This window comes from Cinclus cinclus, chromosome 25 (assembly GCF_963662255.1).
Source record: "Cinclus cinclus chromosome 25, bCinCin1.1, whole genome shotgun sequence".
Classification (NCBI taxonomy): domain Eukaryota; kingdom Metazoa; phylum Chordata; class Aves; order Passeriformes; family Cinclidae; genus Cinclus; species Cinclus cinclus.
Genome location: NC_085070.1, coordinates 4243475 through 4384874, shown reverse-complemented (window position 1 = coordinate 4384874; position 141400 = coordinate 4243475). Strand labels below are relative to the sequence as shown.

General features: G+C 46.6%; 4 protein-coding genes across 4 annotated transcripts; 3 read left to right on the top strand and 1 right to left on the bottom strand.

Annotated features, from left to right (window-relative positions):
• Positions 1 to 25397: 25397 nt before the first annotated feature.
• On the top strand, positions 25398 to 88404 carry UBASH3B (ubiquitin associated and SH3 domain containing B). The gene is made up of 14 exons (XM_062508717.1): positions 25398 to 25790; positions 67754 to 67807; positions 68375 to 68561; positions 68987 to 69185; positions 71397 to 71566; positions 71663 to 71871; positions 74607 to 74742; positions 75490 to 75610; positions 76899 to 77021; positions 79051 to 79143; positions 79462 to 79606; positions 82507 to 82613; positions 83520 to 83629; positions 84420 to 88404. Exons 1-14 carry the CDS (start codon positions 25639 to 25641, stop codon positions 84555 to 84557), a joined length of 1944 nt encoding a protein of 647 aa, XP_062364701.1. The 5' UTR covers positions 25398 to 25638; the 3' UTR covers positions 84558 to 88404.
• A 2158-nt stretch (positions 88405 to 90562) lies between these two features.
• CRTAM (cytotoxic and regulatory T cell molecule) lies at positions 90563 to 104145 on the top strand. Its single transcript, XM_062508707.1, has 11 exons — positions 90563 to 90611; positions 93472 to 93624; positions 97076 to 97228; positions 97685 to 97816; positions 100597 to 100767; positions 101182 to 101247; positions 101317 to 101664; positions 102930 to 103034; positions 103483 to 103629; positions 103797 to 103880; positions 103994 to 104145. The coding sequence occupies exons 1-11, from the start codon at positions 90563 to 90565 to the stop codon at positions 104143 to 104145; spliced, it is 1560 nt and encodes a 519-aa protein (XP_062364691.1).
• Positions 104146 to 106861: 2716 nt separating this feature from the next.
• On the top strand, positions 106862 to 121531 carry JHY (junctional cadherin complex regulator). The gene is made up of 8 exons (XM_062508548.1): positions 106862 to 107244; positions 109278 to 109755; positions 114318 to 114428; positions 116433 to 117010; positions 117752 to 118010; positions 119806 to 119886; positions 120482 to 120604; positions 121334 to 121531. Exons 1-8 carry the CDS (start codon positions 106868 to 106870, stop codon positions 121529 to 121531), a joined length of 2205 nt encoding a protein of 734 aa, XP_062364532.1. The 5' UTR covers positions 106862 to 106867.
• Positions 121532 to 128271: 6740 nt separating this feature from the next.
• BSX (brain specific homeobox) lies at positions 128272 to 130997 on the bottom strand. The gene is made up of 3 exons (XM_062508783.1): positions 130730 to 130997; positions 129715 to 129911; positions 128272 to 129317 (listed from the first exon to the last, which is right to left on the bottom strand). The coding sequence occupies exons 1-3, from the start codon at positions 130995 to 130997 to the stop codon at positions 129078 to 129080; spliced, it is 705 nt and encodes a 234-aa protein (XP_062364767.1). The 3' UTR covers positions 128272 to 129077.
• Positions 130998 to 141400: the final 10403 nt, after the last annotated feature.

Below are 141400 nucleotides of genomic sequence, written 5' to 3'. Positions count from 1 at the left end.
CCGAGCTGACCACGCTGGCTTTGCCTGGAGCCTCAGAGGAGTGTTGGGAATGACATCACATGAAATTATCCTTTTATCAGCGTGCTGGGATCCCTTCTGTGCACAGCAGCCTCTCCCAGCCCCATAAAAAAACATCTTCTTTGTGCTTTATCCTTCAGAATCTTTTTTTTTTTTTTTTTTTTTTTTTTTTTTTTTTTTTTTTTCTGGAAGGTGTTGCTGTTTCTCCCTCTCCGTCCCATATGGGTTTAGTGTTTTCTAAGGTTTGGGAGAAGGGAAAATTACCTGGGGAACAGCCCCAAATTTTTTTGTTAGCAGCAGGGTGCTGTGTTCATGGGGCTGGGGAGGGGAGGGTGGGTGTTAAACTACCTCCAAAATCTGGGGGAGGCTGCTGAGGGTCTGGGTGGGCACAGAATCACAGAAGAGCTGAGGCTGAAGGGACCTCTGGAGATGACAAGGTGACACAAAGCTGGACAAGACTGTGCCACCCCACACCGCCCTTTTAAACAACACAAAGTCTTTAAAACCCTGGTCCTAAAATATCCTTTTATTAATAAATAGAAAATATCTGGACACTCAGAACACCCAGGTGAAGCCTCTGGCAGCTGCTGATAATGGTGGCATTCCCACCCGAGGCCTATCTAGAGGGGTTTTCCTGGTTATTGTTCTGTCAGAGACATGAACCAACAATTAAAATTCATTTCAAGGTTTTGCAGTCAGGGTCCTCTGAGAGCCCCCGTGACTCTGTGCAAGACCAAGGTTTCAGTCCCATACCTAATTAACTGGGCTGAATTAGGTTCCCTCTCTCCTGCTGATGGTTCTCCATTCCCAATAAATTACCCTGTGTGCTTTTTTTTTTTTCCTTCAGTCGTGCTAAGTTTCCAGCAGCCCCACTCTTCTCCCCCATTTGTCATTTTTATTGCAGCACTATCAGAGACGTAGAGTTGCATTTAATCAATCCTGCCAAGCTCTTGTGTCTCTTTGCAACTTGCTGCAGCTCTGGAGAAGATTCCTCCAGGATTCAGGATCTCCACTAGGAAACCTTGACATTCTTGCGTGTCTATTTGTTTCCTAATGCTGGAAGTTTAAGCTATTCACCTCCTCAGAGCTCACTACTAAACAAAAATCACTCCTGGTGTCAGCTCCTGAAATATGGGGGTAAAACAAACTCAAAGGTCCCTTATTGACACAGAAGTCGCTCCAAATCCAGAGGTTTTTTTCCCCCCATCCTGACATTTCTCCAGCTGTGCCTCTCTCTCCAAAGGGTTAAAGCCATGGCGTGTTTGTAGATGAAGAAGCTGCAGGTGTGAGAGCACTAATTGGGTAACTGAGCAATAATGAAGGCGAGGATGGTGGAAAGGGGGGCTTGCAGCACTCTGAACAACCCTAAACGCAGGATTCTGTGAAAGAAGGTAAAACCACCATGAAGTCTGCTAGCTTGACACCAAAGGTGTGGGATTCCCACTCCAGTGGGGCTGGTTCCACACAGCCCTGGGACAGCAAATCCCCAGATCCCAACAGCTCCTGCTGACCAACTCCACTTTGGGCTGCAAGCCCAACCCAAGCTCAACATGAGAAGCGACCTGAATATCTGGGCTATGATGAACAGTTTCATTTTAAGTAAAAATTCAAGTTTTCAGCCAGAACCCAGGAGAAGAAGAAGTTTGGCTCACAAAGTAAACAAAAATAAATATTATTAATAATTATTAGAGGTAAAAATTCCAGTTATGGAGGGTAGAAATATCCTCAGCTATGGTTCAGTCCAAATCCTGGCTGTAGTAAGGTTGAGAACCACAACAAGAGCAATGCATCTCAGAAAGAATAATGACCCCAGCAGCTCTTGGAGCACCCAAAAAGCCATGGAAGAGGCAGGGAACACTTCCAGGAATGGGGCAGCCCCAGCTTCTCTGGGCAATCAGTGCCAGGGCCTCACCACCCTCAAAATAAAGATTATTTTTTCCCAGTATCCCACCTAAACCTACTGACTTTCATTTTGGAGCCATTCCCCCTTTTCTTGTCAGTCCTCGTGTGAGACATCAAACCCTGAGAGGGGTTCTCACTATGAAATTACTGGGTTTTTTTATCCCTCAGATGGGCATTAACAGAGCACCACAGACCTCACACGGGATTTGTTCACCACAGCTAACAAGGGATGCATTGCAAAGACTCTTAAAGCAGGCACAGCAAAGAACTCCACGCAAAATTTAAAATGAAAATGTATTTATTTCAGATATCGGGTTCAGATTTCATCCCCCCACCCCACTTCCTGAAAATCAGTGTGGATAAGCCTCTGCCACCAGATTTCCAAGATAGCTTCCTGTAACAGGACTGGAGGCATATGCCATCAGCACCTGAATATTACTTTGTTGTTAGGGACCAGCCATATGTTTCCTATTTGAAAAAAAAATCACTTTCTATCACAGGAAGCCACTTTTTCTAGCAACAATAGCAGAGGTTCTTGTAACCGTTTCACCCGTGCAGGGGGAAAATAATGACAAGCCACCCCACTGGAGCAGCTTTCTCCAAGTCACAAATGGAACCTGGGTTTTGAGGCTTCATGTTCAACAAATCTTCAGTTGCGATTGATTTATTCAGTGAAATGGTGCTGTTGCAACAGCAGCCAGGGGAAATTAAAAGACTTCAGGATATGAACAACATGTTGGAATAGCATCAGCTTCCTCCGTCACCGAGCCTGGAACCGAAGCTCAGCTTTATATAGGGACAGAAAACATGGAATCTAACAGAGTGTTTGGCGCTCTGACAAGGAGACACCTCTCCACCATGAAAACTGAGACCCAGCCACTCAACACAGAATTTCCAAAATCACATTAAAGACAGTTCCTGATGCTACACACAACCACAACATGGAGTGTCTGCAACGGGAGGCAGATGGGAGCCTGCCAAAACCACATTACGTTTTTTTCATCTGAAAAGGAAACTTTCTTTCAAACAATATTATTTGCTCTGACAGCGATTTTCCTCCTGGAAAACATCCCGAGCACATTTCCATGTGAAGGACCACTGCATCACCCCTGAGCCTGGGACAGGGACCAATGAGAAATCAAACAGCATTGCAGTCACAAGGCACCAGGATGTCTTATTGCTGGAACCTAAACCATTTGGGTTTTTAACTACAATATTTAGTATTTGATTTCTAGCTGGAATAAGAAAAGAAAAATTATCTTCATCAGAAGCCCTTCTGGAAAAGCTCCACATCCAATTCCTGCTTTGCCAGCTGGCCAAGCATCCAGAAACATGGCACTAAGCTTGTGGATATTTATTTCCCTTGGATATTGAGGTAGACATTTGATGCGTCTCTTGACAGAAACTGAAGCTGTACGAAGTTTTGAGAAAAAGCAACAAGCAGGAAGTTTTTCCAGGGATGGCAAGGGTCAGTATTTCAGTACTGTCGAGGTGCTCTGGCAGGGGCAGGGACATCTCCTTTGCAAGAAGGAAAGAAGGAAAGAAGGAAAGAAGGAAAGAAGGAAAGAAGGAAAGAAGGAAAGAAGGAAAGAAGGAAAGAAGGAAAGAAGGAAAGAAGGAAAGAAGGAAAGAAGGAAAGAAGGAAAGAAGGAAAGAAGGAAAGAAGGAAAGAAGGAAAGAAGGAAAGAAGGAAAGAAGGAAAGAAGGAAATCCCTTCTTGGAAAGGAGATGTCCACGACTCCAGCTCCGCTCTGGGAGCGGCAGCTTCATTCCACTGCTGTCTCAGTTACAGCTGGGAGCTTTCAGTCGCCAAGGTCACAAAATCCCCAGTCAGACACAGCAGAGCTCTAAATCTGGTTCCTCATCAAGTTTGGGTTGTCACAACACGTGCTTGAATTCCAGCTGTGATTCTCCTGATTTTTTTGGGGTAAATGGAAATGCATTATAATCCCTGTCTTGTTCCAAATCTAATCATTTTAGGTTTTATACATCGATCTAAATTTCCTCCTGGGGAGTAAAGTACTGCTCATGTAAAACTCCACAGCATAGGCTAGTTCTGCCTTACTTCAATTCATAATGTCCCACTGAAATTGCCACAGATTCAGAGTCAGGCTCAAGAAAAGCTCAGGCAAAACTCTGAGGGAAAGGTTTCCTCAAGATAATTTGACGCTTCCAGCCCTAACGGAACTGTGCAAGTCGCAAACGTGTGAAAATCAGCAAACACCTAAGGTTAAAAAAAATAATAATAATTATTTTTTTTTTTTTTTACCAAGTAGATATTTTGGACAAAGGCTCTGGTTGGCTGTGGGGTGGTTCAAAGTGCCATCTGCCTGGGAGACAGTAATGGGATGTGATGGGAGCGCAGACACAACACGGCCGCGGCGGCTCTGCCTCACCCCCACCATTGTCTCGGAGCCTCTGGGAGCTCTGCCTGCATCTGGCAGAAAAGTTGATCAACTTGGGGTAGCTAATCAGGCTGCTGCAATTTCCGGCCCTTTCTTTCCCAGATTCCTCAGATCAAAGTTCAAGTCCCAGAATTATTATTCCCCGAATGCTTAATGAGCTCCAACCGAGGGACACCAAAGGCAGAGCTCAAACATTGACCGTGCACTTCATTGAGTTTGGCCAATGCGCCTAAAAACAAGAGGGTGGGATCCATGGCATGCAAAATCACAATATACAGATTTGTATTTTAATCCAATTAAGATTCCTGCGAGGGAAGGGGGATGGCAAAGGGCTCTGGTGGCTTTGTAAAGGGACCTTTGCTTTTCCTCCTCGCTTTCCCCCCCCATACGGAAATTTTGCAAAGGTGGAATCGGCCTCGTCGTCAATCATTTCTAAAGAGCTCACTTTTGGGAGAAAAGCAGAGCCCCACAAGCACAAAAGCTTCCTTGGAGATTAAAGTTCAGGATGTTGTAATGCAAAAGTCAGATTTTGCCAGGAGGCATGATTTCTGAAGCCAGATGATTCCACCTCAGATTAACTTATTGAAGATCTTTGCATGCAGAAACATTTCTTTGTTCTGGCAAACCCTCCCCTAGTTTTCTATTCACAAATCCTGACCCTTAGGAAAGCCAGCCAAGATTCTTTTGCGTTATCAGGTCAGAATGTTCAGGGCCCAATTATTTTAATAGTTACAGAAAAAAAAAAAAAAAAAGGAAGAAGGGGAAGAAAAAACCTGACAATGGTTCAGAACACCAGTGAGAATAGAATTCAGGGACTTAACAAGTCACTCACTCTAACATCTGGCATGTTCTTTGGAGAAGACGAAACACATGGAGAGTCTTGCTGCAAAAAGTCAATGGAAAGGAATGATAATTGCTCATTAGAATGCCTCCTCCACAGGTTATTTTTAACTTCCCCTACTCTTTCTAATCACAGTGCACGCATCAGATGCTCCTGAAAAGGGTCAGTGCTCAGGTTTCTCCTCTGCAGAAACACACTTGGAACAAAGCCCTTTAACCAAGCTGAGGATTCGCAGGCTGCACCCAAGGCACCTGTTCTGGGTTTAGTCTCTGAGCAGGGGCCCAAACAAAATAGTCCCAAACCCCCTCAGTCAGTCAAAGGCAAAGCCACCGAGTGGGAAAATGGAGAGCTTTGTTCCAGTCTGGGATGCAGACAATGGTTTTCCCTCTCCCTAAGCTTTAGGAGTGGGAGCAATCCCAAGTGCCCAAATGCAAAGATGTGAGAGAGCAGGAGAGTCCCGACAGCAGGAGCTTGGGGCCAATAAAGCAGAAGCCACTGTCAGAGGAAGCAAAACAGGTCTTTATCTACTTTTGGAATAAGAAGAATTCTGGCTCGATTTTCCCAGTGTGTTTCACGTGATGTTTCCAAGCCTGCAAAGACAACTCAGCCCAGCCCTGCCCAAATGAGCACAGATCTTTTGGCTGAGCCCATCACCATAGCACTGGGGCCTTTGTGAGGGACACAAAAACCATTTCCATGGGTCACCCCACTTCCTCCCTAATGTAGCCTGGCTACATTAAACTCTTCTATTTTTTTTTTTTTTAATGGGTGTTCAGCAGAGCATTTGGGTAAAGGGGGAGATTCTTGGTGGTACAACATCAAAGGCTGCAGACAAGGAATCCTGTTCTGAAGCTTCTCACCAGGAAAAGCCAAACGAATTAAAAGCTCACATCAGACACTTCGAAGACAGCAAAGACAACAGATCCAGAGGCACAGGGAAAGCTTAAAGCCAACAGTTTATGGCCAAGACTGGGGAGGCTGTGTCCCTATTTAAGGATTTTTAAAACAGCAAAAAAGCTGTTTGAAGAGGAACTGAAGGACATGCTAATAATGGGCTGTAATTTGTTTGTTTATCTGTCTGTTTTTAATAAAGGAACCGCAGAGCCTACTGGAGAATATTCGAGTTTCACTTCTGTCACCGGCCCAGCCATTCTCTAAAAGCTCTGCCACCACATCAAACAGCTGCCAGAGCTCCCTGGGAACGGGCCTTAAAACATATTTCAGAGCCCCGAGGGAAGAGAGTGGCTGGACACAGCCCTTGGAAACTCCTGGAATGCAAATCCCCTTTCAGCAGCCAGCCCCGTGCGAGCATCCCTCACGCCTCCTGCTCCAACCTGCCCCCGGACCACCCTGGAAGGAGGAATCGCAGGAGGAGGGATTGGGATCAGCCATGGAAGGGCTTTTCAAGCCTTGATAAGTGGAAAGAAGCTGCTGGCGAGCCATGCAGCTGCAGGGATGCTGGACGTGGGATGAAGGGTTTAAACTCCTCCATCAAACAACTGCCTGGGGACACCTGGCCAAAAGCGGGGCCAGCATGTGGAGGGGAAAGCCTGAGCTCCCAGATCCACCCAGCTCGGGGGGATGGAGTGCCTGGCCCCAGCTCCCCAAGGCATGGAATCCACGCCGTGCTCCCTTTGCCCTTTTCCATCCCCAAAATCCACACTGCTCTCCCTTTGCCCTTTTCCATCCCCAAAATCCACACTGCTCTCCTTTTGCCCCTTTTCCATCCCCAAAATCCACACCGTGCTCCCTTTGCCCTTTTCCATCCCCAAAATCCACACCGTGCTCCCTTTGCCCTTTTCCATCCCCAAAATCCACACTGCTCTCCCTTTGCCCTTTTCCATCCCCAAAATCCACACTGCTCTCCTTTTACCCTTTTCCATCCCCAAAATCCACACCGTGCTCCCTTTGCCCTTTTCCATCCCCAAAATCCACACTGCTCTCCTTTTACCCTTTTCCATCCCCAAAATCCACACTGCTCTCCCTTTGCCCTTTTCCATCCCCAAAATCCACACCGTGCTCCCTTTGCCTTTTTCCATCCCCAAAATCCACACCATGCTCCCTTTGCCCTTTTCCATCCCCAAAATCCACACTGCTCTCCTTTTACCCTTTTCCATCCCCAAAATCCACACCGTGCTCCCTTTGCCCTTTTCCATCCCCAAAATCCACACTGCTCTCCTTTTACCCTTTTCCATCCCCAAAATCCACACCGTGCTCCCTTTGCCCTTTTCCATCCCCAAAATCCACACTGCTCTCCTTTTGCCCTCTTCCTTCCCCACCTGGGACACATCCCCGCTCCTTCCAGCATCTCATCCTCCACCCGCACTCTGCTGGTGTGTCAAACTCCCCCGAAGTGCCCCAGAGGAATTAACCTCCCTCCTGGGTCAAGTTTTCCTCCAAGGCCACGTTGATTTTTCGCTGCCATTTCCACAGTGCAACACTGACCTCCTGTGGCTGCAGCTCCTCTGCCCTGCCCCAGAGCAGCTCTCCCCTTCTCCCAGCTTCATATTTAGATTATTCTTGTGGGGGAAAAAGTCTGAAAAACTCGCCCTGTGCACATCTACTTGTGTTGTCACCCATGTGTCTACCAACAGAAAGGGGATGAAGGGAAATGTGCCTTTCCTGGCATCAATCCCAAAAGAAAACCAACTTTTAGGACATCAAACTTGATGTTTTGTGTATTCCTACAAAACAAGGCGTGTGCTGTGCAGAGTTCTGGTGGAATTGCTACAAACGGGTGGGTTCCATCCCTGACTCAATGGCAATGGTGAAGTAATTTCTGGGTTTTTTGGGTTTTTTTTTTTCCTCACAGCTGCCTAGATCGAAGCAGAACTGGGATCTTGCCTGTGCTGGAAGTGGATCTTGGAGAAGGGAGGATGTACAGGCATTCCCACAGACACCACCTGAGCAGCAGAGGAGGAAGGCAAGGCAGCTTCATCAGGTTTTTGTGGTTGTCACAGCCACCAGGTGTTGAAACAACTTCCACGGAGTGTTTTCCCTCTCTTCAAGCTGATGCTCTTAAACCAGAGGCAATATGAAAATCCCTTCTGGGAGACAAAGGTAGATTGTCCTGGAGAAATCTTGCTGGCCTGTTCTGCCAGAACACAGAACGCACTGAAATAAGGGATCCCACTGAGACAAGGATCCCACTGCAACGAGGGATCCCAGTGAAACAAGGACCCCACTCAGACATGGATCCCACTAAAACGAGGGATCCCATGGCACCTTCAAGTGGTTCTGAAAGGTCACCATGGTAAAGACTTCCAAAATCTAACTCCTGCTCCAAAAATATATATAAAGCACGTGCCCCAGATCTCCAAAATCCCAGGATGAAGAGGCTTCTAGGATCACCTCACAGGAGGAAACAGGCAGCAGAACCCTCTGGGAATTTCTCCATGCAGGACTACGATAAACCTGATCAGAGCACAAGCAGCCCAGCCACGCTCTCAGGGCTCCTCTGGGATCCTCTGAGCCCCAGCTTGACTCTCCACACCATCTCCAGGTATCACCGGACACCTGTTGGTGCTGCTGCTCCTCCCTAGCTTCAAATATTTCAGGATTACCTTCAAAATAACCCAGAATTAGAAGATTTCTACCCTGAGCAGCAGCAACACCAGAAGCAGGAATTCAGCGGGGACCAGCACATCACACAGAGGGAGATTTTACCTGTTGGGTGGCTCTAGGGGACCCCAAAACCTGTCAGAGTCCCACAGATATGGTTTGGGAGCTGCTCAGAGGGGACAGGGAGACACAGCTGGGACTTGCCATGGGGAATGGACACTTTGCTGTCGTGCCAGCAGGCAGCAAGAGGGAACCAAGCCCTCCTGCCCTTGCCAGAAGCTGTTAATCAGTTGGGTTCTGCCCCTGCACAGAACAGGGGCTCCTGCTGAGCTGAGAATTCTGAACCTGCATTTCCACTCTCAGCCGCCCCCGTGTTGCCCCTCGTTTGGAGCACGGGGTTGTAAATGATGCATAACCCTTCTGGGCCTTCTGCCTGGGCACAGGAACCTTCCCACACCAGGGGAATTAAAATCTAGGTTAAACACACTTGTCACTCCAGTCTGTTCCTTAAAGCAGATGCAAAAGATTTTTTTTTTTTTTTGTCATTTCTCATTAGGTTTTTGTGACAAGATCCCCTGCAAAGGCTGGAGGTGTGAGATCACAGCTGAAGCAAAGCAGAGAATGGTTTGTGGTGGCCCACAAGGAGAGACACCTCTGTGTGTTTCACAGGCTCCTTCTCCCACAGCTTTCAGCCATATATATATTTATTTTCCAGAGTTTATCAGGGAAAAGTCACAGCTGTCACATGAGAGATTAAACTGGCAGGACACCTGAGTGCACACATTCATTACCCTGAATGCCTGATCCTTAACTGAGCAGCTTGGAACTTCAGCACCTCCAAAAAAACCTAGGTGGGATGTTGGGGAATGAAGCATCCCAAAGTACAAAAGGCCAGGTTAGCACACAGGGCATCTCCTCTGACAGCTCCATGGAATCCCAAAATGGTTTGGGTTGGAAGGGACCTTAAAACTCACTTCATTTCATGCCATGCCCCTTGGGCAGGGACAGCTTCCATCACAAAAGGTCCCTCCAGCCTGGCCTTGGGCAATTCCAGGGATCCAGGGGCAGCCACAGCTTCTCTGGGCACCCTGTGCCAGGGCCTGCCCACCCTCACAGGGAGGAATTTCTCCCCAGTATCCACCCCAAATCTCAGTTTGAACCCATTCTCCTTTGTCCTGTTACATTTCCCCATGCAGAGTCCCTCTCCAGCTTCCTTGGGCACTCTCCAGACATTGAAAGGTTCGGTGAGGTCTCCACAAAACCTGCTCCAGGCTGAACAGCCCCAACTCTCTCATCCTTTATCAACCTTGTGGCCTCCTCTGACCTTGCTCCAACACTTCCATGTCCTTCTTTCACTGGGGACACCAGATCTGGGCGCAGCACTCAGGAGCAGAGGGGGAAAAAATTATCCCAATTATCCCTGTTCTTCACAAAAGTGGGAGCATTCAGAACCTTTTCCCCTGCTCTCAGCTCACACGTCAGTGCTCCACAATTGAGTGCACGAGTGCAGTGACTGAGGCACTGGCAGGAGGAATGTACAGCTCGAGGAGAAGAAAAGCAGCGAGACACGCCGTGACATGTTATCATTAGGGAGTCATAATTTCCTTCCTGCAGTCATACAACAGCTGTCAGTAACATCTCCAACACAGACCATGTATTAGAATACCATAGCAAATGCCTTTTCAGGCAAGAGAAAGAGAGGGCACGTTAAGTGGGTGAGCAGCAGGGAGAATATTTTGACAGCCTGCACGCTTTACCCTCCCCATGTAACGCCCACAACCTTTGCCAGAACGTGGCCTGGGAGACACCTTCCCCAGCTGGGCATGAGACAGGGACCAGCAGCACCCCCAGAGCCACCAGCTGTCCAAATCTGGCCAGGCAGGGGACATCCACGGAGCCACTGTCACCTCGGGGCTGCAGAGCTGCAGCTGCACCCTCCCAGGTGTGCGTTTGGGGTTCGGGGGGATGCTGTGGGGACAGGGAGTGATGGCACAGCTTGTCCTTGCACGTGGGGATTTCCTCCTGCCTTGCCTTCAGCAGCAGGGGATTTTTTACCTTCTATCCATGACTTTTCACCGACGCAACGTCCCTCCAGTGATGCCATTTCAAACCAGAAATTACAGAATTGCTTCAAACCAGAAGTGGTTCAGAGCCCTCACAGCTTCTCCTTCAATCCTTAACTCCCGAGGAGGCTCCACATCACCCTGCTCCCAAAAATCCACCTTCCCTTGGCCATAAGGTGCCAGCCAGCACTTTCAGGACAAGTTTTCCTGACACGGATCAAGTCCTCAAGGGTTACAGTAATCCAGGTGCCCCGAGTGTTTGCCATCAGTAGTTTATCTAAAGCAGCCTGATTATTAAAGCTTCCAGCGCAGCTTTTCCACGAGCAATGGCTCTCATTACGAGGCAGGCTGTAACAACTCATCAATCTTGGGCAAAAGATAATTAATCAGCACCCAGAGCCATTTTTGCAAATATAAAGCCTGGTTGCAACAAACCAAAATAAGAGGGGGGAGCCGGGGGGCAACCATGACAGAGCTGTTGGCACTTGCCAACTCCTCTTGATTAAACTTATTTTCACCTCCAGGTGCATGCACAGGATGAGTTTTGTTAATTAAACCTGCCAGTCACCTCATTATGCATTCAATTAAAAAAGCCTGATGCCTTGATTTTATGCAGCTGGCAGGCTGAGCAGTGACAGGCGTGTTGTTAGAGTGCCCAACTTCTGATGGGGAGGGAAGCAGAGACGCCCCAAAATACGGCCAAGTGCAAGATTTGTTAATTGGAAATCCTCTCGGCATTTTATCTTTTTTTATTATTTTTTTTAATTTTATTTTATTTTTTTTATTTTTTTGTGGGTATAACGGATGGGTTGTTTGTCAGGCAGGCTGTTCAGAGTGGAGGTGGAGGCACAGAGTGGAAGAGTGTGTTCATCTCATTTGGAAACCCATAAAAGATGCTGGGAATATTCATGACAGGCTCTGGCAAGGTTAAGGGATGGGGAGAGTGGCACCTAGATGCCATGGTGATGAATGCTGTGTGAATAGATTAGACAGAGGCCCTGAAGCTTCTGTAAAATTGTGGGGTTTTAATTTAGATGAAAGATAGCCTTTATTCTTAAGGCATCACGCTGGGAAGAGCTGGATGCAGGTCCTGGCTGTGCTACAAACTCCTTGCACGACCTTGAATAAATCCCAGGGCGCCATTCTTTAAAAGTACCTGCAGCTCCATCTTTCAAGAGGCAGCCCTGAGCCACCTCTGTGTCCCTCACCCATCCAGCAGCAGCTCAGAGCTGTCCCTGCTGCCTGGCTGGTGCTGCCCAGCTCCCCCAGAACACGCAGGTCCTGCTGCTGGACCCTGTGAGGAGCCCTGATACACAGATCTGGGCTGGCACGATGAAAAACCTGGAACTTCTGGGACAAAAAGCTCTGTGCTTCCACGCTGCAGCTTTCCACTGGCCTCACACGGACATTTCTGAGTCTGCCTCACGCTGGCAGCAGCTCTGAGAAGTGACCTGCAGCAGAGGTGACCCATCTGTCGTGCTCTGAGGCAGGGCATTTTTCTTTTTTTGTCCTCTGTTTCTGTGGTTTTCTGCAAGTTCCCACTGAGCTGCTTGGACAGACAAGAGAGACTCTGTCCCAGCGCTCTGCTAACGTGTTAATCACATCTCTCCCTCTCAGACCCTTGTGAAAATCTGGGAATTAATGCCTACCCCAGCCATGGGAAGACCTTTGAACGCTGGCAACAGCGTTGATTTCCTCTTCTCCTTTCCATTTTTTGGAGCAGTGCTTTGGAGTTGTGACTTTTCCCACCTTTGCTGCAGCTCTCCAGTGGGTAACTGGATATTTTGTGCCTGATGAGGAGTGAAGCAGATATTGTAAATTCCCCCTGTGTCCTAGAGCTGACTGGAAGTGTGAGGAACTGAACTCTGACCAAGCAGATCCCTTGAGTGTTGTATGTTTGATCAGAGCATGAAATGGAGAGGGTGTTGTTATTATTATTGTAACCTCCTGTGCTATCTGGTTTCAGGCTCCCTGCAAGCTCTGGAAGCTCCACGAGGATGTCTAAAGACAAAACACACTCCAAATCCCTGGGAAATCCCAACAGATCTCTTGAATTACCTGAATCCTGTTGTCCCCCAACAGGAGAGAGCTGGTCCCAATCCAGAACATGCCCAAAAGTAGATCAGCAGTCCAGCCTCTCTTCCCTGGTGGATTTATTTATTTTCCTGTCAGCAGCTGTGTCCCTGTCACAGCAAGGCCGCAGCAGCTGGGCTGAATTTTTTATTACAACTTTCATTGAGAAATACTTTGCCAGAACAGCGAAAGGGTTGTGAAGGATGTTGGGTCGGATATTCCCTGTTGAACAAAGCACAGGATGGACCATGGAGCCCATCCAGCCAAATTCCCTTGGGAGGGAGGCTGAGTTTGAAGGGGTTTGGAGCAACCTGGGATAGTGGAGGGTGTCCCTGCCCATGGCAGGGGAGTGGAACAGGAGGAACTTTAAGGTTCCTTCTAACCCAGACCAGTCTGGGCTTCTCTGAAAATGTCAAGTTCAGGCTCAAATTTGTTTTCTGAGCCAGGCTTAGACTGGAGCCTTTCACATCTCAGGTGAGCACTTGGCCCCCCTGAGGCAGCAGCTGCTGTGCTCAAGGAATCTCATTTCCCTGTGAAAGTTTTCTGAAAAAATCACAGCTTGGACTCAACATCTGGATGGAAAGAAGTGATAAAACCAAAGGCTTTTTTTTTTTAAAATCAACCTGTCATTCTTGAATTCCAGCCAGGAATTCACATCACCAGGAAGAGCTCTCACCTTTCCCAGCAGGGGATGGTTTGTAATTCCACCCACACTTTATTAACACATCCCAACATGCACAGACTAGCAGCTACTGCTCAAAAATCTTAGGACAGGACAAAATTTTCCTTCTTATCTTGAACTTCCAGCACAGGAAAATAATTGGGTTTGCATGGAAGGAATGGGATATGTACAGAGATATCCTCCCATGCTTTGTCTTTCCAGCCCTTGACTCCAGGCATTTTCTCAGGCAGAGAAAACCAGGCAAAAGCTGAACTTGCCACCTCAAAGGAAATCCAGAGAATATTAAATTTTAAAAATATATAATAATAATAATAAGAAGAAGAATAAGAATAAGAATAAGAATAAGAATAAGAATAAGAATAAGAATAAATCAGATACCCCAAGAGAAGCTGCAAAGCTTTTTTCCAGCCTACAGCTGTAATTGCTGCTGTCCTCTCTTCACATTCACTTGCAAGGATAAAATAGAAAATTAAAATTAGGGATATACAGCATCCATGAGAAAGGTTTTGAAGGCTGTTCCTTCACACAACAGTTCTCTGTGCTCAGCTCTCAGCTAATCCTGCTCTCAACCCCAGGGACTGCAAAGCTGGAGCTGGACAATTTTTTTTTATTATTATTATTTTGCAGTTTTTAACACCCATCCTTTTAACCCCATGCCCTCATCTAGAAAATCCTGGCCTTTTCCAGGCCGCTCTTTTTGTTATAAATGTGTCCTATTCAATTCTCTCAATAAGTAATTCTTGAGTTATTTCTGGGTGAGTTCCACCTCTCTCTGTGCATTTCCCACACACAGTTATTGCCCAAACATCCAGAAGGCAAAACAGAAATCGGGGACTTTTTGAGCTGCCTTGGAAATGCTCAATGCTGGGATTAAAATACAACAAACTCCAGGCTCAATACATTTTGTACCCACTAGATGGGGCAAAAAAGCCATATTCTGATTTTAAAAGCTCTCCAGGTGCTCCTTTCACTGGGCCCTGAGTAGGGTAAAGGTCTTAGAAGTGTGTAAGAATTACAGAGAAGCTTCCACTGATCTCCCAAAGAGAAACTCGAGGTTCCTGACACCCTGGGATGGTTCTTTCTCAAAACCTTCTCAGAAAACACCTGGAGGGGAAAGTTCAGGTCTCAGGGGGGTTGTGCAGGCTGAAATCCCATTGCTCTATAATTTCAAACCCCACCATCCCAGAGCAGTTCAGTGCCTAAAAAAGGCCCCCTATTTATGAAGATATCCATCCCACGTCTCTCCTCCAAGCAATCCCTGCTAAAGCTGCTCCCACTGGACCTCAACCTGTACATAACAAAATAAGAATTTGCTACAACCACAGACTCCTTTCCACACCCAGCATTCCCAGCTGAAAAATGAAATTTTCCTACCTCCAAATGTTCCTTTTCTTCTTTAATGCTTTATGAGACCACGACTTAAGAAATGGGATAGAACTTGGTGAAGCTCCATGAGAAATAAACCCAAAGCTCAGTTTGAGGGACTGGGAACTTCCACTCCCTGAAGCCAGGGAGATCTGATGCACCAGAAGAGAGTCTGTGCTCCTGCAGCTCTTTATTTAACACAGCTTTGCTGGGTGCCTGATTTCACCCACTCCTTGTTCCACTCAACACTCGTGCAGAACCTGGCACAGAAATCAAGGTTGCAATTCCTGCTTTTGCAGGGGTTCACCCACCAGACCTCTTGAAAATGCACAGGGAGCCTGATTCAGCACAAAAAGACAAGTCTGTAATGCTGTACAACTGAGCTGCAGCTGCTCCTGGCCAGAATCATGTTTTACCAGGGATAATTTCAAGGCAGGGAACAGGAATCTCCACTGAGGAATAACCTGGATGCTGCCTCCCAGCCAGAAGCAGAGCACAGATGAATGAAATCACTTCGTTCACTTTGCCCTGGCTTTCTTATTTCCAGGCTGAAATCTCTCCTGCCTTTCCAAGGATGGAAAAACCATCCCCAGCAAGCCCCAGCCCTTCCTCCAGCACTCCCAGAGCACCTCGGACTCCTCCAAGAGGCAGCTCAGGATCCCAGCCCAGCCAAACCTTAATGCAGCCCCATTAAAGGCCTCATATCATCTCTGCAAACCTCATCTTCAAGCACAATCCTGGCCTGCAGATCCTGAACTTTGATCCTTTTTTTTCTTTTTTCCCCCCTCCTCCTTGTTTTGTAATAAATAATTGCCAAGCTCTCAAGGAGGAGGAGAAATGGAAATGAGTCATTTGAGGGCTGCATTCAAACCAAGTTCTCTCATTCTTCTTTTCCCTGTGCTGCTGGGAAGTTCCTCCTGCTCCAAATCGATAGCTGGGAGCAGTGGGGTGGACACATCAAACCTGCTTTGGGTGGGGAAGGCAGGAAGGAATTCCAGATTTGAACACCCACGGAGAACTTCAGCCAAGCAGCAAATTCATCTCAGCCCAGAGAGGGATAAATTTCAGCAGAGCAGTTCCCAGGTTTGGGCAGACACGAGTGGAAAACGTTCCCATACAATATTCAGGGTGAGAAATCCCTTCCAGCAGAGCTGATCCTGACCCTGCCTTCCTTCTGGTGTCACTTCCAGGGCTGAGGAATCTGTCTGGATGTGCCACAAGGGGTTCTGGCCCTAAACACCCCATCTGCCATAAAACCACACCTTTGTGTTGGTTGGAGGTTTGGGATTTTCCAAAGTACCCAAAAATTGTGCAGAAGGTAGTGAAATTGTGGGTCCCTGCTTTGAAATGCCTCTCTGAGACCATGATCTCCAGGGAAAAAAAGCTTAGGAACAGCAAAATCAGGAAAAAAAAGCCATTTTTAGTCACACTGGGATTAGGTGCCTTCAAGCTCTTTCTTCATCCCAGTGAAAAATAAAGAATTGGAGTCACTGTGCTTCAGTTTTCATGATTTTTCTACTACTCCATGATTTTTCTTTACAAAAAGATTTAGAGACCAGGGCTTGGGCACAACAGCTGATGGATAAAACTCATCACTCCTAAAAAAAGCCAGGGAATACAACCCTACTTTGGGTTTAATAGCTCTGGGACAGATCCTGATTTTGGCATGGATTTAAAGTCCATGGACTGGCAGGGGAAAGGACAGGCAGGGCCTTTCCCTTTTGGGAGAAATCTATTCTTTTTGTGCATCAAAAAGTCAAAATGTCACTGTCCCAGGGCAACTCCTCTTCTTGTGGCCTGCCCCACGAGGTTGCCAAGCTGGGCAGAATTCTCTCAGTGTACAAAAACTGGGGGGAAAATTCAAAAATGGCACAGGGAATTACTCAATTATCCCAGAAAATCATAGGGGAGGGGAGGACCACGGGAGGGCAAAGTAAATCTGCATTCAGCAGGGTTTGGGGGGACACTGGAGGCAGAGGAAATCCAGCATGAGCAGCCAACACAAGAGGGAAGTGCAGCACCAGAATGCTGCTCTTTGCAGGGAAAGAGCAGCAGGATCCAGTCTGGGCTTCGGGGTCTGTGCTCGCACCCAGGGGTGTGAAAGATTTGGGACATTGCTGGTGGAGCCTCCCCTTGTGAAGCTGATCCCATTTATTTCACTCCAAATTCTTAAGCAAAGTTGTTATTTAAAGCCAGGCTTAAGATCTGCACTGCATCGAGGTACATTTATAACTATCTGCGTTTTGTCTTTTTTTCCTCCTCTAAATTCAACTATTCCATCAGCTGCTCTTTGTCACAGTGCCCCTAAAATGACAACACTTCTAAACCTAGAGCAGCAATCTGAACCCAGCCACTTCAGGACTTCTTTCTCCTGTGTTTCAGAGGCTGGTACAGGAAATCCTACCAGATTTCATGGGACTAATGAGCTTTCAGGCTGCACTTTGAGCACAGCCACAACAACCCTCCATCTTAACAACGCCGCGGAATGACCCAAAAACACCTTGCTGAACAAAACCTTTTTTTTTTTTCTTTTTTTTTCTTTTGAGGGTGTAAAGAGGATTTTTGCACGATGCAATTGCATTTCCAAAAAGAGTCCTCAGAGGAGTATATTCTAGGAAGTCTAGGAGGTGTCAGAAGAGCTTTTGTCAGAAGAATGAAAATCTTTGTGCTTCAGTGTCTTGTTGGCACTGAGGCAGCACCTCTGTCCTGATGCCTTAGGATTTCAGCTTTTCTATTTTCCTATATCCATTTGTAACCCTGCAGTTCTTTAGTGTAGAACTCTGAACTCCATACCCAGTGTGAGCTGCTGCTCTCCCATTTTGGGCACACACAACAATTCCTCTCCAGGCCTGGCAGTCAAGGACACCTCACTGTCCCAGCCCTGAGAGATGGAAACAAAAGTGACTGGGGGGAGCAAACTTGGGCTAAATGACTTCATTACCTGGAGCTGTCATTGGAAGATGAACCCCAATCTGCAAATGGACCAAACTTATCAAAGTGTGAAACCCTGTGAGCCATTGTCCATTTTGGGTGTAGCCCCTGGGGGCTTTGTCTGCCCTAAATGTACCTGAGTAATTCAATAAACAGAACTGCTTTTTGTTATCTGAATTTTGCCTGGCCTCTGTTTTTAGGTAGCTCCAAACCCATCAGCCCAGGCAGGGAACTGATGATGTGACATCAGATTCGTTGGTAGCCACCAAGCCCTGCTGCCATCCCAGCTGCATTGCCCCTTTTCCCCATCCCTGAACATCCCTGTCCTGCCCCTCCTGCCCCCAGCAGCCCCTCAGGGCTCTGCTGTCACTGCCCAGGGCTGGTGTCACCTCCCTGCAGGGCTCTGGGGATGCAGCAGGAGGAAGCCCCAGGCTCAGCACAGAGCCCTCTCTGAAATGAGATGCGCCCAGAGTGGAAATGTCCCTGGAGTCAGGCAGGATGGGAAACAGATGGGCAGAGATTTGCAAACAGGAACTCTTTTCTTCCCTTGTTTGCCTCCTTTGTTTTGTTTATCCCTGAAAATCTTAATGTGAAACACGAGCGGGAGAAAACAACTGCGAGTGACTGCAGAGCACTGACAAATTTAAATTTATTTTTGATGGGATGTCTTGAGTAAGGCACCAAGTCTTACCTTGGGCCCCAGCCCAGCAGATCCAGGGAGTAATTTCCTTGCTGGGAATACAAGGATACTCTGAGTAGTAAAACTGAACACATGTGTACACTTTAAGGACTGTCTTAATCAGGAAATTATTTTTTTTTTGAGATGACAAGAGCACGGTTTATGCTAAATACTGTCAATCCAGATCAGAGTTTGGACTGAGTATTTAATTCTCTGCATCACTCACATAAAGAGAGAAGCAGCTGAAATCAAAGCTCAGTGGAAATTTATCCAAAGGATGAATGTAACATTTGAGTAAATGATTGCAAAGAGTTACACATGGAGCCACAGACGGGGGAATTTAATTTACACAGAGCAGCCTCTCTCTTTTAGCCACTCATCTAATGAAGATTTAAATATGAAATAAATTGCAGACACTTCCAGCAGGAGCAGGATGTTGGATGATGCTCATTCATATTGAAATTACAGCTTTAAGTTCCTCTCAAGCTACAGAAATATGTTTATAATGGATGCACACGTACATGTAAAATAATCCTCTTCTCTAATCATTGATAAAGTGATGTTTTCCAGATCAAATTCTTATCAAAAACATTAAAAATTGGTGTCCTGTGTCCCTAAGCCTGTTTGATGTCTACATTAGAACTATTTCCTTTTCAAATTTTGCTTATCTCTGCCATGTGCTGTTTCATTATTTCTGTTTCAATGAACTTTGTGAAACTTGGCTGAGCATTTTCACAGAAGCACTTCCAGGCTCTTCTCCGTTCAAAGGCTGTTGTTACGCACAAAGAGAGGAAAGTTAAAAAGCAAAAATAACTAAAGGAAAATAAGGAAAGGAACCAAAGCATCACTCCATTGATTCGAGCTGGTCATTGCCTGTCTTTGAGATCAAATGAAATCAACCCTCATATTATTTCAATATCCTCATATTATTCCAAACAATTCTACAATTTCAACCAATTGTACCAAGGAATTAAGATGATTTCAAATGACCACAAGCACCCCATCCCCTTCCTTTCCAATGTTCTGTTAGACAAAAGCATTTTTTTTTCTCTAGGGAATCCAAGGAGGGCTCAGGAATGCAGCTAAACAAATCACCACTCTCAAAACAAAACAAACAAAAAAAAAAATTAATTCCAAGCGAAGCAAAAGCCCCAAAAGAAAGAGATTTGCAGACTTTGTACAACCTCCTGCAGCTCAGCACATTTTGCTGTGTGGGGGAGTTGGGGAAATCCCAGCAGCTTTCTATTGTCCCACGTTATTTCTTGGCTCAATCCCCAGCAAATAAATGGTGGTGGAAATAAACTGGATTCACACCAGCGCAGCAGGGCCAGCCAGGGGATCCACCAGATAACACAGCCAAGGATCAGGATGTTTCTTGCACATGGGCTGGAAGTTGGGGCCTTTTAAATATTTAATTTACTCAACTCTTCTCCCACTGGCAGAGACTGCAGGGAGCAGCCCAGCTTCTTCTCCAGCTCAGAATAAGTGGGGTTTACACCAATAAAAGGAGATTTGACACCAATAAAAGTGGATTTAACACCAATAAAAGTGAATTTTATATCAATATTTCAATTTACCAGTGGTTTTAGCTGAACCCCACCTGGAAGGTTTGTCCCAGCTCGCTGTCCAGAGCCCCCTCAGTTGCTGTGCCAAGGCAGGAGAAATTAAAACAAAGATTTGCTGAATGCAACTCTTTTCCAGGTAGGTGAAAGGACCCAGCCGTGCCTGGTTAGGAGAGGGTAAAGCCTCACTTTACAAAGCCTCAGCCACTCTCTGCTGCCACATCCAGGGCTTGCTTGGCTTGTAATGACCCGTGAAAGGCAAATCCATGGCCCCACAGAACCCAGCTCTGGACCCAGCCAGCGTCCAGCAACAAAGTCCTTCCTCTCACAGCAGAGCCACAAAGAGCTGAAAGCCTTTTAAAATCAATGTATTCTTTTATTTCTCTTTTACTTTCAGGCTAAGCCTGTCGTGTCCTGCCCTGAAATATCTGAAAGACACTTTGCCTCTTGACTTATTCCTGCTCAACTCCATAAATCTAAACCCGAATGAAGGGACTATGATGAAATTAAAGTGGATTTTTTTTTTATGATTTTAACGAGGAAAACACTCCAAAAACTGAAGGAAATCCGAGCTAGAAAAGCAAATTCTCAATTCCCTTCTAATGGAGCTCGTGGTGCTTTGCTCACCCCACAATTCCACGTGTGCAGCCCAGTTTGGAGCCCCAGCCCCAAAGGCAATAAAAGCAGGAGATGGATAAAAAATCCTCAGTCCTGAAGCCCTAATAACTCTCCCAGAGCCCAAACCTCGTGGCAGAGGTTTGAGGTGAGGGACAAAGGGGAGGGGAAAGTTCCTCTCCCAGCCTTGTGGACAGAGCACAGGATCCTGCTCCATAAAGCAGCTGCTCCTTCTATTTTTAAACCCTCTGGGGGTCTCAGATATTGCAGTGATGAGAGAAGGGGAGGCTCCTTGGCAGACGGATGGGGAGGAAGGGAATTATCCCTGTGGGATGGGCCCAGGAATAAAAAGAATATAAAAAATGAAGAATAAGTGCTGATTCCAGCTCCTCCATCCAGCCCCAACAGGTACCAAAGCTGGACAAAGGTGATTTATTCCTCAAGGCTGCTCTCAGGAATGTTGTTCTTCCACTTCCACCAAGGCTCAGCGCAGAAAATGAGCTGGAGTTTGCTGTTTCTTTGCTCTCAGCTTCACAAAAACCCCCTCCTAAATAATAATTGAATAATAATTTCCCCCCTGCATGCTGTTTTGAATCAAGTGCAAGGCAGCTGTTGATTTTCCTCAGCCATAAATCACCGTTCATTGACACTTGAGAACTCAGGAGACTGGGGGAAAAAAAAAAATATATAAAAGGAGGTGTGAGGGGAGAGGAAACTGCAGAGGGTGGGCTGAGTTTTATTTTTAATTTTGATTTCTTTTAAATTATTTAGCACAAGCTGGCTGGTGTGTTGCCACCTCTTGAGCAGGCAGGGAAATAAAAGAAGAGGATGGACTTGCCAAGGATGGATATGGGATGAGGGGAAAGCAAAGCCCCTGCCCCATTCCCTGCTGCTGTGCTGTTTATTGCAGGATATTCCCATTTCCAGGGAGAAAAGCATTCCCGTGGCAGCACCAGGTTGGGAAAAGGACTAAATTTGGCTCGAATTCCTCAGGAACCTGAGCTCTTCCTACTGAAACCCCCCCCTCCCTATCCAGGGTGGCTTTTGAAAGCATTCCCCCCAATTCTGTGTTGCACTGAAGTGATAAAAATAACCCCCTAAAAATGCATTTTCCTGTAGGTAAAGGGATAAGGTTTGGAGTTCACCCAGGAAAACGGTAGGATTCAACAGAGGACATAGACAAGGATCTTGCTGCAGGACCTTGAATTTTTTTTCTGTCTCTGGGTACCCAAAAGTTGTTGCATTAAACAGGAAAATGATGAGCAGCAGCACGTGAACACGCATAGAAATATCTGGGATCAGGCCAGCAACATAAGGCCATGTGAAAAAAAAAAAAAAATTAAAAAACAAACCAGAAAGGTTTTCTGTGAAAATCTGACAGCATTTTAAATAAACTGAATGTCACCAATATCATACAAAGCCAAATTATTTTGTATATTTTTATTTTTTTCCCTAATTTTTTTATTAATTTTGGAGGCTGTAACACATTTTTCTGGGTGTTCTCCTTTTTAAAAAAAATTGTTTTCTACTTTTACTTTCTTCCCTTTCCCTGTTTTATCACTGTGACAGCTTTCATTTTCAGCTTACAATTAAAAAATTAAAAAAAAAAAAGGAAGAAAGAAAAGGTGGGTGGCAGCTTTATTTCCAGGCACACATTTGATAGCTGGGGGTAGAAAAAGAAAACCTTTTTTTTTTTCCCAAAGAAAAGGTTTCCATGTGAAAAAGCACAGCCAGATAAAATGCAGGGATATTTAAGTTCCAAGGACATGATCTTGGCAGGCTTGGAAAATAATTTCCAGCCAGTCTCACCTAAAAAAAAAAAAATCCTATTTTTGCTCCTTCTTGTTTGATGCAGCAACTCATCCAACCAAAGGAACTTCAATATTGCAACTTCTCTAATGTGGCTTTATTTATTTTTTAATTCAGTGTGTGAGTCTGTCACAGCCAGAGGAAAGAGATTCCCATTTGGGCAAAGTCCCTGGAAGCTGCTTCCATAGCAAATTTCATTTTTATTGTTATTTCCTGCTTGAGTAATTCAGCTGGAGCACAGGAGGGAGGCCCAGGGAGAAAAGTCCAAACATTTTCTGCTGGCTGCAAGTCCCTGCATTCCACTGGGAATTGCCTGCCTGGGAGATAGGAAGGTGGGATCAGGGTTAATTTGGGATTTTTATCTCCTCCTTCAGTGTCTTCGTGGTGCTCCCAGAACAGCTGGGATGAGTTCATGGGTGACAAACCCAGCAATCCAAATTTGAGCACAAATATTGTTATTAACACGCTTAATTCTCCTCCTGCATTAAAATGGAATAGAAAATATTGTTATCAATATCTTCAATTCTCCTCCTGAATTAAAGTGGAGTAGACTGGGTGCCTGATCCTGATTTCACAGCTGGAATCCACAACCAAACACTCCTTGGTTTCACCCTCTGGCTTTAATTAAGTCCTTGACACTTAATAGTGGGAGTAAATTAAAGAACCTCAGCAGCAGCAGAGGAGTTAAAAGTGATTTTAAGAGAGGGAGAAGAGCAGGTTTTTTTAGTTTGATTTTGGTTTTTTGTGCCGTGTCGTTCTGGAGCTGGAATTTCTGTGGCATCCTCAGTTCAGGGATGGCTTTTCCCTGTGGATAAAATCAACTGGCACAGGAGGAGAATGAGCAGAGAGCTGCGAGGGGAATTGTTTTTTCCCTTCATTGATACAACAAAATGGAAATGGGCTGTTGGCTTTCCCTAATGTGAATAATAACAACTGCAGTGATAGATTTGTCGTTGCCAGTATTGATTTCCTTCCCCAACATAAACTATTTTTAAAAATGCCTCTTAATGGGTTTTTATTTGCTGGCAGGGTTGGGATTTCAGGCTGTTCTCCATTGGGCCTGCTCTGAGAGGAGCAGGATCTGCCTGTCCTTAAAAGTGAAAGGAAAAGTGGAAAAAAAGGGAAAGTCAGGGGGAAAAAATGGGCAAAGGAGAAGGGCGAGAAGGATGAATTGAAATAAAATGAGGAGAAAAGCAGGAATATCTGCTCCACCCAGCCCACAGGAACCTGCAGGGAGGGGAGCAGAGCTGGAAACGCGAGGATGAGGTGAAAATGTTGGAGCACAGCTCTTCTGCCTTGAACCACGTCCAGGTGAAGCACGAACAGCATCGAGTGGAGCTGCAGGAGAGAGCCCAGAGGAACCCAGGGAGCTGCTCCAGGGCTGGAGCCCCTCTGGAGCCAGGCTGGGAGAGCTGGGGGTGCTCACCTGGATTGGAGAAGGATCCAGGGAGAGCTCAGAGCCCCTCCAGGGCATAAAGGGGCTCCAGGAGAGCTGGAGAGGGACTGGGGACAAGGGATGGAGGGACAGGACCCAGGGAATGGCTCCCACTGCCAGAGGGCAGGGCTGGATGGGATTTTGGGAATTAGGAATTGTTCCCTGGGAGGGTGGGCAGGGCTGGCACAGGTGCCCAGAGCAGCTGGGGCTGCCCCTGGATCCCTGGCAGTGCCCAAGGCCAGGCTGGACACTGGGGCTGGGAGCACCTGGGACAGGGGAAGGTGTCCCTGTCCATGGCTGGGGTGGTTGAGATGAGATTTGAGTTTGGGTTTTTCCAACTCAACCCATTCCATGGCAGTGGAAGTGGCAAACGGAGAGACCTGGAGAGACCTGACCTCCCCTCTTTGTTCTCTGTGGGGTTTGCTTGGGATCACAAAGAGGATTTCCTAAAAAAAAATGAAAGAAAGAGAGTAACAGGGAAGGGAGGGAGGGAGGGAGGGAGGAAGGAAGGAAGGAAGGAAGGAAGGAAGGAAGGAAGGAAGGAAGGAAGGAAGGAAGGAAGGAAGGAAGGAAGGAAGGAAGGAAGGAAGGAAGGAAGGAAGGAAGGAAGGAAGGAAGGAAGGAAGGAAGGAAGGAAGGAAGGAAGGAAGGAAGGAAAATTTATATCTATGTATAAATAAATGGACAAATAAATACAAAGTTACAATAAAGGCAAAGCAAACAAAAATAACCAAACAAAAAAACAAAATTACCAAAAAAACCCAAAATAACCTTCCTCTCTTTTTTCTTTTTTTTCTTTTTTATCTTTTTTCTTTTTTCTTTTTCTCTTTTTTCTTTCTTTTTTCTTTTTTTCCTCTTTTTTTTCTTTTTCCTTTTTTTCCTTTCTCCTCTTTTTTCTTTTTTTTTCTTTTTTCTTTATTCTTTTTTATTTTTCTTTTTTCTTTCTTCTTTGTTTCTTTTTTCTTTTTTCTTTCTCTCTTTTTTCTTTTTTCTCCGTTTTTTCCTTTTTTCTTTTTTCTTTTTTCTTTTTTCTTTTGTCTTTTTCTTTTTTTCCTTTTTCTTTTTTCTTTTTTCTTTTTTCTTTTTTTCCTTTTTCTTTTTTTTCTTTTTTCTTTTTTCTTTTTTCTTTTTTCTTTTTTCTTTTTTCTTTTTTCTTTTTTTCCCCTTTTTATCTTTTTTCTTTTTTTATCTTTTTTCTTTTTCTCTTTTTTCTTTCTTTTTTCTTTTTTCTTTTTTTTCCTCTTTTTTCTTTTTCCTTTCTTTCCTTTCTCCTATTTTTTTCTTTTTCCTTTTTTCTTTTTTTTCTTTTTTCTTTTTTCCTCTTTTCTCTTTTTTTTTCTTTTTTCTTTTTTCTTTTTCCTTTTATCTCTTTTTTCCTTTCTCCTTTTTCTTTTCTTTTTTTCTTTTCTTTTTCCTTTTATTTCTTTTCTTTTTTTTTTTTTTTTAAAGAAAAAAAAAACCCAAAACAAAAAAAGGAAACCTCCCTTTCTCCTACCCGCTCCCTCGCATCCCCCACCCTCTGCGGGGCGGGAGCATCCCGGCTGCTCTCCCGCATCCCCCGTGCCGGGGGCGGGCGCGGGGCGCGCACGTCTGGGCGGTGTCGCCGCGGCTCCCCGGCCGTGTGTGGCTGTCCCCAGGCGCTGTCCCCGAGCCCGTGGCGTGCATGGCCCTGCGCGGGCGGCGATGGCTGAGCGCTGATGGCCCAGCCCGCCGCGCTCGCCATGGCTGCCAGAGAGGAGCTGTACAGCAAAGTCATCCCCCGGCGGAACCGCCAGCACCGCGCCGGGACCGTCAAACATGGCTCGTCACTGGAGATCCTGCTCTCCATGGGCTTCCCCAAAGCACGGGCGTAAGTCGCTGCCCCGCGGGGTTTGTCCCCTCCTTTCTTTCGCTTTGCGGAGGGGAAAGAGAGAGAGAGAGAGAGAGAGAGACGGAGACCGAGAGAGAAGCGGCGGGCGCCGCTCGGCTCCGCTGCTCCGGAGCGGCGCGGGGCCGGACGCGGGGAGGGAGCGCCGGGGAGCCGGGGATCCAACCCGGGAAGAGTCGGGGATGCTCTGCCGGAGCAAGGGGATGCTCTCCCGGAGAGGGAAATGCGCTCCCGGAGCGGGGGGATGCTCTGCCGGAGCAAGGGGATGCTCTCCCGGAGAGGGAAATGCGCTCCCGGAGAGGGAAATGCGCTCCCGGAGCGGGGGGATGCTCTGCCGGAGCAAGGGGATGCTCTCCCGGAGAGGGAAATGCGCTCCCGGAGAGGGAAATGCGCTCCCGGAGCGGGGGGGATGCGCTGCCGGAGCGGCCCAGACAGCGGGAGATGCTCTCCCGGCAGCCGGCAGTGCTCTCCCGGCTGTGAGGGGATGTTTCCCCGGCTGCGAGGGGATACGCTCCCGGAGCGGCCCGGAGATGTCTTCTCGGAGCAGAGCGGGAAGCGGAGAACGCTCTCCCGGCAGTGGGGGGATGCGCTCCCAGAGCCGGGGGGATGCGCTGCCGGGGCGGCCGGGGCAGCGGCGTGATGCTGTCCCGGGCTGAGGGGGCTACGGCCTGGGGATGTCCTCTCAGAACGGCCCGGACAGCGGGGAATGCTCTCCCGGAGCAGGGGGATGCTCTCCCGGAGCAGGGGGATGCTCTCCCGGAGCAGGGGGATGCTCTCCCGGAGCAGGGGGATGCTGTCCCGGAGCAAGGGGATGCTCTCCCCGAGCAGGGGGATGCTCTCCCCGAGCAGGGGGATGCTGTCCCGGAGCAGGGGGATGCTCTCCCGGAGCAGGGGGATGCTCTCCCCGAGCAGGGGGATGCTCTCCCTGAGCAGGGGGATGCTGTCCCGGAGCAGGGGGATGCTCTCCCGGAGCAGGGGGATGCTGTCCCGGAGCAGGGGGATGCTCTCCCGGAGCAGGGGGATGCTCTCCCGGAGCAGGGGGATGCTCTCCCGGAGCAGGGGGATGCTGTCCCGGAGCAGGGGGATGCTCTCCCCGAGCAGGGGGATGCTGTCCCGGAGCAGGGGGATGCTGTCCCGGAGCAGGGGGATGCTGTCCCGGAGATCCTAAAGGACCCGCGGGATGCTCTGCTCGCATCTCCCGGCGAGCCAGGCTGGAGCCCCCGGCACACCGGCTCCTGTCCCTGCAGCCCTCCTGTATCCTCCTGAAGCTGGGGATCGCCAGGGAGGCAGCTTTTGCCACCCAAACTGAAATTGCTTTAGTTCGGACACCGGGGGGATTTTCTTTAAGCCGTGTACAAGTCACCCTAAAAGCAACAGAGCAACCGAAGTTGATTTCAATGCGTAGCCTGGAGTGGTTCGGTTTTTCTTGTCTAATTCATGCCCAGTGATAATCTCCGTGGGTGTGTTTATCCTTTAAATTAATCAGGCAGCAAATTAATGATAACTTTAACAGTGACTCCTGATGTGGGACTGCTCGTTTTGGGGTGCAAATGAAACTGGTGGGGATCGGGATGGTTCCTTGATCTCCTTAAGTTTTCTGTTTGTTCTTGATACCAATCAGAGCTCCAGGGTTTTGGAGCCTGTCTTGTCACAGTTGTGGGTTTTTTAATAAATGTAGACAGGCACATGCATTTTAAGGGCATATGTTGCTCGTGGATTCATGGGATTGCATGGATCCACCAGCACATGCAGGAAATCTTATTTTTGTGCTCCACGGTGCTGCTTTGCACTCCTTATGGCTGTCAGTTATCTACTGAGATCAGCACTCAGCTTTTAGACACAGTGAATGCAAATGAAGAGCAGGGCAGAGCTCTGGTGACTTCATGCTTAGCTCGATTGGAAGAAAAAATGTGAATCTTTCAGTGGAGCTGGAATAAAAAAAAAAACCAAAAAAACAAACAGCTTGATCCTATGAATGAAAGTGGTTCTTACCTGCACAACAGTGCCATCAAGGCTGCGAGGCAGCCCTGCTCTTACCTGACTCAGGAACTGTGTCTATGGGTCACATTCCTGCCCAAAAAGCACTGACATTTGTTAAAATGCACTCAGAGCTTCATCACGCAAAGCAGAGAAGGTTAAACACAGGGAGCGAGCCAGAAAAAGGAGCAAAATATCCCCAAATGCTAAAAGTACTTATTGGAAATCCAGCCAGGCAGATGGGTAAAGCTGTCTTGATATTGAGTTCAGGATAACCCTGTGTGACAGCTCAGCTCTCTGCTGGGACAGGCACCCCCCATCCCACCTGAAGGAGCAATGAGTGCCCTGTTCCACCCTGCTGGAAATGCTACAAATTATTCATCATTAAAATTCAGACAAGAAGCAAAAATGGAAATAAACCAAATAAAATCCAAGCGGTGCCACCAAGGGAAGGGTGTGGATGGAACACCGGTTTGGGAGCTTGAGAGAAAGGAGTGCATGGCAAAAGGACATTCCCTAAAGGTCCAGAGGATGCTTTGTAACTCTCAGCATTTCTCTGTAAGTGGGAATGCGAATTACCAAGATGCCAGCGAGGTAAAAACATCTCCATCCAGAGATAGAATGGAGAAGCAGCCTTAAATCCCTTGAGAGTTTTCCCCCAGCACTCTCCCACCTCTGTTTCCTTCCCCAAAGCCACACTTCAGCAGAAGCCAGGGAATTCAGAGAGATGGGAATTCAGTTCTGTGAGCACAAACACGAGCCAGGCTGGTACTTAAAAGTGGTGACCATCTGTTTGGGTGGCTTATGCAAAACAAACCTCCAAGTTGTCAGACAAGTCTGTCAGACATGTCACAAAATACCATCGCTGCTGGCAGCAGCAGCCTCCTGCTTCTTTGGTAGAGCTGGGGGGATTGATTGGGGCAGGGGACAGAGAGGCAGGGTCAGGCAGGGTCACACACACAGGGGTGAGCTGGAATTGGAATTTCCAGGGTGGTACCGAGGAGTGAGATCCTGGACAGAATTCGCATTGCCTGACGTTCAGCTCTAGCCTGCGTGTGCTAAAATAACCAAAGGTGAAAGGCTAAATGTGGTTTCCAAGAGCTGCTGGATGGCTCAGTTAAGGGGAGAAACTGGGCTGAGCCAGGCAGGATCCAAGAGAGGATGTCAGGCAGCAAGTGCAAAACTGCCATGGATCTTGGGTTCACACCCAGGGAGGGGTTCTTAAAAAAGCCTTTATTTGTCCATCCTGCGGGTGCTTTATGGGGGACTGGGGATGAATCAAAGGACGTGTCCCTCCTTTCTGAGATGGGGGGCTACTGGAATTAACAGACCTGCATCGATGTCAGTGTCCCACAGCTCACACTGAGACCTTTGAGATTTCTCCTGTTCCTTTGAACCTTTCCCCTGTTCCCCCCTATGAAGAATTTTTTGGCACAGGTCCTTCTGTTTTCCTTCTTCCCAGCACCAGCTTGGATTCAGGACTCCTCTAAATCACAGGGTGATGTTCCAACCACTTTTGGAAGCTTTTAGCTGAGCATGGCACCTGCTCAGAGCACTGCAGTGTGTCATCCCTTTGAACCATCACCACGAGCTGCTGTTCTGCCCTGCTGCCTCTTGCCAGCACGCAGCCATTATTATTATTTTATTTTGCAATTAGCCCTTTAGGTTACGTACTCTCTGCTCCCACAGGCTGTCCCTATCCCCAGCAGTTCCTGGTTGAAGCAAGCATGAAAGGCAAAGGTGATGTTATAATTCCCATTTTGCAATTTGAGCACCAAGGAAAACATTTTGTTAGTGCAAAGGCTTAATCAAACCCCCAGCGCTTCAATGCCTTGAAGACAACAAGAGGATTCCTCCAGAAAGAGGTTTCATACAAATATTATTTCCCAGCTGCCCCAAAATATTATTTATCATCTTGTTAAGAATCTCCCATCAGTGGTTCCACCTAATTGTCATCCAGATTGCCTGCCAGCACCTCTCTCTATCGTTTATAATCCCTGTGAGCAGAGAGAAGAAAAGCACAGAGTAATTTACAGGCCATCAAAACCACAGGGGATCATTTACAACTCCTATGCACGTAGAAGCAATTTAAAAAAAAAATCCATAATGTGTCTATAAAAGGCTAAAATTGAAAAAAAATTAGTGATAGACTGCAGTGTTGTTCAGGATGGAAGACCTCTGGCCAAACTTGAGTTACTGAAACTTATTTATCCTGCAGGGTGCAGAAATCAATGTGGCTCCAGAGTTTGCAGCTTTAAAAGCTTCATGTCAGCCTTTAAACTCCTCCAAAACATGCTCAAAAACAGAAAGTTAAAATTCTACCATGAGGAAAAAGAATTAATCCTGCTATCTTTGTTTTAATTCTGGGTTCACTTACGTTTGTGGATATATAAATGTATAAAATTTAATATGTTTCAGTTGCTGCATACAAATCTGAACTCAAGCCACAGCTCTGAGATGCTTCTTCAGAAGACATCCAGGCCTAAGAAAATGAAGATAATTCCCTGGTCCCCTGCCATTACCCAGGCTGGGTAAACCACTGCCCATAACCAGAACACTTAAATTAGAGATATTATGCTCTTTCTGTCACTGTGCTGTCTCTGATAAGCAGAAGAGATGACACAGGTGGCAAGGCTTGCCAAAAGTAAACAGATGTTCCTTCCCTTCCTCTGGGCCTGGAAAAGGCTTTAACTCTGTGTCCATGGAGGAATTAATTCCCCTGGACCTGGATAAGACCAGTCCGACTTGGATTTGCCTTCTCAGAGAATTTACAATTATTAAAGTTTTCATTATTGTCAAAGAACTGAAGCTCGGATCCAGTTTGCAAACAGTGAAAGCTTCTCTGGTGTTTTGAAAGGGATTTTAGCCTGCTAAGACATGTTTTGCTTAGTAACAGACTCAGCAACATCGCAGGATTTCAGCCCAGCAAGGCTGGGAGTCGCTCCTTCCTCTGGGGTTGGAGCTGGCTTTGGGAAATTACGGCATGGAAGAGAAGCACTGCTCATAATTTTCAATTTTGAAGTGGTTTCCCTTCCTTCATGGTGTTTGTTTTCTGCAAATACTCCTGGCTGAAACTCATCCTGCTGCAGGGACCCAGCCTATAACCAACCCCAAGTCCCACTTGAGCCCAAGCATTTGAAGGATTTTCTTTATTTCTAGTGACTTGTGCTGGCCCAGGGCATGGAGGGAAATCCCATCGCCAAGGGTAGAAGCTGATGAACAGAAATATTGCTGGAAGCAGCAGCTTGGGAGGCTCCTCTGAGAATGATTCCCAAATTTAGCAACACTGGAGGAAGTCTTGAACTCTTGAATGGAAAATCCAGGTGTTGTAGCCACCTTAGGGCTGAGGGAAAAGCTTCCCCTAATGCTCTGTCTGTGCTGATCACTCCAGATGGGGACTCCAGGGCATGGGCAGAGCCGTGGATTGTGGCAGAGAAACCATCTGAGCAAAATACTTTCATTTCCAGTCCTGCCCATGGAGTTTGTGAGCAGGAGCTTCCTAGGAAGGGTTTGTGACCTGTTTCCAAACGGTGAGAGAGGGACAAGTTCTGGAAGTTCTGGAAGTCACTTGCACAAGCCCCTGGTTCCCTGCACTGAGCTCTGTGCCCACGCTGGGGTTTTGGGGTGACATGGGAGCAGTCTGAGCACTGAAATGCTCTGGTTTGTGCAGTGCAATTCCTGGGCCAGCTCCGAGGCCTCGGAACAGCTCTGTCCATCTGTGCTGGACAGAAGGGGATCCAGCAGCTCCGCAGGACAGGACAGTGAGACAAGGCAGCAGCTGCCAGGGAGGTGCTCAGAAGGCTTCGGGAACATCTATTTGGGATTCAGTCCCGTGGCTGCTCTGCACATGGATTTTAATTTTTTTTTTTTCCATTGGCTTTACTGCAGATTTCTGCTGTGGGACTGAGATGATTCCTGCAGGATTCAGGCTGTTCTGTGCCAGTGGCTCCAGTGTGTTTGGGGTATCTCCATGAGAAAGTTCCTTACTTTAAAGATCTAAAATTATAAATCACAGAGGGCTCTTTATTTCCACAGTATATTCTGAAAACCAAGGCACAGAGAAGCTTAGCTATCAAATCTACAGTTAGGCTGATACTTGCACCTGAATCTGTAGAGTTTCAGTCCATTCATGACAGGACTTAGATCTGGTCTAATTAGAACAACTCTTTCCACGACGTGGTACAACATTTTCAGAGGGAGGGAGATCTCTTATCAGAGGCAAAGGAGTGATAAGATCACACTGTAAAATGATAATGGCAGCAGCAGAGCTTGGTGCTCCCTCAGTGATTCAGGATGCTGGACACAGAACTGCCATTAATCAAGTGGACACAGAACTGCCATTAATCAAATCTGATGGCTGGGAGCCGTGGAACAATCAGATATTCGGGGCTGATGTCCACAGAGAAAACATTTCTGCCTCAAAAGTGTTTAAGGCCAAGGCACCCCTGCACAAAAACTGTTCAGCCAAGGTCAGGCAGTCCCTGCAGGGCTTGCTGGCCCGAAGAATGACCTCGTGTGTGTTCAGGGAGGAAAACAAAAAGCAAACTCCATTCTGGTGCCCTCACACCCCACACTTCACTGGATCTCGTATTTGAGCGTTAGAGCAGCATCACCATGTGCAGTGAGCTCCCGGGTCAGCCAGCAGCCAGCATTCCCTGGATTGCTGAGATGTGGTTTTCAAGGCTCTGTGACTTTGGCAAATGCTCACAGAGATGTCCGAGAGTTTCCTGGTCCCTGAGTACTTGGTTTGTTTTGGTGTTAAAATTACATGGTGACAAGAAAACATTTCCTTGGGCTTCCGTTCCTCTGATGATTTCCTTGTCTCGGAGCCAAGGTCCTGAACTTGATCCTACCCTCTGCTCTAGGAAGGAGAGGAGCTCAGAAAGTGCAACCCAGACCTCACATGTCACTGAGGGAGCCTGAAAAATTGCTCTGGGCCTTCTGTGTCAAAGCCCCAAGCAGTTAAAAACTTGATCCTGCAATTCCCTTTCAAGTTTCCTATCAGCTTCCAGGAACACAAATACCAGTGTTATCTTTTCTGTCTCTTTTTCTTTCTCTTCACCTATCTCCAGACCTGATACCACTGTCAGGAGCCAGTTTAAATGTACTGATCAGATTCTCAAGACAAAGAGCGGCAGGAAGAAGTCAGGATTTCAGATATCCAGCATGTTTGAATGGAGCCTTGTTGGCATTAAATGCTGATTCTCCTTCCCCCTTGGCCAGTGGCAGCATGTTGGGCTGTTTCTTGCAGAATCCTGCCTCTTACAAAGCCCTCATAAAGCCCTCTGGAAGTTCATCCTTGGATTATTGCTGCTGCTTTCCTATGGAACAGCCTGTGCTAAGAGGAGACTGGCAGAAGTCAGGGGGGAATTCCATTCTTTGAAGGATCATGAGAAAAAAAAATAAAATTTAAAAACCCTAAAAATGTGGTGCCTTTAAATATCAAGTGCTAACCCCGCTGTCTCCTGAGGACATTTCCGTGTTTTTAAACCTCTTTTGAAAGTGAATTTGGACTCCCAGATTTTGCTCGGAGTTGAAAACCCTGCCCTGGGTTTTGACTAAGAGCTCATCGTGGATTCACAGCATGTGCTGTGCAATTGCAGAAAGAATAGAGACATCCGTGTGTGTGTCTGTGCTGCACCAGTCTAATTATCCTCAACAAGCAGAGTCATCAAAGGAGCTGTGCTTCAGCAGCTGACAGCGTTTTGGATTCCAGCACCAAGGCTCTCTGCAGCCTTTGTGCTCCACAATGGGCTGCACTGCTCACCCCTCCACAAACACACCCAAAGAGAAGAGTCCTGGGCGTTTTTCTGGTTCTGTGCTGCCTGGTTGTGCACAAAGGCTGAGGCTGGACAGCAGCAAAGTGGAGGGGAAAAAAAATGCCAAAAAAACAAAAACAAAAAAATAAAAACAAAACAAAACAAAATAATTAAAAAAACCAAACAAATATATATATATATATATATATATATATATAAACCCCCAAAAAACAGTGAGAAATGGAGGGAATTTCTGAATTTGCCATAACAAAGCTGTGCAGCCTTCATGAACAGTGTTTGAGACACCTCGTCCATGTTCATAAGGTGCTGTCCCTTCAAACCCATTCTTAAAATTTGTCCTGAAGTTTAGCAAGTCCCAGCAGCCGAAGGTGGGGCCTGAGGTAGTCCTGAACACCCACAACTCATGGTACAGAGCTGAGAACCAGCCTCACACACCTGGGGAGCAGGAGGGCTCCTCCATTCCCTGGGAAGCCTCAGGATTCCCATTTCTCACAAAGATTCCCAAAAGAGCACAGCTGCATGTGCAGGTATGACAGAATCCTTCAGGTATGGTCAGGACCTGAATAAAATGCAAACAGAAAAAACAGTAATTATGAAATGAGCCTGGAATGAGGGAGAGATGTGTTTGATGTCTGTGCTTTCCCCAGACACCAAATCTGTGCCCTTGAGGCTGAATTCTGGCATTGCCAGCACCTTGCAGGCCAGTCCCAGTCAGCAGAACACCTTGGGAATGCTGCTGGAAGGATGTGGCTGAGCAAACCTTGGGATATGTGCTCTCTGTGCTAAACCCAACGACTGGAAGCTCTGTTAGACACACACAGCCTGGCGTGGAGAGAGGTTTTAACTGTGTTTCACTCCCACCCATCACCCCCTGCCATCATCAGACACAAGTCAAGTGCCACTGGTCACCCTTTTGGGAAGTATTAGTGATGCTCTGCTCTCCATGATGTGACATCGTTTACCAGTGTAGAGCTGGGGCTGTTTTAGGGAGATTTCTCATCTCCTGATGTGTAAAAATGACTATTTTCATTCCCCTGTGCTTAATAGAATCCAGCAAGTTCTTCCACAACTCATCCCATTAATGGGCTAATTCAGCCAAGCCCCTCAGCACACGCTGGGATGGCTGAGACCAAGATGTCTCAAACATTTCCACCCCAGCAGGCATTAAATGGGAAGAGCTGAAATAGATGAGGTGGTGCTCTTTATCTTCTGAGCCGTTCCCCACTTTACCAAGAGTGATTTGTAGTTTCAGGATGCAAATTTCAAGCCCTGAGCTTGGTGCTCAGATGAAACCCCTGTGATCATTTTCCCCCTGCGAGCAGAAACCTGATTGTAATGTACCACAGCCCTGCCGTGCAAGGAGCAGAGGTAAACATCCTCCCTGCTCCAGGAGCTGACACTGCATAGGAGCCAGAAAGAGGATGGGGAGAAGAAAGGAAAGAGCCAAGCCCTGATCCCAGCATTGCCTCCCTTTATTCCCGGTGATTACAGCAAGTTAGATGGGTAAATGCAGAGCTGCATGAAGAACAGATAAACACCATTCCCATTTTACAGACAGGAAAATGCAGCTTGAGACAATGCATGGAGGCTCTTGATGGCAGAGAGGGCACCTTAATTAACATTTGCCATCCACTGGAGACAAAGGGCTCTCCAGAGCTGCAGGCTCTAAGTGGTGTCAATGATGTCCTGCTCCCTTGTTCTACAATTGTATTGGATTTTTGCCCCACAATCGATATTTCCTTCTGAGAGGAGCTGCCAAGCCCCGGTAAGTGTCAGATCACAATATATTAGCCAGGGAGAAGCCAGTTCTCCCAGGCTCCATTGAAAGAAATCTCCAGCTAACCCAGATCTGGAGCTGGTTCATATTCACACCAGTCCATGGGCAACAGGAGCAAGCCTGGGAGTGAATAGAATTTACAGCTGCACCTTACAAATCACATTTCTGCTCCTTTTACAGTCTCTTCATAGCTGTATCATAAATGAATTCATGTTCTGAGGGGCAAAGCCTTCCAGCAGTGTAAATCAGCCCAGCACCATTTCCTTTGTTGGAGCAATAATAACACACAGCAGCTGAGCATCTTCACCAGAAATAACCCAACTTTCATTGCTAGCAAAGTTTCCCTTAGAAAAATAGGTATTTCAGACCATTCAGGGAATGCAAAAAAGCCTGGGCATAAATAAGAGTCAGCACCAAAGCCTCTGGAAAGGAAAATAGAAACCTCAGGTGTTTTTCACAGCACATTTGTGTTGGGGCAGCGCAGTGTTTTATAAATAGCGACTCCAGCTCTGTCCCTGGAGCTGGGGCACATAACCCTGCTTTTCCAGGCTCATAACCCTGCTTTTCCAGGCTCATAATCCTGCTTTTCCATGCAGCTGGATCCATGGGAATCCTGATTATTTGTGTGTCACCTCAGCCAAGCGCTGCAGAGGATGAGTCAGGAAGGGCCCACAGAGCCCAGAGCGTGTGATGGCACAGCACAGCACAGCTGCTGCTCCCCTCCAGAACCACAGCAAACACAGGGAATCCACCCTCTGTCCTGTTTAGCCCCCAGTTCATCCCTGTCATGAGGTCTCTGTGGGGTGAGCTGCACAATCAGAGCCCCTCACCCCAAGCTGACACCAGCTGTAGTTTCAAGTCTTGCTTAGATTTGGTAAAAAGTGTGTGATTGGCAGGGGGGAAACGACCTGCTCCCCCCTGGTATTTCCTGTTTTCTCCCCGAGGTAAAATTTTCTACTGGCATGGGAAGGTCAGGCTTTATGGGGATCCCTCATTTCATCACCCAGCTTCCCAAAGAAGCCCATCGGATGCTGTCACAGAGGATTTAACTCCCTACAAACACCCTGACTCTGGGGATCAATGCATCTTTCCCATCTTCCTCCACTTCCTGCCCCGAAGTTGCTCATCCTCACTGAGATCAAAAGACTTTCAGCCCCTGAGAATTCCAGGGGGAAGGATGATGTGCTGGAAGTGCAGAGTGTGCCTGGGATTCAGCTGGACTCGCATAATTCCTACTAAAATTTGCCATAATTTTATTGGCACAGCCTGTCACTCCTCTGGAAGTGCATCCCACGGGGAGGAATTTGTGCATCAGCCTGTGCTCCTCACCCTGGTTGTGTCCTGCCAGGCTTCTGCTGTGACTCAGCCTGACCAAGGGCACAGGACCTGCTGAGATCCTTCCCATCTTCTCCTGGGCAGCTCCAGGGAGCTGCTGCTGATTTCTGTGCTGCTTCTAGGTGTTCAGAGAGGCCCATCTGCTGCAAAGGGAACTTTCAAAGGGCAGGGTCGAGGCTGCCCAGAGAAAATGTGACAACAGGAGGGGGAAAATTAAGAATCTTTCACAGAAATGTGTCATCCCCAAAGAGCCTGAGGTCAGGTTGGCAGGGCTAGGTTTGGAAGTTAAATTCTGGAGTCACAAAGCATGGGAACAGGATTGCCATGTCTTAATATTTCCTCCCTCTGCTCATCCCCCCCAGCAACCTCCGTGAAAAACTGAAATAAAATTCTCCTGTAGCTGCTGCCACTGCTGCTTTCCAAGCAGAGGACCAGCAGCTTGCTGAGGTGTCATGGGATTTCCCTGGATGACAGCTCAGGAATTTTTACATATTTGCTGTCAGCAGCTTGTTTGGGGGAGGAGGATTGCAGAGCTGTCACCTCAACCCCACCTCACAGAGAGGGGGGCTGTGCAGGCATGGGGAGGGATGAGAGCAGTGAGTGCCAGAGCTCCCAACCCAAACCCAAACCCAAACCCAAACCCAAACCCAAACCCAAACCCAAACCCAAACCCAAACCCAAACTGTCTTGTGCCTCTGTGGGAGTGGGGAGAACACTCACAGGGGCTGTTTTATCCTTTCTGACAGCAAAAAAGTCACTTGAAAACCTTCTCAGATTTCACAGAAAGGTGAAATGAATGACACAACTGAGCCACCAGCTCAGAAGAAACATCTTCCTTGGTGCCTGGAGCCACTGCCAGCTCCAAGTGCAGGGTGCTGCCTTTTTGGCTTCAGGACTGCAGTAAATCTCTGTCTCACAGGTGTTCTGGAGGATAAAGCCATCAAAAATGTGAGCTGAGACAGTGATGGGGCACAGGAGTTCTGTCCGGACCACAAAAAGGGCAGGATTCCCCCTTGGATCACCAAAAGCCAGAAAAAAAATCCCCTAAAAATTCAACTTAGCAGCACACGGGAGGAAGTTGTGTTGCTGGGGTTTGGGTTTACTCACTGGAAGGAACTAATTATGAAACCTGAGGCCTGGCAGTGTCTGGAATCCAAGGCTTTCTGGAAGTCCAGAATGGATGAGCTGGAGTCAGCAGCCACTCTGGGAAATCTTGGCTAAGTAATGCTCAGCGTCTCTGCAAATTAAGCACCTCCCTGAGCATGAAAGCCTTTTAAGGTTTTTGCCTGAGGATGCAAAGAGAGGCTCTGGCAGCACTGGGTTTGGAGCTGGGTGATTTGGATTTGCCATCAGGCCATAAATAACCCCAAAATGTGCTCTTAGGTGGAAATTAGCTGTTCCAGACATCCACCTCAACCTTCCACCCACTGGATATTATTTCAATTTTGCTGCAGCACATCCCCAAACCTTCCAAGACCTTTGATGTGAGTTTCATTTCAGTAACAGACATGAAATTTTGTGGTTTTCTTAGGCTGGGTGTAAGTGATGGTGAGGAAGGAATCCTTTTTCCATGCTGCTTTATCTTCCCCTTGCTTGCAGCACATTAGTTCTGAGTGTCACGAACACAAGGCAGTTTATTTGTGGAATATCTCTCTAATCACTGAAGTAATGTGAGGCAGTTGAACAATTTAAATGAGCTTACGAAAACAGGATTGAGTGTTGTGATTAGATAATTGTCCCTTTGCTTCAAGGTATGAGTCAAAGCAGAGACAAGTTTTTGGTTGCAGTGAGAATTCCTGAAAACTGTGGCTTTCGTGGTGCTGCTGGTGGTGGTGGTGGTAAAACAAGCAGAAAATATCAGCTGTATCCCCGCAGGTTTGGGAGCTGCTGAGGGATGTTTAAGGGATAAACATTCCCGTGATTTTTGAAGTTTAGGGCTATGTTGAGCAGGGGGAAAGCTCCCAGCAGCCACACAGGTCCCCACATGTGGATCCCACCTCGGGGGAGGAACCCAGGATGGATTTTGGTGCCAACCTGGCAAAGGATTCAAAGGTGCAGCTCAAGTTCAAACACATGAGCAGCTCCCTTGGTTTGCACCGGGGTTACTCAGCACAGCCTTGGGACAATTTTGGTTTTCAGTCCAGAGCAGGGTGGGGCTTTGCTGGGAGTCCTTTGCTGCTGGAGTTAGCTGAGCTCACTGCCATCCCACACTGGAACTGCTCCGTTTGGTTATCTGGATTATCTAATTTCATTTCCTCCTGGGTGTTGGTCAGGGAGGGTTTTTTCTCTGATGTGTTGGTGCATCCTGTTTGGTCTGAAATGTGCAATTCCATCCTCTGGCTGTGCTCACTGCTGTGCCCGCGGCCCTCACCTCCTTGTGAAGGAGCAGGGTTTCGAGCCCAGGCACTGCCCTGGAGGAGTCGTGGCTGCTCTGCCTCCCACTGCCAGGTGAGGAAGGCAGAGAAATTTCCAGCAGCTTTTCTGCCATCAGCAGGGTGATAAGGGTTATCTCCATCCCCCCTCCGCAGACAGGGGAGTGCCAGGACAGAAGGATGAAGCTTCTGTTTTCCAAACTGGCTATCAATTTTTCGGGTTTCAGCATGTGTGAGTGCTGCCAGGTGTGTCCCACCCTCCTCAAAAACCCTTCCGCAACTGAAAGGAGCATCTAAAATCGCATCCAAAATCTGCACCTGCTCGTGGCAAGCTGAGCCTGTCCTTTGCCTAAAGCCAAATCACCAGTTCAGTTTGAGCACACAGCCTGGGATGGGATGTCTGACATAATCCAGGAATTCAGTAGCTGTTTTCAGTAGTGATTTGGGGTGAGATTTTAAAAAGTATTGAGGCGTTCAGGCAACAATTCCATCCCCTGCTGTTTAGTCTCGGTGATTCTCTCAGCACTGTCCTGGCTGCTCCCACAGCCAAGTCCTGCACTTTCCTGCCTATCAGATTTGGCTGCATATCCGAACTGGCTCCTCTTGTACCTGTGGTGTTACACTGCATCTCAGAATTCAGAGAAAATAAAGAGCTCTACATTCTGCCTCCTTCAGGTTAACCTTTCAATGCTGCTGCTTAAGATCTTCTAACCACGTGAAGGAGGCAGGGGGATCTAACATGGAACACAAGAGCTTTCTTTCAGGACGTAGATTGCATTATAGGAAATGAGAGGCAATAATCAAAGGAAGTTCTTCATTCTCGTTATCAGTTCTCCCCGTCTCGTTTCTCACGCAGAGCACTTCTGTGTCCGCAGCACAGCCCCTCTCAATTCTCCTCATTAGAGGTGGAGTCTCATCCCTGCGCCCTCTGCACAGCCACAAGCGCCTTCCCTGAGCCAGCATGGATTTTTTTTTTTTTCCCCTTCACCTTTAAACAACTCATTTTCAAGCCCAGCCAAAGACGCAGTTCCTCTCCCTCAAAAATCAATCGCTGTCAGAGCTTCCCCTCGTCCAGCCTCATTCCGAGCACGCTGCCTTGAAGAGGAATCATTCCCGTGGATGCAGCAGCCTTTGGAAGCATTGATTTTTCTGCCTGGTTTGTGTGCTGCTGGTATCCCAGTGAGCTCTGGAAATGTGATAAGCCTGGCCAGGAGATTGGCAGGGCTTCAGCTGCTCAGAAGGCCAGGCTGGGAAGGGAACGTGGAAATGTTTGCAGTAATTGGTGACAGTGAATCTCCTGTGCTGGTGGCTGAATGGGATGTGTTGGGGCAGGCAGAGAAGGACTTTTAGGTTCTGATTTTAAAAACCCCTAAACATATATTTACATGCCATCGATCTCAGTGAGTGGCACGGACTGAGGTAAAGGAATATTTTATTTCTGCCTCCCTGAGCAAGCTGAGGACAGCCTGGTTAAGAACAGAGTCATTTCCCCACCCTGCAAGTGTTCAGAATGGTTCCACACAGCAAACAGCCAAACCCAGTCCTCTGGCCCTCAGAGGGTGCTGTGTTTTGCTGGCACTGCTTAAAGTTTGCAGGGAGCACTGAATGAACTTCGGGTTTGACTTTGAGGAGGCTCCTGAATCTCTGTGAGCACCCAGCTCTGGACCACTGCCACCCCAGCAGGCTCCCTGTGCCAGGGGACACCTTTGCAGAGGTTTGGGGAAGCAAGAAGAGCAGATGTGGAGGTGGCCATGGCCACTGTGAGCTCCCACCCAGCTGCAGGGCACAGCCCTCCCCACGGAGGCCGTTCAGCATCACTGGGGACACGGGGCCACCTTTCCTCCCCACCGCTTAACGCTTCCCAGCCGTGCTCCTCGGCTTTGCCAGGGGTTTTCTGCAGGCATTTTCCCTTTTCAGGGTCTCTGCTTTTGCAGAATCTCCTATTCCCATGGTGTGGAGGCTCAGAGCACTGAACACATCCCAGAAACAGCCCCTGGCTCGCTTTCCATCCCTTCCCTCTCCCGGGAGCACAGCAGGAAACTGTTCCTGCTCAGGGCAGGAAACAAAGGTCAGAAACGTGGAGCTGTAAATCTGCCAGCAGTGGTTATTTCTGGGGTCAGCTGTGCTTGCAGCACTGCTCTGGTGACAGCAATGCTCTGGTGACAGGTGATTTGGCTGCTGGCCCACCTGAGGTGAAGAGAAATATTGAAATACAGGATTTTTGTGTCTTCCTCTCCCCCGCTCTTTGTGACGCACTCAAAGGAGAGGAACAATGATTCTCCTTCTCCTGAAGTGTGCAAGTTTTAGAACTGCTGTGACCTTCTGTAAGTCGTGTTCTTCTGGTTTCGTGGATCACTTCTGATTTTTAAATATCTCCATAATCTTTACAAGCCATGAGAGAGTGGTAGAAGATAGTGGAGGCCCCTTCTTCCACCCAGGCACTGGTATTTGGGTCTTCTGCCTGCTCTGCCTCCTCCCAGTCCCAGGGAAGGTGCCAGGACCCAGCACAGGGGCAGTTTGTCTCCTCTGCACTCCTGAACCTGGGGAGGGAAGGAAATGGCTCCTTCCATCCCTGCAGCACTTCTGCAACTCCGCAGCTCCCCCAAAACATCCCGAGGCAGTTCAAAATCTATCCAAACACAACAGGTCTGTAATGCTGAAAATCCCTGAGGTTCCTTAGGGCTGGTAGCTGTACAAATACACAGAAAATACCTATTTTCTATACCTATCCAGGCATATGCAGATACTTATCCACACAGACACAATGTTCCTACAATAGATATTTGAAATTAAGCAGCCATTTGTGGCTGATGTGTGGTTTGCTTTCTTCTTTATTTTCCCCACCCTCTCTACAGTACAAACCATCAGAATAAGAAGTAGAAACCATGAGAGCTTGTTGGTTTGGAAAAGAACATGAGACTGATGACAAACATCACACAATAAAACTGAAAAATGCATCTCAATCAGTGAATTATGAAGGGTCTGTGGGGTGAAAAAGTTCAGCCACCAGGAAATTGTGTGCAAAAGCTGCCACTGGAAACACAAACCTGTCCTACAACGTATTTGTAGGTCTCACTGACCACACTTGTAGGAGCTTGACGAATAAAATGTCACCTTTGCACATTTATTAACATTTCTGTTAGCCAATCCTAATTCTAATTTCCCTTTCTTAATGCATGTGTACTTTAACCACAATGTGTGCCAGTAAGTCCCACCACTTGGTGCATCATCTTCAAAGCACTCCAGAGTGTTTGATTCTGTTTCTAAGCACAAAAACTCTCAAGCTCAGATCTCAGGTTGTCTGAATAAAGATCTGCATCAACTCCAGAGGATGCCCAAGGTTCCTGAGCTTTTATTTTAGGTGGCTTAAGCCACATCTAGAAGCATCCAAACCTGAGTTCTGGTTCAGCAGAGAGGACTGAGTTTTACTGGTAAAAAAAAGTCAAACTTCTGCTTTCCTCAAACACTCATGTGGGTGCTGCTGTTGTATTTTTATTGAGAGACCTTGGAGAAAGCATGGACATGGCCTTAACTCTTTTAAATTCATTTGGAAGAGTTTAGTTATTAATCTTAGTGCAAGTTTGGACAGCTGGGTCAGATAGATTTAAATCCTGGCCTTCAGGAGGGATTAGCAGAGCCATGGTTCATCTGGGCTGGGCATTTCCTTGCTGTGAACCCATCAGGTACCAGGCTGAGGGCAGGAGTGTAATGCAGATTTCAAAAATAATATTGCAAAGACACATGAAATCAATGGGAGCAGAGATCTGGCTTGTAATTAAATCACAGCAAGTACAGTTTAAAATCTGCAGTTCAATCTTACTGATTTTTGAAGGAAAAGGAGAGATCTGAGGACACAAGTTACTGCAAGCTAGTTGGTGGGCTTTATTGAGCTTAATTCCCTCTTGATGGTAAGCCAAAGGGCATTTAACAGAAGTGGGAAATCCCCCTCCTCCCTTTCAGATAAAAAATCATCTTAACATTTCAGTGTGAGAGTCTTATCTTCCCGGTATTCCCCTGTTCTCCTGGCTGCCAGCATGGCCGTGTCACACTTCACTGTTAAATACTCGGAGCTCAGCCTTGCTGGAGCACCCCAGAAATGATTCAGCAAGAGCAGGAGAGAGCCATCATCAGGCAGAGCAGTCGTGAGGCTCTGCTCTGAGCCAGCCCTGGGATGGACAGAGTTATAAACCAGTTTACAGAGTCATGGTGCAGTGCGATACAAGCAAATCCCAGTGCCTAATTCCTTGGATTCTTAGCTGAGCTTGTTGCTGGATGGGTGATAACAGTGAATTGGAAGCAGAGGGGAAGCAGTACAGGAACACTGGGAGGAAATTCTGCCCCGTTCTCCAGGAGAAAGGAGCCCCACGTGAGCTGACATCTCCAGCAGCAAGGAGCTGGAAGGGGCTCACAAGGAACCCTGCAGTAAATGGAGCCAAGCTGTGACCTCGCTGGGGTCCCTGCCACCCCCTTCCCTCCGAGCTGGAAGGGAAGGTCACAGCCTGCAGAGGTGACTGAGAGCAGGGAACAGCTGGGCCATCACTTGGTGCCAGATCAAGGTGCTGCTGTATCTGTTACGAGGGTGGGACAACTTCCATGCAGCTGGTGCCTCCTGTATTTGTTCATTCCTCCTGGCACTTGATCACAGAGCTCGTTCCAAGGGCTCAGCCAGGTGAGCACAGCTCACGGCCAGCTGCCTTCCAGCCCTCCTCCTTCACAACAGATCCACTGCAAGAGGATTTTCCCTGACCACAGCTTGTAGGAAAATCATGAGAGGCCAAAAAGCCCATGGACAAGAGCAGTCCTAGGGAGATGAGGGCTGCACACAGATGGGTTGGGGCAGAAGCACTTTGACGGTGACGATCTGCATGTTTAGGATGAGTGAAGCTTTATTCTGCAACCAAACGCACGCCAGGTGCTGGGACTAAACCCAAAACTTCTCCCTGCAGGCCTGGGAGGGCAGAGTCTCCTCTGAGCATGGGCCACTTGAAGTCTCAGCAGCGTTTGGAGGCTGCTCTGGGGGCTCTGCTCCGAGCAGGTGCAGCACCCGGAGCTCACGCAAGGTTCAGCTGCTGACGGGATGGAAAAAGAGTCACACAGGCAGGTCTCAGTTTTCAGTTGTGGAGCAAAGCTGAGAGTCATGTGAGTGACCAAATATCAGGTCATTTTATAACTGCTGGCTGCCCCCACCCAACCCCCAGTCACATCCTGCACACATCTTGGGGTTGGTGTGTAACCCTCAATATTTGCCACAGAAAGCCCCTCTGTTTATTTGTAACAATTCCACTGGAAAAAGAGTGTTTTATGCAAAAACCTCAGGGTGTTTCACAGGTAAGGGTGTTGGGGGGACGTCCTGGGGTGTCCTGGGTGAAAGCTGCTCTCCAAATCCCCATTCCCCTGTCCCTAAGGGTGCTGAAAGCCCCTGGTTCCAGCTTGGCTTTCAATTCCACACAGCAGCTGGAGCCATTCTGGATTTACCTCCTTGGTGCCTTGTCAGCCAGCTGGGCCCTCCCAGGCACAGCCAAGCTTCTGGCAACGGGGAAAACACAAAATGATGGTGCTGTTACAGAAACCACACTGCTTTGGGAGTGGAAAACTTAATAAAACAGCACCTGAGACCTGCACAGCACATCTGACCCACTTTGTCTAGTGGTTAAGAGGTCCCAAAGATGGTTTATTCCATCCTCTGTCTCATGGACTGTTCATTCCCTCCTCTGTTTAAGCTGTGAACACTTCAGGGCAGGGATTGTGCCTCATCCTGTGAACAAACAGCAGCTCCAGGCCTGATGAAAATCAGGGCATCTCCCACCCTGCCTATTTCAGCATTCCTGGGCTGTGAACAGCACACGGGGTTCAGCTCTTAAACTGACAAAAGACATGAGAAAATATAGTAAACAACCCTGTTTATTTGAGAGTGGGTTGGGGGATGTAGGTGGTGTCATTTTTAACTTTTTTTTTTTTTTTTTTTTTTTTACCCCCAGTCACATTTTAGTCTCTTGACTGTTGGGTTGTAGTGAAGGTGGATGGTTTGTTCCTGTGGAAAAGGATGGAGCATTGGAAGAAACACCACCCCGTTAGCTGTGAGCAGATTTAACACCCCTGCAAAGCTGCCATCTGCCACGGAGGAAGGGGAATGGGAGCAAGATGAGGCTCAGAGGCTGCCAGGGCTTCCCTGCCTCCTTGCTTTGTTCCAGGCAAGCTGAAATGTGAGCTGGCACCCCGTTCAGGTGTTGCGCCTTAAAAAGAGCATTTCTGGGACTTCTCAGAAATGAGAAGCTCTGGGGTTTGTTTGGGGGGGGGGGGGTTGTGGCGTTGGGAATTGTCAGCCTGGAGGCTGTAACTGGGGTTTTTTTGGACTGTGAACAGGGGGAAAGGGTGCTTTAAAGATCGGGAGATTCCCTCCGGTAACACAGTGGTAGTGCCACGTGCTGTTTGCTCTCTGCTGAGGCTCTCAGGGCTCAGAGAAATGCAAAACTCACAGCAACTTTCATCTTGCCCCACCAACAGCACAGGAAGTGGTTCTTTGAGTGTTTCCTACTCAGCTGCAAGGAGGAAACACTCCCAGGGCAGGACTGCCCAAATGTCACATCTTGGGTGCAGAACACGAGGCTGAGGGGGATTTAGCACACGGGGACACCCCCAGTGCATCCCAGACTAATGCCTGCTCCCGAATCACAGAGTCATGGAATGCTTTGGGTTGGGAGGGGCATTAAGGATTGTTTGTTCCAACCCCTGGATGGATGCCACGCACTAAATCGTGGTTTTAAGGCAGAAGAAGGCAGCAGGTGGAATTACAGAAGTCACCGTGGATGTGGCACTTGGGGACATGGTCAGTGGTGGCCTGGCAGCGCTGGGGTCAGGATTGCACTCAGTGATCTCACAGCTCTTTTCCAACCTAAATGGTTCAGCGGGATGAGGAAAATTATGCCAAAAGTCTGAGCTGAAATCCTCTCCTTTTTTTGGGGTGTCCTGTCTCTACCAAGCTGTGAGCACACAAACCACCCAAGAAGTTTGTTGGGTCTTTCAGCTCGTTTTCTCTCTTACAGTTCAGTCGTGATGCTGTGGTGCTAACAGCAAAAACTGGGTTTTTTCAGCTCTCCTGCCCATTTGCAAAGCCAAAATGAGTGGAGCCCATTAAAACAAAAACAAAACACATTCAAGGATATTCCTCTGCTGATAAAACCCAAATTAATGCTGCAAAGGTACTGATATGCTGAAACACAGAAAAATCAGAATTTCCTGGAAGCAGCTGGACCAGACTGTGGCTGTTTTCACAGCAGAAGCCTTTAGAGAAAAGGAGAGACAATTCCAGGGCTTTGAACTCTTCAGCATGTTAGTAACATCCAGAACGTGACTCAGTCAGATGCTTCCATCCCCAGTGAGCCTGGATAATTCCAACATGAATTTTTCCTGTGTGTGCTTCCTCCTACCTCTCCTTCCTAAGCGATGTCCCCAGCATTCTGCCATAAACATTTCTGCTTAACTCTTTGCCCTGAGTGTATTATTATCCACAAAAGGACAACGCCCGAGGCAACAAACAACAGGAGCAGAAGGAAGATGAGACTTATTTTTTTTTCCCATCTAATATTCAGCAAGCAGGATGGGAGAATTATCTCGTTCCTTGTTTCTCACTGAATTACTGTGTGCTAAGTTTAGCTGCTGAACCCATTTGTGCTGTGGTTTCTCTCTCTGTTAATGAGGGTAATGACTACCTGAGACAGCAGCCTGGAGTTCAATCCACTGAGTGCTGCAAAGCAGTCAGAAGAACTCAGGAAATTGGGTGTAGGAGAGAAGCTTCCCCTCAAATGATGAAAAATCCACCTTGATTCTGAAGTGAAATGCCATCCCTTTAAGTCATTAAATACATAATTGCCATACAGACACACTTCAATAAATTATTTCAAGTTATTTCTAGTTGTGTGTGGGAGGCGAGTGGGGGATGAAGCTGATACTTGGTGGTTGGAGCAGCCTTTAGCCTTTGCATCTCCCCCTGCTCTGCACTGACACTTTTGGGGTTCTTTTTAGCACCCCTGTCTGTGCACAGACACTTTTGGGGTCTGTTCAGCTCCTCTCCTGTGCACAGACACTTTTGGGATCTGTTCAGCTCCTCTCCTGTGCACAGACACTTTTGGGGTCTGTTCAGCTCCTCTCCTGTGCACAGACACTTTTGGGGTCTGTTCAGCTCCTCACTGACCCAGACAATGAAGCAGGTCCTTATCGAAGTCCAGCAAATGGCACTTGGTGACAAAACAAGAGCAGCTTGTCCCTGTCCCACTGGGGAGATGATGATGACGATGATGAGAGCCCTCAGGCAGCTCGTCAGACTCTTGGCTTCTCCACTTTCCATTTCTGCATTAAACCAGATCGTTTCTGTGGCATCTTCATGGCTTTTTCCCCTGTGAAACTTCATCTGTTTGCAGCCAAAACTCAAAAATCCTTCCTGAGCCTGAATTACAGCCCCAGTGAATGTTCATTAATGAACCCAAATTTCGGTGCTCGTTTCTCTCCCCATCCATCACACACCTCGGCACTGCAGTGCAAACCTTCCTGCTGCAAATTACAAACCTCAATTCTGATTTTTCCATTTTGACACATTTCTTTACCCTCTATTTCCTCTCCTAAAATTGGTTGGGAGTTAAATTTATTTATTAGGGAAAAATCTTAGCAGACAATTGGACTCTTTTTTTTTTTTTAATATTTAGGTTTGATATATGGAATAAATTGTTTATAGTGAGACCCCGTCACCCAGAGAAGTTTTGTCTGCTCCATCCCTGGAAGTGTCCAAGGCCAGGTTGGACAGGGTTTGGAGCACCCTGGGATAGTGGAAGGTGTCCCTGCCCATAGCAGGGCATGAATGAAATTATTTTTAAGGTTTCTCCCACTTTAAACCAGTTTGGGGATTCTTTGATTCCCAACAAAACCCAAGATCTAAATTTTGCCACTTCAGTATGAGTGGGATGTAATTTCAGGGAAAATCAGGCAAATATCAATGATAGATAAAAAGCAATGAGACTCTGAGAAAAAAAAGTTAATTAAGAAAAAAAAAAAAGCCTCTCAGAAAGGTTCCTGGAGGATTGAAAAATCCATTTGTGGTCGGTTGAGGCCTGGGTTGAGAAGGAGCTGAGGCTCCTGCACCAAGAGGAGCCTCATCACTGTGAAGGCTGAATATGTCATTGTTCTCAGTGGCTCTTGGTGTGTATTTGGGGATGAGCTGCCTCCCTCAATCCTAAAACAAGCCCAGGACACATTTTCTGCCTTTCCCCACAACCTGCTGAGGATGGGGAACCATCCAGCATGGCCAAAATCAGGCTTGGTTGCCTCATCGTGCAAGATTGCTCATTGTTTTGAAAGCAATTTCTCAGGTTAATTAGAAAATCCATTGAAATTTGGAAAATGCCAGTGTTATAAGGAGCTCTAGCTCCTTAACATCCAAACAAAACAGCTCAACCCATCCTCACAGACCTCGATATTCCACGGTACAAAGGAGGAAAATTCTGGTTCCTCACAACGCGTTCTGATATTTGCATTAATAACGCGTTCACTGGCAGAACCAAAAGCCTCCTCCTGCCAGCAAGGTCACAGGCTGCTGAGCTCTGCTCAGATATTTATTGATGCTCTTTGCTGAAATAAACCCCTCCACACAAGGACTGGAGGGGTGGCATGGTGCAGGCACGGAGTGAGGGAAGGTGGGGATGGGAGTGCAGGAGGCTCTGGCTGCTTCCTCATCCTGCACAGAGGTGGGAGTGCAGGGCTGTTCATCCGTAACAGTCCTAAAAAAAAAAACCCAAAAAACTAAAAAAAACCTCCAGGAATATGAGGCCTTGTGACACACCACGCTGGTTCTTTCCCTCTGGGAGTTACTGAGCTCCATTCCAGCATGGATGTTATAAATGAGCTTGGATTTCAGGGATGGGGTTTTCAGGGGAGGCTGAAGAAGTTGAGCAGGCAGACCTTGGCAAAGCAAGGTGGCTGGGATTTGGGAAGCTCCCACCTCAGGGTGCCTGTGCAAATCCCAGCTGAGGTGCTCAGGAAGAAAAGAATGGCCAAGACTTCACTGAGGCACCTCCAGGAGGGAGCTGAGGGCAAAGCAGGGAAATCCAGAGGGAATGGCAGGAATAAAATGGACATTGTGTGAGTGACAGGGCTGTGATCCCAGGCCTGGCTGGGACCTGGGACTGGCACCCAGTGCTGCTCCCCACGAGGGATGATGGTGATGATGGTGATGAGGATGATGACGATAATGATGGTCCCTGCTTGAGCTCCCTGCTCTCAGGACTCTGGCTCCAAACCCTGCTTTCAATCCAAGAGAAAATAAAAAATAAAAAACCCTTCCCTGAGCAGCCAGAAGGGAATGCAATTAAGGTGGCCTCGTGAAGCTCATAAAGGCTTAATGCATGAAAATAAGCAGACAAATTAGGGGCGAGCATTAGGAAGAACATTTCTAATTGTGAGGTCAGCTGGCCCTGTTCCCTCAGCCTCCCAGAGCTGGGCTGGAGAGGGAAATAAAAGGATCCCACTGGGAACAATTCTGGGCTGTGGGGAGCCAGGCAGGATGAGTAAGATGGAAACTCCTTCTATACAATATAATGCACTTTTCCAGCCTTTCTCCAGAAATCCAGCCATGGTTTCTGGCTCTTATTTGTGAACCTGTGTCCTTCAGGAATTAAAATCATCTTTTGTTTCTGTCTCCTCTCTGGATGTTTCCTTAGCACAGGACTGCACACAGGTTTCTGATTCAGGAGGAAGGAATATCTCCCATCCTTAAACTCCCAGGCACTGCTGGAATTGCTCTCCAAATCCCACTGACATATTTGGCTCTTCTTTTGGGTTTGTTTTCAGAGCTTGGCTGCTGCTGGAGCTTGAATTACAGAAATACCACATGCACAGAGGGAAAAAAAAAAACAACGCAGCACCTTGTTCTCAGTGTTTCCTGCCACAGGTCAGGTCTTCTGTCCTGACCTTCTTTCCACGCAGTTCTTGTGTGGTTCTTGGAGTGAAATTTGGGGAACCATCCCTTGGAATCCATGCCAAGTCTTTGGGTTCTTTGGATCACCCAGCAGCTGTCGGTTTTCCAGACTGTAAATTAGGAATATCCCGTTTGTAACCCCAGCAAAAACCCAGCAAGCTTTCCCATGAGAAGAAGTGTGGGAATTTGGGGTGTTTGTCACAAATGTGCCAGTGATTAAAGCTGGTCCAGGCTTCATTCCTGCCTCGGTGACGAATGTGAGATGGAGATGAAAATATGAACATGGATACAAATGTACATTTTTATTCTGGATCTCATCTCTTCCAAAGCAGCTGCAGGGCAGAGGGATGGACAAATAGTAGCATTATTCTGGAGTGTGTGTGTGTGAGTACATCTCACACGCTCAGGCACAGGGAAGGAATCATGAGATGGTGCTTAAATAAGCCTTTGTGCAATTTTTATCTACGATTTTCCACGATGACTCACCATCATTTACATGTTATCTAACACTGAGAGTCGCAGGTTTAGGGCTCCTTTCTGTTCTTCGTGGGGAAAGAAGGAAAAAAAAAAATAAAGAAAAAATAAACAAACCCACCTTTTTGGAAGAGGTTCCTGCGTCTGGAAGGAGTTAAAGCTCTGCTGGAATAACTGTCAGCAGACAATTGTGTTCTAAAGAGCAGCACTTACCAAAATACATTTTAGCCTGCAGCCTGCAAGAACAATGCAGCCATTGTAGAGCAGGCACGGCGCTTGGCACCCAGATAAGGAATCGTGTTTTGTTGATTACGGAAGCGATGGAATCCACTGAAAGGTTATTATTGTTTTGAGTCCCTTTTGAAGCGCATTCCAGCCCTTTTATTTTTTTTTTTTTTTTTTTTTTGTGCTGGGTGTTGGGGCAGTGCTGTTACCTTTCCTCTCGCTGGGGGATAACAAACCCAACCTGCCTCCAGGTGACCTCCCAGCAATTCCGAATTTCCATCACAAAGGTGAGGCGAGGCTTAATAAAAGGAGGCTGGAGCAGAACTTTCTGTTGTCATCAAATCCACCCCGCTCCCTAAAAATAAATCCCAGTTGGGAAATTTCAACTCCTTCTCCACGCTGACAAAAATTGCGTGTTGGGTTTGGAAATGTGGAGCTCTCAGATAGGGAAAAAAAAAAAAAAAAGTTGATTTTTCAAGGCTACATAAAGTGTTTAATCCTCGTGGTTTTGGACAGGGTGTGATGCTGTCACTGGTTTGGCTTTTATCCAGAATTTTTTATTCCTGGTTTTAGCAAAGGTCCTACAGCTGCCGCAGGAGGCCAAAGGCTTAAAAAAAAAAAAAACACAAGGAAGACTTTTCTGTGTGGGAAATGTCTGAAATAATTCAATTCACGTTGATTTGAGAGGATGAAAATGATGGGAACTTTAATGAGGAGGTTTTTACATGGTGGAGAATTTCCCCAAAAACGCTTTTGGAGCTTTTCCTATCAATGGCACAGAGGGGCACAGAAAATCAGCCATATCCTCACAAATTAAAAAAAAAAAAAAAAAAAAAAAACTGATATCGATTTTTCACAATTTTCAGTGGAACTGCCACAAAGTTTTAGGGTTGGAGTTTCTGAGTTGCTTGGGGTTTTTTGGGTTTTTTTTATTTTTTCTTTCCATCCTGTACCTACTCCAACAGAAATCTGCAAAACTCGGGGTTTGGCTCAGGACAGAAACTCCTGGGCCGGGCTTGAAGGCAGTGAGATTTAATTATTAGAACATAAAAACTTGATTTATTATTATTATTATTTTTTTCTATAAGGATTTAAGACGCACTGAAGTTGTTTTCTGAAGCTTTTCTTGCCAGACAGGAAGGATATGGATTGACTTTGCCTTTTCTAAGGGAACTCGTTGATTCTGAAATAATCACTTGATATTAGGAGCTGTGCCATTAAAACAGCAACAACAAAATAAAAAAAGGTAAAATTACAGGAGTGAGTAACTTGAATAATATGAATGTGAAAAGGCTTTTAAAATTCTTCAAAGGTTATTATGTCCTCAACACTTTGCTGATTTTTTAAAGTGCCTAATTTCATTTGAATCACTTCCCTTATAAAGTACACACTTAAAAACCTGCTGATGTTGCCTCCAATACTTAGAAAAAAATCCCATTTTTGACTTTTTTTTCCCCCCATCCCCCTTTATTATCTCAGTTTTCCTTGGCTGGATAATTTCAGGCAATTAATTTCTTCTTTTTAACCTCAGGAGCAGCAGATGAACTCACAATTACTCGGGTACAATGCAGAGACTACAGAAATCTTCAGTTTGTTTTGCAACAGAAAGTTTCTTTTCCCTGATTTTAATCAACTTCAGACGTGGCATTACTGATTTGAAGCCAGGTTCAGTAGGGAGCTGTGGCATTTCATACACTTGTCCAAAATGCTCACACCTTTAATTTAAAATGTTAAGGCCAGAGCCATTTGGAAGCCGCTGGGAATTGTTTTTGAGCAGCTTTTGGAAGGAATTCTCTGGTAACCTAAAGAAAAGCAGCACCAGGCAAAGACCTCCCTACCTCTATTTTGAGCAGAGGATAAAATGCACCCAAAAATAAATAGATTTGTCAACATCCAGGAGCAGAATAGAACCAAATCCAGCATGAGACTGAGGCACTCAAACCCCCTCACTACTTTAATAATCCTCTTTTTCCTTGACATTTGCTGCCTGGCCTCCTGCTCTGCAAGGAAGAACATCCTCAATTAGAAAAAGTAAATTGACTTTCATTCCTTTTCTACTCCATCCATCCATCTTGGGTGCCACAGAAAGCTGTGATTTCATGCTGCAGATGATGGGAGAATTCACGAGATCTCCCTGATCTTGGTGAATCACACAACAATAGAGGTTCTGTATTTGTATAAACATCCCAGAGACAAAAATAGGGGAAAACTCAGAGAAGGATAAATGTGTTCATACCCAGAACAGTCTCCACAAAGAATACTTTGTACACTCTCATTATTGTTGTTGGAGTTTTCTTTTTTTTTTTTTTTTCTTCTTTCCCAGAAGCATCAGCAGTTCCTAAGGCATGTAATTTATGAGAGGCTAAAATCTAAATTATGCATCAAAAAAGGGAGAGATGCAACTTCAGGGTAATAACACATTTCAAAAATAACTTCAAATGCGTAGTTCAGAGCAGCAGCCTATAGCTGGAAACCAGTGCCCAGTAAGCAAAGGCAGCAGAGAAGTAAAAATTACTCTTCCTTATATAAAAAAAAAACTCTTGTAGAGATCTTTATTTTTAAATGTGACAGCAGCAGAGCTGGATCCTGGAACCCTGAATCTATTGGGAGGGGTGACCCTTCAGAAATGCACTGAACAGAATATTAAATAATGCAGGAAATTATGTTTCAAACTGAACAGAAAAAATTTATTTTTTCTGTTTAACAGACAGAAGAACTCCAACACAGCCCAGGGCTCATGTTTATACAAATAAAAGTCCCTCGAGAACTCTGAGATCCCTTTTTGTCCTCCTTGAGCTGCTCTACAGCAACCTACAGCAGGGACAAACCTTCCTCCTGAATTTCACTGCGCTTAAGGACGGCTGATCTTTTCGTAATAATTTTTTTCCAGCTTTTTTTGCAAAAGATATTTTGTTGATGATAAAGAAATGGTGAGCCAGATGTAAAAGCTGCTTTCCTGGCTTGAGGTGAGAGATCGTCCCCCTGGGGAGCGCAGGGACCACACTGGGAATAATTTACATCTCACAGTTATTTCTTTTCTGCCTGTCAGTACTAATTAGAGAGCCTTGCACTGTGATTTTTGTGAAGGAGCCCTGGGATAACATCACTCATCTCAGGAACTGCCAGTGCCAGGGGGAATCCATGGGCTAAACGTGCGGGGAAAAAAAAAGGATGGGGCGCAGCAAGAGGCAGAGGGAAGGAGGAACTTCACAAAACCCGACGTGGCAGCAGGTGATCTCCAGGTTTGCATCCCGCTCCTTTTCCAGGCTGTGAATCACCTGAGCTCTGTGAAAAGCCACCCACAGCACAGCAAACGTGCCCTGGAGCGTGGGACAAGCCTGGAGCAGGTCTCTGTTCGAGGCAATGATGCCACCAGCACAGGGCTCATTCCCTGCCCAAAGCGAGCGGTCCGTGCCACCACTGCTGGCTTTTGCAGAGATTTCCCCTCAGAATTTCCTCCAGGCAAAGGTTCTGTCCTTGCTGTAGCAGGAGGCTTTTGAACTGTGCCACAAAGGAAGGGATTCAGGCTGAAAAGGCACCAGGAAAGGGAAAAGTGGGGAAATCTGGGCACAGCCCAGGGAGGAGGCTCCAGGAAGGGGTGACACAAACCCAGCCTCGCTGTTGTCCCACTGTGAACAGCTGGCACCCAAAATAAAAGCCAGGCTCTGCTCTGGGGGCCCAGATGGAGTCACTGCAGCTTTGCTGTGAATCCAGAGCAGCTCCTGGGGATTGCTGCCAGGAGAAGAGCTGGAGCACAGAGCGCATCCTCCCCAGCTTCCCTCAGCTGCACGGGGACAGTGCAAGTGTGAAACACTTGTCTGGGAGGTGACAAAGCCCTGTGATCACAGGTGGTCTCCTTATGCTCTCTTGGTAGACCAAAAAAATACAAAAAAAAATAAATAAAAAACCAAAACCCCAAAAATAAACCCAGCAATAAGGACAGTGATAACGCTGGGAGATGACCTTGAACATGCAATTTCTTCTCTCAGCTTTTTAGTTTCTCATCAGGGCTGAAAATGAAAGCCTTGACTATCACAGAGAGCAAATTTTTATCCTTCTCCACTATCAGGGCTCCAGTTAAATGTCAGGACCAGGGCTGGGCTGGGTAATATTTTTTCCCCTCTCTCATTCTCCTCCTGTGGGTATGTTTACAGCTCCCAGGGAATGCTGTTGTTGAAATACCAGCAGAATACGTGATCACACTGTCAGGAGATCCAACAATAACCACTGATTAAAAAGGAAGAATGAAGAGAGTAAGAGCTGGTGGCAGCATTGCTAAATGCTGATCAGCTCTGTAAGACAGTCTTTGATTTTTTAAATTAATTATACATTCCCTCATACTTTGTACTGCTGTAGATTTAATTGGACTCCTTATTTTTAGGCAACTCCAGCAAGAGGAAGATAGGATACAGCTTTCAGCAGCTCGGCTCCAGCCTAATTCTGCCTCATTCAATGCCACTGGGAGCAAAATTAGGCTGATGCTGAGCTCTTGTGAAAGCCTCGTGGTCTCTGTGCAGCTCAGCACGCTGCACGTTCACCTGCCTGGCAGGATGGAGTCATTTCCACCCAGGAATCCAGGCAGAGCTGGGCTCAGCATCCAAAAAAATTCCCCAGCCCTCCAAATGGTACCGGGGTCTGTCTGCTACCTACAGAATCTGATCATTCACTTCAGCCTCACTCCACGTGATTTATTTGCACCTTGTTTGCCAACGTGCTTTGCTGAGAGAAAGCATGAAATGTTGAACTGCAGAACAAAGAGGATTGCACTGAAAAAAAGGGTCTGGCTTTAGCTGCAGCCTGAAATCCTGTATTGCCCCAGGGATGTGGGGAGACAAAGGAGAGGCACCTGCACACACGCAGCAATCCTCATGTCACCGGAGCTCCTGCTCGGGGTGCTCTGTGGGAGAGGTGGGAGAGCAGGAGGAGGCAGGGCTGGGCTCTCTCTTTGCCTCCTGTCTGTGCACACCCTGAGCAGCAGCTGCTGGCCCTGGCAGGGCAGGGTCCTGCAGAGCTGCACCTGGGACCCCTTTACCTGCACTCTTCTCAAAGCCTCAGCTGCTGGACCTGACACGTTTCTCTTGTTGGAACGCACGTTCTGCTCTTCTGGCTTTCCCAGGACAGCATTTCCTGCAGAACCTCCCCTCTCCCTGTGCAGCTGTGGCTGTGGCAGAGTGCTCAGAGGTGATGGTGTGCTCAGATCCCAGCCCTGTCTGCAGCACAGCCCTGCCTCCCCCCTGGATCCCAGGCAGGAGAACGTGTGGAGCTGCTGAGCTCCCTCTGGACCTGCTGAGCTCCCTCTGAACCTGCCCTGGCTGGGAACAGCAGCTCTGGGAGTGCCAGGACCACTCCCAAAACCTTCTCCTGGCTGGGGGCTGATGCTTTTCCTGAGGCTGCAGCCTGACTTAGGGCTTGTGTCTGGCAGGATCCTCTGATGCTGATGACCAGGATAACCTCCCAGATGGGACACTTCTGTAGATACCCAAGAACCTCTTTATTTTCTATCACACAGAAGCTGTAAGACATGGAACGCCCTTGGCAGCTCTGCCACACTGGGTTTAAATATCCTGCTGAGCTCAGGAGTTGTTGTAGGAAGTTGGAGAGACCCAGGAATGCACACAGGGGTGCAGCACAGTCCTGAGAGCCTCAGCTCCTTTGAGAACCAGACCTAAGAGAGGCATCAGAAAAGGTTCAAAGGTGTCCAAGGCCAGGCTGGACAGGGCTTGGAGCACCCTGGGGTAGTGGAAGGTGTCCCTGTCCATGGCTGGGGATGAATGAAATTATTATTAAGGTCCCTCACAACCCAAAGCATTCTGTGATTCCATGATTCTGTGACTTACCAGGCACACTTTGCTGTATCAGCCCCTGGAATTTACTGCAAAGAATTCCTCTCCACTGATAGATTCTCCTTTCTTGCCTATTTTTCACAAGGCAGCTCTTAAATATTTACCAAAAGGGAAGCTCACACAAGCCTAGGTCTTTCACCATAACCACAGGATCCTGCAGAGCAAACTAATCTTTATAAAGCAAGAGGACTTTACAACCAACCTTTGTAAGCTCCTGCCATTCATTTTATTTCTTTCTTTTTCTTGTTCCAGCTCCCAGGAGCTCACTCTGACAGTGGAGGGAGGGGTATTGCTGCAAGCACAGATATTACTTTGAAGTAGCAACACTGCAAGGTGTTCTCCTTCCTAAAGATGCTGTTGGTGCCAGTGCCTGGCTGGAATTGTCCCTGGGTCAGTGATTCCATCCCAGGACAGGCTAGAATCCTCAGCAGGATGGAAAGAGAGGCTGCAACAGATGCAAAAAGAACTTCCTTCTGTGTTTAGGAAAGAAAAGCTGCATTTCTCAGGCTGCTTTCTAGATATCAGCCACACACCAAAACCCAGAGAAGATGGGGCTCAGCTCTCAGTTGTAAAGGGCTTTTTTTTTTTTTTCCCCCATGAATAATTTTAGCAGCACACCCCCAGAGCAGCACTCGCCGAGGTGCGGGGGAGAGCCGTGCTCTGGAAATGAGGTGGTGCTCATGGGGGGAAGTCTGTCTGTCTGTCTGTCTGTCTGTCTGCCAATACCTGCCTGCAGAGCTCAGCCTGGATATCGAGGGCTCCAGGGCCTGGCCTCCCACACAGCCCTGCCAATGGCAGGAAAAGGGAGGAAAAGGGAGGAAAAGGGAAGGAAAAGGGAGGAAAAGGGAGGAAAAGTGTCCCCAGTGCTGGTGAGGTGCTAGGATGAGGTGTGAGCTGTGTTTGGTGGCTGGGAAAGGAGGGAAAATCCACGGGAGAAGACACTTCATGCTCCCAGCACAGCTCAGCTGGGAATCCTTGTGGGCTAAGGTCTGAAGTGAAGGGAAGCCCCAGATCTCCCACTATTTAGGTAGCCAAGCAATCACAGAACATCCGTGGCAATTTTGGCCAAGGATCTGGATAAAGGAGGTAGAGGACAGGCTAGGCTGTGTCTCTGATCCTCACACACAAGTTTTTCTCAGGAAAAAGGAATGAGGATTCTGTCCTCATCTATTCCCACCCCATTACTGCTGCCTCTTAAGTGTCAAAAATTAAAATTACAATGGAGGGGGAAAAGGAGATTTCATTGGAGTGCAATAACCACACCACATTGATTCTGGATACAAAAACACAGCGTTGGAGCTGAACACCTTTTTGGTGAGTGCTGTAAAACTGGCAGGGTTTCAGCAGGGCTGGAGCCCTGGGAATTCCCATGCCCTGAGTGAATGAAACCGTGTGCTGGGCACTTTTTAGGGCTTAGCAACTTGTGTTTACCCAGGTGGCTCAGAAGAGACTGAAATGATGGAGGGAGAGCCCTGCTGAGCTGGTGTTTTATGATCTGTCCCATGGATGTGCCCTGTTGAGGTCTCTGACACAGCTGCAGAACCATTTTAGTGTTAAACACGCATTTGGGGTCATGGGAAGGTGAAGTTTTTCCCCCACAACCACGAGAATGAAGCCGTGGGGTAAGCAGTGCTTTGTGATACCTGCTGGACTGGGGAGTTTTCAGTTAAAGGCCATGAAGTGGGTCAAGGAGGAGCCCGAGCTGAGGGATGGAGTGGGACCATGCAGGGGATGTGCTGGGCTGGGAGGTTTTGCCAGACCTTTGCTGCTTGAGGGGATTTTTGTGAGCAAACACTCCAGCAACAACACACCCCAGTGTTCTTGCCAGCATCAAATCCCCAGGTTTTCAGGGAGCTGAACAAAGTTCCTTTTATCACGGCAAACATTTGATTTAAAATCCTTGGAAATTGTGCTGGAAGGAAGGAAGGAAGGACCCAAAGCCCTGATTTGCAGTAACCTTGCAGCACCTGCTTTGCATAAGAGCAGGGCTGGAGTCTGTAAGGACATGCTTGGAGTTAAAGAGATGCATAAGTACTCTTTGGTGAAGGGATAATTACTAAATCCAGGCCTCATTGAAGTCTTCCTATTGCTTTTTTCGTCATTCACTGACATATTCTGCAGGATCAGATACAGGAATAAAAAGGCTCCACACTTCGAGCTGACAGGCCAGAACCAAATCAGGGAAGTATGCAGGGAAATCTTCCCAGTCTGTGGTGAAGTTTTTCTCATTCGATTCTTAGATCCTTCTTTATCTCATTGTTTCTCTGTTTATCACAATTCTTCATTTCCTGTTCCCTTTTAGGCTTAGAAAATATTTATTTTAATGTGGGGTTTTTTAACCCTTCCCTTGTGAGGATTGAAACTTTTTGGAGCCTCTTGGCTTAACCTCATGTAGGAAAAATCCAGGTTACTGAGCCAGACACTGCAGGGTCATCTTTAATGTTTATTCTGGAATTAGAGTTGAAATTCTGGACACGAGTTTATGACTTATTATGGTTAAAACAGCAAAATAACTGTACATTTTTATAGCTTTTGTACCACCTGAGGATTCCAAAGTGACCTGAAGGAGACCAAATCCATCTCCCCAAACCAAAATTCAGAGCAGAGCTTGCTGCCTCACTTGTTTTCTCTTTCCCCTGGTGGAAACTTTGACTTTAGCTGTAGCTCGCTGCTCTAACCACACACTTCAAAATCTCTGAGGCAAGAGGCTGAGCCCTGTGTGTGTTTTCTCAGCCCCAAGTGGAGCTTGTAGCACCAGGGGACTCCCAGCCCCAATTCTATTTTAGGGGCTGTTTTAGTCAGTGGCAAATGTCCCTCATCATCTGCTGCATTAACCCTCTTGTCCCCCTTTTCCTACAGCATTTTGGGCTTCTTGGCCAGATCTCCCACGCAAATATTGATAAAATGAATATTGGTCTTCTCCAGATAACAAAACAAAAAAAAAAAAAGAAAAAGAAAAAAAAAAAAAGAAGAGGAACATTGATTTGGAATATTGTGGATTTTGTGTAGTCTGCTGAAAAGAAGGCTTCAGAGATTTCCTGAACAGAGCTGTCTAGAGCACGAGGCTATTTTGAGTCTCTCTTCTTGCCTTTGACCCAACTATTTCAGCACCCCACCCTTCTTCTTCCTTCCACCTTCCTTAATTTCTTAGACTTCCTTCTTGCTGCCTTGCTGAGTCTATTTTAGGTGTGAGAGCAGGCTTAGCTTCTTGCCAGGCATCCACTTCCCATTTTCCCTCTCTAGGGTTTGCCTTTTCAGCAGGGCTGTGAGCCCCCAAGCACACAGAGAGTCCCCAGCACGGGGAGACACTGCCCCTAAAGAAGGGAAAGCCAGCACTCGAGGGGAAGAGAAGGGGTCAGCATGAACATTGCAGGACACAATGCAAAAACCGATCAGGGCTGAGAACATCAACTTAAGCTGAGTGCAGCTGTTGGGATGGGAGTGGCTGAACTCACCCGTTTTTGGCAAGTACAGGATATTCCCTTCTTCACCGGATAGAAAATGACTGAAACAGTGAATGGATTTATGGAAGGAACTCTTCCCCCTGAGGGTGGTGAGGCTCTGGAAGAGTTTTCCCAGAGCAGCAGTGGCTGCCCCATCCCTGGGAGTGCCCAAGGCCAGGCTGGATGGGGCTTGGAGCACCTGGGGCAGTGGAAGGTGTCCCTGGTGGAACCAGATGATCTCCAAAGCCCCCTCCAACCCAAACCATCCCAGGATTCCACGATTTAGTTGTGCAGGACCCAACCTGACAAAGTTTTGACCAAAAGCTGTTGTTTGCACCTCAATCCAGCAGAGCAAGTCCAGACCAGCCCTGAGTGCCCCTGAGAGGGTGTGCAGGACACAAAGACCTGGACTCACCTAGGGGGATTTCACGTCACAGCTTTCCTCACAAGATCCAAGCCAAGCAGCTCAGTGCTCTGGTTTTGGGTTTTGGGCTGTGTTACCTCTGCTCCCTTCCTCTCCAGCCTGGGAAAACCTCCCCTGAGCACAGCTTTGCTCAGCTCTGGAGGACAAACCAACTCTCCACTGGCAGCCAAGAGGAGCTCGGACAGGGCTCCCCAGGCAGGAGCAGCACATCTAAACCTGCTGAGAATTAGTCCCAGAAGGTCGCAGCCTTGGTGGCCATCGGGGCTGGAGTTCCTGGTACAGCCCCGTGTCACCAGCTTCACAGAACAGCAGCTTTTGGCAAATTGTGCAACTGCACCGCCCCCAAACTTCCTGTTTTGAAACCCCAAGAAGCTGGAAAATGTTAACACTGGCACTTTAAAGTGCTACTTGTGGCTTTTCTTTTTTTTCTTCTTTTTTTTTTTTTTTCCTTTTCCCTTCGCTTCCTAAAGATATATGAAAAAAAATGTGATATACAGAGGAGTAAAGTGGGGCTGCCTGGAGGACTGGGGGCAGAAAGGGAGCACAGGGAGAGGTGCCACCTCCTGGAATTAGGGTGTGTGGGGCTCTCGGGTGCTGGGGCTGGGCTGGGCACTGGGGACAGGGCTGGCACATGGAGAGGCAGGAGTGCCAAGGTGGCAGCAGGACCTTGGTGACTTGTGGGGTGCCAGGAGCAGCCATCTGGCCCCAATTCCCAATCCCCTGGCAGCTCCATCACCCTAAACCCCGCTGCTGGTGGGAGAAAGGGGCTGTGGCAGTGAAGAACACCTTGGGAAAAAAAAAAAAAAAAAAAAAAAAAGAAGAAAAAGCAGAGCTGTGGCAAATCTCATTCCTGGATAGGGAGAGCAATTAGGGTGGAGAAAGCGCCGTGTTTGCCTCAAACAGGGACTTCATTTCTTTCCAATCAGCGTGACAAGTGCTTCCTTTTCTGGCTATCACTGAGCCTCCAGATGGTGCATTGGAGCATCCTTAAACCTCCAGCTTGGCTCCTTGCAAGGACATTGTCTTCCTGGTTAGCTAAAAATGGATTAATAGCTTTGAGATGAAAGCTGCTCCCTGCGATGAGGAGCTCGTGGTCACTGCAATGTTCTGGCCACTGTTACAATCAGGTGTCTGAAGGGGACGAGCCCCTGCCGAATGTGCTCCAGTTCTGGGTGAATTTATTTCTATTAGCTCTATCTGGCTGTTTTGCTAATGGTCACAATTCTGCAAAACCTTTAACAGCAGCAGTTATTTCTCACCTTCCTTTACCGAGTCCCCACTGCCCTGCAATCAGAATTTTGAATCTGAACCAGGCAGCTGAGGTGCTGCCAATTTTTGTGGTTTTATTAGGGAATTGTGAGACATCATTTTCTTGAATTCCCAGCTTCAGGCCTCCTGCTATTTTCAGAGCTTGTTTGAGCAGCACTTTCAGATTAGCACATAGGGGGAGAAGCTAAAGGAAGTGAACCAGGAAGCCAGACAGCAAATGTCATCCAAAACAGAAATTAAAAAGAAAACCAATATCGTGATTATAAGCAAAACTAACGACAGGGCTTTGCAGCTGAAGGGGAGAACGAAAGGCCAGAGGAATTTTAACGGGGTGTGACCGATTCAAGTCAGCCCCAAAACCTGGGCTTTGTTCTCCTCCATCCTGCAGGGACATGGAGTGGCTGGCAGGAGCCTGACAGCCAAGCCCACGCCTCCTGAAAATCTGCATTGTTTTTGTTGTAAGGAAGGGAATATCCTGCTTCCTCTTCAAACCCTCTAGCTCTTTGAAAATGGTAAATGGCTGCTTCATTCCTGCCTTTATCCTGGCCACTTTCCACAAGCCTGTACTTCCCTCTCCTCGTGCTTTAACAAGATGGCTGAGCAGGGGATTAGGGAATGACTTGGGGAGAGAAATCCGCCTTCAAAATCTTACATAACTCCAAAAAAGCAAGAGACGCATGCCCAGGCCTTCATTCTTTGCTCATCATTCCATCCTCCTCCTCCTGTGGCCAGGCTGCAGCTTGCTTGTCCTGTGACAATAAATAAATAAATAAATAAATAAATAAATAAGGAACATTTGAAACTGTGGAGACTACGAAGATACAGCAGCGTGATTCCCAAATTTATTTCTGATCACGTTTCCCTTTTCCCTCTCTTCCCTGCTATTCCAGAGCTGGGAATAAGCAGCCAGCCTTTGGGAAGAGGGAGGGAGGGAATTTCCAGCCTCACCAGGCACCTTCCATAAATGTTTAGGTGACCTCCGGGATGCAGCACAGTCAGAGATCTTGCAGTCCCCATGTTCCCAGCAACTCCCCTTTTGGAAGTTCCTGTATTCCAGGCCGGACCTGGGTGTTTTTGGGATCTGCTGGTGGCCCCTGCTGACCTCAGGGGTTGGGAACAGCACGTTCCCGAAGGAAATCTTCGGGTGTAAAGCCAGCTCGTGCTCTAATTAAAGAGAAATTAAAGTCAGTGCATTAAAGTCAGCGAATCCAGCGTGAGCAGGGATTTCTCTCTGTCATCAGGCAGGAAAGCAGCAGCAGAAGTGAAGGTAAAAATTCAGCAAAGGGAGAGAAATTACTTATCCTGCCACGCTCTGGTGTCAGAGTCATTCTCCTCGCAAAAACACCGCGGGGTTTTGTTGTTTTTTTTCCTTCCCAGATGCAAAAAAGGAACATCCCCAAACCCCTGCCCTAAACAGGAACTGGATCCCCGGTGATATCTTCCTGTCCTGTCCCTATTTATAGCAGGAAGGTCACCCAAATAAGAACAAAGCTTCACCACATGATTTTTTGGGGCTGGCTGAGTGAATTCTGCATGTTGAGAATTCAGAGGAGCACAGCACATTTAGGAAGAACACCTCACTGTGGCAGTTTTTGTGTGCAGAATAATTAAGGAATTCATGGCACCCAGGAATTTGGGTGTTTTTCCCCACATCACAAAACCAAGCCATTAAATGCACAGAAATTTTCCTTGCAAAACCATTCCTCAAGGTGCAGTTGTTCAGTGAAAGCCTAAATCAGATTCATTTTCCCCTTGTTGGACTGTTAAAAAACAATTGATGAAAACTGCAAAAAATTCAGGAATCTGTAAATGTCACTTGATGGGCAATTTGGAAAAAAAAAAAAAAAACACGTAAAAAATACTGGGAACTTTACTGTTTGTGGAGAATTTTTAACAGCTTTACTGAAGGTTATAGAGCAGAGTTCAAATTCGGGACCTCCCACCCCATGACTTTGACACTTAAGGCAAAGAGAAATTTAAATATTGGGCTCCTGACCTGTACCTGCACTGACAGATCTGCTCCAAACAGCAGCTGCAGCCAGAAAATTCCTATTTTTTTTTCCCCATTCCCTGGAGCCAGGCAGCATTTTGCTTTCTATTCTTTTACCAGAAACCAACAGAGATGGAAAAAAGCAAGCTTTAAATAGATACATAGAGCTAGTTGAATATATGTTTATATAAATATGTTTTATAGGCACAAATAAGCAAAAATGAAGGTGCTTATTTTGTATTCCTAGGGGAAAATGCTCTTGTTTGACAGCATCCTTCTTTCAAACTTATTTGGCATAAATTATGGGCTGAAATTCCTATTTTACTCCCTGTTAGGCAGGCTTGTGAGTGGGACCTGATGAGGGGAGCCAAGTACTTCCATCATATTAAAAAAAAAAAAAATTAAAAAATCTATATTTACACAGCGAAATATTTGATGGGCCAAAGACTCATGTGATGAATTTGTCCCTCGGAGGGGTTCTGCTCAGGGGGAAGGAGTCTGTGTGGGTTTGAGGGATGGGATGAAAGGGCAGGGTTGGTCCTTCCCTCTGCTCCCTCCATCCCTGCGGGGCTCATTCCCAAATCCCTCACTGCCTGTGGGGCTGGGTTTTCTGCAGCCTCTGAGAGCAGAAGTTCCAAATAAAGCCTCGTCCCTCCCTGCTGATGGCACAATTAGTGAAATTAAAGACGAGCTAATGGAAATCCCTGCTGGGGCATCACAGCCCCCCCCTCCCCCGAAGTTTGCAGACTTTTTTTACCGATGTATCATTATCTGCATTGTATTTTATCTCAGGATAGTTCCCCCCATGTCTTGCTCTTGCTGTTTGCAGCGGTTTCCCCACTGCCTGTTCACTGCCCCTCCTTTCCTAAGCTGGGCTTGAATAAAGCCAAACACTTTTAAACTGGACTAGAAGCAGGAGGCTGGGCACTCAGCAGAGGGAGGATGTTTCTGTGGTGCTTCCGAGGCCGAAGGTTCTCGTTATGGTTAATGCCTCATTCCCCATTACAGTCATTTCCTCTGAAGCAAGTAGGACTTGGCCATTATATTTTATGTTTATTGATATATATTGCCGAGCTGAATTGACAGTCCCTTTTTTTTTTTTTTTTTTATCCCAGCCAAAAGTGACAGGAAGCCAAAAGTCCTTCAGCAGTGAGGAGTGAAGTTCTGCAGCCCTCAGAGCTCTGTGCTCTGCCATTAATTGGGCTGGGGTTAAAATGGGCACCATTTGCACATTAATGTGTGGGCCAGGGCAGCAACACCAATTCTGCTGGAATATTTTAGACCAAGGGGTCAGCTGTTTAGCTGGGATGATTCTTGGCAATATTTCATCCTGTTTAACCACTGACTGAGTGGGGAATTTTTGTCCTTGGGTCTTGACACTGAAGAGTGTCACGGGGAGGGCTTTGAGGTTGAAGAATCAAGCACATTTAATTCTTCCTGGTGGATAAAATACCTGCTGTGCATTTGGAAGACATTGCTATTAGGATTTTCTTTCCCCTTCCCTGAATTCTCCAGACCTGCAGTTGCACAGAAGCTCTGCCCTGCTGTCTGTTCAAAATGATTATTTCATGTTGCTGGGTTCTGTTAAATGATTTCCCTGCACTTCATCTCAGAATTGGGTGGCTCAGGGGGCCAGCAGTGCTGCACAAAGCCTCTCATGCCCTGCCTGAACCCATTCTGCATCACCAGAAACGGTTACTCGGTGGTACCATCTAGCAAATTCTGGAAAATAAGTTATTTTCTTACTTTTTCCTCTTTTCTGGTTCATCTGAGTCACAATTTTTTTTCTACAATGCTCCAGCCAACACTTGCTACCCAACGTGAAAAAATCTGAGCACCTAAGCCATAATTTGTCACCTAATTAAGTGACCTGATTTTCTCAGGAGCAGGATGTGTTTTCCAGCTCCCACTGCACTCAGCAGTTGTGAAAATCAGGCCACTTTTGCATGGCTGTGACCAGTTTTGAGTACTCAACTTCTAAAAAGCTGATTTTTGGCCTGGGAGCTGGAGGATGGGTCCTCTCCAGGTTTTGGCCAGGGTGGGATTTTGGGAGGGAAGCAGAGTCTGACAAATTATCAGCACCATTCCTTGCACTAAATTAAAAAATAAGGGGAAAATAAAAAAGAAAGAAATCCCTCAGTTGCAGGTCCCGGGATAAAAAATATCCTTTGGCTTTGTTTGCTTTATGCAACATTTCCTCCTCACACTGAAAATTAAATTGAAAAGGGAGCTGATTGTTCCTGTGGATGATGGAGGCAGCTCTGGAAACCACACCTGAACAAACGTGTGGGTCCAGCCTCATGTTCTCTGCCACCCTTCGGGGTCCCCAAGCACTGTGGGAGCTGCAGTTAATTCCAGCAGAGCTCTCTGTGTGATTTATTCCAAGGAATCATCAGGTCACGAAGGGAGGGAGTCCCCGAGGGGGGGTGATGGAGCCTGGGTGGTGCACAGCTCCTCCAGAGGGCTCTGCTGGTGTCTGGGCAGAGGAAAACCCAGAGAAAATGTTCATTTCAGAGCTTTTCTAGCAGGGCAGTTTTCACTCGCAGATCTCAGAGGAGACTTTTGCAGAGTCACATCTCGGGTGTGTTTTAAAGAGCAGAAACAGCCCAGGCTGGAGGGGAGGTGAACTGAGCAAATGATGGAAGCAAGGCAGGAAAAATCCGCAGGCTTTGCTCCCAGAGAGGTCCCCTTTATCCTTCAGAGAGGTCCCCCTTATGTTTTGGAGAAGTCCCCCTTATCTTTTGGAGAAGTCCCCCTTATCTTTTAGAGAAGTCCCCCTTATCTTTTAGCTCCTTTGCCTGAGCTGCTTTCCAAAGCAAAGCAGTGGCTGCTTTGCATAGAAGATTCTGCAGAGCAGAGCAAGGTCAGCATGGCAGAAACACCAGCCCACAGCGTTCAGCAGCCCAAATCCATCCTCCCAGAGGGCAGGTGCTGGGCCCAGCACTCTGCTGATCTCCAGGGAATGCTGGCAGACAAGGGCAGCTCGGGGAGGAAGGATTTTCATCAGCACACATTTGCAACACAGTCTTTTTTTTCTTTATTTTTTTTCTTTTTTTTTTTTTTTTTTTTTTTTTTGCAGCGTTATCTTTCTGCCTTCCTCTTACCCTCCAAACGAACAAAAATGTGTATTCAAGGGGTGGGGAAGGCAAGGGCAGAGCTGAAGCACAGCTGAGTCAACAGCACATGGCTGAGGGCTGGGGGGTAACGTTCAGGAATATTCTCCGTGGGTGTCAGAGCACTTTGAAAGTCACCACTGCAGACACGAGGGGTGACACCAGCACAGTCACAAGTCCTGAAAGGTCCCAGCTGCCCTGATCCATCCCCACGGGCTGGATCCCCATCACCTATTCATGGGGAATTTTGCACCTAAGCTCCTGTCTCTGCCCCATGACCCTAAAATTTCTGTCATTTTCTGCCTTCTTCACTCATAATCCTCGCTCCATTTGGGTTCTGGGTGAATCCCTCCCTTTGGCTGTTCTTGGTGCTGCAGAGCTGAGCTGATCCACAGCTGCTTTCTCTGCTGGTGTCGAGCATTTGGAAAACAATTCCACGTTTAAAGATGTTACTTGTGCAGGTCTGCTCTGGCAAACTTGCTGAACGGGAGCTCTGGGTGTTCCCAGCTGCAGTGAAAAGGGATTTAGAGGCATCCTGAAGGGAAAGAAGCAAAAGAGTTCTTTGAGTATAGCAAGGACTAAAGGGAACTTTTCTAAACTGGAAAATCTGTTTTGTGCCCTCTCGTGGCTGTTGAATTTTTCTTCTCCTCAGTGCAACTCCTGCACTTTCAGACCCAAATCTTCGGGGTTTCATGCTGAAATTCCTTGCAAGTAGACTGTTAAGTGCTAGTGTTTCTCTGTCCAGAAAAAGTGGGGAAGTGGGAAAACCCAGAGATCCATAATTGATATTTTGTGCTGGCTGCGTGACTGCCCTTCAAACAGTTTATGAGGATTTTCCAAAAAAAAAAAAAAAAATCTGAGGGGCTGGAGAATTGGAAAGGGCATCCCATGAGTGTCCAAACACACAGCAGTATGAGCCAGCAGCACTGAAATTCTCTTTTTATTTTGCTCTCTCTGCAGACAAAAAGCGCTGGCATCGACAGGTGGAAGGAGTGTTCAAGCAGCTTGCGACTGGTTGGTATGAAGTAATAAATGTTAAAACAGTAGAAGAAATGGTGAATTTAGGGTTTCAGCCATCAGAATGTGGGATGTTTAAACAGGGGGGTTGTCTGAAAAGCACCTGCAGAATTAGTGAGGTGCTGTTTAAGTGCTGGGAATAAGCAATCCAGAAATGAACCTGGTCTGAGAGGGTTTGTGATCTGCAGCAAAGGCAGGAGCAGGCGAGGGAAGGAGCCCCCCAGTCTCTGCAGCTGAGCAGAAAAGCTGAGAGCTGCCTTCTCAGAGACGTGGAGCCCCTCCTGGCGCTCTCCTCCCTGTGCTTTGCACCCTGAAAGGCGCAAGAGGCAGAAACAGTGACCTGGGTTAGATCTTCAGAGCATCTCCCTGAAAGTAAAACCCAATTTTCTGTATTACTGGGCAGTGCTAATGGGCTGTGAGTGAGGCAGTGCAGCTCTGCCTGACCCCCAGAGCTGCTTTTTCCCATCAAGGGACAACAATCGGGAGCCAGCGCAGGGGAAGCTGGTTTTGTTGGGAGAAGAAATGCCATTATCTCCCAGATTAAATGTTCTTCCTGCCTGCCAGGCTCTTCTCCCACGTGGGTGACCCGTTCCTGGATGACACCCTGCCCAGGGAGTACGTCCTGTACCTGCGTCCCACCGGGCCCCTGGCACAGAAGCTCTCGGATTTCTGGCAGCAGTCGAAGCAGATCTGTGGCAAGAACAAAGCTCACAACATCTTCCCACACATCACCCTTTGCCAGTTCTTCATGGTAAAGCACAGCTCCTCTCCCCTCTCTCCTTTAGCCATTCCTTGCCAGGCTCAGCTGGAGGCTCCGTCCTGGCTTGGAGCGGGGAGCTGGGGGGAATTTGGCAATGCCTTGGCTTCTGGAGGAGGTAATTGGGTTTTTTCAGCTGTTGTTTTCAGGGAAGAGCAGCAGCAGAAGACTGAATTCTCATCCTCTCCAGTGATCCTTAGCGTGAGAATGGGTGGGGGGAGGTTGGGAAGGTTACTTGGGGATAGCTGATCCTGCTTTGAGGACAAGGGTGTGGCCGAGGATTTCTAAATATAGATTTTTATTTTTGTTTCTCCCATGCCCCTGTGCTTTTTCTCACTGCGTGAGGGGAAGGGTAGACCACTGACATCCACCCACATCCTTGCTTTTCCTGAGCCATGCCTGTCCTGCTTCCTTGGCAGTGTGAGGACAGCAAGGTGGATTCTCTCACGGAAGCCCTGCAGGCCACGGTGATGCGCTGGAAATGCAAATTCCCTGCCCCATTGCCCCTGGAGCTCTACACATCCTCCAACTTCATCGGGCTCTTCGTCAAGGAGGAAAGTGCTGAGGTGCTCAAGAAGTTCGCTGCAGACTTTGCTGCAGAGGCAGCTTCCAAAGCAGGTGAGTGACTCCTGGTTGGGCACTGTCAGAAAAAACAAAGTTTGGATGCCGTGAAGGAGCCCAGCCTGGGCATTGATAGAAAACCAAAACTTTGGTGTCATGAAGGAACCCAGCCTGGGCATTGTCAGAAAAACCAAAGCTCTGATGGCATGAGAGCCCAGCTTGGGCATTGATAGAAAAAAAAAAACAACAAAGCTTTGAAAACTTTGATGCCATGAAGAAGCAAAGCAGCTGCCACAGCCACGGTTTGGGCATTTTCAGAACCCCAAAGCTCTGATGTCACCAAGAAACAAAGCTCAAAAGCAAATCCCTGATTTTTAAGTGAAAACTCGGGAACACAGCACCGGGTGCCTTGGCTTTCCAGCTGGGAGATGTCTCACCCTGTTTTCAGTGCTGTTTCTGAAAGGGAAGCTGACACTTGGTGCTTTTTTAACCTTTCCCAGAGCTGCTCTGAGCGAGGCTCGCTGTTTCCTGCCCCGCTCGTCACCTCCAGCCACCACCACAGAACTTTCCCGGCCATCTCAAGGCCGTGGTTGTTTTTTCACTGCATTTTTGAGGTGTGATGAGGGCTCTGGGAGAAGACCCCAGGTGCCCTTTCCAACCTCAGTGCTCCCAGGGCTGTGTCCAAGATCCTCTCCTGCTTCTGGAGGGGGAATAACCAGAACCTCGTCCTCCCGTGGTCTCCACAACAACCTCACTGGGTGTCCTCCAGTCACCTCCAAACTGGGAAGTCACAACACCCTGGGAGCACTGGAATATCTCCCTGGATAATCCTTCCCCCTCTCCATCCCTGGAGAGCTCAGCTTGGACTGCCCACAACACAACTGGTTCAGTCCTTCCCTATCCCAGGCTTAACCTGGAGCTAAAATGCATCAAATTCTGCATTCCTGGGGTTTTTCCATGCTGGGCAGGAATCCCCAGAACCATGCAGGAATGCTGGGAGTCCATCCCTGCTCCAGATGAGGAAGCCAGAAGTGTCCAGAACCTCTGGGATGTCTTGCTTTCACCTGACCTAGAACTTCCCTTCACTTTCAAAGGGGGAGGGAATTTTGTTTTTAAAAAGAAGGTTTTGGAATGCAGACATTGGGTGGGTCCAAGGACACTGCAGCCACGTGGGAGTGGGATCAGTGTTTCCCTCCAGCACAGCCAAAAGTGCAATTTTTATCCCAAAAAACCCCCCACTGACCCAGAATAAAGAAGCACTGGTGACTTTCAACAATCTTCTGCCCCTGAGACTGGCCCAATTCAGGAAAAATTGGGGTTTTTTCAGGGGAAGGCAGTTGCTGCATTGCAGCCACAGCTTGGTCAGGTTATCCCATTAAAATCTCTGGGGTTTTTCAGAGATCTTGAACATATTTTTTATTGGTGATGAAAAACAACAACAACAAAAAAAGATGGATGGTCTTGCAAAGCTACCCCTGGCTGGCACTTGGAGCCAAGTTTCTGAAAAGCTGCAATTGTGACTGAATAATCGGTCAAATTTAATTGCAATTTTTTGTTGAATAAGCAAGAATAAATTACGTGCAAACAATGTATCCTGTGATTTCAGCATCTACTGGAAGAGCCCCAATATTTCACATATTTTCACCTGGAATCACCTCCTGATGTGGATTCTTTTTTCCTGCAGGATCATTTTGAATCATTACTACCTTTCCACAATTTGGGAATACCTCACACTCAGTGGCTAAACTGATAATCCAGCTGATGTCCAGGGAAAAGGTTTAATCAACTCGCACAAATTCCAGGGATTTGTAATTTAGTGCAGCAGAGAGAAAAATGGAGGGAGATTAAAAATTATGATTTTTTTTTTAACCTGCTTATTTTGGAAAGATCCTCAGCTGCTTGTGAAAGCCTCCTGGATTTTCCTACCTGGAAAAATACCCTTTTAAAATTTTTTTTTGGTTTTGGGTTGGTTTTTTTTTGGCAGAATGTGTGTCCAGAGTTGCAGTAATGATTGTCACAGCATTGTTTGGCAGTTTGGCCAGGATGCCTTGTCTGGCATTTGTCCTGCTGTGACCCAGGGCTGAATCAGACCCCAAATCTCTGATCATTGGGTCTGGGGTGCAATACTGGAGACCACACGCTCACAGCATTTCCAGCTGAGCTCCAGTTTGCTCCACTCTGGCATCTTTGCAAGCCCAGATGCCGTTAAGAGTCCCCAGTCCCTAATCTGGCAAAAAGGGGTTTTTAACCCTTCTCTCCCCATTGCAGATGTCCACGTGGAGCCCCACAAGAAGCAGCTCCACGTGACCCTGGCCTATCACTTCCAGAGCAGCCACCTGCCCACGCTGGAGAAGCTGGCCCAGAGCATCGATGTCAAGCTGGGCTGTGACTGGGTGGCCGCGATCTTCTCCCGGGACATTCGCTTCGTCAACCACGAGGTGAACTTCTGGAGCTTGTTTCATCTCCCCCAAAAATCACCATTCTGCTGCAGACCCCTTTCCATTAACAACCTTCTTGTGTTTTTTCTCCCCCAGACTCTGCAAGTGATCTACCCCTACACCCCCCAGAATGACGACGAGCTGGAGCTGGTCCCGGGGGATTTCATTTTCATGTCCCCAGTGGAGCAAACCAGCACGAGTGAGGGCTGGATTTATGGCATTTCCCTTGCCACTGGCTGCTCGGGACTGCTGCCTGAAAACTACATCACCAAGGCAGATGAATGTGGCACCTGGGTGTTCCATGGGTAGGTCAAGCTGCTCCCTCCCCTTCCCATGGCTGCAAAAAGGGGCTCAGAGATGCCTGGAGAGGCTGTCTGGAACAGAGGCTGGACAGAGTTAAGGGAATGAAGCAGATAATTATTAAAACACCTTCAAAGGATTCACCTTGGGCAGTGCAAGAGCCTGGCAGTGGCTACACCCAAGATGGACCCTGGGCCAGGAGTTCTCACACTTTTATCAGTTTGGGTCCATTCCCACCTTGGGGTTCAGTGTCCCATCCCAGCTCCAGGTTCTGCAGTCCCACCCTCCCAGATTCTCCCCTCAGTTCTCTGCTCTTTGCACTTTTTGGGGCTGGAGCTGCAGCGGTGTCCTTGGTTCTGGGGCTGGACAAGGATTGTTTTGTGTGACTGAGCTTGTTAACACTTTATATGAAATTCAGAGTCACACACTAATGCAGTGCAGAAAATGGAAAATATGAAAGCTCAAACTGAAGGCATCAGCAGCAGCTGGGATTTCACCTGGGGAGGTGAGGATGGATGCTGAGAAGGGCACTGAGGGGAAGGAGCTGGCACACAGAGCTCATCTCATCAGCCAAGGAGCAGCAGATGCTCTCCCTTAGCGTGGGCTTAGAGGACAAGGTGATTTTTGTAGCTGAGATGTTGCAGAAGTTCTTCGTGACTCACAGGATTGCTGCTGGTTGATGGAGCTGGAGCAGATGGCTGCTGGAGGCACTGCTGGGCAGGCACCTCTGGGGTGGGCCTGGGATCAGGAAGGTGTAAATTTGGGGTTTAATTTGGGAAGAGACATCTCCCGTGCATAATTCCCAGCTGAAAAGGACTTTGGATCAGCAACATTTCTTAGGATATTTAGCAAGATTTTTTAGGAGCCTGCTGTTGGCTTCAGTGAGGATGCAGCCCTCACCTTCTGAATAAGGTTGTGCCTCTTGATTTTGGTGGGAATTCATTGAGCAGAATGCTGGTCCTGAAATCACTCATTTACCCCTCACTTATCCCTGCCAGAGCAGGGGAGACAAGGCAGCATCCAGAAGACAGGAGATGGAACCAGGATTTTTTGGGAAAAGCTTCAAAACCATGACCTGTCCTTAGGAGATGACTAAGCTGGAACAGGCTCAGCAGTTTGTGTTTTCCAGCAGCACTGGAGACAGGCTGGTGGCTCTTCTCCAGGCACACGGAGTTTGCCTCTGCCTCATCACCATTCCCAGCAAATCCTGCCATCTATAAATAGATGGTGAAACGTTTGTGGCCTTTATTAAAAGGCTTAGAGAGAAAGAAAGGCTCAGAAATTATGTGGCAGCTCCTGGGGGCAAAGGGAAATGGGGTAACCAAAAAATCCTTGGTATTCTCCAGACCAGTGTCCTTAAAAAATGCCATATGGACAAGGCAGGAAAGGGATTAAATGGGAGGAAGGGCTGACAGCTGCAAGAAATTTATGTTGTACAGAAATAGAGATGGGCCCTGAGTAAGAACTGGGATTCTGTTCACGTTGAGATTCTTTTCACACTGAGATGTTCAAGTTCTGGGGTCACTGAGGATGGATCAGTGCTGACTCCAATGCCCCACCTGCATTTGGGCAATGAGGGGAGCAATTCCTCAGGGCAGGACCAGCCCTTGTTGGGAACTCAGGAAAAATCCAGTAGCTCAGCATCATCCTTGCACCCTAATTCCACCAGATAATAGATCAGCACCAACATCAGTGGGTTTTTCCCTCCTTTAAATCACATAAATCACATAGGTGACCTATTTTTGTCCCACTGGCAGAGCCACTCGGGGCTATTTTAACAGCTGTGAAACCCCTCTGAGATTTTACCCTACCTGGCTGCTGTCAGGATCAGCTCCTGATGTATTTAAGGCAATGAAAATTGCCAGCTCTGGCAATTCTTTCTGTCAAACTAAATGACCACATCCATTACCTGATAATGTTCTTTTTTTTTTAATGACTAAGCAGAGGTAACTGAGTCAGCAGAGGGTTGAGGCAGCTTCTGCAATTGCTTTTCACAGTTTAGTCCCCAGGGTTTTGGTCCAAGTCCTTGAATATCTGGGAATAAGAGCTTTATTCAGAGGGGCCATCATTAGTCAAGGCCCTCGAGGGAGTGTGGGGTCTGTTAAATCCCTTTGGGGTCTGTTAAATTCTTGCACTTAGCAGGAATCACTGGGGGGATAAATTCCCAAGCAGGTGGGAAGGGGAATAGGCAGCTCTGAAAAATGCAGGAACAACAGGGCTGAGTGTGCCAGGTCCCTGCCAGGGGTAGAAGCTGTTTGGGCACAGGAACCCTGAGAACTGCCCAGGGAGAAGCCCCAGCTTTCTGCTGGATCCACAGCCTGTGCTGGAAAGGTGAGTGAAGACTCCCTGTAGCCATCAGTTCCAAAAGTTGGGAGCACAAGCCCACGGTCAGTGACAGGGACTGGTCCCCAGGTGATGTTAGTGAGCACCCTGTGGTAGTCAGGAAGGCCCTGGCATTTTCCATGAGAATATTCCAGGGTGGAGAGAGCCTCCCAGGCCAAAGTTTGGAATTGTTCTGTAAATTGTTTCTAAGGAAACAGCCCACAGAGATGGAATTTGTCTCCTCACGTGCGTGCATCACCTGGCAAGGCGCTCTCTGGGCAGCACTAAAACCCAAATAATAATGAAATAACATCACAACAGTAATTACCACTGGCTCCTGAAGGCTACAGGAACATCCTGAGAGCAGCCTGAGCACAAAAACCATTCCCAAAGACATTTTTTTTTCTATTTTTGGCAGGTCCTACTCCATTCTGAACACCACACCTTCCCCATCCTTTCAAGCCTTCGCTGATGGAGCTCTGGAGAGAAGGCAGCAGGAGGAGCAAGGGCCAGGGGATGCTGGGCCACTCACCATCATCTGCCAGAACGTGCAGGTAGGGACCCCGCAGCCAGAACTCATTCGGAACAAGCTTCCAGTCGATGGATTTTCCCCAAATTTTTATGTTTTTGCTCCCTGCAGCACAAGTTAAAAAGTTTTTGAATGACGCAGCCTTGTCCCCAAACTGGGGTGGCAGGGCCCTGTCCTCTGCCCCCTTCAGCACCATCAATTTACCACGATTATAAATTCCCAAAGAGCTCCACAAAGCCATAAAAGCAATAAATCCTGCAGCCTTTCCTGTGAGATTTGTGATGTTTGCACAAGGGCAAAGCAGGAGGAGCCTGGTGCTGGTTCATGGGGGGTTGATGTCTTCAGAGGCTCCTTGGAGCTGAGGCTGGACAGAGTTAAAGGAATGAATCAGGGATTTGTTAAAATCCTTCAAAGGATTCACCTTGGGCAGTGCAAGAGCCTGGCAGTGGCTACACCCAAGATGGACCCTGGGCCAGGAGTTCTCACACTTTTATCAGTTTGGGTCCATTCCCACCTTGGGGTTCAGTGTCCCATCCCAGCTCCAGGTTCTGCAGTCCCACCCTCCCAGATTCTCCCCTCAGTTCTCTGCTCTTTGCACTTTTTGGGGCTGGAGCTGCAGCGGTGTCCTTGGTTCTGGGGCTGGACAAGGATTGTTTTGTGTGACTGAGCTGAGGAGAACTCGGAACACTTTGTATGGAGTTCAGAGTCACTAATGCAGTGCACAAAATGGAAAATACAAAAGCTCAAACTGAAGGCATCAATTCCCTTGCAGCCCCTGAGGACAAGCAGCCAGCCAGGACCACAGAAGCGCTGCCTGTTCGTCTGCAGGCACGGAGAGAGGATGGATGTGGTTTTTGGGAAGTACTGGCTGTCCCAGTGCTTCGATGCCAAAGGTGAGCCTGGAGGTGTTGCATATTGGTAAAAACTTATAAAAGATGGGATTTCTAAAGTTAGGCCTTGCTCTTTCAGCTGAATTAACAGCTAGCTTGTTAAGCTCCCATGAAAAACTATGAGAATGGGTTTGCATAACAATCTGTTCTGGTCGAAAGGCAGTTTGTATCTGTGAAAAAGAAGAAATCTATCCTGTGGGAATCCATACAGAAAAACATGTAAACCCCTGTGTAAAGAGAGAGTCTTAGCACGTACACACACAAGCACCTTCTAACCACTTCATTGAGTGGCAAGGAAATTAGTAACCAATTAGAATAAAACACAGTAATTTGGAAAACTGGATAAAAAATAGGGTGTAACATTAAAGTGGAGCCTTTGCTGCTGGAACCCTGAAGTGTTTTGCCCACTGTTATTCACTGTTATTGTTCTATGGGGGTACCCCAGGATTTGATGGAGGAAGGAGAAGTGGTCACTACCTGCTGGAAGGCTTTAACATAAAATGTTAAATAACAATAAAATAAATAATAAAATGATGCTTTTTGTGCAGCCAGCAGCAGGAAGTCATCCAGGGAGGAAATACTTCATTTGCCAATATTTGGGCAAATATTGCAAGAGTGATTATACTCTGCAGTTACATCACCAAAGAGAACAGGCAGTCATGGTGTTGGTAGTCAGTGTTCAGTGAAAAGATTTGCTGCTAGCAAGAAAATAATTTGTACTGCTGGCTCTCAGTCCTAAATGAAAATAGCATTGCTCAGAGTGGGTTTTGGGGTATAAATTGGTGTTTTCAACCCAATATTGTGCTCAGGTTTCAGACTACGGTGATCAAATTACAACTTTAGGCTCTATTGGCCCTAGAGCTGATCAGAAATCTGTCCTAAAAGTCTTTCTTCTATTCAAAACCACCAATACCTTGTGGTGAAAGGATGATTTCACAACTCCCTTCTTTCTAAACTATGGCTGAAGAGCTCTGACGTTCTGCCTCCTGTAAAAATGCAATGTTTGTTGTGGGATAGAAATGGCTTTCCCTTGGGGAAATCAGTCCTAAAAAATTCTTTTAGAACCTTAGCAACATTCTGTGCTGTTTTTGAGCTGGTGAGAGGCGTTTAATTTAATTTTGTACGATTCCTGATGGGTTTGCTTGGAGGAAAAAAAAAAAAAAACAAACCAAAAACCTGCTCAAGAGCCAGGACCTGCCAAGCACAGGTGAGGTGGTGGGAGAGGGGGAAATCAGGTGTGATGCTGCTTCTGTGCAAGGGAATAATTGCAGCTTGGCACCTCTCCCTGCAGGCAGGTACATGCGCAGTAACCTGAATATGCCTCACAATTTACCTCAGAGGAGTGGTGGATTCAGGGATTATGAAAAGGATGCTCCCATCACCGTGCTGGGCTGCACCCAGGCCAGGCTCGTGGGTAAGTGCTGCTCAGCAGGCAAAGCTTCCTGACAAGCTTCCTTGGGGAAGGAATTGTTCCCTGTGAATGTGGGGAAGGAATTGTTCCCTGTGAATGTGGGGAAGGAAGCCCTGGCACAGGTTGTCCGCCCGTGGAAGTGTCCAAGGCCAGGTTGGACAGGGTTTGGAGTAGCCTGGGGTAGTGGAAGGTGTCCCTGCCCACGGGGTTTTTGGGGTTTTCCAACCCAAATCATTCTGTGATTCCATGAAGACCTTGCCCAGGAAGCTTCGCTGTCTTCCTCCCGCACCCCCATCAGAGAAAGGAAAAGTGCAAGGCAGGAAAAAATGGATTGGTTGCCCTGAGCTAACGGGATTTAAATCTTTAAAGGAACTTTGTGAAATCCCTTCACCTTCTCCAGCAATTTCCCTCTTCCAAAGGAAACCTCATCTCCTTCAGCTGCTGCAGCTGAGGAGATGGCAAAACAGAAATGTAGGACATGGGGTGAAACCAGAGCCAGCAAAGGATGGGTGCACTGGGAAGGTTTTGTTATCACCCACACTGGGGAGAAATGCAGCAGTATGGCTGTCACTTCATGCAATTTTTTTTTTTTTTTTTTTGTGCAGCTTGCCACACCAATGTCCTTTTATCAGTCTGCCTGGCTTTGCATTGTCACAAACACAGCCCAAATCACTTCCAGTGTTCTCCCACCATCCTCATCCTCATCCCTGACCTCTGAGCCTGTTGGTTGGTGTGCAGACAGAAATTCCTGTGCCAGTGAAAGAGCCCATCTTGAGAGCTGTGATGAGGGGAGCCCAGCCCCTCAAACACACGAGCTCCAGCCCTGAGCGTTTCCTCCGACTCAGACTCTTCCGAGCACTCCTTGCTGGTCACATCCAAACTGGGACAGCTAAAATTACCCTTCCTTTTTTGAACACAAATAAATCACTGTGCAGCAGCAGCAGCAGGAGGATGCTCAGACACCAGGCCACATGGCAGCAGGGTTTGCAATCTGGACAGGACAGAAGGCAGGCTGTGAGTGGCACAGCCCACTTTGGGTGGCATTCAGGGGACAAGGACACACTTTGGGTGGCACTAAAAACATCCAAGGACACTTTGCTGTGGCATTCAGGGGACAAGGACACACTTTGCTAATGGCAGTAAAAGGCTCCAAGGACACACAGTTTGTGGCATTAAAGGGGTCCAAGCACACACTTTGTGTGGCATTCAAAGGTCCAAGGACACTTTGCTGGTGGCATTAAAAGAACTTGAAGACACACTTTGCTGGTGGCAGTAAAAGGGTACAAGGACACGCTTTGCTGGAGATATTTGAGGAGCCTGAGGACACACTTTTCTGGTGGCACTGAAAGGGTTTGAGGACACACTTTTCTGGTGGCATTAGAAGGTTCCAAGGACACACTTTGCTGTGGCATTCAAGGGTCCAAGGACAGGGCTGCAGGTGTGGTGGCACCGTGTGACCTTCACGTAATTCCTGGCATGACCACAGCCCATGAGCAGCTCCCTGTGAAAGAGGCCTGGCAGATGTCCCTCTCCTAAAGATGACCCCACTTCTCCCAAGACATTTCCAGCTCAGCCTGTCTTGGTGACAGCCACTGTCAGGGTGAATGTCCCCTCCTTGCTGCCACTCCCTTGTCCTGCTCTTCCAAGAGAGCACAAATGTGGCTGCTGCTCCCTGCAAGCCTGAGCAGATCCCTGCTCTCCTTTGGTTCCCTCAGGCACTGCTGGAATATTAAACCCCTGCTGCAGGAATATTAACAACCCTGACAGTGGAGTTGATTCTTATCTCGTTTGCAGTGATCTCCCACCTGTGTAATGAAATGGTGATTTATGCTAGCAGAGAATCCAGCCAATCGAATTAAGATGGGTTTGATTTGTGTTGAATCATTTGATTTACAGCTTACAAATTAAATGAAATTAAATCCAAGACCTTGACAATTTTTTTCTGGCTGCTTTTTGGCCAGACCCATGAGAAACAGCTCATTGCAATGCCATTTACCTGGATTTACTCACAAAGAACAAAACTTTCTTGCAGGTGAAGCCTTGCTAGAAACAAACACCATTGTAGACTACATCTACAGCTCCCCATCCCTGCGGTGTGTCCAGACAGCTCACAACATCCTGAAAGGTAAGAACCCACAAGGAGAGGCTGAATTCTCCTCATTTTCTCCATAAAACACTGACAAACAGATAAAAACCATGGATCTAAGTGAACAGTAATTATTATTTCCATAGGAATATATTTTATATTAGCACAATCCATAAGGAACCCTTTTCTAATTGCACCAGCTGCCAGCCAGAGCTTAACATTCCCTGCCCTACATTAAATAATTACATTAAATACTTAATTTCCCATAGAAAACAAAGAAATCAACAATCAAACTGAAGTATTAAAACTGCTCTCTTCCTTCCCATTGCTACCTGGTCTCCTCTCCCTCTTTTCCAGGTATGCAGCAGGAGAACAACCTGAAAATCCGGATAGAGCCAGGCTTGTTTGAGTGGACCAAGTGGGTGTCTGGGAGCACCCTGCCAGCCTGGATTCCCCCTGTGGATTTAGCTGCAGCTACTCTAAGCGTTGATACAACCTACAGGTAGCACAGAACGGGGCTCAGAGGGCCTGGCCTTGATTATTTGAAGATTTAGCACCAAACTCTGCTGAGTTTTGAATTTAGGCACTGACTGGAAGAGCTGCTGAGGGTCCCAAAATAAACTCGGAGCAGGGTCGAGGCTGCTGTGCTGAACATGACCTGAAAATTATATATTATATATATATATATATATATTTCTATTTGATTTTATATATAATAGCATTAAATTTGGCTTATTATAAACCAAACTTCCCACATCGCTGGCAATTCCTCCTGAGCATGGAGGTTTTCTTTCCAGCACTCCTTGTCCTGGGATCTTTCAGATTTCCTAGGAGCTCCCAAAGGATTTTTAACACTTTTCCTAAAACTTAGGAGCTTGGGCTCAGCTAACACACGCAGGGGTGCCACCTACAAGGGCTTGGTGACAAGTGTTTTGTGTCAGGGCTTCTGAGCTTTATGAAATACTGGTTTTTCCCATGTATTTTTAAATAGTCTGGTGGAATAAACAAAAAGTTAAAAAAAAAAGTAAGGAAAAGGTAAAGGGAAAAAAAACCTGATTTTTTTCAAAACTAATTATACCATAAACCACTTCCATCAGGAGCTACTTGTGCTGTGTCATTGCAGACTGCAGCTAAAATTCCAGCACTTCCAGGATAACGAAATAAAATTCCTCACACTGTATTTATCCCTGGGAGGGCATCACGTGGGTGACACTGAGCAGAGTGAGTCAGGAGAATCTCTGCCTCAAAAAATCCCTGTATTCTGGGAAAACCATGGGGAATATCCTCTGTGTGAGGGAAGAGCTGCTCTTATGTGGTCAGCTCAGGTGGGGCAGAGAGAGAGAGCTCTGCCCTCTCTCCCAAGGAGAATTCCTGTGGATCAGATCTCTGGGTGGAGGAGAAATCACATTTTTCCTTGCAGTGCAGCAGGAAAACGCAGCTGCTGCTGCCAGGCCCTGTGCACATGAAGGCCTGCAGCTGATACACCTGGCCAGGCAAATCCCAGAACGCCCTGCCTGGGAAGAGGATGGATCATGCAGGCATTTCCCAGCTTTGCAGAGGGCCAGAGCAGCAGTTCTAGCTCTGCCCCAGCCCCTGAGGGTGACAGGGATGGAGCAGATGCTGCTCCACGCCAGGTGACTCCGTCCTTGTCCCCCTGTCCCCTCCTCTGGGACAGGTTCTCCTGCTGGGACAGGTTCTATTGGGACAGGTTCTGCTGGGACAGGTTCGGCTGGGACAGGTTCTCCTGTTGGGACAGGTTTTCATGCTGGGACAGGTTCTGTTGGGACAGGTTCTATTGGGACAGGTTCTCCTGTTGGGACAGGTTCTGCTGGGACAGGTTCTGCTGGGACAGGTTCTGTTGGGACAGGTTCTATTGGGACAGGTTCTCCTGCTGGGACAGGTTCTATTGGGACAGGTTCTCCTGTTGGGACAGGTTCTGTTGGGACAGGTTCTATTGGGACAGGTTCTCCTGTTGGGACAGGTTCTGCTGGGACAGGTTCTATTGGGACAGGTTCTCCTGTTGGGACAGGTTCTGCTGGGACAGGTTCTGTTGGGACAGGTTCTATTGGGACAGGTTCTCCTGTTGGGACAGGTTCTCCTGTTGGGACAGGTTCTGCTGGGACAGGTTCTCCTGCTGGGACAGGTTCTGTTGGGACAGGTTCTGCTGGGACAGGTTCTGTTGGGACAGGTTCTGTTGGGACAGGTTCTGTTGGGACAGGTTCTCCTGCTGGGACAGGTTCTGTTGGGACAGGTTCTATTGGGACAGGTTCTCCTGTTGGGACAGGTTCTGTTGGGACAGGTTCTCCTGTTGGGACAGGTTTTCATGCTGGGACAGGTTCTGCTGGGACAGGTTCTGCTGGGACAGGTTCTGTTGGGACAGGTTCTGTTGGGACAGGTTCTCCTGCTGGGACAGGTTCTATTGGGACAGGTTCTCCTGTTGGGACAGGTTCTGCTGGGACAGGTTCTCCTGCTGGGACAGGTTCTATTGGGACAGGTTCTCCTGTTGGGACAGGTTCTGCTGGGACAGGTTCTGCTGGGACAGGTTCTGTTGGGACAGGTTCTCCTGCTGGGACAGGTTCTATTGGGACAGGTTCTCCTGTTGGGACAGGTTCTGCTGGGACAGGTTCTCCTGCTGGGACAGGTTCTGCTGGGACAGGTTCTCCTGCTGGGACAGGTTCTATTGGGACAGGTTCTGTTGGGACAGGTTCTCCTGCTGGGACAGGTTCTATTGGGACAGGTTCTGTTGGGACAGGTTCTCCTGCTGGGACAGGTTCTCTTCCTCTCCCTGACTTGATGTGGGTGGGAGAGCCCTGAAATCCTCTCCCAAAGGACACAGAGAATTATAAAATCATTCAACAGCTTGGGATGGAAGGGATCTTAAAGCTCATCCACCCCAGCCATGGACAGGGACACCTTCCCCTGTCCCAGGTGCTCCAAGCCCAGTGTCCAGCCTGCCCTTGGGCACTGCCAGGGATCCAGGGGCAGCCCCAGCTGCTCTGGGCACCCTGTGCCAGCCCTGCCCATCCTGCCAGGAGGGAATTTTCTCCATGAACCAGGCCCACAAAGCACAGAGGGACATCACCAGTGCAGAAGGAACACGAGCACACTCAGCGTGTCAGGGGCTGCCTCCATGGACTGGTCCCCAGCAGAGGAAGCTGTTCTCGTTTTCCCAAATATCTCCATGCAGGAATGGCCAACAAATCATTCTTGAAGTTCAAAGATCACCACAGTGGCCCCCAGTTCTGGGGACTGAGTTTAAGAACAGATACTTCCAGATGAATCACAATTTGCACTTAGAATATTTTGCTTTTACCATTTACTGGAAGTGTTTTTCTGCTCACAGACTTTGCACTTTGAATTCTTTATTTTTACCATTTACTGGATGTGATTTTCTCCTCACAGACCTCATATTCCTGTCAGCAAGTTAGTGGTTTCTGAGTCCTATGATACCTACATAAGCAGAAGCTACCAAGTCACAAAGGAAATCATCAGCGAATGTAAAGGCAAAGGTGAGTGCTGCAGAGGGGGTGGAAACCAAGCCAGGCAGGCTGGGATGTGAATTCCAGTATTCCTGATCAATCTCCCCCTCTTAGGGGATGAATTCCCACACCTGAATCTCTCTCCCAGAAGCATTGGAAAGTCCAGCACCAGAACTGTAATTTCAGATACACTCACAAGAGAGGTCCATAAAGTCAAATAGCAGAATTATTTTAGAGATTCCAACCCAATGGCAGCTGTTTCCCAAGGGAATAAATGAATTATTTGCTCTCTGCTGTGTGTTCCCAGCATTAAATGGGGCATTTTCCTTCCTCTCTCTGAGCTCCTTCTCCAAATTATATTCCCATAAAGACCTTAAAACATATCTCCAAAGACAATATTGAAAATTTTTTAAAAAATCACTGTTACTGTTCATCCACAACATTCTGAGAGTTCCCAGATTCTGGTATTTTCACTGATTTTATCCCACTGACCTGTCTCTGCATTCTAAGCTTTGATTTTAATGGCTTGCACACAAAATTCAAAAGCACAGTGGGGCACTGCTTGTAAAGGATCTCGGAAATGGAAATGCAAAGCTGCCACTGTGGAAAGCCAGCAAGTGAAATTAAAGTGTTTGTTGTAATAGGAATTAATTTTTGCGTAGGCAAAAAGCATCTGCTTCCCAACACAGCTGAAATCTCACTGGAATTCTTGTTTTCTCCAGCAAGCATTTTTAAACAAAGTAGGAGTGAGTTAACCATTACCCTGAAAATTGAGAAATGCCCTAAATGTGTTAACAAATCACATTCTCCCCTCAATTCCCACTCTGATGTGTTGTTAGATGATAAAGGATTTTAAATGGCTGCTTGATCTTGGACACCAGCCCCTAAATGTGGCTTTACCTCCTTCCTCAAGCCATGTTTCTCTTTTTATTTCAGGAAATAACATCCTGATAGTGGCTCATGCATCCTCCCTGGAGGCCTGCACGTGCCAGCTCCAGGGGCTGTCACCTCAGAACTCCAAGGATTTTGTACAGATGGTCCGAAAGGTAATTGCCAGCAAGGAGCAGAGCCCTGGCTCTGCAGAGAGAAAAGCAATTTGCAGTCTGCTGAAGCAGGCTGTGCTCTGAGTTTTACACATTTCGGGAGTCAGGAGGGTGAAGGAGAAGGGTTGGAGAGGTTGGGACAGGGTGTGGGGTCAGGTCCCCACCTGGGATGGGTTTGCAGGGATTTTTTTGTGCTTTGTGGGATCAGGTCCCCACCTGGGATGGGTTTGCAGGGATTCTTTTGTGGTTTTTTGGTGCCAGGGGTTTTCCCCCCTCAGCTCAGTGAGCAGAGCAATTCCCCTTCTCACCTAAAGGGATGTTAACCATCAAAAGGCTGGAAATCAGAATTTATTTTTTTTCTACTTCCTCTCCTTTCCTGCCCTCTGCCAGCCTTGCAGAGGCTCCCTGGGATATTCAGGGCTCATCTGGGACCCCCTGAGCTGCAGGAATATCCATATTTCCCCTAAAGCTCTGCTGGTTTGGGACCACACTGGGTTTGAGCCGATCCCTATTTAAACCTACATTCCATTTAAACCTACATTCCACTTAAACCTACATTCCACTTAAAACCACATTTTTAAACCCACATCCCAAGGGTATAATCTGTTTTCTCCCAGTGTTTTGCACAGGCAGTGCTGCACAGTCTGTCAATCACCTTCTGAAAATGGACTTTGGGAGGGGGAAAGAGAGAAGAAAGGGTGAAATCCTGGAACAGCAGAGCAGGGCTTCATCCCTTGGGATTGCCCAGCCCAGTCCTTGCTTTTTGCCTTAATTCCCATCTCTCTCCTCACAGATTCCCTACCTGGGGTTTTGCTCCTGTGAAGAACTGGGGGACACTGGTGTTTGGCAGCTCACAGACCCTCCCATCCTCCCTCTCACACATGGACCAACTGGAGGCTTTAACTGGAGAGAAACCCTCCTGCAGGAATAGGGAAGAGCCCAGCAAGGACAAGCCATGGCCTTTCCCAGCGTTGGACAATGTCTGTTCTTCCTTGTGTTTTATTGAGAGCAGGAAAAACCCTCATCATCTGTCCAGTGGGTCACTCAAAGCATATCTCACACAGCCACAGCCGTGCAAAAAATCTCATTTACAGCAAAAGGGGCTGATCTGAAAGGGGGGAAAAAACAGAAAAATACAGCTTGAGGCTCTTGCACAGCACGGGGTCAGCTCGGGGTGGGTTTCCCCACCTTGGAGGGAGCTCTGGTGACACCTTCACTGCCACCTGCAGCACGCTAGGAACAAGGAGCCCTGTGTCAGGCAGGATGCTGGGGTTGTTTTCTCACTGCTATTTTTTTGCCAAGTGTCTGCAGGCTTGTTCAGCACCTCGTGCTTGCTCCACTCCCGGCCCCCAAAACCCTCGGCACCTTCCATGAAATTCCAAGTGTGTCCCCCAGGCTGGAATTGAGTCCAGCATTCCCTCTGCAGGCTGCACAAGGTTATTCCTCTCCTCTGCCTGAGAGACAGAGATGGGAGTGCTCAAAATGTGCTGGATATTGTGCAGAGACACGTTGATGTTCAGGAAAATTCTGAATTTCCCATCAGTTGCAGTTGAAGTTGGAGCATCAAAAGGCAGTGCAACAAAAGGTGGGAGGAATTTCTTTGAAGTGGAGATAATGAAGCCTTTTCCAACCAAACCTGAGGGATTTAGGAGATCAGACTTGGGTTTTTAGTCCTTTACTTTGGTTATTGAAATCCACCTGTGCGCCCAGACACAGCCTGAAAGGTTTGTGCTGTTTAAATTCCCTTCAGAAGGTTTGGAAAAGGGGTTTTCCCTTTTATACTGGGGTTTTTGTGCTGCCCATTCACCCAGCAGTGCCTTTGTGTCCCTTTGGCAGTGCTGGTGAGATTGTGCAGCCAGCAGGCTGCTCCAGGAATGATGGCATGAAAAAGCTGCTGGAATTCACCTGGAATTCTGAGTGCTTTGCTTCTTTACCCTTCATTCCCAAATACCATCTATCATAAAGACAAAGCAGAAAAAAAAAAAAAAAGCAAACAAAAAAAACCACCCAAACCCCAGCACACTTCAATTCAGGAACATTTGATGCTTTTTATCCAGGGAGGGAAGGGTTAGGATCTGGGGGAAAGTGGAAGAGGAGGGTTTCCATCTTTAACCAAGATTTTTGGGATCACAAGGGGGATCCTCTTGATGCCAGGATGCTAAAAGCAGCTGCACCCCAAAATACCACCCCAGTGGGTATTTATAGCATAAAGTGGCATCAGAGCAGGGTTTTTAGGATCAGAATTACCCAAAATTATCAGCCTTGGGTGAAAAAGTTGCTGCAGGAACTTCAGCAGTACAGGCTTGCTGTCAGCAGGTATTAAAATTGGGTTTAAATGGGATGAAAGAGATTTAGGCACACAAGTCTTGGTTTGGGACACAAGGTTGAGTATTCCCAGAAACAGAATCATCCCAGAATGGTTTGGGTTGGAAAAGACCCTAAAGCTCCTCCAGTTCCAGGAGCAGGGACAGAGCAGCTTGGCCCTGGGCACTTCCAGGGATGGGGCAGCCACAGCTGCCCTGTAAAAACAAAATCCACAAAATGCAAAAGCAGAAAGCAGCAGCCAAGGCACAAGCAGCAGCTGGGGCATGGCAGGAGAGATTTCTGTGCCACCCTTGCCCAGCTCTGCCTCTGCTCAAAGTGCTGGGTGCCCCCCTTGGAAATGGGAGAGAGGCACAGACCTCAACACTGGCCAGATCTGATGCTTCTTAATCATAGAAAAAATCAAATTTTGGGTGCTGTTCTGGCGGATTTTCCCCTTGGGCAGGGCTGGTGTCACCTCCCCCCCCCTCCCCTAAGCTGCCACAACAACCAAGGAGTGACAAACTGCAATTCCCTCTTCCCAAATGAGGTGAAACAATTGGGGTGGAGCAAACCCCAAGGGCTGAGCTCGGTTTTGAGCTCTCCGAGGAGAGCACAGCTCATCCTGTCCATATTCAGTCAGCAGAGTACCCCAGATATCCCCCCAACCCATAGGAATATTTCCTTCTTTCTACCTTTAGGACTGTGTAACACACCTTAGGCCACTCATAAGTGCTTTATTATAGCAGGGATGGAACTGAAAAGTCAGGGAGAAAATTTAGGACAGGGCAGGGGAAAAAAAAAAACAAAACAACCTGCCCCCGTGTGGTTTTGTTGCTGTCAGTTAAATTAATTTTTAATTGTCATTTAATCTATTTTTGGCTGTGTGCAGGCATTCTGAAGAGCATTTCTGACTTGTTTTCCTCCATGCAAAAAAAAAAAAAAAAATTCAAAATTAAATATCTGACAATCACACACACACAAAAAATAAAAATTCGGTTGCTGAGGAGTGTGCATTCTCCAGATTTTTTTTCGTTTCATGCCAGCAAGGTGTAAATTGGGGCAAGAAATATTGTTATATTCTAATATTTATTGCCTGTAGGAAGAGTGGTGGCCGCTCAGATCCTGCTGGGGAATTAAAAGGAGTTTCCTTAGAAGCACGAAACAGAGAGGGAGCAAAAGCTGAATGCACAATCTGAGTGGTGTTAGCTGCTCTTTGATATAGTGATAGAGAAAAAAGTGTTCTGCTTGAGGAGGTAGATGTTAAAATACTCTTCTTTAAATATATATATATATATTTTTGGATGTTCGGGAAATATTTTGGCAATTGTAGTCTTGTCTCAAATTAGGTGTCAAGAATCACAGGGAGAAAAATGTTATTTTCTTCAGCATTTTGATTTTTCTTGGGGGGTTTTGTGTTAAGGGGTCTCGCGTTGAAAAGGCCTTTTTGGGGGGAAAAAAAAAAGAGAGAAAAAAAGTTGTTCCTTTGAAATTTATACGAGAGGCTAAGAAGGCAAAAGAATTGCTGCTTCACTTTCACCCCATTGCTGCTCATTAATGTGGATTTAATTAATTTAATTGTTTTGTCCCAGAGCATTCAACTTGATCTCTCCAAAATCTTTTCCTCCACTGTGAGCTGCATCACATCCCAAGTTTTATTCTAACAGCACTTCCCAGATTTTTCCTTCTCTCCACAATTAAGGAAAAAAGCTGCAAACCTGCCAAGAATAAATGTTTTATTTTCACAATTTTCTATGCATGGCTTGGGAAAAGACAAGAATTAAATTGGCATTATACTCAAATCAGCAGAGCTTTGTTTGTTTATGCAAAATGAGGATCCAGACCGTGATAATTTCAGTAAAAATTGGTATTTCCCTTTTCACTCCGACCGAGCAGTTTCAGACAGAAGTTGGCTGAGGCCAGGAGCTCCTGCTGTGATTAAATTCTAGTGAATTTAATGAGAGTGGTAATTTTTATCCCCAAATAATGGCTCTGGTTTGCGGTTTGGGTTCGTTTCTTTAAAAAGAGGCCCGGAGGAAATGATGTTGAAATCACAAATTGGAGTGATGGGGGAGCAGACGTGCTTGGGACGGGGATCAATGAACAAAATTAATGTCATTAACAGTGGTTGGGATCGGCTGCAAAGGCTCTAAATCGCTTCTTGCTGCTCCCCACTTCCTCAAATTCGTTCCCCAGGGAATCTTCATACCCACAACAGAAAATACTCAGCCACTTCCTTTATTCTTTCCCATTAAAATGTATTTTCTGAACTTTCTCTCCACGACATCTCTTCAGACTTGATGTTATCAACAGCTCTTTTTTTGTTTGTTTGTTTGTTTCATTTTCAACCTGTTGTAACATTCTGTTTATTATGGTTTTTGTTTTTTGTTTAGTGTGAGCAGATTGTATTTATTTGAGGGGAAAAAAAAAAAACTTTTTGCTGTTTAAAAAAAAAAAAAAAAACAACCAATAATTGTATTGCCAAAAATAGCTGTAATTACCTTTGACATCTGTATTTTTTTATTTTGGGGGTGGGGCAGGCAGGGGGGTGGGTGGTTGTTTTTAACCTCAGTTTCAAGTGCTAACAACTGTTAAAGCAACCACTGCGTTTTAATTTGCTTCTCACATTAAATGGAATTCTCAGAAGTCAGACAAAAATATCTCGTAGGTTGATTTAATAAAGATGCCAAGCACCCTTCCTATTTCAGATTTCCTCTGGAGTGTGGTGGTATTTTGAGCTGCATTTTTCTTTGCCTGAGGCTGAAATTCATTCACTTGACAGCAGATGGCACAAAATTCTCCCGACTCTGGTTTTCCATGCTCGGGGATGGGGCTTTCCCCTCTGGATTCAGTTTTTCCCCGGAGTTATTTCACTCTCAGGTTTGGATGTGTGAAACTAAAGGCACAACTTTCAACCCAGACTTACTTTTCCTTTCTTAATCTTGAATTTTTAATCCAGCGAGAGTTCTATCTTTCAACACAGCCGCTTTAAATTCATGACCTGCAGCTGTTTTCCAGTAAAATTGTTCAACGATGATGAACACAAAAGCCACAGCAAATATCCAGTGAGTGATGCACTTCCCTGCACCTAAAAGTTTCATGGAAGCAGGTCCTAATAAATCAGGAAAAAAACACACAATGGGTATAATTCATCATTTTGTCCACTTCGCTCCAGCACGCACAGGTTTTAAACCATAATTTTCTTACCGAATTCAGTTTATTTTGGCAGTTAATAGCTGTCCACACCAAATTTTGAGCAGTTGCAAAGGAGGGCCAGAAGAGGATCCGCCAGAAATTCTTTGCTGGAAATCACAAATCATAAAATGGGCTTGGATAAATGTGATGTCGGTGGTTCTCACACACCTGGGGGGGACACAGAGCTGCGATAATCAGAGCTGCGAGGGGACAGGGCAAAGCTGAATTGTGTCCCCTGGGAGCTGCAGGTGTCCCCATCCCTCCTCCCCAGCACCTCAGCAGGTTCTGCCCTCCCTGCAGAGCCCCAAATCACAGGCAGCGATTCCCTTTTCCCATCGCTGCTTTCCCCAGGCAGAGAAATCCCCGCAGGCAGAGCCAGCCAAAAACCTCCCGGGGCAACAGAAAACCTCGAGGGGCGAGGGGCGACAGCACAGTGGCACAAAAGAGAATGGCTTTTTTGGTTTTTTGTTCTTTTTTTTTTTTTTTTTTAATGGAGAGATTTAAGATGGGTTTTCAAGCAGCCTTTCCACATCCACCGAGTAAGTGCTGCTTTCCTGGGTGCCTCCTGACTTTGGGGAATGAAATCCTGTGGCATCACAGCAGCGGGGTGACCCTAAACCCAAATTTCACCAATCTCTTACCATCACAGCAGCGGGGTGACCCCAAACCCAAATTTCACTAATCTCTTACCATCACAGCAGCGGGGTGACCCCAAACCCAAATTTCACTAATCTCTTACCATCACAGCAGCGAGGTGACCCCAAACCCAAATTTCACTAATCTCTTACCATCACAGCAGCGGGGTGACCCCAAACCCAAATTTCACTAATCTCTAACCATCACAGCAGCGAGGTGACCCCAAACCCAAATTTCACTAATCTCTAACCATCACAGCAGCGGGGTGACCCCAAACCCAAATTTCACTAATCTCTAACCATCACAGCAGCGGGGTGACCCCAAACCCAAATTTCACCAATCTCTAACCATCACAGCAGCGAGGTGACCCCAAACCCAAATTTTTCTGTTCTTTTCCCTCTCCGTGCATCCCTCCTGAGCTGAGCCAGGCAGAGCTGGGGTTCTGAAATCCGAAGTCCCCCAGCGCTGTCGCCCACCAGTTCCTCCGGAGGGACCCATGAGGTCACAGATTTCTCAGCAGTCGCCAACACAGAGGAAACACGAGCTGGGGCAGAGACCCCGGGGCTGATGAGGTCACGGTAAATGTGCTCCCCCCGTGCTGAAAAGGGACCTGTGGCAGCAGCAGCCCCGCAGAGGGAGGAAGCCAAGCCCAGCTCAGCTCAGCTCAGCCCAGCCCAGCTCAGCTCAGCCCAGCTCAGCTCAGCCCAGCCCAGCTCAGCTCAGCTCAGCCCAGCTCAGCTCAGCTCAGCTCAGCCCAGCTCAGCTCAGCCCAGCTCAGCTCAGCCCAGCCCAGCTCAGCTCAGCATGACCGTCCCCGGGGTGCTGCTCACCCTGCCTCTGCTCCTGCTGCAAGGTAAGCCCCGGGCTTCGCTCATTCCGGCTCTTCTTTCCAGCCCGGTTCGGAAAACTCCGTTCCCAGAGCTCCAGCACACCAGGCACAGGGATGTGCTGGTGGTGTCTGGGTGACAAAACAATATTGTCACCCCATTCCCAAAGCTCGCTGGCTCCTAAACCCGGGATCAATGAGACCAAGGCTGGCAGCCTGAGGTGGCAAAGCATTGGGGCATCAGAAGATTCTGCCTTAAATTTGGAACAGGGTCTCTGCTTGCTTTGCTGGGGTCAGAAATCCAAGTGTGCCTTTGTTCATGCCTCGTGTGAAGAGGCTGATAGAAATCAGAGCAATTCAGGGAGAGCTTGCAAAGTACTTTGAAAAAGAAAAGCACTTCAGATGCTCAACATCCTCACCCCTGCTGGACGAGGCAGCTTCTTGAGATCTCCTGTGTCTGAGACACAGGAAAGTGTGACAGGTTCATATCTGACTGTGTCAAACAGCCAGAGGATCTGAGGAGGATCTAACAGAAGATCCAAGGAAGGAGGGAGCAAGGCAGCAATCCACGCCCAGGATCCCTGCAGGCTTCACTCCTGACCTTTGCAGGAGAGATGGATGCATGATCCTGGGGCTGCAGCAAGATCCCGTCCCCTTCCTTGTGACACTCCGGAGCAGAAACCCCTGCAGGGCTGCTGCTGACGATTTGCTAATCCTCAGTGCAGCCTTTTCCCCCAGTTTGCCATAGACACCTGCAGGATGAATTTGTAGCTGCTGCCTTGGCTTCCAGAATGAATTCAGCTCCATGCACTGGTCAGCAGCCAGAGCAAAACCGAACTCATTAAATGGGTGATTTTGGGGTGATTTTGAGGTGATTTTGGGTTCAGGCTCACAGATAACTGCACCATAATGTACTCATTAAATGGGTGATTTTGGGGTGATTTTGGGGTTCAGGCTCACAGATAACTGCACCATAATGTACTCATTAAATGGGTGATTTTGGGGTGATTTTGGGATACAGGCTCGCAGATAACTGCACCAAAATGAACTCATTAAATGGGTGATTTTGGGGTGATTTTGGGGTTCAGGCTCACAGATAACTGCACCATAATGTACTCATTAAATGGGTGATTTTGGGGTGATTTTGGGGTACAGGCTCACAGATAACTGCACCATAATGTACTCATTAAATGGGTGATTTTGGGTACAGGCTCACAGATAACTGCACCAAAATGAACTCATTAAATGGGTGATTTTGGGGTTCAGGCTCGCAGACAGCTCTGCACTGATGCTCTCAGTGCAAGTCTCAGTGCGAGGAGCTCTCGGTCACTTCCTGGGGGCTCCAAGAATAGCAACCAGAGTAGAAACACTCTGCTCGGTGCATCCTGCAATTTCCAGCACGGAATTGCTCCTCTTTGCTGCCCAGAAGGTGGATCTATCACTCGACGGCAGAGTGGTTTTTCCAGGTGGGATCTGCAGGGTACAAATCCACCATCCCTGCAGCTGCCATGGGGCCATGTCCCACATGTAGTGACCACGGTGGCTGCAGAGCAGAGTCCCCGTGCAGGGAAGAGTCGCCCTGTGAGTCATGCTGTGAATAAAACCCATTTTTCAGCGCTCTCCCGTGGAAATTACATTTCTGCTCTGGTTTGGAAAAGCAAACGACGCCTCTTGTTGCTCAGCCTCGCCGCTGTCACCCCAAAGGTGTGATCTGCCAGACCCCGCGCTGTTCTGGTGACAGGAAACCATCACGGGGACAGAAATACCCGAGGGGGCTGTGGAAAACCACAGACAACCCCCAGCTGCCTCTAAACAACTCTCACCTCCTGCCACAGCTCATCTCAAGGACAGGCACAGCCACAATTCCCATGGGAAAATGCTGTCTTGCAGGGAGACGAGGCTGGTTCTAGAGGTACCAAAATCAGCTCCAGCAAAATGCCCCCCCCCCCAAAAAAAAAAAAAAATCTTTTCTGAGAGATTTAAAAACTTTAAGAACGTTAAAATCTTCCCCGAAGCCCAGAAAGATTCATTTCCCCAAACTACAGTGGGAAATGGCAGCCGACAGCTACCTGAAAAATCAAATCAAAACACACAAAACAGGAATGAAAACAAAACTCTCCTGCTGCCTACTTGCTGAACTCCAACCCAGGCACCAGTCTTAGTATTCTCCAGGGCACGGTTTTTGTCTGGAGAAGGCAATTCATTCCAGGTCATCAAATATTTTCACAAAGTGTTTTATCTGCTTTAGAATATCTGGAGAGAAAAAAAAAATACATTTTACTGCCTGCCTGTGAAATGAGCTGGGAGAAGAGAGAGTGAAATTTCATTTTAGCAACCTGTGCCAGGCCAGGTTTTTTTCTTTGCTTATTTTCAAAAGAAGTTTCATTTCTGAATAAAAAAGCCTCATTTTTAGAGGTGTTGGGAAATCATTCACTGCTCAGTCATACACGGAGCAAATCAGGTTCAGCAGCTCCAGAATGGGACATAAAATCAGAAAATGGTTTGGGTTGGACCTTAAATAATTTAGTTACAATAATAGAATAAGTGAAAATTGAATGTTTGTGTTTAAATACAGGGAAAGAGTGCATTAAATAGGTCTGCTTCAGTTCTTTATTAGCTAATAATTAAATACTTTTTGGGCTTATAACTAAAACTGGTTTAATAATTAAATCTGGTCGAGCTGGCAGGTGAAGATCTCAAACCTTTGTCACACAGTGCCTGTGACAACCTGTCCAATAACAATAATTTATTTATATCCTTACAACCGCACTGGTAGTTTAGAAATAATAATTAAAAAAAAGAAAATTAACACATTGCTTTGTGCAAAACATCTCTGCTTTGCTTTGTGTCACAATTGCCATTTGTTTTTTCCCCTGGTGTGTGGCAGGGGGGTTTCCAGAGGCTGCCAGTGCCTCTGTGACTCTGAAGGAAGGAGAAAACCTAAATCTTCACTGCACCTTCAGCACCCTCAGCAGCAAGAACTCTACCCTGCAGTGGTTAAACCCTGATGGTTTCACCATTTTCCTCAACGCCCAGAAGGGTAAGTGTGAAACCCCAGCGTGGTGACACTTCCCCCAGGGCTGGGGACACTGAGCTGGCCTGGCTCACTCTGGGGGTTTGGAGCTGGGTCTGAGGATCCTTTAGAGGTTCCTGTCCCTTCGTGGTCACCACAAAAGGATGGGTTTGGGGCTACCTAAAAACAGAGGCCAGGCAAAATCCAGAGAATAAAAGCAGTTCTATTTATGGAAGGGCCTTCAGGTACATTTAGGGCAGACAAAGCCCCCAGGGGCTACACCCAAAATGGACAATGGCTCACAGGGTTTCACACTTTGATAAGTTTGGTCCATTTGCAGATTGGGGTTCATCTCCCAATGACAGCTCCAGGTAATGAAGTCATTTAGCCCAAGTTTGCTCCCCCCAGTCACTTTTGTTTCCATCTCTCAGGGCTGGGACAGTGAGGTGTCCTTGACTGCCAGGGGAATTGGGCTGATCCATGGGGAATGGGGCTGATCCATGGGGGATTGGGGCTGATCCATGGGGGAATGGGGCTGATCCATGGGGAATGGGGCTGATCCATGGGGGATTGGGGCTGATCCATGGGAATGGGGCTGATCCATGGGGGAATGGGGCTGATCCATGGGGAATGGGGCTGATCCATGGGAATGGGGCTGATCCATGGGGGATTGGGGCTGATCCATGGGAATTGGGCTGATCCATGGGAATGGGGCTGATCCATGGGGGATTGGGGCTGATCCATGGGAGAATGGGGCTGATCCATGGGGGAATGGGGCTGATCCATGGGAATGGGGCTGATCCATGGGGAATGGGGCTGATCCATGGGGAATGGGGCTGATCCATGGGGGATTGGGGCTGATCCATAGGAATGGGGCTGATCCATGGGGAATGGGGGTGATCCATGGGAATGGGGCTGATCCATGGGGGATTGGGGCTGATCCATGGGAATGGGGCTGATCCATGGGGAATGGGGCTGATCCATGGGGAATGGGGCTGATCCATGGGGGATTGGGGCTGATCCATGGGAATGGGGCTGATCCATGGGGAATGGGGCTGATCCATGGGGAATGGGGCTGATCCATGGGGGATTGGGGCTGATCCATGGGAATGGGGCTGATTCATTGGGAATGGGGCTGATTCATTGGGAATGGGGCTGATCCATGGGAATGGGGCTGATCCATGGGGAATGGGGCTGATCCATGGGGGATTGGGGCTGATCCATAGGAATGGGGCTGATCCATGGGGAATGGGGGTGATCCATGGGAATGGGGCTGATCCATGGGGGATTGGGGCTGATCCATGGGGGATTGGGGCTGATCCATAGGAATGGGGCTGATCCATGGGGAATGGGGCTGATCCATGGGGAATGGGGCTGATCCATGGGGAATGGGGCTGATCCATGGGGGATTGGGGCTGATCCATGGGAATGGGGCTGATCCATAGGAATGGGGCTGATCCATGGGGGATTGGGGCTGATCCATGGGAATGGGGCTGATCCATGGGGGATTGGGGCTGATCCATGGGAATGGAGCTGATCCATGGGGGATTGGGGCTGATCCATGGGAATGGAGCTGATCCATGGGGGATTGGGGCTGATCCATGGGGGATTGGGGCTGATCCATAGGAATGGGGCTGATCCATGGGGGATTGGGGCTGATCCATGGGGAATGAGACTGATCCATGGGGAATGGGGCTGATCCATGGGGGATTGGGGCTGATCCATGGGGAATGGGGCTGATCCATGGGGAATGGGGCTGATCCATGGGGGATTGGGGCTGATCCATGGGAATGGGGCTGATTCATTGGGAATGGGGCTGATCCATGGGGAATGGGGCTGATCCATGGGAGAATGGGGCTGATCCATGGGAATGGGGCTGATCCATGGGGAATGGGGCTGATCCATGGGAATGGGGCTGATTCATTGGGAATGGGGCTGATCCATGGGGAATGGGGCTGATCCATTGGGAATGGGGCTGATCCATGTGGGATTGGGGCTGATCCATGGGAATGGGGCTGATCCATGGGGGATTGGGGCTGATCCATAGGAATGGGGCTGATCCATGGGGGATTGGGGCTGATCCATGGGGATTGGGGCTGATCCATGTGGGATTGGGGCTGATCCATGGGAATGGGGCTGATCCATGGGGGATTGGGGCTGATCCATGGGAATGGGGCTGATTCATGGGGAATGGGGCTGATCCATGGGAATGGGGCTGATCCATGGGGGATTGGAGGTGATCCATGGGGGATTGGGGCTGATCCATGGGGGATTGGGGCTGATCCATGGGAATGGGGCTGATCCATGGGGGATTGGGGCTGATCCATGGGAATGGGGCTGATTCATGGGGAATGGGGCTGATCCATGGGGAATGGGGCTGATCCATGGGAATGGGGCTGATTCATGGGAATGGGGCTGATCCATGGGGGATTGGGGCTGATCAATGGGGTATTGGGGCTGATCCATGGGGTATTGGGGCTGATCCATGGGGGATTTGAGCTGATCCAGGTGGGAATTGGAGCTATTGCAGCCCAGCCTGTCCTGCTGGGCCATCCAGGCTCCCAAAATCCCCAGCAGGCTGTGGCAGGAATTCCTCTCCCATGCTGCAGTCAAATAATCTAATTATTTACTAAGAAGACCTTGGAGGAAATCAGTTCATCTTCCTCAGTTCTTATCTCCATTTTTGGCACAGATTTATGTTGTTAGGATTTTTTGGTCTCAGTATTTTTTACCACAGATATAAACAATTTCTTAGGGGTAGGGAAGGAACTGAGTGTCATTGGAGCAACATCCACAAGGACTGGAGTTCCCAAAGCTTTTGGATCCTGGAGAACACTGAATATTTTCCTTTTGCAATACAAAGGAAGGTTTCTCCCCCTTGTTTAGGGCGAAACCAAAGCTGGCACTGCACGTGGAGGTTTTCATTTTCCATCTGAGTCACCACTGGGAGCCCCTGTCACGTTGCTTCTCCAATGAACCACTTTGGGAATCAGTTCCCTCCAGTTTTATCTACAAATATGACAGACCAGTTATGGGTCTTAAGCCATGATGGTCTCAAAATCCTTTAATATTTAATCCATAACTTGCTGGGATTTCCTTCCAGCTCAGTATTTTGTCAAAACCTAAGCTAAAAAAAAAAAAATTAAAATAAAGAGAGTTTTTGAGACCTCTTTCCACCAGATAATTGTACAAACCCCCATCTTCAGTTCAATTTAAGGGCAGAAAGTTGCATTTTCCGTGCTGCAATAGGAGGAAAAGTTCATGGATTTGTTGGGCCGACCCCGAGGGCTCCTGTAAATTATCCAGCAGGAGAAAAGAATTAAAGATTAGAAAGCCAAGAGAGAGAAAAGAGATTAGAGGCGCCCTAGGAGATGCCTTCATTAAAAACTTGAATTTTTAAAATGCCATGGAATAAAAACTCTCCTCATGCTTGGACTTCCTCTTCTGTCCCAACCCCTGTGGTTTCTTTTCCTTGCAGTTTTAAGGGACCAGAGGTACAAACTCCTCCTGTACTCCAAGGATGAATTATCCATCCAGCTCTCCAACGTGACAGTGCACGACGAAGGAATTTACAGCTGCTTCTACTACAGCAGCAACTTCCAAAGCAACAGGCAGAAGGTTGAGATTTTGGGTAAGGTGATTTTTTTGTTGTTGTTTTTTCATTGTTGGTTGGGTTTTTTTGTTTTTTGGTTTTCTGTTTGTTTGGGGTTTTTTTGTTGTTGTTGTAGTTTTGTTGGATTTTTTTGTTGTTTTTTTGTTGTTTTTTGGGGGTTATTTTGGGTTTTTTTGGTTTTTTGTTTTGTTTTGGTTTTTTGTTTGGTTGGTTTGGTTTTTTTTTTGTTTTGTTTTTTGGGGGTTTTTTTGTTTTGTTTTTGTTGTTTTGTTTTTTTTTGTTTTGGTTTGTTTTGGTTTGTTTTGGTTTGTTTTGGGTTTTTTTTTCCAAATAGAGCCAGCTCCTCAAATCCAGACCTGCATTTTTCCATGGTGCTCAACACATCATTTTGCTTTTAGCTCAGTCCCCTCCAATAACGCTCATAAAAATAAGTAGAAAATATCCCTAAATTGACCCAAAATCTTTCTGCTGCAGCTTCTCCTTCCCATCCAGTGCTGGAAGTGTCCCAGGATGAAGGAAGGGGCATCAAACTCTCCTGCAGCACCCAGGGGAGCAAACCCCAGCCCCAGATTTCCTGGCTGTTGGACAATGGGATAGAACTCCCAGGTAAGAGCTCAAAAACCAGGGATTGAGCAGTAAAAAAATTGGTTTTATTTGTTTGGGGTGGTTTAAAGTTAGTGGAGGGTGAAATATCAGCTGGGTCTGCCACTCATTGCTGCAGCTTGGGGCAGGTCTGGGGAACAGTCAGCACAAAATTCCACTGGGAGAAAAATGAACACAAAATCCTGGAACCTCAGCACTGAATTCCACAGGGAAAAAATGAACCCAAAATCCTGGAACTTCAAATCTATATTTCAATGGGACAAAATAAACCCAAACCCCTGGAATTTCAGTATTAAATTCCACAGGGAAAAAATGAACCCCAAATCCCTGGAACCTCAGCACTGAATTCCAGTGGGATAAAATAAACCCAAATCCCTGGAATTTCAGCATTAAATTCCACAGGGATGAAATAAACCCAAATCCCTGGAACTTCAGCAATTAATTCCACAAGGAAAAAATGAACCCCAAATCCTGGAACCTCAGCACTGAATTCCACAGGGAAAAAATGAACACAAAATCCTGGAACCTCAAATCTAAATTTCAGTGGGATAAAATAAAACCAAATCCCTGGAATTGCAGCATAAAATTCCACAGGGATAAAATGAACCCAAAATCCTGGAACTTCAGCACTTAATTCCACAGGGATAAAATAAACCCAAAATCCTGGAACCTCAGCTCTAAATTTCAGTGGAATAAAATAAACCCAAACACCTGGAATTTCAGCATTAAATTCCACAGGGAGAAAATGAACCAAAATCCCTGGAATTTCAGCACTAAATTCCACAGGGAAAAAATGAACCCCAAATCCTGGAACCTCAAATCTAAATTTCAGTGGGACAAAAGAAAACCAAACCCCTGGAATTTCAGCATTAAATTCAACAGGGATAAAATGGACCCAAATCCCTGGAACCTCAGCACTGAATTCCACTGGGAACCTCAGCACCAAATTCCACGGGGGTAAAATAAACACAAAATCCTGGAACCTCACAACGGAATAAAATAACCTCAAAATCCTGGAACCTCAACACAAAATTCCACAGGTCTAAAATGAACCAAAAAACCTCAGGAACCTGAGCAGTAAATTCCAATGGAACAAAATAAACCAAACAATCCTGGAAGCTCAGCACTGAATTCCACAGGGATAAAACAAACCCAAAATCCTGGAGCCACAATTTGCAAGGCCCCAGCAGCCTTTCCTCTCCTTTAACCTGTCTGTTACACAAATAACTGCCATTCTAACAGTGCTATAAATAGAATTATTCTGAAAATCACTGCCTGAGCAGCTCCAGTGCACATCTGGATCAAAATGTGAGAACAACACTCACGGATGCAAATGTCTTTTCTTTTACACATCAACAAGTTCTTACTCGTGTTTTGCATCATCAAGCAACATATTTAAAGCTGAACCTGTAACCGCCCCCCCCCGCCCCAAGATGGTTTATTTTTAAATAAGAGTTCTAGAAAAGAGCAGAGAATTGTGTTTTCTGGCCTGAATGTAGATAGAAATTCGAGTTAATAATAAAAATAAATCAGGTTGGCAGATGCACGGGTATTAATGCAAAAAAAAAAGGTGTTCTAGAGCAGCGCACGGGTGGTGGGAACGCAGCTTTTAGAATCCTGCCTGTGTTTGGGAAGAGCTGGGTTGTGTGTGAGGGTCAGGGGCTGGGGAATCAGAAAAACCTCAATATGTCCCCCCTGATTTTTTATCTTCGTCTCTCACGGTGTTTCTCTAAAACCAGGGGTTTCCCAAGCCTGAGATCACCCCGATAAAGTGATTTTTTTTTGTGACATCACAACTCACAGTTCTGACCCTAAACACCTCCTCCAAGCCAGCAATGCATTTCTCCAATATTTTAACAAAAGCCTCTCCTTATCTTTATCTCCTCCTTGCCTTTGGAACAGAGGAAATACCTGAACTGTCACCTCAGAGCCCCCAGGAAAGCCCCCCAGGGCCTGAGCTGGGTTGGTTTATCTGGGGCTGGCTTTCAGAGCAGCAACCTTTGCATGAAGAGATGGAGACACAAATTTAATTGTTTGAAAGATAAAAAAATCATTGCCCTAATCCACCGTTCCTCAAATTTCTGCACAAGTTTTTCTCTATTTTTTGAAGGTTTGGAGTAACTCTCCTTCCTCCCCTTTTCATTCCCAGCTTTAATCACTTCCTGCAAATATTTACACTAATCAGAAAATAGCTAATAAATCTTAATTACTGGCAACACCTCCGTTGCACCAGGGCTCAGTAGGGGCAAACCAGCTGTAATTGCTGAGCTGGTGCTGACAAAGATGATTTCCTTCCCAACAAAAACACTCTGAAATCCTTTTGGAGCTCTTACCTGGCCCTGCTGAGGATGGAAAAGAGGGTTGAGAAATGCTGATCTGTAAAGGTTCATTTGGAAATGGGATTTCTTTCATTTAAGGGTAACAGAGCAAGGGGAAGCATCAGAACCTCTGCATTATAAACAGAAATATTTGTGCCCTAAATATCTGGAACACCTCCCTCTCCAGCAGGGCTGTTCAAACACACCCCTGGTCACATCAAACACAACTTGATTTTTCCAGATCACCAGTTTACCTGGAGGACTGGGAATCACATCAGGCTCCCCTTACTTCCTTGTGGCATCCTCACGTTTAACTTCCAACAGCTGGAAAAGGGGGAAAGTCAAACCTGTGTTGTAGAAGTGATGGAGAACAGGATTTTGGAGTGATGTAAATGCTTTTATTTATTGCTCTGGACTAGAAACCCTCACTTTTTTTTTATTTATTTTTTTTCCCCTGGGTGACAGGTGACACCAGGCACCAGCTGGGAGCTGATGGGAAGAAATGGAGCACAAGCAGCACACTGAGGATCCTGAGCTACAGCCCCCAAGGGAGAGCCAGCTGCATCCTCCAGCACCCTGCGCTCAGGGGAGAGAGGCTGATGGCATCTCTCCACTTCCAGGACCTCCCCAGCACGGGTACTGCAGCTCCTCCAGCTCTGCCTGCCCAGTTTCACTGCCCTGAGGTGCTGAAAACGGTGTGGACACACACGGAAGCCCAGTCTGTGGCCCTGCCTGTAGGATCTGCTTTTAAATGAGGAAACTGGGGCTAAAAGGGTTTGGAGTTGTTCTTCGGTGGCAGATCTGAGCAGCAGTGCCTGCCCCAAGCTCCCCACAGCAAAGTGTCTCATTTTATTCCTCATTTCAGAGCAGCAAATATATTCTGAGGACAGGAAAGCTGAGGGTGGGAGGATGGGACTGAAAGTGAAACCCTTGATGGGACAGAAAACCCAAACAATCCAGAGTAAGGAGCAGGGCAGGGTAGTTTTTCAAGGATCTGTTTGGTGGCAAAGCCTCTTCTGATTTCTGTCATTTTTTGGGGGGTTTCTTTAGGCTGCAAACAACCAACCAAACTTCCAGAGGGTGCAGAAGGTCCCAGCCCTTCAGAGAATCCAGCAGGTACCACCTCTTCTGCATCCCCAGGGAACCCAGAAGTTTCCAGCCCTTCTTCATCCCCAAAAGATCCAGGAATTTCCAGCCCTTCTTCATCCCCAAAAGATCCAGAAGTTTCCAGCCCTTCTTCATCCCCAAAAGATCCAGGAGTTTCCAGCCCTTCTTCATCCCCAAAAGATCCAGGAGTTTCCAGCCCTTCTTCATCCCCAAAAGATCCAGGAGTTTCCAGCCCTTCTTCATCCCCAAAAGATCCAGGAATTTCCAGCCCCTCTGCATCCCCAAAAGATGCAGAAGTTTCCAGCCCTTCTTCATCCCCAGAGAATCCAGAAGTCTCCAGCCCCTCTGCATCCCCCAAAGATCCAGCAGTTCCGAGCTCAGCACCAACACCAGCCCAGCCAAACCTCACAGATGTCACATCTAACGGTGAGTTTGGTCTCGGTCACCTGAATTCATCAAACCCGAAATGACGAATACAGAAATGCTGCCGAGCACAATCCTGCCTCTTCCCTCCATTTCCCAGCTGTGCAAGCAGCCCAAATCCCTGTCCTTGGAGGAAGAAGGGCACGAGCAGGGTGGGAGCCAGGCTGGGATGCTCCGGATGGGCTGCACTAGATGGCACTGTGCAACAACTCTTCATCCGTGCTTCCCAAACTCTGGAGTAGTTTTGCTTGGGTTTTTATTTTATTTTATTTTTTTTCCCAGCACAATCAAAAGCTCCACAGCCCAAATAAATCGCCCAAAAGCCCACCGAGAGTTTTGCATCTGCTTAGCACGACAGTGACAAATCAGCTGCTGCTTTAGAAACGCCCAAGCTCTTGGTTTTTATTGGTTTAAAAGTGATAAATCAGTGATTGCAAACAGCACAAAATGAATGAATCCTCATAAATATAGTCTGATAAATCCTGACACGTGTCAGGACAACATCCATGGAAAGGGATCCTGAATCTTTTAAGAGGGGATGGAACCACAGGGGCTTTCAGGTCCCTTCCAAGCCAAACCACTCTGGAATTCTGTGGCTTTTACTCAGCGTGAAAAGGAAAGAAATATCTCTTATTAATGCAAAGTTCTGGTACACACAGCACACGCCATCGTTTCAGCATTGCAAATCAAAGTGAATGGTTACATATATTTATTTATTATATATAATTATACCTAAGGGTGTATTGTCTGTGTCCATAAGAAATCAGAGTTCACCTCTCTGTCTGCACAGGGCCTGAAGAAACAACAGCAGCAGAAGAACTGGGAGGTTCATTGAGTTCTGAAATTTCCTTACCAGACACTAGGGGTGGTGGCAGAGGACAAGGCTTGTCAGGAAAGGGGGAGCCAAGGACATGAATACCAAAATATCTGCTGTAAGCAGAAGGATTTCTGCTCATTGCTGGTTTTTCAGGCAAGAGGAGCAAATTGATGGACAGGGAAAGTTCCAAAATAACTGAGCTCAGCGTGGTTTTATTTTGGCTGTAAATTGTTTCTCTAACAATGTGTAAATAAATAAAATAAAATAAAATAAAATAAAATAAAATAAAATAAAATACCAAGTATTAAACAATAAAATTAAATGCAGAGTTAGAGAAGCAAGCACAGACCTTACCTCAGGGGCAGGACCTCGTGCCCTGAAGCTGCTGGGGAAATGAGCATTTCTTAAACATCCCTTCAGAGAAATTTTGTTCTCCTTTCCCTTCCTGCAGGGACTGAAGCAGCGCCCCGTGGAAATGGCACTGAGGAGGAACCTCCCAGGACAGAGGTGCCACCACCCCCTGAAAATATAACAGGGATTTCCACCCTCACCCTAGGTATGAACATTTTAATGAGTTTCCAAACCTGCCATGAGCTTTCTGATCCTCCATGACCACAAACCCCCTCCAAGTCTTCTGACAGGTTAATCCTCTAACCCTGGGGGATGCCACAGAAACACAACCATCTGCATCACCCAAAAAAAAAAAAAATTAAAAAAAAAATAAAAGCTGAATTTTGCTGTTTGCTTTGCCAAAGCACAAGGCCACCGAGTTCAATCAGTTCTTGACCATGCCATAAAAAATCTTGACCTCGCATCCTAAAGTTGGGTCCAAAACTTAATGAATGTGAATTCAATATTCACAAAATGAATTGGTTCTTCACATTCATTAAGGTGAATTCTTCACAATTCACTGGGTGAGTTCTGCCCTCCCACCACATTCATCCAGATGAAATCATTCTCGTGTTAATTACCAGACAATGTAAAACCACAAACCTCTGTTGCAGAGCGAGATCCTGAACCCAAGGGCATTGTAAAGAAGGAGAAGAAGCTCCTGCTGCCCATCCTGGTGGCTGCTCTGATTTTTGTGCTGCTCATCATTGTCCTGCTTTTCATGGTGAAGCTGAAGAAAGCCCACGGAGTGTGGAAGAGAGGTGAGGCTTGGAATTGTTGGCTCAAGGCCATCTCTGAGGTGGTCAGGCTGATGAAATCCCTATTTTATAACTCTTCTCTCAGGATTTTTATGCTCAAGGCAGATGGTGAGAAAGAATCTTGGGGAAAAAAAATCTCATTCTCGTTGTTCAATTTGTTTTTGCCACAGAAAATGATGTTTCAGAGCAGACACTGGAGAGTTATAAATCTAGATCTAACGAAGACAGTCCAGGCCATGACAGGAATGGACAAGGTAAAAAGCTTTAATTAACATAAATAATTCTTGTTTTATTTAATTGCTGATGACCATGGCCAGAGCAGGGGGCAGCTATTAATAATAAATAATAAATATGTGTTGTGTTTTAGCTGTAAACCCCAAATCCAACATGCAATATGTAACAGAGGGACACATGGAAACCCCAGAGAAGAATCCAGAAACCCCAGAGAAAAATCCAGGTGACAAAAGCATGGCAATAAGTGAGAAAACGTTTCAGTGTGGAAGGGAGACAGATATATAACTGTGGAAAAGGTGCAGGGAACTGCAGTTTCCTGATATTTATATTAAAGTTTTCCAGGATCTTGATTTCAAGGAGCAGACAGGACAAGTAACTCCATCCCAAAGCCACCTGGGGGTGGTTTTGTCACCCAGCAGGGCAGGGACATGGGACTGGTGCTGCTGGAAACCTGGACTGATTCCCCTGGAACCCTCCGGGGATTTCAGGAACACGGCCACAAACAGCTCCTCACCCCCAGCAGCAATCAGGCTCCTGTGAAGACACCCAGGCCCAAATGAAGATATTGATGATGGGTTTTGTCACCTCCCCTTGTGACCCCAGGGCTGAGCAGGGAATCCCAGGTGCTGCAAAGCAAGAGTGACTTTTATTTTCTCCCTGTGACCCCAAACCTGGACTTCCAGCTGGATCGAACCAAGCAGCCTGATGTCCAAAGGGTTAAAAAAAACCCCAAAAAAACCACAGAAATCCAACCCAAGTGATTCTATGATTTGAGGATTCTGTGAAGTCTCCAGATGTGAAGGGGATGTTCCACATGACACTGCCCAAATCCTGGGATCAGGGCAGCAGGAGAGCGGGGAGTTCCCAGGACTTTACAGGAACCCTTCCTGTTCCAGAAGGGTAAAGAGGAGTCCCTGAAATAAAGGAAATGTGAATTAGAACGATTTTTTGTCATCACGGAATAGTTGTGGAGGGAAGGGAGATCTGGAGATGACCCAGCAGGGTCACCTGGAGCAGGGACACATCCAGGTGGGGCTGGGGTGGCCCCAGGCAGGGAGAATCCAAAACCTCCCTGGGCAGCTCTTCAGGGCTCTGCCACCTCCATGGAAGGAAGTTCTTCCCCTCCAGTTCCTCCCTGTCTTTCTTGCACCGAGAAGCCCAGAACCGGACACTGTAAAGCTCATGAATCTCATTAAATAAAAGTCATTTGAGACTATTATGTCTCACTGGAAGTAGGAAGAAATTATGGAAACTGGGGCTTGAATACCGAATGAGATAAAAGCCCATGCGTATTCCATATTCCAATGGAAACGATTCCATATTCCAAAGGAAACGATTCCATATTCCAATGGAAATATTTCCATTTTTCAGCGGAAAGCGGCTGCTCCCGGGCGCTACCACAGTGCCCACGGCAGGGGGGGGAACCGCGCTCCCCCCACGGCCCCGGGCCTGGTGGGTGCGGCCGGCGTCCTCCGCGGTTGCCGTGGAAACGGGAGCGGGGCCTGGCCGGGAATGGGACACGGGACAGCGGTGAGGGAATGGGACACGGGAATGGGACACGGGACAGCGGTGAGGGAATGGGACACGGGAATGGGACACAGGAATGGGACACGGGACAGCGGTGAGGGAATGGGACACGGGAATGGGACACGGGACAGCGGTGAGGGAATGGGACACGGGAATGGGACACGGGAATGGGACACGGGACAGCGGTGAGGGAATGGGACACGGGAATGGGACACGGGAATGGGACACGGGACAGCGGTGAGGGAATGGGACACGGGAATGGGACACGGGAATGGGACACGGGACAGCGGTGAGGGAATGGGACACGGGAATGGGACACGGGAATGGGACATGGGAATGGGACATGGGACAGCGGTGAGGGAATGGGACACGGGAATGGGACACGGGACAGCGGTGAGGGAATGGGACACGGGAATGGGACACGGGGATGGAACACGGACCTGGGCCCGGGAATGAGCCAGGAACAAAGGGGGTGAGAGGGACAGGGCACCAGGGGATGGGGGACCAAGACTGGAGATCAGGGACAAGGGACTGGGGACATGGGATTGGGACACAGGGTGAGGACACTGGGGACAGGGGACACAGGACTGGGTGAGGGACATGGAAGAAGGGACATAGGAGAGGGGACTGGAGGTGGGAGGAGGCAGGGACAGGGAGTTGGGGACAGAGGAGGCCACAGGGGACACAGTGGCTTTCCTCGGGTGGCTGAGGTCCTGCTCCAGACCAGGAGATCCCACTTTCCGTGCCCATGGCAGGCCCTGCTCCCAGGGCTGCAGTGGTCACTGCTGGGGACGCAGGGGACTGTCCAGGCTGCCTGCAGGGTGTGACCAGCAGGGCTGAAATATCCCAAATGATTTATCCCCAGTGCCACTGCTGGTGTCCCTGTGACCGTGCTGGTCCCGGGGATGTGCTGTGACTGAGGCACATTGCAGCACAGAACACTCCTGTGCCTCCCTCCCAACTTCAGCTTGGGAATATCTGGCAGTACAAAGGACTTCTGAACACTAAACCAAGTGTGAAGAAACTCTCATGCTAATTTAGAAAGAGCTCCAGTTCTCACTGTGTTCCTATCACACCTTCTTGCTGATTTTACATGTCCAGAGGGTGCAAGAAGGTTGCATGAAGAGAACAAACAAAATCTATTTTAGCTCTCAGAAATTTACAGATAACATCGTGTTACTCTGTCTCAGCTTCATGCTCTTTGTCACAAACTGGTTTTGCATTATTTATTACCACCAATAGTGGAGATTTCATAGCAGCAAATCCTGTATTTGATATGTAGAGACCTTAACATTATTGCTTAAAGACAAATCAGGGGGACAGATGAGAATAAAGAATTATTTGAATAACAGAAGGTCAAATTCTGAGCCTAAGCCAATGGTGGCACCCAAAATGCAGCTTTTAAATATTATTACAATGTTTTATGTTTATGTGCTCTCCAAATACAGGGCTGGTGTGAACCATCAGTGCAAAACACGGGATGAATTCTTCAACCATGAAATACACTTCGGTCTCTTCCCCACACACTAACAGCATGAATAACATCCACGTCCCTCCAAAAGTCCTCGTGCCACCCGTTTTCCAGCCTGCAAGCTGGGAGAGGAGAAGGAGCTCTGCCTCCAGCCTGGAGGATTCCCAGGAATCCGACTCTGAGAGCCTGGAAAAGGAGAGGCAGTACCAGCTGGGACTCCAGCAGAGGATCCTGGAAAATCAAGAGGTGGTAGGGCAGGATCCTGGTGACACCCTGGAGGATGACAGCTTGGAAGAGGACAGCTTGGAGGAGATGAGTTCTGGAGAGAAAGGAGCTGAGTATGACACAAATAAGAAAGGAAAACCAAAGGCTTATGGCAGTGGAAGGTAAGGCAAAAACTTAAGTGAAGTGGAATAATTCTGACACTTTAAACCTGATGTTGCTCAAGGCCACATTTAAACATCCTTCAGAAAGCATTAACTCAGTGCATAAAATAAAGTTGAATATCCTGTCATATGCATGCAAGGTTTAAGTCTGGATAAATTGGGAATAATTCTCGAGTTTAAAGGGATTACATTAAACCCTAAGTAGTAACAATGTGCAGTTTCAATTTAATAGTATACTTAAAATAAAATGACAAACAAATGAAGGCTAAATGATTAATAGCATGCTTTTATTCACCTCCTCAACAAGCAAAATGGCCAGTTATTGAATATTTTATTGTGAGTGCAAATGATGTTAATTGTACTAGAAACATGCTCTAATTTTTAGTAATTTTTTTGGACTGAATACTGCGCTGAATGTGAGGCTCTTCATTAAATGGAAATTTGATTTTATTTTGTTTGAACTTAGCCCAGTAAGTACTCCAGTGCAGTCCATTAAGCAGAGCAAATATCACAGCACATACATATGAAACCCCCTCTCTACATCCATTACCAACCTCGGAATTTGAAGAGGAAATGCTGCAGCTGTTGTCTGCTCACCACACTTTTGTTGAGGAGCACCGAGTCCATCCAACCTCCCCATGGAGCTGGGGGCAGGAATAAAAGGTGCCCTTTTTGTCTAGGGATGATTAGGGATGAAGGAGCTCTTCACACTCATTTTGTCCCCGTGCAGTGACCTGGGCCGAGTCCCACAATTGGGTTCTGTGCACACATTTCAGCACAAAGGGACTCTTTAGCATTATCCTCTGCCATTTCAATCATTGCAATTAGCTCACATATTTCTGTACTCACTTCAAAACAGCCTCACCTCGTGCTGTTTACCTGCAGCCCCTGCCAGCTGGGAATAATGATGTTTTCCCTGCTGGAAATCAGCTCCAGGAGATCGTGGCACCCATGCTCACCTGGAAAGCAAAGACAAACAGATTATTTTCTTATTAGGACCCACTTGAAATATAGGCAGAGGCATGTAACTCGTTGAGAAAGGGTGAATAAATGATTTGTGGAAATGTTATTATCATTAACTAGGCCCCAGGTTGGCGAATCCAGCAGATTTCTTTAACAGAATCAACCAGGTTTCAGTGCCTCTAAATGTCCCTCTGGCAGAGCCACCAGGGCTGCACTGCAGGTACAGGGAAGAAACAAATTGTGTTCAAAGCTTTTTTATGCTCCATTCCTTCCTCCTGCCACTGCCTGCACATCTCCTGGAAGCCTGTTTGGATGGATTTGACTCCTGCAATTGGTTTTCTTCCCATTGGATCAGATCTCAAATCAGAAATTGGATGAGTTGTGGATTTTTTTTTAAGGCAGAGCATCTGGCTTTGCTTTCTGGCAAATGCAACTCAGAGCAATAATTTGGCCACTTGTTAAAAAATTGTCAAACACACAAACTTTCAATTTATTTTTTCTACTCTTATCACTGCCTGTTTTTCTAATAAAAAGTGGTTTTAAATCTTTTCTAGAAAGAGTTTTTAAATCAAAGCATCATGGTGTTTCACAGGAATGAGGAGAGAAAATAAGGACACAGAGCTGGAGGCTGCTCTTGTTTGGACAGTCTCAAAAGGACTCTTGAAAACTGATTTTAGCAGGAATTTCACTTTTATTTCACTCAGCAGAGCCTGTGAAGGAGAAACAACACAAACTGCAATCAACAGAGCAGTAAAATTTGTCATTTCACCTTTTAACTGATGCTACTAGGATTTAAAATTTTCTATGCCAAATTTAGGATAATGGTTGTATTCCACTGTGATCTCAGTGTTGGAACAATTTATCATTCACTGATGATGAAAATTAAAAAGGAAGAGAAAGTCCTACCTAAATTTTTTCCTAAAAATCTTTGGTAGAACTGTTCTGATCCTGATCCTATAGTGAATGCACTGAAATAATTCATTTGGCCACAGCAGGACATGTTTGCACACTGAAATAATACAGTTTGTATGATTTATGCAGAAATAATTCTGTGTTTGTTTTTTAATTAGGAAAAAACTGCCTGTGGACAAATATTCCAGCCTGAGGTACAATCCTCATTGGAAGAGTGCAAAAAAGGGAGCAGAATTTTTTAAGAGAGAGAAAGCATCCCAAATTTCTGAAGGAAGCAGTGGGGACTTTTCACTGGATTCATTTTATCTCCATTCCGATGACTCCTCAGAAAATAATCAAGAGGCAAAGACTCAGGATTCACTCCCAGAGTTTGGTCCAGAATTATTCAGCTTTTATGGAGCAAATGTGGCCAGCAAGGAACCTGTTGGGCCACAAGCCAAAAGGAAGGAACCTGCAGATGGATTTCATTCCAAAAATAATCCTGGCCATGCTTTTCCTCCTCAGAACCAACAGGATCCACCCCAGAGAGCAAAACAAAACTTTGTGAAAAAAAATAAACAGACTTTAGGGTTACAGTCAGAGAAGATGAATTCCTATCTTGAGCTGCACAATAGAAAGCAAGTTCTTCAAGGGCAGGTGGGTGAATTTATAAATTCCCTAATTCCTGTAGATTAGGTCTGTCAGTGTTGAACTCTCAGTTTTGCAGAGGGGAGAAGCAGATTTTAAAACTGGGTTTTCAGGGAGAATCGTGTTCACCCTTCATGGAATAATTGACAAATCTCCAGTTAGTCCCCAGCCAGTGGTGGCCACATTGCAGCTGGCCAGGACAGTGTCCCAGATCTCACACAGCTTTTTAATCTCAGTGCTAAGGAAGTTCTGGCTTCTTTCCTGGCATCTGCACTGCCCCTTATCAGTGGCTCTTTTTATGCTGCCTCTCATTTTTTCTGCTTGGCCAACATGAGTTTGATAATGATTCTCTCTGCTAATGGCTTATTCCAGATTTTTCTCAATGGAGCAAATGCAGAGTTGGTTAGAAGGAACCTTGAAGCCCATCCAGTGCCACCCCAGCCATGGACAGGGACACCTTCCCCTGTCCCAGGTGCTCCCAGCCCCAGTGTCCAGCCTGGCCTTGGGCACTGCCAGGGATCCAGGGGCAGCCCCAGCTGCTCTGGGCACCTGTGCCAGCCCTGCCCACCCTCCCAGGGAACAATTCCTAATTCCCAAAATCCCATCCAGCCCTGCCCTCTGGCAGTGGGAGCCATTCCCTGGGTCCTGTCCCTCCATCCCTTGTCCCCAGTCCCTCTCCAGCTCTCCTGGAGCCCCTTTATGCCCTGGAGGGGCTCTGAGCTCTCCCTGGATCCTTCTCCAATCCAGGTGAGCACCCCCAGCTCTCCCAGCCTGGCTCCAGAGGGGCTCCAGCCCTGGAGCAGCTCCCTGGGTTCCTCTGGGCTGTGCTTGGCCTTGAACTCCATGAGATTTCCATGGGCTGACGTCCCAAGCCTGTCAGGATCCCAGCCCAAACTTGGTGTTGGACTTTAGCACTTGTGGCTGGAAGTCCTGACTGATTGCACAGTCTCAGCCAACTTGTGCAAGTTGGAGTGGAAATGTAATTACAGTTCCTAATGAACCATTAGAAATGAGTTTATTGCTTTTCCTTGTTACTTATTATGCATAATGGGAAGGTGGGGGGGGGGGGTGTCACTGAATCATTCCACACAGAAAATTCTCACCTTGGAAAGCTCCTGGGACTTGTGCTTCAAGTGACACCTCTGCCAAGGCTAATGAAGAGTTGACACAACATTAGAGGGAATTTGCTGACTTCATTCCAGTGGCAGGAATGATGGACAGGATTTTTTTTTTTTTCTGGTAGAGCTATTAAGAGCACTTGGTTTTTTCCGTTCTAATTTAGATGATGGTAAAAATAATGAGTGTAGATGGATGCTAATTAGAGCTACGTTGATATGATTATGTTTGTTATTCAGGGAATTCTGGAAATCTTTCCTAAGTGTTGGAGCAGGGATCGGGACTTCATTGTGCAGACACTGTTCAAAAGTATGGAATAGGTAAAGGAATCTATTCAAGTCAGGGTTATGAGATAAGATTCCCTTACTGAAGTGGCCGTGGGGACAGCAGAGAGGTGACACAGCAGGCAGAGGGTGTGGAGGAAAGTTTGTTCCTAACCTAGACAAGTTAATACAGCTGCAACCACTTTTTGTCCAGGGAAGTTGAGGACTTCCCATCCCTGCAAGTGTTCCAGGATAACCTGGGAGCAACCTGGGATAGTGGGAGGTGTCCCTGTTGTTATAAATGAGAACAAAAAGTCTTGATATTTAGATTGCAAAATTGAGATTGCTTTCTTTGATATGGACAGGGGAAGCAGTGCTGGGGAACGTGAGGGGTCACTGCCCACTCCACGCTCCACCACAGTTGGTTTGCAGCCTTTTCTTACAGTATGGGCTCTTGTTGTAATCAATAATCTTTGGTTTTTTGCTGTCATAACTTGGCCAGGTAAGCAGCGGTGGTGAATAAACATCCGTAAGTCTCTGGGTGATAGTCTTAGAGAAAACCATCAGTCTTATAGAAAACCATCCGGTCTTGGCAGATAAAAACCAGCAAAAGCTGGGAAGTGTGGTCTTGGTAGATAGGCAGCATTGATCAAACCAAGGCAGGAAATCTGATTTTGCAAAATCTATCGGATTATTGGAAAGTCTGATTTTGCAAACTGGTAGTAGATACAACTTATTTAGAAAACATAATATTCGTAACGGGGGGATTTAAACAGAATGATTTAATCATATATTTTCCTCTATCTAATGTCCATGCTTCATTTCAGACCTTAGTGTTCTGTCTTATACAAACCCCAATACTTTTATGATTAACTCCAATCTTTTATCAATTACCCCACTGTCCACGGCAGGGATTTGCTTTAAGGTCCTTCCCACCCAAGCATTCCATAATTCTGTGATTCCAGGAGCAGCATCACCAGCTGCTGTCAGCCCCCTCTGGATCTGCTGCAGGGCAGGCAGAAGTTACTGATTCGTTTACTGTTAATTGACTGAGTCCTAATCAAGGTATCCATGGCTCAGTCTTGTTGGAAGGGGTGAAAAAACTCCTGAGGGGAGCATCGTGGTGGTGCAGGAGCCAACTTGTGCCACCTCAGCTGGAAAAACTCTATCCAAAGTGCAAAACCACCGAGTACGTGAAGCAACGAATGAGCCCAGGTCACCAATCAAACTGTGCTTTCCCAAACTGATTGTTCTGCACTCTGCAGGGGCTGAAGCTGAATTTATTGATCTGATCACTGCTGGCTGCCAGGGGTTGTGGTAACGAAGCACTGTTTGCTTTGAGGGCAGGACTTTGTGCATAGCTGACATAACATGAATTAAAATATTTCCAGCCTCGTTCTGCAAGATTTAGATTTACAGTTTACAGATTTTCTCTGTGCTGGAGGTACCAAAGCACACCATAAACCAGTGCTGATCTGTATATTTACTAATTTATGTAGCATTTTATACAGCATCAAGTTCTTTGCAGCGCTGCCTGATTCTTGAAGAACCCCATGATGAGTTTCTTTGAGAGAGAGAGGCAGAAGGAGAAGCAGTGGCCCAATCTAGCTCAGCTGTGCTCAATCCGAGTTGCTTTCCTACCTCCAAGCCCCTTACTTCAAAGCCAGGAACATAATGTACAATTTTTTAATGGCTCTAGAGCAAGGCACTCAGACTCTCTGTGCACTGAGCCTTCCCTCGGTGTAAACACCTAATCAAGATTGCCTGTGCTTCAACAATAGCAGCCAAATGCAATTCGAGAACCACAAGGCTTTGAAGTCCTCCCTGCAAAGGCTGGTTTGCCAGTCTGGGATAATGACATGCCATGATTGCTGCCTTTGTTGTATCTTTTCAGTGGAGAAGCAATTATGGGCCTCAATTTAACAGAATAGGCATTACACAGCTTATGATTCTCAAAATGCAATTTCATTTGATCATTTTCTCAATTTGATTGGTATTAATAGAATGGTTCACAAAAAAAAAAAAAAAAAAAAAAAAGAAATGCTGGCAGAGGTTGTGTCCTGTTCCTCTTTCAAAGAGATAATGTAGAAGTATGTTTTACCTGCCCAGCACTCCATCAATGCACTCAGTCACTTGGTTCCACCAAAAACATCTTATTCACTGCAAAGCTGTGTCTGTCCACAGCTCAGGAAAACCTCTGTGGTATTTTTTCATTTTCTTGTGAATTTTTTCCAGGGATTTATGTTGAATTTGGAGCCATGACATCACCCATAAAGTCAGTAATAAACCTTTTCTTAACTGCCCTAATCTCTTATCCCCAAAGTGAGAGGCTCAGCTTCCCACATTTTCTTCCCACTGATGATTTTCACTTGATAATTCTCTTGGTCATAAATATCTTCCCAGTGCTGGTTCTCCTGTGGGACCACTCTGCAGTGGAGCAGAGATTCCTGTCACAGTGACACTGCCCAACACACTTCATCACCTAAAATATCAGGATAGTTTAGGACAAAAAAGACTAATTAAAAATATTTAAAATTGCATTTCCTGCAGTTTTATAGATTAAAAAGAATTATTTCGAGAAAAAAATGAATTATTGCTATATTTAGAATGGTATCATTTGGCTTTGTGCAGTGCCACCCTCAAAAACTTGCTCCAAATAAATTTCCAGCTGTGGTTATCCCCCAGCTGTGCTGATGTGGAGCTAGCCTTGTTTGTGAGCTTGTTTTGCCAGGCTCTGTGTATCCCACACTTTATTTCTGCAGCTCCTCCTGTGCTTTTCACCCCCCATTATTGTGTTTTGCCAGCTTTTCCTGCAAGCCTCTCTGGCTGAGGCTGGGATGTGTCTGATTGCCTGGCCAGGGATGGTTGCTGAATGTTTTTCTGTTATTAGGTGCATCCAGTGGCTCTCATGGAAATGGAGCAGCCCAGGCATTTGAGACTTTTTGTGCTGCACGCTTCCTGCAATTTTTCCCTCCTTTTATTTCTCTTAAAAGTAGAAGGAATCCTCCCTCCCGTTAATTGGGTTTTGCTTCTTTTTCTCCTTTAACCATTTCTCTCCTTGTCACCCATTCCATAATGCCAAACTTGAGCATTTTAATTTTAATAGACCACAAATTATTTCTCATTATTTCCCCAAGACTTTTAAAATCCATTCAGCTGATTGCTGTGACCAAGAACATTCCTGGTTTTTAGGTCACAAATCCTACACCAGTTGATGAAGAACCACTCCAGAGTGTCCCAGCATCCCAAACTGGGAAAATCAAGCCTGAAGACAAATGGTACCCAAAAGGACAACAGCTCAAGGTTCCTTTTTGAGAGAATTTAATAATTGAAATTGAATAGAATTTCATAGTTGAAATATGTCTGTAAAAGCACTGAAGTGGAATGTTTAAAGCTGTCATCTTGTTGCTTTTAAAGTAATTATTGATGACAAGAAATCCTTAACTATATAACAATATATAACTACTGTAATTTAATGTATGCGTCCTTTATGTACTAAATAAATTTAAAGCAAAATGCCAAGGAATTCTGAGCTCACAGAATCTCTTATTGTCTATTTAGGGGATTATTTGGCTGATAATCTAAAATTACAAACTAGTACAGGGTTGTGTTTGATGGTTTGGGAGAATTCTGAGCCAGAACTTCACCATTTCTGCCTGATTTGTCCCATAAAATTAAAGGGGAGTTCATTAATTGCCATAAACCAGAAAAGTTCCAAGTAGAAGTTGCACTCACTTCCTCCACACTCCTAAATCTGTAAATCTGATTTGTGCTGGCCTTTAAATTAATGTTCATTCTTTGGAGCAATAAAGGACCCAGGTTATCATCACCAATAAAAAGAAAAAAAGGGATATTATTGGCAAACCCAGTTAGTTTCTGTGAAGGGCCCCAGGAACTGTTTAAATTCTGGAATTTAAAACTGGGAGCTGCACTGCTGTAAAATACAAACAGGATTTTATGCTGCTGTTCATTGGGAGAGTTTTTCTTTCTACATGGAATTTCACAATAAAGTATTTATTTATTTAAAGGGGAAAACTTTTTCCTGCTCACAGTTTGGCTTCTGCCAGAATTATTCTCTATTTAGGAGATTATTTATTTTTTTTTTGGTTGACAATCAAAAATTATAAACTAGCATGTGGTTGTGTTTGGTGGTTTGGGAAAATTCTGACCCGGAATTTATTTATGAGATTAACTTAATTTTAGGGGACAAATCAGGCAGAAATGGTGAAGTTCTGGCTGAGAATCCTCCCAAACCATCAAACACCACCATGTACCATCTTACCATTTTAGATTATCAACCAAACAATCTCCTAAATAGACAATAATTTTGGCAGCAGCCAAACTTGGAGCAGGCCAAAATAGCTAATTCCACATTGTGCCAGGACTTGACACTCCAGGAGTCAGGATTCCAGGTGTTTTTCCCAAAACCTCCTGGAACTGTGTGCATTTCACACCTCCTCTAATCAGATATTTGAGTGCATTTGCCACGTGCTGGCTGCTCACAAAAGAGCCCCAGAGAGGCAGGAGGATGGGGTGCAGGATTTCAGCTCTTCCCGAGATTTCATGGGCTGAGAATGGATTTGTGGATTCCCTGGAAGGAAATCCGAGTCTTTCCTCCAAGTGGGCAACACCCGATGCTGTAATTGGGAAGTGGGAGATTAAAATGAATTTCAGGTTTAGGGTGTGCCTCTAAATAGCAGTCCTGGTGTGCTCGAATTCCCGAATTCTGGGTTGTGTTTTGCAGGGTGGAGTTCTGGGTTTAGAAATAAGATTATTTATATAACTGGCATCAGGCTGTTCTACCATGGGCCAGTCTAGTTGTGTGTGCAAAGCCATTTTCTTCTGAAATTTGGCCCACAAAAAGCAAGAACTGATTTGATTTTTGGAGCTTTTTTTTTTTTTTCTGGGTGGTTGACTGAGGTTTCACTTATCCACAGGGTTAGGTCTGTGCACTTCAGGGCACCATTTGTGCACCTCATGCAGATAAAACTCCCTCAATCCACATTTACCACACCTGGTTTGCATCTGTGAGGACCTGATTTTATAATCCACTGCTGCAGAATTTGTCTCAGACCATAAAGCAAAGTTTTGACGCAGAATTATTCATTGTTCAGCAGCTGAATAACCTCTCTGCTCCTGTTCTGGACTGAGGGTTCCTCCACATTTGAATTTTGGGTTAAATCCAGCCACGAGCAGAGTTAGATCCAAGCAGCACAGAGAGATTTTGATGTGAGTGATGAAACTTCCAAATGAATATCTAAAATAATCCACCATGAAATTCACCCTGCTGTTGGTAACTTGTTTCAGGAGCAGCACAAGTTCTTCCAGAGAAATAGAACAGAACCCAACCAGACTTTCAGTGGAAGAGTTTTCCCAAGGAATGATGGCCAAGAAGCCCCAGGAAGAGCAGCAGAAGCAAAGCCTTGGCACAGGAGTCACCAGCAAATCCCAGCATTTCAGGCTGCTCCCACTCCCACTCCCAGCTCAGCACTGCAGGAATATCTGAATCCAAGCTCCTCTGTTGGCCCTGACCCAGCAGAAAAATCCCAAAGTGGTTTAAATAATTCCCCAAATTCAGTCCTTACCACACCTACCTATCACTTTCTCCCAGTATTCCAGAATTTTTACCCAGCAGAGGTTTTAAATCCAGAGGATCTCAGTAAGGAGAACAAGAAATACCAGCACGATTCTCCAACTGGAATTCCTCATCAACACTCAGCCAATGCCATCCCTGGGCAGCATTTTTCCAGGAATAACAGCAGCAGTGGCCAGGCACATCCAGAATTGGGGAATATTTCATCTGATTTTAATGCAATTTTTCAAGAAAGAGTGAAGGATCAAGCACCACTTCAAGATTTCAAAAATCATATTCATGAGGATAACAGGTATCAGAGCAGCTTGTGGTAAGGATTTAAGTGATAAAATAATCTTATCATAACCCTGTGATGCTCAGAAAATAAACAGATGGACAAGAAAATCCTTTAAAGTCCAAAGTACAAAGTTATTTTGCTACAGACATGCCATTATAATTTACTACTAATTGAAGTTTCATTGTAGCTATTTATTTTTAAATATGGCATTGGAAAAGGACATTTCTGTCCTCCAGGTATGGAATTTTCCACAATCGAAAGTTTCCTTCTCAGAGGCTGGGAGGGAATATCTAAAGAATAGATAGGAAAGGGCATTGTGCACAAATTAAGAGTTTGTAGCAAAATTTGCTTTGTAGGGTGGATATCCAGGGTCAGTCCAGTACTTAAAGAGAAGAGCAGAAAAATCCTCAATTATGTAGAATTTCACCTGTCTTGATTAAAAAAAAAAAAAATGGAGGCTTTGTTTCACATAAACAAATAATTCTATCAGTACTCAGCAGACCTGATCCATAGCCTTTAATTGACTTCAGCTACCTTTGCATCAGGCTGAAATTTGTTTGTTTTTTTTTTTTTGCCATTTGTTTTCCATACATTTGGCTGCGAACAAAGTCATTTATTGTGAAAGCCTCATCTTCCCATCTCCCTGCTCCCGTGTTCCATGTTCAGGTTGTTTGCTGAGCTCCCTGCTGTGTGTAAATCAAGATTTTTACTCTTTCCCCCTCACTTTTTAAAGCTTTTTCTATGTTTTGTTCACAGTTCACCAACAGCTTCTTGTAGAACTTCCCATTTTAAAGAAAAAATGAAGCAGCATCAGCCAAGAATTTCTGATTTTAGAAATGATTTTGCTGACATGTGGTTCTGGGGTTTCCTCCCACCTGCCCTGCCCCAGACACAGAGGAGTTCCCAGGGAGATTCAGGAGGAGCTGAAGGAAATCCAAGGAAAATGAGACGAAGCAGCTCAGAAGGATCTCTCCTGCAAATGGAAAAGCAAAAGCAGCCCAAAGCCAGCAAGAAGGTGAGAAAATAGATGTGGGTTGGGTGGTTTAACATTTCTATTCCCCTTCTAACACCTTTTTTCTTGATAATCCAAAGGGGTTTTTAAAAAAAAAAAAAAAAAAAAACTATAAATAGGGTGTGAGAAATATTGCATTGTTATAAAAGCACATGGACACACAGCAGAGCATTAAAAATCATGGAACAAAGGTAGAAACAGACACTAAAATCATTCTAGTCCAAAGAGCAAAGGGATCCACCTGGATCAGTCTGGTTGAGCTCCAGGGACACACAGAGCAGTGTTTGTCCTGCAATTTATCCACAGATAAAATTATTTGGGGTCAGGCTGCTTGTGTGGAGCAGCAGGCAGCCTCAGATCTGAGCCATCCATTATCCTGCTCATGCTCATTTATTGTCCAGCTCAAATCTGCTTTCCAAGGGATTCCAACCCCAAATTTGGAGGATTTGTGAAGCTAACAGCATAAACATCATCCCAAACCTCCTGATGGTCCTCATTAAAACTTGCATCTCTTTGTCTCCTCTGTGTGCACACTTTTCCTGGTGCCACCACTTAGCACAGCTGCAGGGGGACAGCAGAAAGCTGCCCATGACAAATTCAGTGTTTGAGAAGTTTGCTCCAAGTCTCAAGGCAGACAAACGAAGCTGGAATAATTATTCCATCCAGGAGGCAGTTTGGGTGTTGCTGCCTGAGTGCCTCTAAGAAGAATTAGGATTATGATGGTAACTGAAGGGCAGATTTCTTCCCTTTCTGTTCAAACCATTGTTTCTTGTCCTGTGCTGGCAGCAGTTTTCTCACGCTCCACATGTGAGGAATGCACAGAGAATCAGACTGGTTGTGTCTCCCAGGAAAATCCAGCTTTTCCTAATAAACAAATGCACGCTCAAAACTCGTGCTCATTGCTAGAAGTAAGAAAACCCTGATTTTGTGGGACACAACAAAATGAACTCCTCACTTTACCTCAGATTAAAAATCAGTGGGTAGGAACAGGGATGACACAAAGCTGACAAAAAGAAACCTCAAACAGGAAATTTAATGCATGGGATTAATTCCTCTGCAGTTGAGTTTAACTTGAACCTGTGTTTTGAAGAAATGCCCATTTTCTTTGCATATAGAAATTGGTGCTCCTGCATTACTCTGTGGCTGAAATTATCACAGAGCTGCTAATAATGAGCTTCATTGACAAGTTTTTCAGACATGGTTCCCTTCTAAAAATAATTTAGCTGCCTTGAAAGAGAACAGAAATATTAGGGGGGCATTGGAGTCTTTGTGTGATGTCCTGAAGTATTGGAATGGCATCACCCACCTTCACCATGTGCTTGTAAAGCCTTTGTTGTGCAGCAAAATGTGAGTTTTTCAGCTGCCCATGGACAATTTTCCAGTGCAGCTTTGAGAACCAGGAAATGTTATTCTCACTAGCATCATTTGCCTGATTTTTGCCACCAAAGTCAGGCAATTTTCTCTGCTTCTCTTACAAAACTTTCTGTGGAGTCTCATTCTAATCGCAGTCAAATGAATGGCTTTAAGATGTTTCAAAATAAAGGTCATTTTTAACTGAGAAAATATCACTTTGTGATTGGGATAATTGACAGTTTCCCACCTGGATCCAAAAGAAATTCTGTGTTATTTGGCTTTTGCCATTAGCTCAGTCCTGTTGGTCACTTATTTAAAATGAGACTTGCCAGGGGTAGGACTGAGACTGCAAATTAAATCCTGAGGTTTCCATTACAAGACTTTCTTCAATTATTCTCTCTGTGAAATCTTATCAAGGCAAATCTGTTTGCTGTTTGGTTTTCAGATGTGTAGCTCCAAATTCTACATCAATCCGAATATGAAGCTTGGTGGCCTTGGACCTGACTATGAAACAATCAAAGAGAAAGTGAGTAAACCAAAAGTGAATTTAGGCAGGGGAGAGTGGCAAAGAAATGATTATCTGTGACTTTATATCCTTGGCTAGCTGGAGATCCTACAGGAAAATTCAAATAAAAGCAAAGACAGCTGTCCTGGAGATAATTTTGACCCTCTAATTCTTTTTTAATCCAGAAATAGGAATTAATCAGGGCTAATTGCACATCAGGAAATGACACACTCAAGTGGCTGAATTGTCATTCCCAGTGTAAAGATCCACCAAATGTTCAAAGGGGAAGTAAAAATTGTGTAAACACAAGAAAATATCTGGCTGCACTCTGGTGAAATGGAGACAGATTGTTCAGGACATTTGGGACAAAGATGGACCTGTCACATTTCTGCTGAGCTCCATCCTCTATTCAGTCCAGGGAAAAGCTCTTAAAAGGGAAAAGAACTAAAAAAAGCTGTGCCATTTATCAGGGGTTCCTGTTGTGTGCTGGGGAAGGATCGATGGCCAAGCCAGGTTGAACAGCAGCCGAGGTGGAAATGGAATATTGGTGGGAAAAAGGTTTCATTGATGGGTCCCCCGAGCCATTAATTTCCAGCTCCTTTTCTGCTTTTCTCAGAAAGAAAAGCTAAAGCTGCAAAAGGAATATTCCAGGCAAATTAACGAATATAACATGAAAAATATTACTGTGGTTCAGAGGTTTCCTGCAAAACCCCAGGTGTCTTCAGTGTCCAGACAGAAGGTAAGAGCTGAGTCCCTTTCCAGGGAATTGCCAGGGGGACAAGTGAGGACTGCAGGCTCCAGGACAAAGCTGTGCAGTTCAGGATCAGAATTCCTCAGGTCCTTGCATTTATTCCCAAACATGAACCATTAAGAGACAAAACTTTATTGTTTGGATGTCCCAAAGGGGTTCGGATTCTTTTAGGAGGCTTCACCAGCAAAATGAGACAATGCAACTTGCATTGGAGACATGAGGTGTTTCCAAACCCTTAAAACAAGCAGGCACCAAAACCCAGCCCAGGTTAAAGCAAGGCTCTGCCAGCTCCAGCATTTCTGGCATATTTTTTCCATAATTTTGCTTCATTTTGCATCATTTTGCTTTTTACTTTTAATGGTTAAGTGCATCATTCAGGAGAAGCTGAGCTTGTCCTGGTAACCTGCAAAACTCCCTGCCTGAGGGCAAGAGCTTAATGAGACTGGGGAAAAAAAAAAATTATAAATTAATAGACTCATGTTGCTCTTTCTTTTTAAAAATAAAAACACTTCTGCAGTGTCTAATGTGGCTTCCAGTGGTATCAGGAAGCAAATCTTGGGTTATGTTGCTGTCACCACTGAGGAATCTGGGATTGAATTCTGTCAGAAGCAAGATCAGGAATTCAGAGATATCTCACCCAACCCACCTGAATATTCCCAGCATATTCCCAATATATATCTAAATAATCCCTAAATACCCCAGTTCTCCTGTTTGTAGGCTCTGGAATATGCCAAGAAGATTCCAAGACCAAAGACTTTCACTACAAGGCCATCAGACCAAGAGGGGAAAGAGGTTCTGCCCCAGGCTCCAACTGGAACCAGTTTACCCCAAATCCCATCCCTGGAGTCTCTGTGGAACAGGCACGAGAAGGAGAAGGAAGTTGTGGCTGCTTTCAAATCCCTTCACATCTTCTAGATATTTGGGAAATCTCATGGATCAAGGCAAAAATGCCTGAACTGTTTTATTTTCAGCTGTGACCATCACATCTTGATTTCCCAGTCCACCGCAATTTAAACTGGTTTAACTTTAAGTATTTTGAAATGTCAGAATTGGTTCTGCTTGTACTTATTTTGTTTAATAAATTGACTGTTTGCATTTGTGGCACTTTGAATACAGTCCTGTGTTCTTTTTCTCTGAAATAAGTGATGTGAAAATTGCATCTTTCAGAACAATCAGCTCTTGGCTTGTCACAGCTGGATCATTTTTAAACACGTAAACAGACAGACGTATCTACAAAACATTGAAAATAATTCTGTTTCATCTGATGACCTTAACACCAGCAATATTTCTGAAGTGTAGAAGAGACTTTTTGGCCAGAAATAGAAGCAAAAATAATCAATTTGTACTAAAAAAAAGTGAACCAAAACATGCTCCAAACACAGCACTTGGTAATGATGCAATGCTAATTATTTAATTGTTACTCTGTTACCTCTTGGTGAAGAGCTTCCCCCAAAAAAGTCAAAATTTTGAAGCTTCACCTGGGATAAGAAAAATCCAAACAAGTCCTGGCTGAGCATGCAGACAATCTGGGATTAGCCAGGAGCAGTTGGAAAATATATTGGGTAACTGAGGATAATTGAGAGCTGCATGGCTGAGAGGAAACAGCTTTTAACAGATTAAGGCTGTAAAAATAACAACAAACAGATGGGTTTCTTAGGATGCTTCCATTTCTTTAACTTGGTAAATTATGAATTAAGTCACCATATGAAATGTGATTAGAGCACACAGCGAGGGAATTTGGGCTGAAATCTCCTGGAAAACAGGCTGGATAAAGGGGGGGGGAGGGGAGGGAAACCCACCTTGTGGTCATGTGGAATTGCTTTATCCCATTTATTTGGTCTCTTTTTTATGGGATGCTCCCAATTTTATACGGGAGGAAATTATCCTGATTCTGCCCTTCCTCATGGAGAAGGGACCTGGCCTGGCTTTAAACCCCCCTGAGGGGCAGGAACCCCCTCTCCACTGCTGGATCAGGACTCACAGCTGGAAGTTCAGGACATTCTGGGGAATGTCGAGAAATATAAAGAATATTTTGGGAAGCCTTGGTGGGAAAAGTTTTGTCCAATATGGGAACGTGGTTCAGGCTGCAGGGGAATGTTTTCCATGCCATTTTTGTCACTTACAGCATCCAATTCCAGCTTCTGGAACAGAATCTTCCTCTTCCTCAGCCTCTTTCCCCTCTCCTTTGGGCACTGCCAGGCTGGGAAATGGTTCCATCTCTGCTTTCCTGCTTTTATTTTTAAACCAAACTGTACCACTTTGAAGCATTTCTGCTCAGGGCACCTCAACTTGTTGTTCCTGCTTAAAAGTGATAATCCCCCCTTAATCCAAACCTCAAGTGCCTGTTTTAATGAAACCTTCAGATGAATATCAAAGAGCTATTTACTCGTATCTAATATTTTAATTAGATTATATTCTCAATTTAACCCATTAAACCCCCTTTGATGAGCTCCATGTTCAGTGTTTAGCCCCAGATGCTGGAGGTAATGAATATTGGACCTTTGATTTAATGAGAACTTCTGCCTTTCCAGCCTGACTCCCTTTGTATCCCCTTTTTTATTTTTTTTTTTTTTTTTGCTTTTCTGGCCTATAGAATTCAGTTAATTGAAGATGTCTCTTATCACCACACATTAAGGAACCTAAATTAGCATCTCTTTTCTGATGAGAAAATGCAAGCAGACATTTTCTCTTTGATCTGAGGGCTGAGTTGAAGTAGGCAACAGCCCCCTGAAAATGAGCTGATGGCTGCATTATTTGGCTGCCATGTAGATGTGTCCATGTGGTGCAAAATGCTTAATGTCTTAATTGATCACCTTCCTCCCTCCTGGCATCCTCCTCCCAGAAATTAGGGGAGAAATGTGTTCATTTGGGTTTTTTTATAATGAAACTACGAATTTTTAGGAAACATTTAAATATTAAACCTGTGCGAAACTTGGTTATGATGGATCTGAAGGAGCATTTTTTTTGTATCTTTATTATTATTTTAATAACCATTCATTCCTTTTTTTACAAACACTGACCACGATCATCTCACAAACCATTTAGAAATTCTGTTTGTCCCGGTGTTTTGGAAGTTTTAAATTCCAGAAAATGGCATTTTTACACGGAAAGAAAATCTTTCAACCTACCTCAATACAAATTCAGATTTTCCCTGCACTTCACAGATATGGTGGCACAAAAAGGGACATCCACTTGCTTTAAGGCAAAGGCCAAAATTCAATGTATTTCAGATTAGGAAGGCAAAATATTTAAATAAAAATCAGCCTTCAATGTTGAGTTGCGTATTGAGAACCTGCCATGGTGCCAAGGTGTCACTGAGCACAGAGAGGTGTCTGCACACCCACTGGAAATTCCCAACATTTCCTTGGCAACACCTTTCCAGTGCCAGCATTTCTCAATATTTGAGGTTCTGGAGGTGTTGCAGCTGAGATCACCTTCAGTGGGCAAAGACTTGGTGCCAGTTCTACCCAAAAAATGTTGCTGTAATAACATCCCCGTTGCATTTCTTCCGAAAATAACCAAAGCTGGCTTGCCAAACATGGGAACAGCCATGGGTTACTAATGGCCACGGGACTTTTGGAGAGAGCAGAGACCTGTACAGACCTTTCCTGTCTCGTAGCCCCCGGTGTTGTTCTCACTGACCTGCAGCGTCTTCGTTTCCTTGGGATCAGTTTGTGCACCCCTAGAGCTTCTCAAGTAGGACAATGCTCCTAAAGTGTCCTGTCCTGTCAGAATCCGTATGGATGGCACCCCAGCTGCAAGGTGTTCAGGGTGGGGGGAGAGGTCTCTTCCAAAGCCGTGAACAGGCTGCTGACACCCTCCAAAGCATTGCTTTTATCAGTTAAATACATTAAATAAGGCAAAAGCTCACAGCCAGCATTCCAGCTCTATAAAAAAGATGAGGGCTGAAACCAGATGAGATTTTGCCCAACTCCTGCAGTACCTGAATGCTTCAAACAGCCACCAAGGAGCTCTGCTGTCACAAACCAAGCTCCTGATTGCTGTTATCTCCTGCCAGGGATCCAATCTTTTCCTTGGTGCCCAACCCTGAGTGTTTTCCATGTGAGGAAAAGCAGGAATGTGGAGAAAGGAGCAGCTCCAGTGTGAGGAGGAGCTGGAGACAGAGTCCAGTGATGGGTAAGGGCAGGGAGTGCAGCAGAACGTCCTGGTGGGTCAGGAGTGACGCTGAGCCAAAATCCTGGAGCTAAAGCAGCATCTTCACCTTTGCCCAATCCCAGGTGCAGAGTGGGGAGCTGCAGGTGCTGCTCAGGGCTGGCTTTGTGTCCTGGGAGAGCTCCAGGGATTGTCCTGCAGCCCCAGCAAAGCCAGCAGCAGAGAATCCCAGGCTGGGGCAGCACCTGGAGTGGATTCAGGAACAGCTGAAATGTGGGCAGCTCTTTCACTCCTGGGTCGCAAACCTGGGTCATAAAACCTGAAAAACAACTTCTTCCTTGGAAAAAAAAAAAAATGTACCTGGCAGGTGGAAAAGGCACCTGTGGGATCAGGATCACACATTTCCACCCTCCTGCCTTCCCAGGCATCAACGCTGCCAGCAGCCGTCCCCACCCCGGCAGGGCAGCCACCAGTGGCTCAGCCAGGTTCTAGAAACAAGATAAATCCCAGAAATCGAGGAACTTGATAAATCCCAGAAATCTAGAAACTTGATAAATCCCAGAAATCGAGGAACTTGATAAATCCCAGAAATCTAGAAACTTGATAAATCCCAGAAATCGAGGAACTTGATAAATCCCAGAAATCTAGAAACTTGATAAATCCCAGAGATGAATCCCAGAAATCTAAAAACTTGATAAATCCCAGAAATCGAGGAACTTGATAAATCTAAGAAACAAGAAATCTAGAAACTAGACAAATCCCAGAAAACTAGGAGCTAGATAAAGCCAAGAAACAAGAAATCTAGAAACAAGATAAAACCCAGAAATCAAGAAACTTGATAAATCCAAGAAATCTAGAAACTTGATAAGTCCAAGAGACAAGAAATCTGGAAACTACACAAATCCCAGAAAACTAGGAACTAGATAAAGCCAAGAAACACTAAATCTAGAAATTAGGCAAATCCAAGAAATCTAGGAACTAGATAAATCCAAGAAATCTAAAAACTAGATAAATCCCAGAGATAAATCCCAGAAATCAAGGAACTTGATAAATCCAAGAAACAAAAAATCTAGAAACTAGAAAAATCCCAGAAAATTAGGAACTAGATAAATCCAAGAAACACTAAATCTAGAAACTAGGCAAATCCAAGAAATCTAGGAACTAGATAAATCCCAGAAATCGAGAAACTTGAAAAATCCCAGAAATCTAGAAACTTGATAAATCCCAGAAATCTAGAAACTGGAAAAATCCCAGAAATCGAGGAACTTGATAAATCCCAGAAATCTAGAAACTTGATAAATCCCAGAAATCTAGAAACTGGAAAAATCCCAGAAATCTAGAAACTTGAAAAATCCCAGAAATCGAGGAACTTGATAAATCCCAGAAATCTAGAAACTTGATAAATCCCAGAAATCTCTTTGCTCTATAACTGCCCTTTACAAGCTGTATCTGATCTGCTTTTATGGAGCTCTGGCCATAGAATGAAAGAATTTGGGTTGGAACTGCTTTCCAAACCCATAAAAGTTCAAAATGTTGAAGGCAGTGTGCAAAAAAATGCTCAAAATCAAAACAGAAAGCAAAGGTTCATGGCAGGATTTTACAGATTGATTTTTTTATTTTCTATAATGAAAACAACAGCAGCAAAAAAGCATTAACCACTTGTGTCTTAAATTAATCACCAGAACACAATTTCATTGCAGGAAACACTCACTGAAGAATTTTGATTTGAAGAAAATCAATCTTGTTGGAAAATAGGAAATCCACCGACATTTCCTGTTTCCAGCAATTATTTCCTGCAAGTCACTTCCACTCCAGCATTCCCCAAATGAATGCGGTCATTTTTTTATTTTTTTTTTTTAATTAAGAGAGAGAACAGCTCTAAATCTCTCCCCTACCCCTCAAACTTCTTGGGAAGAGCGGGGAAAAGTCAGGGAATCAGTCGGGATCCTCGAATAAAATCTGGTTTCATTTATTCCAAGTGAGAAAATATCTGATAGAAACAAACAAAAAAAAAATTAATAAATAAATAAATTTTTAAAAAACCAGAAACGCCTCCCCAGCCCTTCCTTTTGGCCAGGACCGTCTCCATTCTCCAATAACCAGTTCCCAAAACATTGTCCAGACTCTCTGGAAATGACATTTTCCCATCTCCAGCTGGGCAGGAGCTGGCTGGTGACGCAGGAATTCTCTGGCAGTCGGTTTTTCCTTCTGCTCTCTCAGTTTCAGGGGGTTTTGCACCAAACTTTGTGGGATAAGAAGATTCCCAAATCTTCCAGTTCCCTTCCCCGTGTCCAGCTGGGATGGGGACATCCCTGGACTGGGAATATTCCCACTCTGCCCGTGTTTGTCACCGAGGGATCCGTTTTTAATCTGATTTGGAGCTTTAATTGTCAGCCGAGGTGCCTAAAACCGCGCAGAAATAAAGTGGGGTTGTGGGGTTTGTTTTATTGATCAGCAGAAATTTTGGGACTGGAGTTCCTGGAGGGGCAGTGAACAAACAGCAGAAATTTGAGGGTTCTATAAGTCGTATTTTGATTTTTTTTCTCACATATCTGGCACCCCAGAGCCCCAGGCCAGCCCCGAGCCATTCCCGACCCTGGGAACAGCAGCGGCAGACGCGGTAAAGAAAAATATTTACCCACAAATCTCACGTGGAGCTTTTCTCTGATATTATTTTTAATAATTCCCAATGAAAGGCGTGCTTGGGAGCGGCCGACAATAATCCTGGAACAAAATACTCGGTGGGGGACACAGAAAAAAATGTGAAATTTCCAGGTTTTTCAGTTCTCATCGCATCCCTGGCTCACGGGAACTGGGAGAAGGGGAGAGCCTCGGAGTTGGAAATTTCCATCCAGCTCCGCTTCCAACCACGCTGAGATTTCAGGAGCAAAGTGGCTGCTTTGCCTTCAGAATCTTAATTTTTAGGCAGGTGGGTGACATTTTGTTGGTGGAAATGACTGTCCTGAAAGGATTTATTAAAGACAAGCAGCTTTTTTCTGGATAGGTGGATGGATATTGAGGGTTTTCCTCTGCACACAGTGTGTGATCTTTATTTTAAATGTAAAAAAACCATAAAGGAAGACTCACAGAAAAGGAGGCAAACATACACATTTCAATCATCTATATTTTATATATTAAACAGGAAAATTAAACCTTTTCCCCTCACAAAACTACATATCCCGTAATCCAAAATGCCCTGAAATTGCAAAGAACCCCAGGCAACCAAATGAAACTCCCGACAAAAACCAAAAAAAGAGGGAAATAAATTAAAAAACCTAACGAGAGACCTCCACGCCGCCGTGTTGCTGCTGCGGCAGGGAATATCTGAGGCAGCACAGCCCCCGCTCCAGGCTTTTCCAGGGTAAATTCCCAATCCCAACCTCTCCTCCCCGGAGATGCTGAGCCTCCGCCGCGCATTTCCCAGCCGGTAACTAAAAATAAATTATAAAAATCTGAATTTACCTGGAAATGAACCCCATTTCCCTGGCAGGGAGGTAAAGGCAGAGCTGCTCCGGCTGAGCGCGACACGGAGCGCAGGGACAAGGGGGGAGATGCAGGAGGGGAGCAGGAGCCAGAGGCGGGAGCCCCTCCGGGGCTGTTCCAGAGGAAAAGGGAATTATCCTGGATCCACACCTGGAAGCCGGGCAGGAATCACGCTGCCGGCACTTCCCCAAGCTGCGGAAAATCCCTTTTTTTTTTTTTTTTTTTTTTTTTTTTTTTTCCTGGCTGGGAGCGCCGTTTGCTCCGTGCAGCCGTGGTAGGATCGAGCTCTTGGCGATGCTTCCCCCTTCACTTCCCCATAGAGGAATGAAATAAACCGGAATTTTTGCCTTACCTGTTTCTTCGGAGGGGCTTTTCTTACAATTCTTTTTATTTATTCACCTCTTGGAAGCTCTGCCCGACCTTCCGCGCTGGGGATGGAGACGGCGAGCGTGGGAAAAGCGCCGAGGATTTAGGGATTCGGGGAATAAAGGCTGAAATTCGCCCTGCCTGCCGCTCCCAGGAACCACAACATGCTGCCACGAGTATACATTTATTTTACACCCGAGGAAAGTTCGGGGAACGAGGAAAAGTCCGGCATTTCGGAGGGAAGGGGGAACCTAAAGCCAACCCTGCTCGTTTCACTCCCCCCCGCCCCAGGTTTCCGAGCAAAGCCCAGCCTTGGGGCGATGCTGGGGGGCACCGGCGGCACCGCGGGGTCCCGGCCCACCGGGGGCATCGCCACCTTCGGCCCGGGGAGAGGAGGGGGCTCCCCCGGCATCCACACCCCCTTCCCTGTGCGCGTTGCCGAGGTGGGGAGGCGGGGGCCGGGGCAGAGCCGAGGAGAGGCAGGAGAGCCCCGGCTCTCCTAGAGGCGGTGGGGGCAGATGTCCCCCTCCTCCAGGATGTCCACCTCGTCCTCGGGGTCCTGCAGCAGGAAGGGGCCGGGGGGGCCCTTGCGGGGCTCGGCTCCGGCCGGCTCGGGCAGCTCGGGCTCGGGGGAGCTCTGCTCGCGGCTCTCCTCCCCGCCAGCCTGCTTCGGGTCGTCCTGCGTCTTCCGCAGCTGCTTTTTGTGCTTCATGCGGCGGTTCTGGAACCAGGTTTTGACCTGGGGAGAGGAGGGAAAGTGGGAGAAAGATTGAAAAAACAAACAAAAAAAAAAACCAAACAAACAAACAAAAAAAAAACAACGGGGGAGAAAAAGCGATGAAATTCAAGGGAGAACGATGTGGGGATGCTGGATGAGGGATGAGGGGATGCTGAAAGGGTGGGATGAGGGGATGCTGGATGTGATGGATGTGGGGATGCTGGATGAGGGATGAGGGGATGCTGAAAGGGTGGGATGAGGGGATGCTGGATGTGATGGATGTGGGGATGCTGGATGAGGGATGAGGGGATGCTGGATGAGGTGGGATATGGAGGATGCTGAAAGGGTGGGATGAGGGGATGCTGGATGAGGGATGAGGGGTGTCACAGGTGCCAGACGCAGCCCTCACTCGCCATACCTGTGTCTCGGAGAGGCTGAGGGCCGTGGCCAGCTCCACCCGCTCGGGAGTGGAGAGGTACCGCTGGATCTCAAACCTCTTCTCCAGGCCGGAGAGCTGCGAGTCGGAGAACACGGTGCGGGCTTTGCGGCGGCGGCAGTGCTTCCCGGGCAGCTCGGCGTGAGCGTGGTGCTGGAAAAGCGCTGGCACCGGCATTCCTGGGGGGACACAGGGCGGAGACCCGCGCTGCGGTCGGGAGGGAGCCGGCACGGGGCAAACCCCCAGGAACTTCTGCGGCGGCTCGGGGTGGGCTCTCCCTCTGCCTCGTTTAATTTTTTGCTGTTTTTTCGTTTATTTCGTTTTGAGGTCGATTGATCGGGTTGGGGGTTTTGTTGCGCTGAACACGGGGGGATTTTCCAAGCGCTTCTCCCCCGCCGAGCCCACCCCGGGAAGGTGAAGGGAGCCCGGGCAGCGCTGCCACCGCAGGGGACTCGAGGCTGCTGCGGACACCTGAGTCCTCCCGGCGACGGAATCACAACGAAACGGGCATGGAAAAAAACTGGAGAACCTTGGAAAAGACTGGGAACGGGGAAGAGATCCTGCACGGCCCCGATGACACACGGCTTGGGAAACTTTGGAGGGTTTCTCCTCGCAGAGCAAGGAACGGGCCCCGGGGACGGGCAGAGCCCGAGGATGAGGGAGAGGAGCGGCACAACCCCAGCGGTGCTGCTGGAGCTGGAAAAGCCGAGCCCGCTTGGACAACGCGAGGGAAAAGCGAGGTTATCGGTTCCAAAATAAAAGCGATTTAAAAAATAATAAAATTAAAGGCAAAGAGAGGGAAACCCTCAAGGTTTCGGGCATCCGCTGAAGAAGTGGCTGTCCCGGGGCGAGCGGCAGTCGCCCCGGGGGATGCAGCCAGGGAGCTGGCGAGGGATGTAGAAAGATGCCTGGCCGCCCCGGAGCGGCTCTTTCACTCTGGTCCCCACCCGAGTCCCCACCTGGACGCCCCAAACCCGGCAGGTGCCGCGACACTTACCCGAGGTGGTGAGGAAATAGGGGTGGTGGTGGTGATGCTCCGGCTTGTGCAGGGCGGGGTGCGGGTGAGGCGCCAGCAGGGTCGGGGTGGGCATCAGGGGGTACCCATAGTCCAAGAGGGGCACTCGGGAGCCCAGGGAGCCGGGGAAGTGCTCGGGGGGCACCTCCCGCAGGGGTTTGGGCTTGTGCAGCAGGATGTCCTCGATGAAGAAGGAGGTGGGCCTGCCCGTCGAGACGGGGTGCACGGGAGCCGTGAAGTTGAGGTTCATGGCGGCTCTGTCCCCCTCGGGCAGCGGGAGCAGAGAGAGGGGGCGGCCGGCTGCACCCCCGGGCGGGCAGGGAAGAAATGGAAATAATGGTGAAAAGAAATTAATAATTATATATATTTTTTTTAAAATCCGAAGTCAAAATAAATAGCGATAATATATATAAATATATATATATATATAACAACCCCCCAGCCAGAAATAAGCTGGCGGAGCCGGGGGAGGCGAGGCGGGCGGGTCGGGGATGCGCGGGGCGCTGAGCGCCTTTGAGGCGCTCTGGGAAGGGGGATGCGCGCTGAGCCAATGGCGAGCGGGGGGGGGACGGGCCTGCCGGGCCACCCAAACCACCCCGGGGGCGAGGAGGGGGCGAGGAGACGCTCGGGGGCCGCTCCGCACCAGCGCGCTCAGCCCCGCTCCGAGCGCGGCGCTTGGAGCGTTTCCCCAAACTACGGGGCAGGAGGGGGTGTGGAGGAGGAGGGAGGGGGTGAAATCTCCTTTTTTTTTTGCCCCCCCCCCCCCCCTTAAAAAGTTATTAAAAAAAAAAAAAAGAGCAAAACTTGGGGGAAAATGAAGCAGCGGTTCTTTCCCACGCTCCGCTCCCAAGCTGTCCCCGAGCACGCAGCTTCTCCCTTCCCTCTCAGCTCTCATCCCACCACGGTTTTGTTCCCATCCCTTCCCCGCTCTCTCTTGCGCCAACATTAATTTTTTTTTTTTTTTGGGTCTTTCCTCTGTTTGTCTTATTTATTTATTTATTTATTTATTTTACCCTTTCCTCACCCCTCTAATCTGCACCATTCATTTCCCCGGAGTCAATTTGCTCAAATGAGGGTGATACACCACATCATAGCCGAGATAATTTCGGTTCGCATCTCGGAAAATTGCTCTAATTATTGATGTTAAACTCAGGGAAATTAAAAGAAGGCGCTTCTCCTTCATCTCCTGATTTTAAGCTCTAATTTGTTGAAATCGAGTTGTCATCACAATTCCAATCACTACCGTTAATAGTAAAAGTGTTCTAATAGAGGCAGAATTCGCACAACCCATGCTATTAGATAATTAAGAAAGATGTTAGAAAGACAAGTGCTAATCCTTGGGCACACGGACAGCGTTTCCATCTGATCCAGCAGGTAGAACAAATTAATTACCCGAATCAATTAGTCCTAAAAGTACAGTTCTCAGGGAAGTGCAAGCCATGCCTTCCATATGGATGAGCTGGTAAATGGTAAATAGATGAGGAAAAAGCTGTAAAAGAATAGAAACGGCAACCGCCGGGCTTTAATGAGTGCGCGGCTCGCGAGTTCTCCAGCGGTGCCGGCTCAGCCACGGGCCGGGCACAGAGGTGGCTCCTTCAGCAGCTGCCAAAATTCGGGAGGGGGCGGTCGGAGAGCTCCCCGTGGCACCAGGAGACCCCACGGGAGCGCTCTGTACCCCGTTAGAGCCACACCCGCACTTTGTTTTGTGCTGTAGTGCCCGCGCACAGGCAGTTCTCGCACACTTCAGCAGAGTGTATTTATGTACATTAAATATGTCTGCGTTTTCACCTTTATGGGTTATATTCGTATTATGTTCTTATATGCAACGTGTATTTTAAAATATTTTTAGTATGTTTATATTTATATACACGGATCCTTGCCTGCAGAGTATGGGTCAGCTACCCTGATGCAGGAAAGAAGGAGCTCTCCAGGACCGGGGGAAAATCCTCTCCTCTCCTCTCCTCTCCTCTCCTCTCCTCTCCTCTCCTCTCCTCTCCTCTCCTCTCCTCTCCTCTCCTCTCCTCTCCTCTCCTCTCCTCTCCTCTCCTCTCCTCTCCTCTCCTCTCCTCTCCTCTCCTCTCCTCTCCTCTCCTCTCCTCTCCTCTCCTCTCCTCTCCTCTCCTCTCCTCTCCTCTCCCTCTTTTCCCCCAGGATAAATAAATAAATAAATAAATAAATAAATAAATAAATAAATAGCGAGGTTAAAAAAATATTATATAAACACAATAATTCTGTTGCAGTAGTCCCTCCTGAAATGACCATGGCGAGTTTTTGGCTGAAGGATTTAAAAATCCAACTTTCAATGACGGAGCAAATGAGTCGCTGAATTAAGGGTGATGAAACGGGGCTAATGACCCCCTGTTAATGAGGAGTGTGTAAGCTGCTTGAGGGACCATTTCATCAGCTGGGATTGCTCTGCCGGGAGGGGCTGGGGCTCCACCCGCTCCCCGGGGGGAGAAATTTGGGTATTTGAAGCAAAGCTGGAAGATTAAAGCCGTGTCGCTGCAGCCAGATTGTCGCAGCTTCAGGACCCGATCAAGAACGCTGACAGGGCTGATTTTGGGAGCTCCTCTTTATTTAGGACACAGATAAATGAAGCAGAGCAGGAAAGGGGCTGTGTCTTGGTGTTAGTTTGCAGCAAAACTCGTCCCCAAATTGTGCAGTGGCACTTCAGGCACGACCAACCTCTCCTTGCTGCTATTTTGGGGCAAGAAGCAGAGGGGATAAACCCCATCCGTGGAGAGGACACAGGACAGCAATCCCAGGAAGGGAGGATCTCCACTGCAGTCCTCACATTCGGGGATTTTTTTAAAAAAATAACATTTCACAGCTCTTTGTGACAGAAATGGGGTGCCAGGTGTGGCTGCTCCTCTTTGCCCCAAAAGTCTTTTACCTATTTTTCCCCATTTGTTCCTCTTCCGCAGGCCCCTGGGGTGATGGGGAGCCAGCAGTGTGGATTTCATCCAGGGACCCCCAAACACACCCAGGACCAGCCCCTGGATCCTGGATTAGCCTTTGCCACGTGGACACAAAGGGGGCTTCCCCTACACACCCCAAACTCTGGGAGAACAGAAACTGCCCCCAACATGGGCAGCAGCTGAGCTTCTGCAGGGCTGAGGGGAACATCCAGGGGGCATCGGGATCGGGATCGGGATTGGGATTGGGACTGGGATCAGGATCGGGACTGGGATCAGGATCGGGATCGGGATCGGGATCGGGACTGGGATCAGGATCAGGATTTGGATCAGGATCAGGATCATGATCAGGATTGGGATGAGGATTTGGATCAGGATCAGGATTTGGATCAGGATCGGGATCGGGATCAGGATCAGGATTGGGATCGGGATCAGTATTGGGATCAGGATCAGGATCAGGATTGGGATTGGGATGAGGATTTGGATCAGGATCATGATCAGGATTGGGATCAGGATCAGGATCTGGATCAGGATCGGGATCAGGATCAGGATCAGGATCAGGATCGGGATCGGGATCAGGATTAGGATTGGGATTGGGATGAGGATTTGGATTTGGATCAGGATCAGGATCAGGATCAGGATAGGGATCAGGATTGGGATCAGGATTTGGATCAGGACTGGGATTGGGATTGGGATCGGGACAAGGCAGGGAGAAGCTGCAGCCTGGGCTGTTTCACTCACTGGGTGTTTCCCTTCCCATTTGGGAGGAACCAGAGGGCAAGACCAGAAGTGTCTTGGGGGACTCTGTAAATCTCAGCCTGGCACCTCAAACAACTCAGGCCTCATGATTTTTATCTAACCACAGCCACACTGCTGTGGAGCTTGTCTCTTGCTCCTTCAATAAAATAAAAATGATTTTCACGGGCTCCAAGAGCTTTATTAACTTGCTGGAATTGATGCTGGCCCGTTTTGGATTTACTAACACATGTGCTTTGCTTAGATAAACACCAGCCATCATCACTCACACACTTAAGATCATTTGAAGATATCAGAGGGAGAATTTTGCCCAGGAAAACAGAGATGTATTTGACTTAAAACCTCAGGGGTCATTTCAAAGGTCAGCATGGCTACATCGATGCTGGCAGCTTTATTTCAGTGTGCTGCATTAGGGATAAATTTGGTGTGGTTTAAAAATACAGGCACTTACCTTGCCGTGGCTCTTGAAGAGGTAAGGTAGCTCGGGAGCCCGGCCTTTTCATGCCTTTCAAGACCAATCCACTCCAAAAGGAAGAGTTAAATTAAAAACAGACAGCCTTGATAGGCTCCAAATGGGAGCCTGGCTGCAGCAGAGAGGGCTGAAGAGCCCAGGCTGAGTAGCCACACTCGTAACACCGAGAGAGGGCTTTTGAACACAAAGCTTGGCTTAATGGAGAATGTTCCTTGCGTGATGCTTCAGGCTCAGCCTCTTCCCATTCCCGAGTGCCTCTGCTGTTGGGGAGAGGGAAAAACACTCCTGGCTTGCTCCAGCCCCTCTCCCCATCTCCATCCTGTCTGCTCTTGCCCAAATCTGCCTTTTCTCCACAGGCCTGCAAGCTCAGGTTCACCTGGCAGCCTGTGGAAAACTCAGGAGAGGGATGGATGTGTTGGTGATGAGGGATTTCATCCGTTCAGCTCAGCTGAGATAAAGTGGGAACCCCCAGGTTGGGACTGCGCTGGAAATTTTGCTGGAATTTCAGCATTGCCACAGAGGAGCAGGAGCTGACCTCCTCGTGGATCCCTTCCAGCTTGGGATATTCGGTGATTCTGGGAATACTGATGCTGGAAAGCCTCTGCTTTGCCCTGGCAGCAGCTCAGGGAGAGCTCAGAGGATGGGTTTGATGCTGTCTCAGGGCTGAGAGAGGGGGCATGGAGCTTCCAAGAGGAGTTTGCTTCCTAACTGGAGTTGGTGGCCATGGAAGATCCATCCAAATTTTCCAAGGCTCATAATTCAACCCTTGGCTTCTGCTGCCTCAAAACCCTGGTGTTCCCCAGCCTGGCACTGTCCTTCATCTGTGCTGAGAGGAAGAAAACCAGAATGAGAACTAGAGGGGAAATCAGCCCGATGATTTATCCCCACACAATAAACACTCCGGTTAAAAACCAGCCCTGTGTAATTCTGGCAGAATCACTGAGCCTCCCCTGAAAAGCTCACAAATGCCAGGGCCCAAGTGCCAGGGAAAAGCACAGGGACGTGGAAGTGCTGCTGGTGGGGGAAGGTTTTGAGACAGGAAGGCACTTCTGAGGCTTCTACCCCACCAAGAAATGCAGGGATCTTGGGCATAAAAAGGGATAAACATTGAAAGTGTGAAAAAGTATAGCTTCCTTACACGGCTCCCAAACTCAACTATCCATGGGTGGGCTCAGCAGTTTCATTTCCAAATCCAGAATTTTATCTCTGTACTGAAAATTTGCCTCATTATCTGGTATTTTCTCAAGGCAGAGAATAAAAGTAACATTGGCAGGTTTGATTGAAACACTTCCCTTAAAAGTGACACTTAATAATTGAGACCTTTTTAATTACCAAATAGCTGTTTATAGCAGGGTGGTCTGGACACTTCCAAACCCAGCAAGATTCTTTCTTTCTTTCTTTCTTTCTTTCTTTCTTTCTTTCTTTCTTTCTTTCTTTCTTTCTTTCTTTCTTTCTTTCTTTCTTTCTTTCTTTCTTTCTTTCTTTCTTTCTTTCTTTCTTTCTTTCTTTCTTTCTTTCTTTCTTTCTTTCTTTCTTTCTTTCTTTCTTTTTCTTTCTTTCTTTTTCTTTCTCTCTTTCTCTCTTCTCTCTCTCTTCTCTCTTTCTCTCTTTCTCTCCCCTCCCTTCCTTCCTTCCTCCCTTCCTTCCTTCCTTCCTTCCTCCCTTCCTCCCTTCCTCCCTTCCTCCCTTCCTCCCTTCCCCTCTTTCCTCTCTCTTGTCTCTCTTTTTCTTTCTTCCTTTTCTTCCTCTCTCTTCCTTTTCTTCCTCTCTCTTCCTCTCTTTTCCTCTCTTTTCCTCTCTTTCTTCCCCTCTCTCTTTTCCTTTCTCTTCCAAATAAATCAGAAACAGGAAAGGAGGCTCAGAACTTTCCCTGGGACCTGCTTTCCATTATTCTCCTCTTCATTTGGTTCCCTATCAATTCCTGCTCGTGTTCCCAGCCCTTGGGCACTGCTCACTCCCTCGGGGCAGAGGTGATTATTTCACCCGGGACCATCTGTACTTTGGGATCTGGGCTAATCCTCTGCTCTCGAAAAAATCCATTCCTGCTGCTGTGGTCCCGCTTTGTTGTTGCCTTTAGCACATTAATGCTCCGTGGTTTGCTTTCATTCCAGCTGTGGAACAATCAGCTGCACAACTCCACCTTCTGATTCACTCTTTTGGTTTTGTTTTTTTTTTTGCACTAATGGCTCAGGACCTCCCTTGTTTCCCTAATTTCGTGGTGTAGGAGCCATGTACATCCTCGCTTTTAACCGCTGGGGTGGGATAATCCTCCTTTTCCCTTTCTTGTCCACCCAACCTTTATTTTATTCCCATTGTTTCCCTCCTGTTCTCTGTGGCTTCCCTCTGATTATTTGCCACACTCTGCAGCTCCATGGAAAACCTCACGTGCCTTCCCCGCTCAGAGAAACCCTTGGAATAAATAATCCCCAACCTGGAGCAAGTGAGGAGTTAACTTCTATAAAACCCACTGGAGCACAAAAACCTAAACGACACAAATACTTCGAGCTCTTTTTGATTCCAATTTTTGCTTTCCAGCTTTAAAGTGCCTCGTTCTGAAGCCTCAAAAATAAAAAGCTGCACTCCAAGGTCAGAGGGAGCTGTTATGAGCATCCAGCCTGACCCCACCTCTCCTCCCAAACCCAACTCCTGTGTCAAACACACAGAAATCATCCAACCTGGGCAATAAAAAAAAAACACCTTTCTAAGCCTTTAAGTTGTATTTGATGCATCACAATGAATACACAGAGGAAAGGAGAGTTGATAAATTGGGGAATGAGCAGATTTATCTCCAGGCGTCTGCACAGCTCTCGTTTCTGGGTTTATATTTTGAGCATTTCCCTCGGAAATCGGTGGTAATTCACAAACTCTGCACTCAGCTTCTGCCACCACCATTCAGCCCGCAGTTAAAAGGTCAATTCTGGTGGAAAGTGGATTTTTTAAATCACTTAAGACAAGCCTCAATGCACTTGGCTTGTTTTTCCCACCCAGTTTAAGCACACAAATTTCTCCATCACCTTCTGCACACGAATGTCACGACTCCCACCTGAGGTGTTCCCGTGTCACCTGCACAGGGACACAATTCCTCATTAGAGGGAGCCGTCCTTTTATTGCAGGATAATTAAACTTTGATTTCTTTCATGTTTGCTCCAAATAGATTGCAAAACCAGTTTACAAAAAAAAAAAAAAATAAAATAAAAAAAAAAATCACCTTTTTTGATGATCAAAGGGAGAGATTGGTTCCATTACTTGCATTAGGCAGAGTTGGCTGTGCTGTGGCCTTCAGAATAAAGGCAGAAATGTACTTTAGAAAGATCTGAGTAACACACTTTACTCAAAACATTTTTGTATTATGTGGCTTCTTGACTCTTTCAGCTTCCTCTGTATCTGTGCACTTTATTTTAAGCACTCCAGAAGTGGATGACAGGTCTGGGGAAGGGGAGGGGGGGAAAGAGATAAAAAAAAAAAAAAGAGAGAGAGAGAAAGAATCAAGTCAGCATCTCACAAATGCACCTTCAAATAAAGCTTTAAAAGTGGAAATTGCATTTTGAAATGGCATTTTGTCCCTTGCCAAGGGTGAGGTATTCGAAGCGAGGGGATGGTGTCTAATGGTCAAAACACTTCCTCACATTGGGGAATATTAATTTTAAAGGGAAATATTAAAATGTTGTCTAAAACAAGGAGTGATGCAGGTGGATACCTCATAACAAAAATTAATAACATAGTATTTACATCATTTTTAAACCCTTTTTTTTGTTTGTTTAGACCAGCTGTTCCTGATATTTGATTTTAACATGATTTCCTGCTCAAAAAAACCCCCCAAAACAAACATACAAACAAAAATACACAATAACAACAAGAAAACCCACAAACCCCCCCCCCCCCCCCCCCAAAAAAATAAAGTGGTGCTTGTACATCTCTCCCTAAATCTCCTCTTTCCAGGAACCAATTTCACTCACATTAATTGGACAATTAGCAGCCTCAAATATACATTTCCCCAAATATTCCTGATGGATGTGGCTGGATAGAAGGGTGGAAATCCCAGAAAATCATTGAAGTGAGTTTGGAATTTCCTTTTAGAACTGGAGAAACGTGATAGGAAATCCCACAGACCTCAAAAAACTGCTGATTTCTTACTGATGGGAGGAAATTTGGGATTTTTAGGTCTTGATTGAAGGCCCGTCCATCTGGTATTTTTAATAATGGGGTTCTTAGTTCATAAATGTGTTTTCTGCTCTTCAGAGTTGGTGTTGGAGATGCTCAGTTCAATGTAATTTTGTTTTCTTTTGACTTTGGAGGGACCCAGGCCTGGCTTTCAGGAGCTTTTTCTAAAGGATTTGCCAATAGTTATTGGGAAATAATGTGGAAAATTAAACTTACAAGTCAAGGGCCATAAGCTTGGAGGCAGGAAAGCAGCCAGAAATATGGGAATCAACAATTGGTAGAAAACATTCTCCAAAATTCAGAGGGGTTTTAGGATTTAAGGAGCTTGTGCCTCTTTCTCTCTCACACTCCCAAATTAAAGCTGTGTGTGTGCATTTCTGCCAGACTGAAATCAGTCCTGGAGGCCACAAACAACTCCAGCAAAAAAAAAAAAGCCAGAAAAACAAACCCAAAAAAAAAAAAAAAAAAAAAAAAAAAGAGAATTTTCCAGTTTGTATCCTCCAGCAAGCACAATTTCACTCCCAACACACATTAAATTCATTTAGCCTAGTGCATTTTTAATAGACATTATTCATCTATTACCTTAATGAGCCTGTGGTGAAAGCATATTGCCTCCCAATTTTCACAAAAGCAGTCGAACACTGCTGCAGCTTTTTCCCCTTTTGCCTTCTAAGGCAGCAGCACAGAGGGGGGAAGGAAAAAAAGCCACAGAGACAGATAAGGTTTTTATTCTGTGTCACAACACTACATTAAGAATAAAACCTTCCACTTAAACACTTAAATGAAAACATCGAGAAACTAATTTACCATTTGTAACCACATGATTTAAGTAGGAGCAGCTTTAATTTTCTTCCCATTTTCCTCATATTCAATGTGAGCCCACATTAGATTTCACTGGCTCAAATCACAACACTTAAAGCCACTTTCATTTTCTTTTTGATTAAATAATTGAAATTCCTGTCACTGCCTGCACTTTACTGGCACACAAATTTTCTGTGTAAAGATAAATACTCTTTTTTCTCCCTTCGCTGCTTGTAGGCTTTTTCTTTTTTGGGGGCTTTTTTTTTTTTTTTCCAGTTTAATCTTAAAAGCAGGCAAGGTTTAGTTTATTGATGGTTCCATAAAATAGATCAGTACTCCATTCACCTATTTCGTGGAATTATACCGCTCCCATTAAGTGATTGTTTGGAGAAATTATAGAAAGCCATCTTCTCTAATTTAGCTGTCGTGGTTGGGAGGTTATTGCCATCCAATCCTAAAAGGACAGGAAGCCTGGTTCCTTCTCTGCTGCTCCCTCTGCCATCCATTAATGCCTCAAGCCTTGAGGTTTATTTAAGCTTTGCTTTCAATTAGGGTAACAAGTTTTATTAATGCTCCCTAATAAGTTATTCCCACCAAATCCAAGGCTCTGTGGATTGGCAGCAGCTCTTGGAGCTGCTGGGATCGGAAGGGAGGCTGGAAAAGGGAAAGGGAATTTTAAAATTTTGGGCCTCATCAAGGTTTCTGGATGGGTCTGGGGAGCAAAGGACTGTGCAGGGGTGTGCTGGAGGAGGCATTAATTCTGATTAACAGCGTTTAGATTTGCATATCTTGGTAAATCCGTGCTTCAATGTGTTATAGATGGAGCATAAATAGAAATATTTTGATATATTGTGGAAAGTGGAAGGAAGGAAGGAAGGAAGGAAGGAAGGAAGGAAGAAAAGAAAGAAAAAGAAAGAAAAAGAAAGAAAAAGAAAGAAAAAAAAGAAAAGAAAAGAAAAGAAAAGAAAAGAAAAGAAAAGAAAAGAAAAGAAAAGAAAAGAAAAGAAAAGAAAAGGAAAGAAAGAAAGAAAGAAAGAAAGAAAGAAAGAAAGAAAGAAAGAAAGAAAGAAAGAAAGAAAGAAAGAAAGAAAGAAAGAAAGAAAGAAAGAAAGAAAGAAAGAAAGAAAGAAAGAAAGAAAGAAAGAAAGAAAGAAAGAAAGAAAGAAAGAAAGAAAGAAAGAAAGAAAGAATTTCAATCCATCCCAGGTGCTTTCTGCTTTCCTCCCAGCTAAACTGAACACTTTTTCCTCGGAGCTGACACAAGCAGTCGCTGCTGCCGGGCTCTGCAGCAAGAAGCCCTCGGGGCGCTGAAGGGGATGGAGAGCACTGAGCTCCCCTGCCCGCGTCCCGAAATCCCAGCCCTGGGTTCTGAGCTGTTCCCAACTTGGGGTTCTGAGCTGTTCCCAACTTGGGGCTCTGAGCTGTTCCCAGCCCTGGGTTCTGAGCTGTTCCCAGCCCTGGGTTCTGAGCTGTTCCCAACTTGGGGCTCTGAGCTGTTCCCAACTTGGGGTTCTGAGCTGTTCCCAACTTGGGGCTCTGAGCTGTTCC

What these genes read in the sequence shown, in the direction of transcription:
- UBASH3B (XM_062508717.1), top strand. Translation starts at nt 25,639, where the DNA reads ATGGCCCAGCCCGCCGCGCTCGCCATGGCTGCCAGAGAGGAGCTGTAC. An exon ending in GGCTTCCCCAAAGCACGGGC is followed by an intron (nt 25,791 to 67,753) that starts GTAAGTCGCTGC and finishes CTCTCTCTGCAG; the next exon opens with ACAAAAAGCGCTGGCATCGA. An exon ending in CACCCAGGCCAGGCTCGTGG is followed by an intron (nt 77,022 to 79,050) that starts GTAAGTGCTGCT and finishes ACTTTCTTGCAG; the next exon opens with GTGAAGCCTTGCTAGAAACA.
- CRTAM (XM_062508707.1), top strand. Translation starts at nt 90,563, where the DNA reads ATGACCGTCCCCGGGGTGCTGCTCACCCTGCCTCTGCTCCTGCTGCAA. An exon ending in TTTCCTCAACGCCCAGAAGG is followed by an intron (nt 93,625 to 97,075) that starts GTAAGTGTGAAA and finishes TTTTCCTTGCAG; the next exon opens with TTTTAAGGGACCAGAGGTAC. An exon ending in GCAGAAGGTTGAGATTTTGG is followed by an intron (nt 97,229 to 97,684) that starts GTAAGGTGATTT and finishes TTTCTGCTGCAG; the next exon opens with CTTCTCCTTCCCATCCAGTG.
- JHY (XM_062508548.1), top strand. Translation starts at nt 106,868, where the DNA reads ATGAATTCTTCAACCATGAAATACACTTCGGTCTCTTCCCCACACACT. An exon ending in CAAAAGGACAACAGCTCAAG is followed by an intron (nt 114,429 to 116,432) that starts GTTCCTTTTTGA and finishes AACTTGTTTCAG; the next exon opens with GAGCAGCACAAGTTCTTCCA. An exon ending in ATGAAACAATCAAAGAGAAA is followed by an intron (nt 119,887 to 120,481) that starts GTGAGTAAACCA and finishes TGCTTTTCTCAG; the next exon opens with AAAGAAAAGCTAAAGCTGCA.
- BSX (XM_062508783.1), bottom strand. Translation starts at nt 130,997, where the DNA reads ATGAACCTCAACTTCACGGCTCCCGTGCACCCCGTCTCGACGGGCAGG. An exon ending in CTATTTCCTCACCACCTCGG is followed by an intron (nt 129,912 to 130,729) that starts GTAAGTGTCGCG and finishes GTGTCCCCCCAG; the next exon opens with GAATGCCGGTGCCAGCGCTT. An exon ending in TCAGCCTCTCCGAGACACAG is followed by an intron (nt 129,318 to 129,714) that starts GTATGGCGAGTG and finishes TCCTCTCCCCAG; the next exon opens with GTCAAAACCTGGTTCCAGAA.